This window comes from Peromyscus eremicus, chromosome 13 (assembly GCF_949786415.1).
Source record: "Peromyscus eremicus chromosome 13, PerEre_H2_v1, whole genome shotgun sequence".
In the NCBI taxonomy this organism is placed as follows: Eukaryota; Metazoa; Chordata; class Mammalia; order Rodentia; family Cricetidae; genus Peromyscus; species Peromyscus eremicus.
The window spans coordinates 45,530,444-45,652,339 of NC_081429.1; the positions used below are offsets into that span (position 1 = coordinate 45,530,444).

Here is a 121,896-nt window from a genome sequence, read left to right on the forward strand (position 1 = left end):
AAGCATTCTTCCATCTTCCAATATTATGGAAAACATAAAAATAACTACAGATATTAGTTGTTTTTTATATTAGTTGTAAATATCCATGCTTCTGCTTTCTTCATGAGTTCTGCAATACAGACTTTTTTCAATAAAACCTTTTCTTTGAGACATTCTGGCTTTGAGGTCAGTTAGAAAACCCCTTTATGCTCAGGTAATAAAAGGATTTTCTCATAATTTTTCTACTACTTTTACACTTTAATTTTTTAATACATATGTAGTTTATTTTTCATTTATTCTGTGACACATGAGAAAAAACATAGGCTTTAATTATTTTCTAAATTCATAGTTTTTAAATTTGTTCATTTTCTTCATGGGAATAAGACTCAAGTTTTCTCAACGTGTCTTAATAATGTTATGAGACCTATGCAGATAGTCCTTATTATTAATATAGTCATCTCCTACCATTTTTCCAGCCTCTCATTTTCACTAAATACTGACAGGAAAATGGATAAATCATTCACATCCATTGCCTTAACTATATTGCAATTCTACCATGATAAACTATTATCTGGTACACTACCAATTGTTTGAAATGCTTATTCATGAACACTCAATAAAACTGTCATTTGAGCAAAGAAAGAAACATTGTATAATGTCTCAAGTCACACTCATGCAAAAATAAGCACATGTAAAAATGAACTGTTAACTGTGTAAAACAATGTTATTTATAACACGATTTATAATTTTGTAGCAATTTACAAGAAATCATAAAACAAAAATTGAATGTAAATGCATTAAAACAGAACCCTGGGATTCTGTCAGCCATCATTGATCTCTCCTTAGCAAGCAGAACTTGGGCTCCTACCTCTCTTTGAGTGTGATGTGCTGCACACGTACCTGAAGTTGGCCAAAGACACAAGTGTTGGTGGATTAGATGCTGCTTGTTTTGCACTGGGGAGAAGGTATTGGCTACTTTATATCATTGTGATAAATACAATCTTACAAAATAACCTAAAATGGAGAGGTATTTATTTTTAGCTCAAGGCTACAGAGGGCTCAGTTCATCATGTGGAGAGGGAATGAGAAAGCAGGGTACCCCGTGTCATCGCAGAGCAGCAAGAAAACAGAGGGGAATTCTGACACTTGACTGGATTTTTCCTTTTTCTCCTCTTACTCTTTCTAGGTCCGTGAGATAGTGACACTCACAAGCAAGATGGTTCTTCACCTCTCAATTAATCTTATCTAGAAATGGCTTCATGAACTCACCCACGGGTGTGCTTCACTAATCTTCTAGCTGATTCTAAATCCAGTCAAGGTGGCAGTAAAGATTAATCTTTCAGGTGGCTTCACCATTCCTCACCCAGTGATACGCCTTTTGGCTCTTGTGTCTGGCTGCCAACTCTGCTGGCTCTTCTCAATACTGCTTCTGGGTTTGTAGGCTTCACACTAAGCTCAGGGTTAGAAAGCCACATTACTGAAATTCCAGAGATATAATTCGCTGTTCCTCCACTAACTCTACAAAAGTGTTTAGTGTAGGGTTAAACATTTTTATCCTGGGTGACAATGGACCTAGTTGCTAAATTTTTGTCAGATCAAAAAGAGAGAAGATCTAGTGTTACCTTCTAACCAGCTAGGACCCCATGCTGGTCGAACCTTTTCTACAAAACTCATCTTTTCTAAAAGTGACCTCCCTCTCCCTCCTTGTCTTCCTCTACTCCTCCCTCCCTCCCTTACTTTTATTCTTACTTCCTATCTTCCTTTTTTAAATAAATTCAGTCCATGAACAGAAAAGTGAGAAGACATAAAGAAATAGCCTAATATATGTCTGCACTACAGGAAACTATCTGCGGTAATATGTCACAACATCTTGGTGAGAAATCCTTCATAAAAGAGTAGCCACAAAAATAAAGCCCTATTTCTAAGAACACAGTATACTTTTGGAAGTCTGTTCTTTGGCAATTCAGAAGTAATTAACAGAGCTATCTTAGTTGGGTTTTGTCACTATTATGAGACACCATGACCATAGAATCTCTAATAAAGGAAAACATTTAGTTGGGGCTGGCTTAGAGGTTCAGAGTTTTAGTCCATTGTCATCAGTGGCAGGAAGCATGGTGGCATACAGGCAGACATGGTGCTGAATAAGGAGCTGAGAGTTCTGTATCCTGGTCCATAGGTAGCAGACAGAGAAAAACCCCACTGGGCCTGGCTTGAGTTTCTGAAACCTCAAAGCTTATGACACTCTTCCTCCAACAAGGCCACACCTACTTCAACAAGATCACACCTCCAAATAATGTCACTCCCTATGAGTCTTTGGGGGCCAATTTCATTCAAACCATCAGAATAGCTAAAGGGTTTGCTCTGGAGAAATGAACTGTGTAAGTTGTTTCATTAGTAACAGAAGTTCCACATTTCTAAGTCTTCAAAGAGAGCATTGAACCTATTTAAGAGCAGTGTGTGAGGAGTGAGAACTACATTCATCAGGGGTATAAGAATAAATATTTAGACTGTCGTTAGGGATTATGCTGGTTTGGTGAAGTGGAGGTTATAGCCTGCAGCGTCCAAAGACAAGTATAGAAAGCCACAACCAATCAAATGACCAATTATGTGGTTCCCAATCTCATCTGATACATCTACAACACAACTCCTGCACCTAAAACTCAGAAAACATTTTGAAAGAATGGACAAAAAGGCTGTAAGAGCTAGAGAAATAGGAAATTGGTTGTATTTCCTACAAATATCAGAAAAGCTACACCCATGGAGTCCCATCAACATGGCTGCCTAACCAAGACCTGAATGATGACAATGCCAATAGACATACTAAAATGGAAAGGGACAACTCATGAGGTTCCAGTCCCAGAAAGAGAACTACAGGAAACTAAAGAACGCTGAGGGCAGGGGAAATCGCTCTTCCTCAGGGAAGGGCACACCAACTGGTTATCCAATACCAAATGGTCAGTCCTGAAAAACATACCTACAAGTAAAATTACACAGAGCAGGTTGTACTTATGTATTTAAGGGGTGTGTGTGTGTGTGTGTGTGTGTGTGTGTGTGTGTGTGTGTAAGAATAATTAAAGGCATGGATTTAAGAGAGAGCAACAGTAGAGTACATAGGAAGGCTTGGAGGGAGAAAGGGAAAGGGGAAATGATGTAATTGTATCCAAGTAAAATAATATATAGTATTAAAAGCAATAAGGTACTAGGAGTTCCTTCCTGGCTGAGAACAGCACCACGTTAACCACTTGTATTTTCTTCAACACAGAATGTTGATGAGTTTGACAAGAAATTACTTTTGTGGAGAATGAAATTTGCTTGTTGCTTAGGAGACAGCTGCTGAATCTCAGATAGCAGAGAGCATTTAGAAACATACCCAACACTTCACAACTACAGCCTTTACAGTTTCGAGGGTTGCATCTAACAGAGCAGGGTTTTGTGAAGGCTGCTATAGACCAGCAAGCATCGACATGCTTCAACCCCAGGACTGAGGAAAAAGAAGAAGAAAGTAGTCGCGGCACCTGCATTAGTCAGGGGTCTCTAGAGTAACAGAACTTACAGAATGAATCTCTTTCCATACGTAGATAGGATTTATTGAAGTGACTTACAGGCTGTAGCCCAAGTAAGAAAGGAAAGCCCAAGAATCCAGTAGTTGCTCAATCCACAGGCTGAATGTCTGAGCTGCTCTTCAGTAGACACTGAAATCCTAAATAAGTAGGCTCTAATGCCAGTGAAAACAATGGACTTGCTAGGAAGGTGGCAAGAGCAGCATGCAAAGAGCAAAATCTTCCTTCTTCCATGTCATTATATAGGCTTCTAGCAAAAGATATGGCCTAGATTAAAGGTGTGTCTTCCTACCTCAAAGATCCAGATTAAAAGTGGATCCACCTACTTCAAATAAAGCAAACTTCCTCACCAGTGTGCCCTCCATTTTTGGATTTTAGTTAAATCCAGATGTAGTCAAGTTGACAATCAAGAATAGCCACCACAGCACCTATTCCCAAAATGGAGTTGCCAGAGGAACTTTATCTCGGGCCTCGGGAAGCTACAGGACCTCACAGAGAAGCTGTCTAGAGGTCTATTCCATCAAATATCTGATTTGTCGAAGTGTAGAACGATTGCCAACATCCATAGCTAAACGTCTCTAGAACGAGAGTGTGACACAGCTCATCCCATATCTCAGCTCCTCGGATCTAAGAACCTGATCCTCCTACTGTACCCTGAGCTGAGCTCTGTGCTTTCATGCTTCCTTCTTGAAATGTTTGATTGCTTCTCCCAGAGAGTACCATGAGAAAGCTGATTTTCCTTCCTTGTGTTCTCTTCAGATGTATATACCTTTGCTCAGCTCCCATCTAGAGAGGAGTAAAATCAGGTAATTAACTCCACTTATCATGAGAGAAAAAAATTGTGCAGAGGGCAGTTTGCATACTGAGAGTCTCAATTTTTTGATGTAATTGAAGATTTTGAGGTGGCAGATGTCATCATGTCTATCTAAGTATATATGAAAAAGCTTCATGAGATCCCCAGTAGTTTGCAAACTAATAAAGCATAATTCTAAAAAAAGAAAGGAGTGTGAACAGAGATATCCCACAAGACATAGGTTATTAAATTAAAATCTCAGTGCCAGGCACAGGTTACTTCCCTATGAGCTATTAGTCAGGGGAGCCCTGAGGCCCTAAAAACAAGAAATACTACTTTCAATTGCTCTTGACTGTCCGTTACAGCCAGATAATAAGACCCTACCACTGAGATGCCACATACTTCAGTTGTAGGACAGGGAGAAATCAGTTTGTTACTGACCAGAAACTCACTTCCTGCTGACTAGAGTTCACAGTACTGGAAAGTGCTCTGCAGGCTATGGGAGGAGAAATATATCAAAGGTCTTATCTAGTGCTGGACACTGATTGCCATAATAATGACCTGCCAGGTAAGACATATCCTCTGGTGCAGTAGTGTCAAGACTGTTTCTGGGATAATCAATGGCTCTTTTGGGTGCACTTAGCTGTATTCACTGCCTAGCTGTAACCATGGTAAAACCCATAGCTACAAAAGCCATAAGCTGTAGGGGAAAAACCTGTTGAAGTTGCTGTTTTTAAGTGTTTATATTGTCAGGCTCCCTTCTAAATATATGTGTTTGTCTCCATGGATTTGTGCTGCTCTCAACACTGGTCAGAGAAACTTCCTGTTCCAGGTTTATTCAGAGACTCGGAACTGATCAATATGCTGAGAATAAGCAACCATGAGTCCTTAGCTGTAGATCAAACTTCTATATCACCCCCCAACACACCACAAGCACACACACATTATACAAACACACACACACACACACACACACACACACACACACACACACACACACACACACACTGGCTCAGGGAACATTTCAGACGAGAGGACGGAAAGAATGTAAGGGCCAGAGGACAGAAAGGAGAGCTGTGAAAGGCTGACCTGTGGACATGACACAGCTGTTACATACGTGACCTCACAGCAGCTGTGTGTACCACATAAAACATGTACAAAACTAAGAAAAGTACAAATCCCAGCATGGAGCAGGGAGGAGTTCCAGATGCCCTCTCCCAGAGTGAGGGAAGGTGAAGGGACTCTAGCCAGCCCAACCATGACAAACATGGCTCTGGCAGGCCTTGCCCTTCCCCAGTTCCCTCTTCCTTACTAAAAACCATTAGATTAAATTCCGAAAGCTAGCCACCAAGGTCTACTCCCTTATTCGGCCACTTCCTCCCCTGATTACCACCAAGGTCCAACTACCAAAGTATTGAAATACAAAGATCAAAAGCCCCCTTTCGGCCTTCCTAATCAACATGCCCAACCAAAACAAATCAATTCATCCTAACATGGGGGTTCCCTTCTTACCCTTATAAACTGCCATTTGCTCCTCCACTGCAGGTGGGAATGCAAACTTGTACAACCACTTTGGAAATCAGTACGGTGGTTTCTCAGAAATTTGGGAATCAATCTTCCTCAAGACCCAGCTACACCATTCTTGGGCATATACCCAAGGAATGCTCAATCATACCATAAGGACACATGCTCAACTATGTTCATAGCAGCATTATTTGTAATAACCTGGAAACAACCTAGATGCTCCTCAACCGAAGATTGGATAAAGAAAATGTGGTACATATACACAATGGAGTACTACTCAACAGTGAAAAACAATGACATCACGAGGTTTGCAGGCAAATGGATGGAACTAGAAAATATCATCCTGAGTGAGGTAACCCAGACTCAGAAGGACAAACATGGTATGTACTCACTCATAAGTGGATACTAGATGCAAAGCAAAGGATAACCAGACTGCAACCCACAGCTCCAGGGAGACTAGCTAGTAAGGAGGACCCTAGGAAAGACGCAAGGATCGCCCAGCAATGGAGAAGTAGATGAGATCTACATGAGCATACAGGGGGGTGGGAGGGGGTAATGGAGGGCAAGGGATGGGGGAATGAGAGCTTAGGGGAGCAAGAGGTTTGAGCTGGAACAGAAACAGAGTGGGAGAACAAGGAAAGAAATACCATGGTAAATGAAGACACCATGGGAACAGGGAGAAGCAGAGTGCTAGGGAGGTTCCCAGAAATCCTCAAAGATGACTCCATCATAGAGTACTGGCAATGGTCGAGAGAGTACCTGAGATGACCTACTCTGGCAGTCAGATGGCTGAATACTCTAACTGACATCATAGAACCATCATCCAGTGACTGATGGAAGCAGATGCAGAGATCCACGGCTGGGTCCCAGGCAGAGCTCCAGGAGTCCAGTTGATGAGAGAGAGGAGGGATTCTATGAGCAAGAGATATAGAGACCATGATGGGGAAAAGTACAGAGACAACTAGCCAAACTAGTGGAGACACATAAACTGTGGACGAACAGCTGAGGAGCCCCCATGGTACTGGACTAGGCCCTCTATATAAGCGAGACAGTTGTTTAGCTTGAACTGTATAGGGGGCCCATAGGCAGTGGGGTCAGGACCTGTCCCTAGTGCATGAGCCAGTTTTTTGGAGCCTAGTGCCTATGGTGGGACCCTTTGCGCAGCCCTGGTGCAGGGAGGAGAGGCCTGGACCTGCCTCAACTGAATGTACCAGGCTCTGCTGACTCCCCATGGCAGACCTTGCCTTGGAGGAGGTGAAAATGGGGGGTGGGTTGGGAAGGAGGGCTGTGGGTGGGAGGAGGGAGGAGAGGGGAATCTGTAGTTAGTATGTAAAATGAATAGAAAATCTCTTAATAAAAATAAATAAATAAATAAACTGCCATTCGCCTACAGGCCACATCTGTCTCCTTTCTGTCCAGAGGCAGTCCTTTGTCCCTCCAGGACAAACATCCCTTCCCCTTCTACCTTGTCCTCTATCTCCTGTTTTTGTCTCTTACTCCCTGTTCTTTGTCCTTCTGGGGCAAATATATCTCCTTTGTGTTGAGAACTTGGTCTTGGGATGTCTTGTGCCAAGCACTGGTCCTTTCAGAAAGAGTCACTTTTCTTTGGGGAAGCCCTGACAGGTTGCCCATCCCCAGTGGCTGACTCCATATACACACAGCACTAATAAAACTTCATGGGGAGAAAAAGAACCCCAAGAATGGGAAAGGGAGATGGAAGCTATGTCAGATCTGTTGGGGGTGGTATAGAGGGAACTTATTGTCATTGGTAATGGCTATGACTAAGACACATTGTATAAGTAAAATAATGTTTATGTTAAACAAAACAAAGAAAAAGGCCTTGATAACTCCTATATTTAATGAAGTCAACAAACCTGTTTTGTAACACACACCCTTACTTAAAATTCATGTAATAAGTATTTCACAAAGACAGTTTTATTCTTCCTAATTTTTTTAGAAAGATGAAATAGAGTAAGTAATATACATAAATATATAACTTGAAGTTGCAACCCTTGGTTGAAAACAATAAAAAGCCAATTTTGAAATGAGACATTTCCACTAATAAAGAACCGTAGGAATGCCTGGGTTGTGTAAGGTTTAGCATTACTTACACAACATTCCACAAAAGAAAACAATCAGCTAATTCAATTCAGAGTCATTTTGCTAGATGAGCTTTATTTTACCTACTAGCTCCTTTACTAAGTACTGCCTCATATCTGCCATACATTGCTCTAGCTATTTCAGGAATAATAAATTTGAACAAAACTCTCTACAAGAGTATTTACAGTTTGGGACAGGAAACAATCCAAACTAGTGTGTGAGAACTCAAAGTAGGCCAACTTACTAATAGAGAGAGTAATTGATACTGAGTGAAGTACCAGACCCAGAAAGACAAATGCTATTTCTGTCTCAGATGTGAATTACAACAGCAGATCTTTAGATTTGTTTGTTTAACTTGGAGTGCCTGGAGAAGCCAGGGAGCTAGAAATGTGATGCTGGTAAGTGGAGTGGGAGAAAGATCTTAAGGGAGGGTGATAGTAGAACACAAGTGTTTTGCAGAAAGTTTAAGTGGGAAGAGAAATGGGAGGGAAAGAGGAGAGTGGGGGACAGATAACTAACAGTAAGTGTGCCCAAAACAACTATAGGGAAACTTTCTCTTTTTGTTTGTTGGTTTTGTTTTTTTATTTATTATTTTTTATTCTTCTCAAATAAAATAAATCCTGACTACAGTTTCCCCTCCCTCCACTCTTCCCATTTTCCCCTCTTACTTCCCCTCTCCCCCAGATCCATTCCTCTTCTGTTTCCACTCAGATAAGAGCAGGCCTTCTAGGGATATCAACCGAACACAGAAATACAAAGTTACATTAAGACTAGGCGGTGGTGGCGTACGCCTTTAATCCCAGCACTCAGGAGTTCGAGGCTAACCAGGTCTACAGAGGGAGTTCCAGGACAGACTCTAAAAGCTACACTAGAAAGCCTGTCTCGAAAAACAAAAACAAAAACAAACAAACAAACAAACAAAAAACAAGACCAGGCACATACTCCCATATCAAGGCTGGTCAAGGCAACCTAATAGGAGGACTAGCCCAATTGTCATCAGAGAGATCCCCTCCGGCAGCTGAAGGGAGCAGATGAAGAGACCCACAGCCAAACATTAGGTGGAAAGAGTACCCAAATTGGAGATCTCCATCAGACCCCTCCCCTCAGAAAGGGGAAACCTGAAGGAAGAGAGAGAGGAAGAGTTTTAGGAGCCAGTGGGGTCAAAGACACCAGTAGAACATGGCCTGGCCCACAAAATTAACTAAGCAAGGCTCATAGGGGCTCTCGAGATTAAGTGGCAATCACAGAACTTGCATGAGTCTGCACTAGGTCCTCTGCAAATGCTATGATTATTAGCTTAGTGTTTTTGTGGGACTCCTAACAGTGGGAGTAGGGGTATCTCTGGCTCTTTTGCCTACTCTTGGAACTCTCTATCTTATATCTATAAAAACGCATAATTACAAAAGAGTTTGAATGGAAGTACCCTACACAGGAAAATAATGCTCCTCCCAGAAGCCATAGGCTACTCAACAAAAATCCCAGTGGCAACAGTAAGCTACATTTTCTCAAGTTATTGGCCAGTAGCGTACCAGAGACACCCACCTCAACAATACAGGCTATTGTGATTACTCCTGGATACCCACAAGGACTTGATGTTCAGAGCCTGTTGCTAAAGACACCATGCATTTTTGTCACAAACATGGAAAAATAAACCCGGCACTGGCCTGGAACCTTCCTCACTGCCGGCTTGCTTTCATGGTGCCCAAAGGTTCAACACAGGCTGATGGAGGAAAATCAACAGTCTTACCCAGCTCTGAGTCCTGGGAGCTATAATAATGACCAGTCTGTCAAATATGGTATGATTGGATTTTAAGCCTGTTCTACAGGAGAGAAACATGCTTGGTACTGTAAACCTATCCAAGAGCCTATGGCTGAAAAGCTTCCAGGCCCTAAGGGAGAATTCACCATAATTATTTTGCTAGCTAGGCATAGTGTAAAATTGCCTTCTTAATACTTCTCTGTATACCCATAGAGTATTGTTGTTCTTTTCTTTTTTATTTAAAAAAAATATTCATTTTACATACCAACCACAGATCCCCCTCTCATCCCTGCTCTGCTCCCCCCCCAGTCTCCCCCACCCCACCCCAACCCCCATCCCCTCCTCCAAAAGGGAATACTGTTCTTAGTTCTTAGGTCTTACCAAAGAAGCATCATTTTGTAGCGAGCAATGGTTCCTACAGAGATGGGAAGCTGGTCAGAATGCAAAGATTTAGGGACTGGAATGCTCATCCCTAAATGAGACATCTCTATCACCCTCTGCCCGCCCAAAGGGAATATCATGAAAAGAGGGAGCCGAAAGATTGTAATTGTGAAACATGAAAGCACATATGGCATTCAAGTTTTCCTTCGATGGTCATTTAACTAAAAAAACAAAACAAAACAAAACAAAACAAAACAAAACAAAAACACTTTTTTTTTAACTGATACCTACTGAAAGAGTGAGCAAATAAAGGGCTAGAGTCACCGCTGCCAAACAGAGTCTTCTGGACATCACACAGCAAACGTGCTGATGGTGCAGCTATGGTTACGTGGGTACAACTTTCACAAGATTGGGACCATCAGCATTTTACTATGGATGGGGAAAGTGCTCATGAGGCCCCATCCCTCCCTGGGGTACCAGCAGCAGTTACTGGGAGATGGAGGAAAGGGTGTTGCTTTCTTTAGCGGTGTACTCTCTGGTGAGTTTCATGCTTCATTAACCAACCCCCTACTCGTGCCTATGCAGCAACCTCATTTATTCTCAGTGGGCCTCACACACAAGACACGAAAGCAAGCAAGCTAATTGAGAACATCAAACAATTTTTTTTTAATTTTTTGCCAATTATATGCCCATCGATATTTACATTAGAAATTAATACTGTAGTACTTATAAATAATGAAGTATTTATAAATCACTGAAAATAGCAATAGTATGCTAGCTATGAATTATTAATCAGATAGCCTGTTAGACTTTGTGTGAAAAAAGTGATTGTATTTTTTTAAAGCATGAAAGTATATTGAGATATCATTGTTTTGAGAAACCTGTATAATGTTTTCACAGGAGACAGCTGGGTTTTTCAAACTGCTTGTATAGTCATTTTATTATAATGTGCTGTTTTTAATCAAAGTATCTGAAGGAACCCTAACCTCACCCAGAATGATAATCTTGGGATACCTTATCGTCCTGGGAACTCCATGGGAATGTCTGGTCTTCAGTAGATCAACTATGATAGAGGATTTGCACCTTAGAGCATGATGTTTCCTGCTCCTCTACTTCTAAGTAACCACTTAAAGTCCTTGCTAGCCAGACAGACTATTTTGCTGCTGGCAAAACTGGCCCCTGTATCTGCTCACTCTGTATTGTCGGTTGGTATCAACTATTTATTTCCTTTTTAGTAGAGTGTACACTGAAGGGGAACTTGAATGCCGTGTGCGCTTTCACATTTAACCAATTTTCAAGGGGATAGAAAGCAATGTTGCTATGTATAATAAAGATAAATTGAATAAATGTGCACAGAAACAAAAATATCCATGGAAGAAGAAAATATAACCTATAAGTTGAGTTATTGGACAATTTTCCTTGTTAGGGGATGTGTACTTAAGAGCATGATAAAGGACTGTAGTGGGTTTATGCTAAAATATAGCCAGGCTTCTCAATAAAGTGACTTAGGCTGACAATGATGTGATGAACGGGACCAGACCTAAGAAGTTCTCGACTAACTCAGAGTAAGAAAAATCAAAATATTGACACGCACTTAGACAGATGAGTGCTAAAAGCTTCTGTCCTCACACCTTATTTTCAAGGCACTTTCCATTTGCCCGCTTGCTTTGAAATCACTTTCCCTTATCCAAGAAAAAAGGATCTGCTTCATTTAGAAAATGAAGAGTACATGTGGACTTCCTTTGCTTTTCATAATAAAATATGACTTAGGAAAGCAACATCACAATACAGACTTATTCATAACACATATCATCCTATGGCATATAACAATTCCTTGGTCATCAACCGGCAATATTCCAATAGGGGTCCCCATGACTATCATTGAGCTAAAGAATTATTATTGTCTAGTGACTTTGTAGCCATCATGTTGCCAAAGCATAATGAATTACTCATGATTCTGTGACATTATCCATCACGGAAAACTATGCACGATTGTATATGAAACATAATCGATAATAACTATTAGTGGCTTATAGATGTATATACTCTACCTTTTACTATATATAGTGTATTCCTTCTCTTTATGAAAATAAAACCTTTATTGTTTTGGTGGTTTGAATAAAATTGTCCCCGACAGGCTCATAGATTTGAATGCTCAGACACCAGGGAGTATCACTATTTGAGAAAGATCAGAAGGTGTGGCCTTGTTGGAGTAGGTGTGGTCTTTCTGGAGGAAGTGTTTCACTGGGGGAGGGCTTTAGGGTTTCAAAAGCCCATGTTAGGTCCAGTCTCTTTCTCTGTCTCTCTGCCTACAGATCAGCTGTAGTTCTCAGCTACTGCTCCAGCACCTACCTGCATGCTACTGGCATGGTGATATAGTGACAATGGACTAAGCTCCTGAAACTATAAGCAAGCCCCCAGTTAGTGCTTCCTTTCAAAAAAGGTTCCTTGGTCATAGTATCTCTTCACAGCAATAGAACAGTGAGTAAGACAACTATGAAGGAGTAGACTGTGTTCCATCAACAGTAATCTCCTACATACCATATTTACCATTTATAAAATTCTGAGGTCTTGTTGAGAAGCCAGGTTAAGTGGTGATTGGAATATCACTCAAACTGATCAATAGTCAGAAGAAACAAAACCCATGTTCATCCCTTTACTTCAAAATAGTATCTGATGGTCCTAGATACTATGACCTGGTATCAGAAGAATTAACAGTGAATTTTCAAAGGGAAATCTTTTTTTCTATATATGGGTTATGAAAGAATAGAATCACTACTCTACAGAAATTTTGTTAGCTATTAACAATATATATTAATATATATTCATGATATCACATTTGTACCTCAAAACCATTATTTTTTTTAGTTGAATATCCTAGTTAAATTTGTAGTTTATAACTTCTTAATCTAATGAAGCCAAGTATTTTGACAAAGTGTTTAAATGTTACTCATCGATAAACTAAAATATAGACAAATGGCTTCTTAGATTTTCAACCTTCCAGTGCTATTGTGGGGTGATTAACTGTCTGCCAGGGCCAAAGTGCTCCTGGTTGATATCTAGGAGTATACAGGAAGATCATGCCTAGATGCCCAGTTGCTGGAGGGATTTTATTCTGGTCAGTATCTCCTCACTGTGGTAAATGTTAGTAAAAATAAAGACAGGAGCAAAGATAGTGGCCCATCTGAGAAAGCACGACATCAGAAAAGAACTAGAATATACATTGCCAACTTTTTATTTTCTCAGCTTATTCTACATGGAAAGAAAAAACGGCTTTAGGCCTGAAGGCACCTAGAAAACTGGAATATGGATTTACTCGTTTTACAAAAGAATGCCTTGGAACCTTCTTGAAGCTTGCTTTGAAGCTAGGAGCATAGCAAGATCTCTGGCTCCCACATTTTAATATGGACAGCTGCTTCAATTTTTAGTTTAATTCCTACCAAACAAGTAACAAGCAACTATAGCAACTTATAGTTAGGGTTACTATTGCTGTGATGAAATGCCATGACCAACCAGGACCAAAAACAACTTGGGGAGGAAAGGGTTTCTGTGTCTTAACACTTCCACATCACTGTTCTTCGTAAAAGGAACTCTGAACAGAAACTCAAACAGGGCAGGATACTGGAGGCAGGAGCTGATGGAGAGACTGTGGATGCATGCTGCCTACTGGCTTGCTCCTTATGTCTTGCTCAGCCAGCTTTCTTTTAGAACCCAGGACCATCACCCCAGGGGTAACACCACCTACAATGGGCTGGGCTTCCCCCAGCAATCATTAATTAAGAAAATGCCTTGCAGGCCTGCCTATGGCCTGATATTATAGAGGCATTTTCTTTTTTTTTTTTTTTTTTTTTTTTTTTTGGTTTTTCAAGACAGGGTTTCTCTGTGTGTGTAGCTTTGCATTTTTCCCAGAACTCACTTGGTAGCCCAGGCTGGCCTCGAACTCACAGAGATTCGCCTGGCTCTGCCTCCCAAGTGCTGGGATTAAAGGCATGCGCCACCACCGCCCAGCTTAGAGGCATTTTCTTAATTGAGGTTCCCTTCTTTAGCCTGTGTCAAGTTGATATAAAACTATCCAGCACAATTGACCCCTTGTCAATTTGATGAATAAACACATCACTGTTAAGCCATAACCTTTCCTTTCTTGTTCATCCTTGAGATCACACATTAATGTCAACACCACAATATACAACATTTTACAGACTTAAAAAGTCACACAATCTTTACAAATTCAAATACTTTAAAATTCAATCTCCATAAAAATCTAAAGTTCTTTTAAGACAAAATTTCTTTAAATATTCAGTTTCTGAACTCTGGGCTCTTGCAAAATCAAAAGTAAGTTAAATACTTCCTTATACTTCTGTTGCTCTAGAACCACTTCTGGTACCAAAATCTGTATTAGTCAAGATTCTCTAGAGTAACAGAGCTTATATAATGAATGACCCCCATATAGGCTGTGGTCCAGCTAATCCAACAATGATTACCTGTAAATGGAAGGCCCAAGAATCCAGTAGTTGTTCAGTCCATGAGGCAGAATGTCTCAGCTAGTCTTCAGTATATACTGGAATCCTAAAGAAGTAGGTTCCAGTGTCAGTGAAGGAATGGACTTGCTAGTGAGGATGTGAGCAAGCAGGCAGAAAGAGAGCTTCCTTCACCCATGTCCTTCATATAGGCTACCAGCAAAAGGTATGGTCCAGATGAAGGTGGATCTTCCACCTCAAAAGATCTGGATTCAGGGTTTCTCTTCCCACTGCAAAAATTCAGACTAAACATGGGTCTTCCCACTTCAAATGATTTAATTAAGAAAAAAAACTCCCTCACAGTGGTGCCCAGTCATTTGCATTTTATTTAATTCAAGATGTAGTCAAATTGACAACCAAGAATAGCCATCATAAAAATCAATACAAATTACCAATATAAACATTAGCCATTAATTATAGACAGTGAACTTCAACAGTGTTGTTACATTGCAGGCAGAGATTTTATTGTGGTAAAGTGGGGAGCGCAGTCACATGTCAAGGCGTGAGCAGTAGTCACTCCTATGCAGCTTCCAATAAGCAATGCTATAGTATTGTGTAAAAAACGTATTTATTTAATCCAATGGTGTTTATTAGAAACAGTAATGATGCAATATTTTCTGTACCTGATGCAAATCCTGTAAGTTTGAGTGTTTATATGTAATATAGAACTGAACTGTGAACCCAGAGCATTCAGTAGAATTGGTTAAATTCCACATGATGAAAACAGTGTTTTTCCCTTCAATAGCCACAGGATATCTGATTTGGGGACACATCTGGTACACATTCATTGCTTATATGCTTTTTCTCTATTTTTATTAACTTGTTGAGAGTTTTTATTATGGCATTTCTCAAACATATTTCCTATCTTATTTCCCATCTATCTTTTTTAAGCATAATTTTTTATTGATGCTTTGGGAATTTCACCTCATGCACCCCAATCCCACTCATTTCCTAGTCCCTCCATATCTGCCTTTCACCCCTGTAGTGTCCTCCTCAAAAGAAAATTTAAAAAATAAATAATAAAAAGAAAAGTAAAATTAAAATACAATTAAGAATATTAATTTTAAAACAAACAAAAATGACAACAACAACAAAAAAAAACACTTAGCTCCTCCGTCTTTCCTGCCTCCCTTCATTCATCTCAGTGGCATTGGGAGCTGTAGTATATCCTTTTGTACAAACAGCTTTACTTGCAAATGTTCATCGTGTAATGTGTTGTTGGTCAGGTTCAAGGCCTCTGGCTTCTGGCACACCATCAATACAGGATCCTCACCAAAACTCCTCCCAGATATCCTGCTATTGCCCCAAATCATGGAGATGGTTCTGCAGGACCAGTCTCTTCACTTACTCTAGCAGGTCATAGATGGAGTAGATGTTGAAGTGGGCCAACTCGAAGTCCTGAATGTGTGCCTGGATGGTAGCTGAGTTGGTTGGTCCCTGCTGTTGCTCGGGTGAGGGGTGGGGCCAGCATTCCCAATTTCAGGAAGGGAGGGCGGTTCTCCCATGCCGGGGTCATCTGTGTCCACTATCCCAGGGCTGGTGAGGGATAGAGCCAGCTCTCCCATGAGGGTGGGCCAGCTCTCTCCAGATACAGGCGGGTCCAGCTTAGCACAGCACTTGCACTGCAACACAGAGTTTAACATATGGTTCAACACATGGTGCCACACATAGTTCAAATGGGCCCCTGTGGTTAACACCGGCAATGGACACACATAGTTCAAATGGGCCCTGTGGTTAACACTGGCAATGGACACATATAGTTCAAATGGGCCCCTGTGGTTAACACCAGCAATGGACACACATAGTTCAAATGGGCCTCTATGGTTAACACCGGCAATGGACACACATAATTCAAATGGGCCCTTGTGGTAAACACCAGCAACGGACATCAATCCTGACCCCAGCTGCAGCAGGACCATGGACCCAGACATGGCCAGAAGCAGCAGCTTGGGCCCCGATGTCACCTTGGCCCTGGGTGGCAGCACAGACCACTCAGATTGGCATCATCTTGGCTGCAGGGTAGGCCTCAGACACTAACATGGCTCCAGGAGGCAGCACAGATCCTGGGCATACAGCCCTGGCCAACAACTCAAAGGAGGGCTTCTCATCTCTGGTATTGGAGTTTTTGTTAGGTGGTCCTTGGTTCTTGGAGCTATGCTTTTAGGTAGTTGGTGACCACACAGCAGCCTAGAGGTGTCAAGTATCTACCTATAGAATAAAGTTATGGTCTTTGATATTTCCCATGACCCCTCACTCATGATCCAACCTGATATTGATACTATCTTTCAGATTTTAGCACAGGATATACCTACTTCAAAGCTAACTGCATGGGACATACCTACTTCAAAGTTCACTCTATATTTGTCATGATTTATGTTTCTATTCATACTCACATTCTAAATGCATTGGTATAAATTAAATTCATCACTTTATGGTGGCTTAGAATATCATCTAGCTTGCACATCACTGTTAGTGACAATGTCTTTTCAGAAATAGAAGAAACATGTCTTAACTTGTCTGTTATGCCTACGTGAAGGCTGTGGGAGAGGTTAATGCAGAGCATGTAGTTAGATATTTCCTTGAATTGTGATGACATGCCTTACAAAACTCAACTCCTCTCTTCAACTAGCTTTCATTTGAGTGTTAAAAATATTTTTTTGGTTATGTAGTCATGTTTTGCTACTTTCTTTTCAAGAGAATGAGTTTTTTAAAAATATTTCCAAATCACACATGGGTCATTAGCTTTTTTTTTTAACATGCTAAACACCAAATAATGATAGTAATGAAACTTCCAAATTTTCCAAGATCTTTACATCTTGAGGGTTTTAGGGAAGTGCACATTTCTCTACAAAGTGAGTGTGACTGTGTACTTGTTATTTAACCCTAGCAGAATTTTCTACTTCTTTTTGCAGTGCCGGAATTGAAACCAGTGCCTTGACATGTTAGGTAGCCAGCCACTCTACAGCTGAGCTACATCCTGAGGAGTCTTTACTCGGTGGTGCTTGTGCTGAGTCTTTACTTCTTTGAGAAAGTCTTTCCCAACTATCAGAACCCTAACATGCCTGGTGTGACTCCTTTTGTTCATTATTTCTCAAGAGTGAACATCAACTACAGGGTCTTTGTAGAAAGCATTTGGAATGGGTGAGGCACAAGCAAGTTCCCAAATTTTAGCCGAGATTTGATTTACCAGTGGAACATGATAATCTAAATGTTCAATAAACTCTTTATCCAGTGTACTCACTAAGGTTTGAACATATATATTAATCACTTTACAGTTATTCCTGAAATAAAATAATAAAAACACTTTAATTACAAACATATTGTTAATTTTTTAATTAATTAAATAGCATGAAAGAAATTCTGTACATGCCACAAATGTCACAATATATTATTTTTTTGCTTCCAGTGGTTTCCAACTTTTTGACATTGTAAACCAACATTGTCATCTACAAAGTCCATGCTTGAGAACTGTGACATTGAGTTACAAAAAAAAAAAAAAAAAGTCTCACAATGTTTTGAGTAAGTTTACAATTTGCTCTTTATAACTTATCCAGCCCAAGCTGTAGGTTGGACATGACTGCTGAAGTATTTTAAAGAAGCCCTATATGTACCACTTTAACATTTGAGATAAAAGTGTATATAACATATACATCTGTCTTAATTATATTTCTAAGCTCTGATAAATCACTATGACCAAAAGCAGCTTGTGGAGGAGAGGGTTTATTTCAGCTTACAGTTATCATGAGGGGACGTCAGGATAGGAACTCAAGGCAAGAACCTGGGGGAAAGAACTGAAGCAGAGACTGAAGAAGGGTGCTGCTACCTGGCTTGCTCTCTCTGGCTTGCACAGCTAAGACCACCTACCCATGAGTAGGACTGCCCCAAATGGTCTGAGCCTGCCCACATCAATACACAATCAAGAAAATGTCCCACAGACTTGCCTACAATCTGATGGGGTGGGGGTATTTTCTCAATTAAGGTACCCTCTTCCCAGATGACCCCATCTTGTGTCTAGCTAGGAAGACATCTATGTAACCTTGTACAGTTATCATGAAATATAACAGAAAACCTTTTTCATAATTTCTTTCAATCATCTCCCACAGAGCATAGTTCTATTTAAACAGTTATTTTTCCTGTGGCTTGTATTAATGCATACAATTCCTGAGATACTTTCTCCTATTAATTCCAGAAGTGAAGGCTTCTACCATGTTTCTAAGCACATGGCTCTAGATTTCCCCCAGCTGATAATAAGAAATCTGTTTCTATTGAAAATTTAGCTGTAATTGGGAACTAAACCACTATGAACATGCTGAAGAGTGTAGGTACAAATTGAGTGTCCCTGTGTACTACCCTCAGAAATTCCACTGTACATGCTTCCTTGGATATTTGCAGATAACAAACTACATGGCTTTGAATAAAGGACTCCAAAAAGACTCCAAAAACTCCACTCATATATATGCCCCGTGACGAATAGCACATTACATACAAATGTGATATGGCTCCACATTAAATATAATTTATTCTTTAACAACAGAGTATACATTCTTTTAAGTAAATGTGAAACACTGACAAAACAAGATTTCATAATAACCAGTCTTACTAAATGAAAAAAAAATGAGTGAAATAATTTAGAGTGGGTTTTCTGATCATAAAACTTCCCCAATTTTTTGGAAATTAAACTGTATACATTTAATTAACCCAGTGTCCAAAAGACAATGGGGCAGGAAATGATGCTATGTACCAAACAGAAGATGTTCTGAACAGTTCTTCTCTTAATACTCTAACCTATTGCTTGAGTGTTAACTTGTCTTACATAGCTCTGCTATTTCTGACCAGTGTAATAATCTCTAAAAGACATACAGTGGTTGTGTTAGTCAATATTACTTTATAGTTATGAATACTCCCATAACTCCTAAAGAGTGGTTGCTCTTCTGTCTGGATCTCTCTGAAGATAGGGGAAGCAGGCCCCCACCAAGACTCATTCCAGCTGTGAGAGTCTCAGTTATACAGCTGGATCTCTTCTTAGTACTGAAGTGTGAGATCTAACACTTAGTAAGGTCTCTAAGGAGTCAAGGCACAGCCAAGGGTGCTTTGAAGAAATAGTTGCACAGTGAGCTACGAGGGTCACTCTTGTGGTTAGGAGGATGGCAGAGCCATGCTGAAAGGTCCCCTCCAAACATTATGCTGGTTATCTGGCTTTCATGTCCTATCTCCTGCTGCTTTAATACAAACAGCCTCAATATCCAGCTTTTCACAGTTGATGAAGGCTTTTGGTTTACCAAGAAAAGTTCCCTGCAAAAACTACTTTATATCTGTTTCAGTTTCCCTGTGGTAAAAGAGTGATGTATTTACTTCATAATGCTGTGGTAATAAGAATCAAGGGTGTGCATTTTATGACAGACTGATTGTTTTTTAGGTAGTAGCAGTAACTGATACTCTAGAGGACCAGAATTGTTTCCCATGGAGCTCTTTCAAAAGCAAGAACTATTCCCACAAAAATCATACATGGCAAATAGTGATAGTTCAAAGTGTGTTTTAGTAGAGTCATTATTGCTTCTAAGATGAACAAGTAGATTTCTTTAATCATATCTGTAGTCAGCAATCTCATTGCCTAATAAAACCTACTACCAGAACCTCATTTAGCAAATTTTTCTGATAAGAGATAATTTGAACAAGGCTGTGAGCTCGGTCATTGAAAGGTGTTTTACCGACTTTTTACTAAGGTCTACAGTGCCAGGTGGAAATGGTGAGCAGAGCCCGACACAATCCTATTCCTGGTGCTGCTGCTGTCCTCCACAAAGCGTGGTCTATGGGGTGCAGGATTATTATTGATCAACAGTTAATATGTGCCCTGCATTGACTTCATGTCCTATTAGTAAGATGGTAACTAAGCAAGAAAAAACCTCATGTATACTTACCTGGCAGGGGAGATACCATGATCACGAAGGTGGTTTTCCCAGGGCGAGGCTTATCCATTGCACTCCGGATGTGCTGACCCCTGCGATTTCCCCAAATGCGGGAAACTCGACTGCATAATTTGTGGTAGTGGGGGACTGCGTTCGCGCTCTCCCCTGTAAGAAAAAATAAATAAATAAATAAATAAATAAATAAATAAATAAATAAATAAATAAAAAACCTCATGTATGCTATTGTCAAAACACTGAAAGACAGATTAAAAATTTTAGTCCTATTCTCAGTTTAATTTATAATTATGGGCTCTCGATGATTGTTCCCACGGATGTTAGTAGATCTATAACACAAAGATACAAGAGTAGAGAAATGCATGATTTCATTACTCCCAGAATGAATAATCACAGTTTTAAACCTACCTAGATCACCTGTTTCTTCTTAGGATGGAAGGGTGCCTCTACACATTTAGTTCACCACATTAAGAGTTCTATAGAGAAGAAATATGAAATGAACCTCCAAGAAAAATTATAATGAAGAATGAGGAGAGATGTATAATAATTATAGTCAGATCACTATTTTGCCATTTCTGGTCTCTAGAGTAATATAAGTAAATAAATGGAAAAATGCAAATAAGTGGATCAGTCATAGCTCAACATTAGAAAGGAGCAAGAGATTACTACACACAGCACAGGACTTTCAACCAAGTGTCAAAGCTATATATGAAACTGTGATAGAGGTTAAATGCCCTTAAACATTTGTCAAGCCACAGGGTGTCCAATACCAAGAGTGCTGTGGGATAACCTTTTTGTATGCTGCGGAGATGTGTCTCTGTCAAGGCATCTTCTGATTGGTTTAATAAAAAGTCTAATGGCCAATAGCTAGGCAGGAGAGGATAGGCAGGACTTCTGGACAGAGATAGGAATGCTGGGAAGAATCTGAGAGGTAGAGAATTCACCAGCCAGACAAGGGGGAAGTAGGATACATGCATGACACTGAGCAGGGGTAATTAGCCATGTAGCAGAATGTAGATTAATATAAATGGGTTAATTTAAGTTTTAAGAGCTAGTTGGTAACAAGCCTAAGCTAAGGCCAAGCTTTCATAATTAGCAAGAATTTTTCATGTCATTATTTGGGAGTGGGTAGTCCAAAAAAAGTACAACTGCACAAGGTTAACACTAGTGTAAGCTGTAGTCTTCAGGGGATGATACAGTGTACATGTAGGCTCATCAGTTACGGCAAATGTACCAACAGGTGTGGGCTGCTGATGTAGGGGGAGGATGTATATCTGCAAAGCAAAGAGATGTAGAAATACTTCTTTTTTTCCCTTTTACTGAAAATAGATTCTTTTCTCATACAACATATCCTGATGACATTTTCCTCTCTATATATATTCCTTCCAATTCCTCCTCTTCTCCCCTCCCCTTCTGGATCCACTTCCTTTCTGTCTCTCATTAGAACAGAACAGACTGTTAAGAGATAATGACCAAACATGACAAAATAAAATACGATAAGATAAAGCAAAAACCATCACATTGAGGCTGGACAAAGCAACCCAACAGAAGGGAAAGAGTCCCAAGAGCAGGCACAGGAATCAGAGACCCACTCATTCACACACTCAGGAGTCCCTTAGAAATACTAAGCTAAAAGCTGTAATATGTGTGCAGAGGATCTAACGTAGGCCTTGTGCTCCCTTATTCAGTCTCTATAAGTTCATATGAGCTTTGCTCAGTTGGCTCAGAGAGCCTTGTTCTCACTGTGTCTTCCATCCCCTCTGGCTCTTATACTTTTTACACCTCTTCTGCAGGCTTTTCCTGAGCTCTAAAGGGAGGGATTTCATGGAGACCTCCCATTGAGAGATGTGTGTTGCAAGGACTTTCTCTTCAGGTAATGTCTGGCTGTAGGTCTCTGCATCTATTCCCATTTGCTGCAAGAGGAAGCTTCTTTGATGATAACTGATCAAGGCATGATCTATTAGCATAATAGAACATCACTAGGAGTCATTTTATTGATAGTTTTTTAGACCAGTAGTGTTTGTTTTTTGTAACAGGTCTCTGAGCTATCTAGTTCTTGGTCACACAAGCAGTGGTAGGTATGAGTGAAGTGGACCTTAAGTCAAATCCGACATTGGTTAGTTAATCCCACAAGTTCTGTGCCACCATTGTTATAGCATATCTTATAAAAAGACAGATTGTAGGTCAAAGATTTTGTAGCTGGGTTGATGTCTACATTTCTTCTTTGGTAGCATGCAGAGTATCTTCTCACACCAAAGTTACCAGAACATAGGGGTGAAGGCTCCATGTAGGCACCAGCTCAACTTCTCCAAGTTCAATGAGTTGTGCAGGTATTGTTCTCATCAGTGGGGCCCCACTGTCAGTTTGTAGAGAGCAACCCTGTAGTAGAATATTTTAAGGTGTGTTACTATTCTTCATGTTGCGTTTGTTTAACTCTGTGAAGCTGTGTTACTGTGCCTGTGTCAAACATCTGATGGTCTAATAAAGAACTGGCCAATAGCAAGGCAGGAGAAAGGATAGGCAGGGCTGGCAGGCAGAAAGAATACACAGAGAGAGATGGAGGAGTGAAAGATCAAAGATCTAGCAACCAGAGGAGGAAGACTCCAGGGGCCAGTCACCCAGCTACACAGCATGCTATGGAGCAAGAGTAAGACATACAGAAGTTAGAGAATGGAAAAAGCCCAGAGGCAAAAGATAGGCAGGTTAATTTAAGGAATGCTGGCTAGAAACTAACCAAGCTAATGCCGGCATTCATAATCAAAATGTTGCAGCGTTGTTTTTGCCCCTCCCCCTGCCCCCTCCCACCGCCCCAGCTCCCAAATAAATCACACACGGTGGTTTGTTCTTAATTATGAATGCCCGGCCTTGGCATTCATAATTAAACTATCAGATGTTTTACACAGGCACAGTAACACAGCTTCACAGAGTTAAACAAATGCAACATAAACAAAAGCAACACACCTTAAAATATTCTACAACACAACCCATCTTAGCAACAGCTTGGGTTGTTTGGGGATTTCCATGGTACACCTTTATCTAACAACTCAAATTGAATGCAACCAAGCCCTACTACTGGAAGCTTCATTAGGTGACAAGAGATGACGTGTAGAGGTTCCATCTCCCTCATTATTGAGAGACCTCATTAGATCACCTTTATATATGTTAGGAAGTTTCCACTGCACTAGGTTTCCATATCATCCCTCAAGTGCCCCTCAATTCCAGCTGTCTCTCCCCACATTTCCTCTCTCAACAAACTCTCATCTCCCTCCCCACTGATCCTACAGTTACCATTCCCACCTGCCCAGGTCCACCTGTAAAATTCATTTTATTTCCCTTTCCCAAGGAGATCCATGTGTCCACCCTAGTCCCTACCCCTATATCTGACTTCTCTAGGTCTACAGATTGCAGGTTGCTTATCATTTATTTAATGGCTAATATCCACATGAAAGTGAATACATACCGTATTTAGCTTTCTGGGTCTGGGGTTCCTCACTCAGGATGGGTTTTTTTTTCCCCTAGGTCCATCTATTTGTCTGAAAATTTCATGATGTCTTGTTGCTGTTGTTGTTGTTGTTGTTGTTGTTGTTACTGTTGTTTGAGACAATGTTTCTCTGTGTAGCTTTGGAAACTGTCCTGGAACTCTCTCTGTAGACCAGGCTGGCCTCAAACTCACAGAGATTGACCTGCCTCTGCCTTCTGAGTGCTGGGACTAAAGGCATGTGCCAACACTGCCTGGCTTATGATGTAATTTTTTTAACAGATGAGTAATACTCTATTGTGTAAATGTACCACAGTTTCTTTATCCAGTCTTTTGTTGTGGGACATCTAGGTTATTTTCCATTTCTTACTCTCATGGATAGAGCAGCAATGAACATGGTTTAGCAAGTGTCCTGATGGTAGGTACAGTGTCCTTTGGGTATATGCCCAACAGTGGAATAGCTGGACCTTGATTTAAGTCAATTCCCATCTTTCTAAGAAATATTTATACTGATTTCCATAGTAGCATAAAAGTTTGCACTCTCACCAGCAATGGAGGAGTGTTCCCCTTGCTCCACATCCTCACCAGCATGAGCTGCCACTTGTGTTATTGATCTTAGCCATTCTGACAGGTGTAAGATGGAATCTCAAAGTGGTTTTGATTTGGATTTCCCTGATGGCTAAGGATGTTGAACGTTTTAAATGTGTCTTAGCCATTTGAGTTTTCTCTATTGAGAAGTCTCTGTTTAGATCTGTATCCCATTTTTAACTGTTTTTTTTTTTGTATTTAGTTTCTTAAATTGGTGTATCAGAGTAACTGTGGCCTCAAAAGGTGAATTGAGCAATGTTCCTGTGGAACAATTTGAAAAGTATTGGCAGGAACTCTTCCTTTAAATTCTGCACTAAAACCATCTTGCTTTGGTTTTTGGGGGGGGCGTGAGGAGTTGGTAGAATTTTAATTACTGCTACTGTTTTACTAGAGGTTATAGGTCTGTTTAAGTTGCTTATTTGATCTTTATTTATCTTTGGGATGTGGTACCTATCAAAAAAATTGTCCATTTCAGCCGGGCGGTGATGGCACACGCCTTTAATCCCAGCACTCGGGAGGCAGAGCCAGGCGGAGCTCTGTGAGTTCCAGGCCAGCCTGGGCTACCAAGTGAGTTCCAGGAAAGGCGCAAAGCTACACAGAGAAACCCTGTCTCGAAAAACAAAAACAAAAACAAAAACAAAAAAAACAAAAAAAAATTGTCCATTTCTTCTTGATTTTCCAATTTGGTGGAGTACAGGTTTTTAAAGTATGTCCCAGTGATTCTCTGGACTTCCTCAGTGTCTGTTGTTAGGTACCCTTTTTCATTATTGATTTTGTTAATTTAGATATTCTCTCTCTGCCTTTTAGTTAGTTTGTAAATATCTGTTAGGCTTGTTTGGTCTGTAACATCTGTTAGCCCCAGTAGTTCTCTGTTTAATTTTGTCTGGATGACCTGTCCATTGATGAGAGTGGGGTATTGAAGTCTCCCACTATGTGTGAGGGCCAAAATGTGATTTAAGATGCAGTAGCGTTTTGTTGTTGCTGTTGTTTGTTTGTTTTTTTAACAAACTTGGGTGCCCTTGTGATTGGGTGATATATGTTAAGAATTGAAATGTCATCTTTGTGGATTTTTCTTTGATGGATATGTCATGTCCTTTCCCAACTCTTTTTGATTTGTTTTTATCTGAAGTCTAGTTTGTTAGATATTAAAATGACTACACCAACTTGTTTCTCACGTCCATTTGCTTGGAATATCTTTTTCCAACCCTGTTCCCTGATATAATGTGTATTCTTGATGTTGAGGTGTTTTTCTTGAATGCAGTAGAAGGTTGGGTCCTGTTTTCCCATCCATTCTGTTCGTCTGTGTCTTTTTGTTGCTGAATTGAAACTATTGATATTGAGAAACATCATTGTCCAATGATTATTGATTCATGTTTTTTTGGTGGTGGGTGGTGATAGTGGTGGTGTAGGGTGTGCATGTTGGGGGGTTTGTGAGTGTGTGGGGTGTGTGTTTCTGTGTCTGTGTCTGTGTGTGTGTGTGCTTCCCTAGAGGAAGGCAAAGAAATTATTCATTCCCTATGTTTTCATGAGTGTAGTAACCTTCTCAGGTTGAAGTTTTCCTTCTTTCATCTTCTGTAGAGCTGGATTTGTAGATAATATTGTTTAAATTTAGCTTTACTGTGGAATATCTTATTTTCTCCATCTATGGTGATTGTAAGTTTTGCTATGCTTAATAGTCAGGGCTGGCATCTGTGGTCTCTTGGAGTCTGCAGCACATCTGTCCAGGACCTTCTGGCTTTTGTAGTCTTCATTGAGAAGTCAAGTGTAATTCTAATAAGTCTGCCTTTATATGTTACCTGGTCTTTTTCCCTTGCAGCTTTTAATATTCTTTTTTTGTTCTGTATGTTTAGTGTTTTTTATTATTATGTGCTGGGGGGACTTTCTTTTCTGGTCCAATCTATTTAGGGTTCTGTAAGCTTCTTGTACCCTTATAGGCATCTCCTTCTTTGTTTGGGTCAGCAATGTTTCTAATTTTGTTGAAAATCTTTTCTGGGTCTCTGAGCTGGGATTCTTCTCCTTCCTCTATTCATATTATTCTTAGCTTTGGTCTTTTCATAGTGTCCCAGATTTCCTAGATGTTTTGTGTCAGGAGTTTCTTAGAGTTAGCATTTGCTTTCTCTGATGTATCCATTTCTCCTGTCTTACGTTCAGTGCCTGAGATTCTCTCTTCCATCTATTGTATTCTGTTGGTGAAGCTTGCCTGTGTGGTTCCTATTTGATTTCCTAAATTTTTCATTTCTAGAATCCCTCATTTTATGTTTTTTTTATTGTTTCTCTTTCCATTTTCAGGTCTTGAACAGTTTTATTAATTTCCTTAACTGTTTGTGTTTTCCTGGATTTCTTTAAGGGATTTATTAATTCCCTCTTTAAGGGCCTCTATCATCTTCATACAGTTGTTTTAAGGTCTTTTTTTCTGCCTCAGCTATGTTGGAATATTCAGGGCTTGCTAGGGTAGGGTTCCTGGGCCCTGGATGTTATTGATTGTATTTTTACTCTGGCATCTAGGCATCTGGGTTTGGGGTGGTTATAGGTCCAAGTATTAATTTCTGGATTTGTCTTTGTTGGGTGGGTGTTCTTTGGTTTCTGTGTCCTCTCTGAATTTTTGGAGAGTGTGATGGCAGTATATTCCCTAGTAGGAAATTTTCTTTGGGCCTGATAGTTGTAGCCACTGCAGGTGCCAAGTAAAAATTATTTCTGGGTATTAGAAGCTGACACTTAGGATTGGGGATAGGCTAGAGTCTGAAGGGATTCACAGGATGGAGAGAGAAGAGTGTTCAACCAGGATTTGTTTATTTCATCTCCTTGGAATGGGAGTAGGGAAAACATTGAAGAAACATCACCCTGGAGGGTCTGCTGTAGTCCTGGAGATGAGACTGGGGGTTTTGATCTGGAGGAACTAAAGGAGAGGGGAAGATCTACACCGTATACCTGGTTTCCTGGCAGGGATGGCCTGTGGGTTAGCAGGGGGTGCCTACTGGAGTTAGGAGCTGGGAAAGGGCAGAAGTGGAGTTAGGAAAGTTAGAGTTCTCCAAGCGTCCTCCATCCCCCCACACGCCCATGGCTTCCCCCCTGCAGTTTCAATTGCCCAGAGCATGTTTCCTTCCTCAGCCATCTCATTCCTTCTTCGTAAAGATTTGTCTTCTGGCCAGTGAGAGAGACGGCTCAGTGGGTAGAGGTACTTGTATGCAGACCTGATGACCTAAATTCTTCCTCAGATTACACAAACTGAAAGGAAAGAATGCACTCCCAAGAGCTGTCCTCTGATCTCCACATGCCATGCCTGCCTACACACACACACACACACACACACACACACACACACACACACACGATTTATCAGTTAACTGGTTAATAATAAATAAATATTTTCTGAAATATTCAATTTTATCTCCCCCTAAGAAGCCTTCTTTGTCATCCACGGTTAAAGCAAGTGCCTCCCCTCTCCCCCATAACCATCTTCTACCTTACCTCCTTCTTAATTCAACTGTCAGCTTCTCAGAAGCAGGAACAGTCATCTGTCTCTGTACGCTAAACGTACAGTGTTCAATCTGGGTTAAGTGGGTATTAGTTAAACTAAAAGCAAGTGGGCTTTATTTTTCTTTTTTCTCCTTAAGTAAGTTGATGTATCACCATTGCCCAGTTGACAGTTCAATAACTGAAACATTTAGTCTTTTTTTCCTTTTTTTTCTTTCTTGTGCCAATTTTCTTTTATATTTTTTTTATTATTAAGAAATGTTCTGTTCATTTTACTTACCAACCGCAGATCCCTTCCCCTCCCTCCTCCCACCACCACCACCCCAGCCTTCCTTTGCCCCATGCCACTCCCTATTCCCACCTCCTCCAAGGCAAAGCCTCCCCCTGCATCAAGGCTGTGTAAGGTGTCCTACCATAGTCAGTGGGCTCCAAAAAGCCCACTCATGCCCTAAGGATGGATCTTGATGCCACTGCCAGGGAACCCCTTAAGCAGATCAAACTGTATAACTGTCTCCCCTATGCAGGGGGCCTAGTCCAGTCCCATGGAGGCTCCACAGCTGTTGGTCCACAGTTCATGAGTTCCCACTAGTTTGGTTTGATTGCCTCTGTAAGCTTCTCCATCATGATCTTGATGCCCCTGGCTCATAGAGTCCTTCTTCTCTCTCTTTGATTGGACTCCTGGAGCTCAGCCTGGTGCTTGGCTGTGGATCTCTGCATCTGCTTCCATCAGTTACTGGATGAAGGCTCTATGATGACAGTTAGGGTATTCACTAATCTGATTACATGGGTAGGCCAGCTCAGGCACCCTCTCTGCTATTGCTAGTAGTCTAAGAGTAGTCTAAGCTGGGGTCATCCTTGTGGATTCCTGGGAACTTCCCTAGCACCCAGTTTCTCCCTCTATCATGGTATCTCTTTCATTGCTCTTCCATTCCATCCCTGTTCCTGCTTGACCATCCCATTCCCTTATGTTCTCATCCCCCATCCCCTAGCCTCCATTGCCCTCCATCACCCCTAATCTACTCATGGAGATCTCATCCATTTTCCCTTTTCAGGGTGATCTATGCATCCCTCTTGGGGTTCTCCTTATTAGCTAGCCTCTCTGGAGCATCTAGTCTTAAAGGTGATAAAGAAGAAAAAATCAGTACATTCCTATAATTTGTGTGTGTGTGTGTGTGTGTGTGTGTGTGTGTGTGTGTGTGTGTGTAAATTATAACAAGAGAATCACGGAATTGCTGTGACTACTTAATTCACAAAGGTAATCATGTAGATTACATCATAAAGATTACATCACAGAAACTGATATTTTACAAAAGGATAATTATCAAGAGGAAATATGGAGAAGTTGTGTTAGGATTTTAATAACTAGCCAACACAGTAAAACTTCTAGACTTGGCTGTCAAGTCCCACGCCTTACCAACTATTCTTCAGTGCATCGGAAATCCCACCAAAATGAGAATGAAAACGGCATTTAAAAGAACGTGGGGACACCTAAGGCTCTCCCCAAAATGTCAATAAAGAAATCTAGTAATTATTAATTATCCTCAAAAGTAGAGTCACTGTGATAGACAGTTATAAATGGGAAGGTTCTAGTGTGTGAGTTTTTCTCTGTGTCTGCCCAGTCCCATCTCTTGGGTCTCTGACCTGTGATAGTCTGAGATGCCTTTTTTTTTAAGCACCAGTCTTATGGAGTAACAGCCACAAGAATCCTGCAAAATACCCCTCAGTCTAGGTTTGTCTTGTTCTTTCTCATGATTAAGCTAGAGGAAATTAAGACTTCCCTAAACAGGCAAATAGCATTATGTAAATAAGTCCTATTTTAGATAGCTATTTTCTGTGTAAGAGAAAACAAGCATGAAAAATCTTCTTTATTCTTCCCATGTTCAAAGCAAGTTTTACTCAAAACATGATGCAGCAGAGTTCAGTTGTACATTGTGATTTTCATGCATATAGGGACTTTACAGAGCCCTTGTGATTTGGGGAAGCATTCTTTCCCAAGTCATACCAGCTTTGAAATTATCAGATGCCCTGGTAGCCAACACAAATAATATTGGAATGGGATCCCCACCCCCTCAATGACCTTCATGGTAAGCTGAACTGGGGATGCCTTTCACCTGCTTGGACTGGCATTTAAAGACATAGCAGTGACCTCTGGGAGGTCAATATGAGTGACCCCTGGAAACATCTTTGGTCAATAATAATCTGTTGAGTACCCTGACATAACCAGAATACTGAAGCTCATGCTGCCTGTCACCACAAACACAAATGAGTAGAAACAAGAATTGGATCTTTAATTTTGCTTTATTTAGGGAGGTGGCAATGTGGGGGAAAAAAAGCCAATTCAAACCCTAAGCAGAGACAAAGAGATGCCTTAGATCTCACCTCTAGCCAGTAGGTTATATAGGAAGGGAAGGCCACTGCAACCCATCTTTCTCATGCCTAGTCCTGACCCTCTGGTCAGGCAGTCAGCCACATTTCTGGATTCATGATATCTGTGACATTTTTGTTATCATCTTCTGCACTCTTCCCTTATTCTCAGGATGTCTGAGCTCAGGCATTTCTTGAAAGCTCTAATCCACTTAGAGGCTGCCAAAATCAAACCTTATACTCCTCCAGGGCCACCTGAGCTGGAGAATTAACTCAGAACCAGCAAGCCATTAACAGTGTGTCCATGCTAAGCTGTTAATAACATGTCCGCGCAGACTCCATTGTACAATATGAAACATAAAGTGCTCCCATCACGTATCTATAAAGGTGCCTCTGTCTATCCTCCTTTCCTCTATCACTAAAGATGTGAGCAAATGTAACACACACATAACTCACAGCCTCCCATACTCAATCTGTTTTCCTCTTTTGCTATTTAAATCGTTAATAAAATGATCCACATAAGCTATCAAAATCTAGTGTGGTTTCAAAGGAGATTCAGTCTAAGAAGAGCTGGATTTCAATATTAATTGCGTTAAATTAAGAGTTGGTGAAGGGTGGAAATGCTTACCCACTGCACTTACCTTCTGCCATTTATAGATACTTCCATTGAGTAGCTTTTGTAATAGTGAATGAGTAGAAACCAACATAAACATTATCTTTAAATGTCACAGGGATGAGTCACCAAAAGATAAAATCATTCAGTTATTGTGCAGCAATACAATGAGCAAACTTTTCAGGCTCTCCTGAGATAGAATAAGACCAGGATTTATGTGTTTATATCTAATTGTATATTTTGGGTGGAATTCAAGAGAATTTAAATTCAAAAGTTATTTTTATCCTCACAGTCATGAGATACTGGGACATAAAATGCTTTTGTATCAAACTATAGTCCCATTATTATCGATTTTCCAGTCTCTAAATGGTTGGTATTTCTACCATCAAAATGGTTTAATTCTCACTTATTCTTACTCACTTTTGATTTGGTTTACTATCAAACTCTGTTAAAGTAAGTTTTAAAAGACCACAAGAATTAAAGAATTATTTATTATTATTAAAGAATTATTAATTATTAAAGAATAATCAAAGACATCAAAGAAAAACACAACTGATTCTGTTACTTTGATCCATAGCAAAGTATAAAGTGGCTATAACTACTTCTGAGTCCTTGGTATGGGGATAATGACACCATGGTATATAACAATGAGCACAAATGGTCCCCAAGTTGATCCCTGAACACAGGATTTTTTTTTCCGGCCTGGTGATGGTGGTATAGTATTTCTGTAGAGCCATTCTAGGGGGTTTTGTTGTTGTTGTTGTGTTTTGTTTTCATTTGCAGTATAAGGAAACTGGCACTTTAAGGAAAATTCTTACCATCTTGTAACATCTTCAACTCATTCTTCAGTCTTTTCAGATTTTCACTGTGGAGCTCTGTGATCTCCTTGGTTAGATTTTTTTCCTATGTTTTTGTTTTGTTTTGCTGTTTTGGGTTGGTTTGTTGGCTGGTTTCAGCATAATTTGAATAAGTTGTTTGGGGGGGTTATTTTTGTTTTTATTTTTCTGATTTTCTCAGCAATTTTGATTTTAGTGTATAGAAAACTACTGATTTTTATGTGTTGATTTTGTATTCTGCCACTTTGATGAAAGTCTATCAAAACTGTGAGTTTGTGATGGAGTCTTATGGTGTTTTAAGTGCAAGAATGTGTCACCTAGAAACAGTATAAATGTCTTGTCCAACAACATCAACATTTCCACGATAAAGCAATTCCTGAAACATGTTTCAATAAGATGGCAAATAAGACAGTTTTCTTCCTAATAAATATAGCACATAAAATACAGTAAAAACTGGCACAATAATTGATTTCCAAGAAACAGTAATGAATGGTTTCAATTCTTTTCTTATTAGCAATCCATACAAATCTCTGTAATAGTTTTCTATGGTCACCATTCTAAGTTATCACAAAGCCAACATCATAAGACATACTTTATTCTACACTTCTGTAGGGGAAGTCAGCAAAGGTCAGGCTGGTGCCAGTGAAGCTGCCTTCCTTCTTGGAAACTCCACAGGAAGCGCTGCTACTTTGCCCTTTCCAGCTTCCATAAGCTCCCAGAGTTTCCTGGCTCAGAGCCCCTCTCTCTGTCTCCAAAGCCTGAAATTGGACAGCAGGTTCTTACATCATCCTGCAAAGCCTCCATCCTCTGTCTCTCTTCCTTTCACTTTTAAGGGCCATTGTGATTAAACAGGTTCTGTCTAGATGATCTAAGACAATGCCCCTGTTTTAAAGTCAGCTGACCAGCAAATCTCAATTTGGTTTGTAACCTTTGTTTGCCTTTACTATGGAACCTAATGCAATCATCAGTTCTGAGGATTATAGTGTGAATATCTTCAATGTCATTTATGTGCACACACTATCCAAGAGTCGTTCTGAAGTATTTAATATTAATCTATGAGCATAAACAATATACAGAAACTCATGCATATTAGTCATCTGCTTCCTAATATTTAAAACCAAGGTTCTTGGGTATTTTGAGATGTTTTACATTATATGCTATAAGACATATGTGTTTTCATTTTATTTAACAGGCACAATAAAGAGTTATATGGTCTAAATAATTCATGTTTACCTTGGGCAGTAAATATTATCTCTGATGTCAAACTCTTATTTAACTGCAAGGAAAATACAGTATTAATGTGCATTTCAGTAAGTCATACAAGAGTATCCTCCCACACCTCTGTGACCTATCCTACCATTTAAACCTCTTGCATCTAGAACTTCTTGTATTTGAAAATTGACAAACATCTGGTCCATGAGCACGCAGCACTTTACAGGGATCATTTAGAAAGTGGGGCTTTGCTTCATGTGATGGGGATCTGAAGTATAAGGATGGGCTTTCCTCTACTGATGCCTGTTACATAAAGAAGCTGTGGTCTAGCCTTAGGATTTGGAGCAGGCTAGAAAGTCATTATTTTCCATGTTTTCTAAATATATCTATTCTAAAAATTCTTCATTGTTACAGTGACATTTTAAGGCAATTTATAAGAAGCCAAAATAAAAATGTAACTTAAATGTAAAAAAAAAAATGATAAGAATGACATAAACCAAGCATTTCTATGGAGTATTTATGTCACAACGTATTTTTAATATTTTTTTCTTATCTACCATAACATCTCTTTGAAGTAGACTGACAGTTTCTACATTTTTAAATGGACCAACTGGATTATCAAAGTTTTTTTTCATTTTTAAAATGAAGCTATGTTATAGAAGTCTGCATACAATTAGCCATAGAACTGAACGTAGTCTGTGACTCTGCTCATGATGACTTTCCTGGCAGCAGGCCACTCAGGTAGGCAACCACGCAGAGCTGAACTGGGTGAGTTAGATGAGCACAGTGGCATCTTCCTAAGCTGAACGCAAAGGAAACGACTCCAAGCTAACACTCCGAGAGGGAAATAAAGGAGCCGTGTGAGTAGCGGGCACCTAAGTCATAGTTAACACCACTGTGTGTTGTTGAAGTCATTCAATAGACTGAGAAACAGCAGCTTCAACTGTGTTGTTTTAGTTCCAAGTACACTATTCTGATGCCTTTTACAGAGATCTGTCTTTGACATGAGTGGAAACTTTATGAGTCACACACTGAGATATATTGCAGTACAAGGTCTTGAAGCATGCTCTACCCAAAAGGAATTCATTAAATTATTTCATTGGTTAGTGTTGTGTGTGTGTGTGTGTGTGTGTATGTGCACACATGCATGTGTATGTGATAGTGATTGTAAGTGCATGAGACTTGGAGTCAGTAGATTACATCTGAAAACATACTCAACGACTTCGGGTAAATTGATTCACCTTGTGAGTCATTGTAAAACACAGTGACAGTGGTAAAAACCTGCTCCAGAGTTTGCAGTGAGTCAATACTTGGAAAAACCCCAGCAGAATACCTGCTCTGTAGTATGCATGCAGTAAATGTTTTCAGAACTGAAATGTCAAATTTGGCAAAACATGGGAGCTATGGGTTGGGAGCTGCAGACTTGCTTCTCAAGAATTACATGCAATGATGAAAGGAAATTTTCTTTATGACCAAACATATATCTTTAAAACAAACTTTTAATTTATCCCACATACCATCTGTAACATAGCAAACAACAGAACAGAAAAAAGATGTGGTGTGGGTTAGCCTCAGTATAAACGAGCCCACACAGAATCAGCTTTCAAACACAAGGTCACGGACTGAGAAAACTTTTGACTTGTCATGGTTCACAAAAAAAAAAAAGAAGAAGAGCAAGAGAAGATTTTGGCTCATCACACAGGGGACGTTCAAAGGAAGAACAGAGTGGTTTTCTTTGCTCCTAGAATCAATCATAACTGTCAGAAATGCATCACTTTATTATGTCCAGTCCATTGATTTTTCCAGTGTGTCCAAGAATTTGTCTTCCAGTGTACATTCTACAATTGCTCCAGTACATAGACAAGATGAACACATAACGGAAGTTCATTAAAATGAGAAAGATAAAAATCAGTGATTGCTTTAAAGGAAAACAATGCAAACTAAATGGTCTTTATCATTTTCAGGGTGATATTTATGAGAGAAAGATAGAGCCAAGCGTTCGAAACCTTCTCTATGCAAAAGTAGCAAAATAATAATAATAACCACAGAGAAATTATTAATTTCGGAAGGAGTAATGCCAACATAAGATAATAAACTACCCCAATAAATACCCTTTTATGCGTGAATATTTATAGTAGCCAGCTGGTGGAAACTGAAAACATTTAAGCAACGCCTTCTTCCAGAATTCCAGTCTTCCGACTTAGGTTATCTCTACTACCAGATCTGCCAATCCGCTGGAGTCACAAATGGTGACTCAGATACGCTCGATGATGTGTCCTTTGCATCCTTCTGTACCTAAGGTGAATGCCACTGGCCTGGAAGACTCCCCCGCTGGAATATCGTCTCCCTGCCTCCCATGACCTTCTCTAGTCTCCTCGGGGGTGGAGTGTGGCTGGCAGTCCTGCTCAGAATTACTCCAGACGTAGCCAGGCAGAGTCACGTGGCTGTCGATCTGTCTGTGGCTGTCGATCTGTCTGGGTTTGCCAGAGATGAGCACCAGGCGCGTGCTTGGGCCCATCTGTGACTGGCTGCTGGTGCTGTGGGTGACGGTGGTGAGCACCGAGCCGTACCTGTGGCCGCCACAAGGTGGCGTTCTTTTCCAGTCGACGGACAGATTCCACCGAGTCCACATCTTCTTCATCTCAGCCTGGACCTACAGGGCATGAAACACGCGGTGTGTCAGAAACCATGAAGGAGCCCCATGGTCCCCTCGCCCGTCTTATGACCAGCTTGGCTTAGATTTCAGTGATGATAATAATAAGCACTGGATGAGGTCCCTCTGTGTGCCAGGGACTCTACAGATCTGTGCCTTCTGTACACCTCAAAAAGACCTTCCCCATCAATGTTACTTTGAGTATTTAAAGGAGACTGAAGCCGCCGATACAAACAACTGCCTTATCCAAAGGAAGAAAGGGAATTCCGGGTTTGAGAGGAAATAAAAGATGAACAGTGGTAGCGGGGAGCACAGGATTCTTGATATGACAAGTCCATCTAAATCCTGCACGGAAGAGGCACAAAGTCTCACACACCCTAGAGATAACCTCAGCACTCTTGAAAGTGTTTGAGAAAACTTAAAGCTGCAGGGAAACTCTCCTGTTCACTCTAGCCTGCGTACCTGATAAAACTGCCCCTAGCTCCTTTCTTCAAGCACGTTGCCGCAAAAGACCCACAATTGTACTGACAGGCAGAACTCTCTAGGGCCCAACAGTCCATTAAGAGGCGGAGGCTTCTGCTGCCCCGTTACTGTGGGAGGATGGAGCCTGAACTTAGCGGGCACAGCCTGCTAACTGCGACCCCTGCACCCCGCCTAGCTCTGTGCTCTTTCGCTTCTGACTCTAGGCTCCCAAACACCAACCTCCCAAATTCTCCATTTAAAACGCTCTCTGCCTAAATGAGAACAGAGCTCAGCTCTTCCCTCCACGGCTCAGGAGCTACTGAATACACTCTGTTCTCAGCCCTGTAAAGGCTGATGTCTGACACCACCCGAGGCAGAGGAAAGCCAAGGAAGGTACTCCCGCTTGCAACACAACTGCCGTACTGTCAACCTGCACCACGAGCAAACAGGAGGGAGGAAAATGAAGGATGGAGATAGAGAAGCAGGCTCCGCAGCTGCAGTCTGGGGAGATGGGGGTTGGACTCCACACTTGCTACCAAAGTGTCCTTCCTACTGACTCTTTCCCGAAAGCATCACGGGAAGCAAAACCCCAGGGGAAGCAAAAAGCTTGTAAGTTGGTGTCGCCTGAAGCAACACACTCATCTCTTCATCTGGGGGGCTGGGGAGCACGGGGGAGGGACACTGACGTACTTAGTCCTGCTGTAAATTAAGGTAAAAATAACACAGTGGTAAATCGGGATGGTGCATTGATAAGTTGCCACTCAAGCTCCTTATGCAGAGACTGACATCCCACAGAACCCAACGTGCTCAGAAGGCTCTGGTGAGCTACTGCAGGAACAAGGGTCCTTGTCTTTCTGCGGCTTGGAGCAAGTTGGAAATTTGAAAGAAAAAGGAAGGCACCAACCCACGCAACAGCAGGGCATACCGAGAGCTCCAGAGTCACGTGCATCATCCACGTGATCATGTAACATGTGGTTACTTCTTTCTGGTGACTTCCCAATGGATTGAGACGGTACCATCGTCAGCTTGTCATGAAAATCTTACCTGCTTTAATTGAATTTAATTTCTTTTCATTTAAATTCATCTAAGGAACGTAGTTGACCTTTTAAAGAACTTGATGTGACCAAAAGTTTCAATATTAACCAGAATTGATTTAGAACTAAGTAAAACAGGAATTGCCCTCTTTAGGAAAGAACTCAGGGTTGTGAGATCGGTCTCTTAGGGGTGAGCTCCCCTTGCTTCTGCATTCCGTCATGGGATGATGTAACAAGAAGGCCCTGGTCAGGTGTGGCCGCCTTGACACAGACCACCCCACTTTTAGACCTGTAAGAAACAGACCTCTACTCTTTATAAATTACTAAGTTTCTTGTGTTCTGTCATAAAGACATCATGTGGATTAAAACATAAATTAATTTGGCGTTTATCTTCAGAGGCCCCTGGTGTCCTCAGACCCACCTCTCCGTTGCAGTAACAGTAGACAATAGACACGAAGAAACCCTGCGGAGAAAAAGAGGCTATGAGCCCTCTGGCAAGTCATGAAGTCCACAGCAGGAAAAATATCTTGTATCAAAATTCACCCACTGAAAAGCTGACTTTTGACGATTTCCTCAGAAAACTACACCAATTATTTTCTCCTAATATTTCCAAATGTTTGCGTTTGTGTTGCATTTGCTTGTGACCTTCCCTGGGTTTCAGCCACACCGAACAACTGAGTGAAATACTCGGAGGTCCACAAGGAAACCTATTATGTGCTTTCATTTAAGTTACCGCTCAAGGATCACATAAAACTCATCCCCTGCTTGGTAAAATATGTTTATACTTCTTAAATGCTAGCAGCCACCAACAGAGTATTATATGGTAAGAGCACAAAGGACCTTTTCTTCACGCTGAAATATCTATTGAGCTTGAACACTGGGCTAAGAGTGACTCAGCATGACAGAGTGATATGCAAACAGAACAGTTCTGGAAGAGCGAGACCTGGATAAAATAGAAGCCAACAGCCACAAGAGAAAAACAAGTCAATGAGGGTCTTATGGGTAAAATCAGTTATAGGCAACAATAGAGCAGGTGTATTGGATCAGAGACTCAGCCAAGATCCTCTCTGGGGTGACATGTAAGCTGGACAGAGTAAGAAGAGCAAGATGTCAACTGGATGAATGGGGGGGAGCACATTCAGGGAAAAGAGCTGAGTGTGATGCTCCCACACCCAGTCCCGCCTCGACCCCCGCCCCAGGTACCGTGAGTTCTGTGGGAGATTCGGGGAGGGTCGGAAGGCTTCAGGCCACACAGGACTGTATGTGGCAGAAAATGACACTTGAGCTTGATACTGAGTACAACAGGAAACCTTTGAATATTCTTGGCAAGTAAGTGATACCATCAAAGGTAAAAATTTCAGTTGTTCAGGCTGCTAAGAATGGAAGGTCCCTGGCCATGTTACAGAGTCTATAGCCTTATTAGAACGTTGTGGCTGTGGGGAGTTGGCATGTTGCTGATGAAGAGCTCAGATCATCTTGGGCTATCCTCAGTTCCCTTGAGTGCCATTCATTGCCCACCTTGTAGTAGACCTACGTCATTTTAACCATCAGGTGAAAAAAAGCCTCTAGAATGTATTGATTGAGCAAACCACTAACTCCCACAAACCAAGGGCTGAGAACACTTCCAGGTTCCATCTGAAATCCAGAGTGGAGAGTCTTTGTCTTTGTCGTGGCTCACCTACACGATGTCCCAACCAACATATTGGATAAACACACTCACTTACGATTCCCTTTCATTCTGTGACTAGGAAACTTGTACCGAATCACTTCCGTGAAGGCAGCTTCCATCTGTGCTCTCAGGCCATGCTCACTCCTGTCTGCCTCGAGCTCTCTATTACTCCCTCTGGAATAAATACCTCACTCCAGTCAAGGTGAAGGGAAGAGGCGCGGTGAAGACTGGTCCACTGAGAGGTTACAGTCATCCTCTTTACCTTGGGATGAAGCAGATGCTTCCTGTGTTTTCACTCTCCCCTCCCCATCACCCTTTTCCTGCTTCTGTCTTCTTTTAATTTACTTTGCACACACACCAAAAAAAGATGGACTCTGCCCTGCAGCAGTGCCGTGTTCTCCAGCACTGTGCCCCGTTAACTCGCTACCCAGGCTTGTCCCTGCACCAAACAGCTCCAGACCGGTTCTCTCTGGGGTCCGAGCATTAACCTGACCCCTAGAAGGGAACCCAATGAGAGCCGGAAAATAGTGTCCTCTTTCTGGCCCTCAGAAGACAGGTGCGTCGTCGAACCAGAGCGCAGGGCAGAGAACGGGGTCGAGGGAACCAATGAACGCTGATCGCGAGCGAGCGAGCACCCAGCACCCAGCACCGAGCCCAGCGCAGCGCTGCTGGTCACCTGCAGAGAGTTGAAGAAGAGCTCACAGTACATGCGGACCTCCCACCAGAGCCCGGAGAAGGAGTGCGGCTGGCAGACGAACACGATGTAGTGCACGCCGAACACCAGCACCAGGACCAGCGTGGACTTAGCCAGTTTCCTGGAAGAAAACACAGGGTTTTCTGTTAACCGACCTCAGGTGGCTTCGGGAGAAGCAGCTTGCTGCAAAATGAGTCAGGGACTCCTCAGCTGCCACTGTGCCTTACTCTCCCCTCCTCTACTTGTGCTGTTTGTGGGTGTTGTCTTTGGATCGGTTGGGGGGAGGTGTGCGTGTGTGTGTGTGTGTGTGTGTGTGTGTGTGTGTGTGTGCTCTGTGTGTATGTGCTCTGTGCTTGTGGTGTGTGTGTATTTGTGGTATATGTGTTTGTGGTGGGTGTGTTTGTGGTATGTGTGTGTACTTGTGGTCTGGGGGGGCTGTGTTTGTGGTGTGTGTGCATTTGTGTGTTTGTGGTGTGTGTGTATTTGTGGTGTATGTGTGTTTGTGGTATGTGTGCTTGTGGTGTGTGTGTGTGTAGTCTGTGTATGTGTGTTTGTGGTATATTTGTTTGTGGTGTGTGTGTTTGTGGTGTGTATGTGTTTGTGTGTGTGGTCTGTGTTTGTGGTGTGTGTATATTTGTGGTATATGTGTGTTTGTAGGATATTCATGTGTAGTTGTGGTGTGTGTGAGTGTGTGTGAGTGTGTGTGTGTGTGTGTGTGTGTGTGTGTGTGAGAGAGAGAGAGAGAGAGAGAGAGAGAGAGAGAGAGAGGTCTATGAAATGTATGCACATGTACAAGCGCTTAGACCCTGGCACTGGCATGCAGAAACTCGAGCAGGATGTTTGGTGTCTTTTTTTTTTTAAGACAGAGTCTCTCGCTGGACCTGAAGGTCACCATTAAAGCATGGCCAACTAGCCAGTGAGCTCTCAGGACCTGCCCGTGTCTGCCCCCTAATGCTGTGGTTACAGGTTTGTGCAACCATACCCAGCTTTTACACGAATGTTGGGCATTCAAACTCGGGTCCTAATGTTTGCAGAGCAAGTGTCCTCCCCACTGAGCCCTCTCCCCAGGGCTGCCTCTTGTCACCTTATAGTAAGTCAGGTGGTTGGTTCTCACTTCCCGTAATTGGTATCCCCTCATCTCATGTCAATTCTCCTTGATGATAGAATGCTGTTTTTACAAAGTCGTTAAAGGGCCTTTGCTACCATCCTAAGTCACCTTTAACTTCTGTGTTAGAGGCTTAATGAAGCATTTCCTCCATCTTACACCTGAGGTTCAGGGAACATCAGGGAAGCAAGGACAGAAAATTGTCAGAACTGGAAGACCAGGAAATCTGCTGCAAGACTTTGCCTTCCATGTATGACAGGGAGGCTGCGTGCATGAAATCTCAACAACATGGCTGCCTAAAGGAGACCAGAACAGTCCCAACACCAGTTGACATCCCAGCATGGATGGGGGAAATCCAGTGAGGCCCCACCCCTGGATGAGGAACTATAGGCAATTAATGGCTGCTGAGAGAGAGAAAAATCAGTCTTCCCCAGGGGTGAGTCATCTGACTGGTTACCCAATACCAAGTGGTCAGCCCTAAAACCTTATGCACATGAGCAACAGTAAACTGGTTCAGCAGGTTATATTTATATATTTGTTTACTTGCAATAATAACTAAGAAATATTAATGATAATTAATAACAATAATAATTAAGGAAAAGGCTATGAATTTGAGATGGAGTGGAAGGCGCATAGAAAGGAGAGGAAGGGGGAATGACATAAATATAGTACATTTATATAAAATTTTGAATTTTAATTATTTTTTAAATCAACTACTCTTAGCCGGGCAGTGGTGGCGCACGCCTTTAATCCCAGCACTCGGGAGGCAGAGCCAGGCGGATCTCTGTGAGTTCGAGGCCAGCCTGGGCTACCAAGTGAGTCCCAGGAAAGGCACAAAGCTACACAGAGAAACCCTGTCTCGAAAAAACCAAAAAAAAAAAAAAATCAACTACTCTTGGGGACACTTCACAATTCCTTATGAGCTACATGTGGTCAGTCCATCCTCTTATTCTGAATGTTCCATCAAATACTCTGTTTCTCACTACCTGTTGTTCTATTTAATTCTCTCTCTCTCTCTCTCTCTCTCTCTCTCTCTCTCTCTCTCTCTCTCTCGTTCCCTCCCCCCCCATCTTGTTTTTTGTTTGGTAGGTAGGTTGGTTGATTGATTAGTTGGTTGCTTGCTTGTTTTCTTGGGATTTTTTTTTTTTTTTTTTTTTTGAGAAAGGGTCTCACTGCATAACCTTGGCTGGCCTAGAACTCACTATGTAGAACAGCCTGGCCTCAAACTCACAGGGATCTGTTCTCTCCCTCCGGCTCTGGCTCTGGCTCTGCTTCTGCCCTCTGCCTCTAGAATGCTGCAATTAAAGGCATGAGCCATCTCTACCCTGCCCTGGCCTCATCCCAACGATCTCATATATTTGAAGCAACCCTGAGTTTTCCAATGTGATGATGTGATATTTAGCTTTTGTGTCAGTTTGCCTAAGGATGGCATAGACAACTGGTAAAGCATTATTTTGATGTGTCTGAGAAGGTGTTTCCAAAGGAGATTTGTACACAGTGGCCTACCCTCAGTACGAGCAGGCACCACCAAGCACCTGGGGCTCACTAGTTAGTATTCAGAAAGAGGACAAGCACAGGCAGGCTCTGAGAGTTTGGAGCACCAGTCAGGTCCAACAGATCTGCTGTTTATCAGCAATGCTATCTTGAATGAAATGGACGAATTCGGAATTCTAAAACTGAAGGAACTGTAGGCCAGGCAAGGGAGGACTCAGACCAGCGGATGAAAAGCCCACAGGCTAAGGGGAGACTGTGAGTGAGGGGCAGGTAGCTGCACCAGGGGAACAGATGGTTCTGACAGAACCATAAGGCAGGGGAAAGGTCTACATGCTTCTTCTCTTCTGCAGCTGGAACACAGCTCTCCTGCCTTCAGTCTTCCAGGCTCTGCAGGCTTTGCATCTGGAATTTACACCTGTAGGCTGCTGTTGGGTGTCCCCCTTGAGCTCAGGGTTACACCATTTGTTTCCTTGGTTGTAAGACTTTGGACTTTGTTCAACAGAGTCTCGCAACTGTGGCTTACTGAAGGCTTGCCACAGGCCTTCTCAGCCTCCAGACTCACATGAACCAGTCGACCAAGTACTGTCTCCATATACCCACTTTTCTGTAACTGCCTATCCACCATAAATCTGTACACCTACGCACATTCTGTCTGTCCTGTTGACTCTGTCCTGAGAAAACCCTGTCAGTATAGACAGACTTAGTCTAAAATGGTCCCCACTGATTCCACCTCTTACTACTTACGTCCTTGTCTGTCTTTTCCCTGAGCATGGTCAGGTTGGGGGATTCCTTCTAGTAGATTAAGGCAATAATAGAATGCCATTTCTGTGACTGTATTGCCTAGCATTCTAACTACCATCTTCCTAGCCCCCTGTGGTGGGACAAGCTGCCATGTGGGAGCTATTCTACTGAAAGGCTCATGTGGCAGAAACAGTAGCACTTGGACATCTGCTGACAAGCACCCAAATCTCCCAGTAGTCACACACACTCAGATGGAGTCTCCCCCGTCCAACTTTCCCATGATGTCACCACCCTGACTGGCATTTCAGTAGCAGCCTGGTGACAGCCAAGCAGGGGAGGGAGAGGCACACAGATTCTTGACCTACAGAGAAGGAAATGGAAAGTGTGCTGCCTTACGCCACTGAGTCTGTAGCAATTCATCCGTCACCAGGACACCAAGTGCGCCATTGTCCGGTTTGGGGTTACTTTTGTTTTGTTTGCACTCTTGATCCAAGAAATTGCCAAATGTGACCTATTTTTTACTCGTTTCTCGAATTTCCCCCTTTGTGAATCATTGACACCCAAGAATCTTGGACAACTTAGCTTTCCATCCTTACCAACCTCTCCTCTAGGTGCATTATTTATTTATTATTTTCCCTTCTTGGAAACAAGCTGTGTGTGGGTGAGCCAAGATCTCACTAGTCTAAGACTAAAGAGAGCTAGATTCGGAATCAAGGCTTGATGTTTTCTACCTATGGGATGCTGACTCATTTATCTAGTCTCAGAAACAGGGGAGCAGGGTCCACAAGCCTGTCACGGCTCTAATATTTCAAAGCTGTCTTGCAGTCATCACTCTTGCTAACACACGATCCATCATAGCCTGCTTTCTGGAGGGCCCACAGGTTCGCATGGAGGTGCCTAACTCAGATGTCTGGAGCTGGCTGCCTCCTTCACTGTCCACAGTGTCTCAGCAGTGTCAGAAACATCTGCTCCCTTGGCACTGTTCAGCAGCCTACCCCTCACTCAGTTTCCCCTGTAGACTGCGGGCGTTTCATCCGCTGCTCTGAGTTCTCACTTGCCTTGCCTGCAGGTCCTTCAATCTTAGAATTCCACATTAGTCCATTCCATTCAGGAGAGCACTGCTGATAAGCAGTGGGTCTCTTGGACCTGACTAACACTCTCAGCTCTCAGAGCCTGCCTGGACTTGTCCTCCTTCTGAATGCTGAGTAGTGAGCCGAGTCCCTGTGGCTATATGACTAGAAAGGACGCTGTGAACACCGAGGCATTTAGTGCGGTCTAGTTAGACTCAGGAATTGCATTAACTACACTTGCACAGCCTTGAAACTCTTGTCTTAACATCTCTCTGAAAAAAATTACATCCTGTTTTTAAGATGCAGTGTAAATCCCCCTGGAGAGTGCTCTCAAAATCAAGCTAACTTTGACTGCTCCTACTTTTGTAGCTAGGAACCAAAAACTAGATTCAAACAAAAAATTAAATCAGGGCAATGGATTACAAAATGGTCGCAAATGCAAAAGTTTTGTCACCCTTCAGTTTAATGCAGACTAGGGCAAAATTGCATTAGGTAATGAAATCCATTTGAAATCCTGCTAGCTCTGTCCTTTGAGTCCCTCTCTTCTTGACTATGACTAAGCTGTTTTACAGTTCTGTAGGGATAAGGGATCATCTATAGAAACAGTAATTGAATTCATCTCTAGTTTGTTGTATAACAAAGTACCACAAAGTCCATGCCTTAAATGATACTCATTCCGTTACAATGCAGTGCTGGAAGGTACAGACCAGCACAGGTAGGTCTTATACTCGAGTCTCTCAAAACTACTCCAGGGTTCAGCTAGGGCTGGGTTCACATCTGGACCTAGGGTTCTCTTGTCAGCTCATTCAGATTTCAAACGACCTCCACTGTATTTGCAGGGTTGCCTTCTGGCTCTCAGCCAAGAGTCACTTGGATCTTACAGGCTGCCTCTCGGTCCAAACCACAGGCTTCCAGGATGGAGTCTGTGTAATATATCCTAAGACTGACTAGCCCACTTTCTTTGTCATATAATGGAACCTGATCAAGGAGAGAGCAACAAAGTCCTCGTAGATCTTGCCCACATTCAAGGTCCGGGTGACAGGGCAAGTATCACACATGGCACATATAGGATAGCAAAGGCTAGATATCCTAGGGGGTATCCTAGATATCTTTCTACCACAGTAATGCAAGTCATTCCCAGCCACTGAATACAAATTGTATCTAGAAGATTATAGATGCCTCTAACTGTAGCTCTGTAGGTATTATCGAGTTTTGCAGTTTGCATCCATTTATCAATTCATTCCAGCATGCATTTCCTAACTATATGTTCTCTTTTGAACCAGGTGAAATGTTTCATCACCTCCTTCATTAACTGTGGAATTAAATAAAATGTTTGAACTGTGCTCATGTTTATATATTAGCCATGATTACATCCTCATTTAGAATTTATCCTGCAGAGCATATGACTAGCAAATGTACACATAGGTCATTATCTGTCTATTCATAGCAGACTGAGCACAAGCAGCTCTGGGCATTGATGTTTATTAGTGTCCATATGGTCAGTCACACACACTGTATGGCTTTATAGCTTAGCCTTCTACAAAGATACAGATGTCTAATGAGATGATCTGGGCATGCAGATATTGATATGGGTCTTCTGGCTTGCTGGGAGTATGGTGATGATTCCAGGTATAAGAAAAATGCAAAGGAGTCAAGTGTTTGGGGGATATGGTGTCCTATTTAGAAAACAGATGCCCAGTTCTCACAGTATTGAGCCCACATCATTCTCCAGGTAAATTCACACAAAAAAATCCCTAATATCCTTTGGCAAATCATGTTTAGATCAAAAAAAAAAGAGGACAGGCTCAGGGATCCTGTTTATCCTAAGCCTTTCTTGATCCCTCCTGGCCTTAAATGAAGCTTTCTCTCATGTCTATGCAAGCAGAGTTTTTCTTTTATTTTTATTTTAAATTTATTTACTTGTAAATGGAGTTTTATATATGCATTTCTGCGTGTACTTTCCTCATTTCAAGAAAAATATTCTAGAAGATCTCAGGCACTTTCTCTCTTTTCCTCACTTCCTCTCTCCCTCCTTCTAAGAGGGAAATGTAGCAGCAAATGAAACTGTTTTCTGTTTTGTACCATGCTACTATAGCATCCTGCAGTCCCCTCATTTCTTGTAAGAGAAGAATGTTATCCATTCCCAGCTGAGGATAGAAGCCCAAAGAAGGAAAATATCCATCCAAAATTACACCATAAGTGACTATTCACCTTTAAATCTGTGTGTTTTGCTGTTGTACTGTGTTGGTTTTATCCTAAACATGAAATACGATGTTTGTTAAGCAAAACCTCTTACGTAACGACATATTTGACATCAGATTGAATGACAAGTTCAGTCAGAGGAAACATTCAAGTGTTCTCTTTCTTGAACTCTTTCACACGCTGTATTTTCCAAGTTCTGACAACTCATCTTACTTGTTAAAGTAAATTAGAATAAAGTATAAAAGACCAATTACTGGATATTGATTTGTTTAGTGATTTACTTAAAGTACCTGTGTCTACTGCCTATTTTCCAAGCATGACTTCACTTGCTACCTCGAACAGAATGACATGAAGGAACCAGATGAAACAGTGGGTCGTTTCCCTTAACAACCTGCTGACTGCCACATACACTACTATAAAATCTCGCTTGCTTTCCCACCCCACCTTGTGGTTTTTTAAGATATGAAATAAGAATACCAGTTGGACCTGGGATCAAAGCCTTTCAGGAGCTGTCCTGGCTTTGGTCCTCAAATGACATCTCTCTTCCATTCTCACTGGCATCAGAGTACTTATACCAGAAAGATTCTGGCAACACTTCTGGAGGCCCCAGTGAGATCTCCTTCACCAAGACCGCAGTTAGTCCAGAGAGGCTGCTTCTCTGGGGTCTCTCAGTACACTGAAGGTCTCTGGACCTAGGAAGCATGTGCCCACAATGGAATTCTGGAGTTCTTGAAAGATTTGCCTGACACTGCACAAAAAATTGCTTAAAGTTGAGGGTGTCAAGTTGTGGACAACCCCACACCCACTCCAAGGCTGCTGCGAACCCTGAGAGCTGACCAAGACAAGCCTCTGAAATTGGGTGTTTTGAAACAACCTCAGGATGAATACAACAGCTAGGCTCTTACTCTGCTTCTTGATGTCCTTCCTAATCCTATGGATGTGCATCCATAGAGTCCTGACTCAGCCTCTCTGATCCTGTCACATAAATTAGTCTGGAGGACAGCCTTGTTCCATGGCACATCCAATCAATATAACTCATCAATGTAACTAATACCATCTCCACCCCTGGAAGGGTTCTGCCATTGTTTGACGCTGTAAATGTGAAGCCTGGATTACCTTGGACAACTCAAGATGTTAGAGATGCCAGAGTTGTGGGAAAACTGATAACAGGGAGTGGAACCAGCCCAAAAGAAAGAAGTATGTTGCACTCAAAAAAGCTAAAGGAAGTTGGAGATCTGAAGGGCATTTTGACATCAAATGTGGAGATGCAGAGTTTGGAGTTTGCCCAGCTGGTTTTTGGTCTTGCTTTGGTCCAGTATTTCCTCACTATGCTCCCTTTCCTCCCTTTTGGAATGGTAATGTACATCCTGTGCCATTGTATGTTGTAAGTATGTGCTCTGCTTTTTGACTTTGATTTTACAGGGGTTTACAGTTAAGAGAGTACCATGAGTCTCCAAAGAGACTTTGGATTTTTTAAACAGGGTTGAGACTGTTAAAGACTATGGGGACTTTTGAAGTTAGACTAAATGCATTTTGCATTATGATATGACTACAAGCCTGTGGGGGCCAAGGAGTGGAATGTGGTGATTTAAATAAGAATGGCCCCCATAGACTCTTAGAGAGTGGCATTACTGGAGTATATGTGTCCTTGTTGGAGTAGGTGTGGCCTTGTTAGAAGAAGTATTGGGGAGTGGGCTTTGAGGTTTCAGAAGCTGAGGGACAGGAGGCTGAGGGCCAGTGCTGTCTCTGAAGATCTGAAGATACTGTTCAGGTTGCTCAGGGCAAGTTTCCAGAACAAAGGACAGGCTATCTGAAGCCAACTCCAAGTCTCATGTTCACACAGGATGAATGTTATGGGCTTCATCAGGGCTCAAGCCAGGCCCAGTGGCTCACTATCTCTTCCTGCTGCCTGTGGATCCAGATGTTGAACTCTCAGCTACCTCTCTACCATATCTGCCTACATGCCACCATGCTTCCCATGACAAAAATTGACTAAATCTCTGAAGGGTAAGTCAGCCCCAATTGAATGTTTTCCTTTAGAAGAGTTGCCATGGTCACAGTGTCTCTTCACAACACCAGAACACTGGCAAAGACATACATTTAAGTAGTATTCTCCCAAGTTAGGACTGACACTGAGACAAGAACACAAATCTCATCTTCCCAAGTCTGCTTCAGAAGTAAGGCTTGATAATCTGGGGTTTCTAAAACAGAGTATTGAACTGAAAATACAAATAAGCAACCTGCATTCAGAACTAAAAATCTACACCATTTACAAATAACATCACACCTTTTTCACTTAATGAAGAAGAAAGGAAGGTCATTTAAATCCGCCCCCACTACACCACCATTCTGGGCCTATGTCTTCACTGATAGACAGTTACATGAGACAAGCTATATTAGTACACCATAGATAGGCCTTTGTCTATAGATTCTTGGGCACAATATTACCACCATAACTCATGGAACATAGTTGGAGCTGGAAGCTGCAGGTTTGTTCACACTGTGCATCCTAAGAGAATTCCAGCTATCTCTGCAATCTTTGCTGCTGGACAGAAAAGGCTGACTAGACGTTAGAGGAGAAGGAATCAGCAAAGAACTTGGAGAATGTTTGTGAAATAAAATCAAAATGCTGCGCATGATTTGTTCCTTCCTGTGTCTGAAACAGTACTTCATAGCCAACTGGGGCAGAAGTTGTTACCCCTCTAAGGGATAGAAAACCTAGTCCACATCTACCTGATGTAGATATATTAGTTCAATCGGATAGAGGCCATTATTATTCAGAATTACCAAAATGACCACTGGAAGGAATGGGTACTCCCTTGAAATGAATCAATAGTGATTAGGAACAGTCAGTTTGTCCTTTTCTTCATGAAAGACAAAGAAAAGGAATTCCTCCAACCAGTGCACTTGAAACATTCTTAAAATTTGTATTTGGTAGGCATCAATTCACCAAAGGATTGGATGTAATGCAACAAATGCACCTGCTTGGTTCTTTTCACAAGGACATATTTTTAAATGCAGACAGTTGTCTGAGATAATCGCCAAGAGATTTTTGTGTGAATTCATATAATTTATAGAAAATTAACAACCTGCTAAGTACAGACAGAAACACACAGAGAATCTAGACACAGTAAGAAAGTTTGGGAAATTCGTATCTTGACTATAGACACTTTCTTCCAACAAATCATATAAGTTGAATGAATCAAAACACACATCCATAGAGTAAAATCCCGTACATTTCAGACTAACTGGTGTGTGTTCTTTAAACAGCAAACAGAACGTTTCCTCTGATGGAGGCACCTCTCGATTACCTGTACTGCTTTCTCATGTCATGCCCAACTGCATTGGTCTCCCAAATTTTGGTAGCGAGAACTCTAACGGTATTCAGGAACAGAATAAAGTTCAGCTGAAAGACAAAAGAAGGTGACATCACAAAAAAAAATTAAGCTACTCTTCAAGACATTTATAGAAATTTAAAAATTTGGACTTCTTTGTATTGAGACTAAGAATTAGCCACTCCATACATTGGAATACAGAATCTGAGATAAGACAGCAAACGCTACTGATTCTCAATTTTCCCTCATTCAAAAAAGAAAATAAAAATGAAATTTTTAATGGCATCAGAAACTAGAGATATCAAAGAATAATCGACCAGGATCCAGTTTCCAAAGATCAGATGAAGCCCATGGTAGGGCAGCAGGACAAAATTAAGCTATTGTATATGTGGGACTACCTTCCTAAAAAATGAATTAATAACTGGCTTCTGCCTCTGTGTTGAGGAGAAGGAATAATAGAATTGTTCAGAGAATAATATTCTTTCCTATGATGTGTAAAATGTACTGGGAGATGGGCGTTAAGCATATATTATAGGCAAGATGCTGTATAAGAAAAGACTCCTGGTATAGAAAGTTGTGTTGAATTTGAAAAGTAATAATTGTGGGGAACCACTGGAGAGGACTGAGTTCTGTCTTTGAACAAGGGATATAGTAGAGAGTTGGTGTGATAAGCCCTTTGTGTAAGAGGGAGGTGCTTCTGGACTAATGGTTTGTGGCTGCCATTTCTTGAACACTGTCTAAGCCCCACATGAATTTGATATATTTTTATTGTGTACAATTATTAAGGACCTAAAATTTTCCACCTCAAAGAGATTTGACCTGGGGTGCCCAGCTATTATCTGGAATCTGAAGCCGTATGCATAGTTCCGTGACAAAATAAAAGACTGAATTGATTCAAAATGGATTGAAGACCTCAATTTTAAGTCTGAAATTCTACTTCTAGATAAAAAACATTGGAATTGGTCTTCAAAACAATGGGGTCAGCAAGAACTTTCTAAACAGAACCTTATGAGCACAAGAATCAGCCTGGAGATTCAACCGGTGTGGCTCCAGGAAACTCAAAAGTGTGTGCATAGCCAAGGAAACATCGGCATAGCACACAGGCTACAGATGGGAGAAAATATTTACAAAGTACACCTCAGACACAAAGAACTGCAAAAATGAAATGCTAAGGAAATAAAACTTCCGATGATCAACAAACAGGCTAACAGTAAATGCTGGAGAGGATGTGGAGGAAGAGGAACGTTCATTCACTGCTGGTGGGGGGGGGGGGGGCGGTGAAAATTAATACAGCCAGTAGAGAAATAGGTTTGGAGTTTTCTCAAAAAATTAAAAATAGAACTACCATATGCTCCAGCTGTTCCACTCCTGTGCATGCACCAAGAGAATTCCAGACCCCACCACAGATATGTCTGAATCCCCATGCTTATTGCTGCTGTATTCATTATAGCAAAGAAGTGGAAGCAACCTAAACGCCCATCAACAAATGAATGGATGTTGACAATCCAGTACATATAGAAAATGGAATATTATTCAGCTCTGAAGAAAAATGAAATCACAAAACTTGCAGGAAAAATCGGTAGTCTTAGAATGTATAGTGTTAAGTGAGGTAGCATAATCTCAGAATGAAAAAAAAAAAGCATGTTCTCCCAAATCATATCCCAGCCTATAATGTATTCATGTATATATGTAAGCAAATGCATATGTAGGAATACTATAACATTTTAAAAGAAGAACAAGAAAGGGCAATAAAACAAAGCCAAAATGCATACTAATGAGTTCTCATAATATAATATACTTTGTATAAGTCCTTTGAACACACTCTCATGTGTAACACATTCTCAGCACAGACTAGGTCCTTAATGGGCAGTGTCCAGATGTGAGTGGTTCCATGAGGGGCTGTTATCTTCCTGGGAGACCTGAATTTTAAGTTACATTTTTCACTGTTTAAATATTCCTGTAGGGAGTAGCTCTTTGTAAGCACTGCTTAACTTCTAAACCCCCTTTGTAGCAGGGGTGAACACCAAGAATCTCAGCCTCAAAATGGTAGAGTGCAAAGACTGTTGAGGTATACCTGCTCCCACCATTACAAGTCTCACAAAGACAGCAAGCCGACAACCTTAACATACATGCAGAGGACCTGGTGCAGACCCATGCAGGTCCTGTGCTTGCTGCTTCAGTCTCTGTGAGCCATTTTTACCCTGCTTAGTTGATACAGTGGGCCATGTTCTCCTAATGTCCTCCATCCCCTCTGACCCCTACAATCTTTCGTGCCCCACTTTCTCAGAGTTATAGTAGATAGAGCTAAGCAATATTGTAGAATGGCAATAAAAAAATAGATCATCAAAACTCAAGTCTTTGAGCAGCCCACAGCTGGCATTTAAAAAAGAACCAAAGAACTAAAATAAGAAATCAGAGCCGACCACTCACTGACACATTTGAATTTGTATGCTTGTTTTTCTGCAAGCTGTAGTTCATTTTCCAAGAACTCTTCAAAAATAAGCCACAGGATCAAAGAATGTGCAAGGTGGGAACCATTTAGAAGATGTTTTCCTGATGGTAATTTGACAATGCTAGTGTGGAGATCTTCACATTTAAATCACCTTGTCTAAATCGATGCAGCTAAGAGAGCTTGAAGAGTTTACAGTTTACATTATACACGGTGTTAAGAATTAGAAAAATGTGGATCAGGAGCTAGTACCTCTTCAGAGTCATTTTTATTGGTCTGTCTTCACAATTTTCTAGACATTTACAGCATCATTGTGCTATGGACCAATCTCTGTGTATTTGACATGGATGACTAATGGTGTACTTTAAGAGAAGTATGTTTAATACAGAGTTCAGATTTTCAGGGGTTTTTTTTTTTTCTTCTCATGAATGTTTTGTTCTACATAACTGTAAAAAGATACTTCAAAGAATTCTGACATAGGAACAAGATGATAGCTCTCATAAAATTCTTAAGAAAGTCTTAAAAGATGAATTTTTAAAATATCATATCCATTGCTCTTTAAAATATGAAGAGGATTTAAACAGGTATAATCTACTCTCTGTTGTTAGGTTAATGATTCATCTCTCCCCAACTATTACCGCAGGAAGGTCAACCTCCAAAATCAAGAAATGGGAACGAGAAGGAAATTGGTAAAGGAGGGATTTTTTTAATGAATGTCTATTTATTAAAAACAAAAACAAGCAAATAAACAAAAAAACAAAAACAAGTAACAAAAGCAAAACAAAATAACAACAACAAGAACCCCACAATATTTACAAACCTACAAGCAACCTATTACATTTTTGCTTCAGACTAGGGAAAGTAGTTGCATTCTTTTGCCTAATGGAGCCCTGTCACTTGAAATAACTCATCGTCTTTAGAAAGTAAAGAAAATCTCCAAATTAGAACACTCACAGTTCATCACCCAGGTAACACACTCACAAAACCCAACGAACACTTTCTAACAATGAAATATGGAAGTTTATATACAAAATAATATATAATTGGATATTCACATTTTTTTCTTCAAATTAACAGTTTGTTTCTTAATTCCAACAGGCTTTTTTTATTCATTTTACATACCAACCACAGATCCCCCTCTCGTCTCTCCTCCTGCTCCCTGCCACCTTCCCCCCATCCCCAAAGGAAGGATTTATATAGATTAAATTTAGTATGTAACTTTGACAGAATTGCAAATACCAAATTGATTTTTTTCCTAGAGAAAAATCTGCCTTCCAGAAGTCTTCCTTAAATTTCTCAAAAATAACACTACAAATAAAATTCAGGCTCTAATATATACTATAGAAGCTGTCTGAGAGTTACAGACTAACAAGAAATGAACTATGTATTTTCTATTTATATTTATTATAAAATCAAATTGCAGTATTAGAATGAGGAGTTTATTACTTACTGTTTAAAAGCTCAGTAATTTATACCAATATATCTATACATTAAGTAAAAATATTCCTCATGTTCAACATATTAAGAAATAAGCCAATCTGTGGTGTGAATGGATGGGCTGCATTTAGAGGATCTCTGAGGGGAATAAATGCATACAGCATTTGACTTTGATGCAGACAAGTATTGCAGAAAAAGGTGAAGGTTAAGGTCAGGGGTAACCAAACAGAACCCTTCTTGCCGCTGACAGCTGGGCCGGAGATGTATCTTGGGTTTATTTGCTAAGTGGACTTGTTGAATGAACCCTGTAAATAGTGGAGATTGCCCCACTGAGGGACAGGAGGCTGAGGGCCAGTGCTGTCTCTGAAGATCTGAAGATACTGTTCAGGTTGCTCAGGGCAAGTTCCCAGAACAAAGGACAGGCTATCTGAAGCCAACTCCAAGTCTTACGTTCACCCAGGATGAATGTTATGGGCTTCATCAGGGATGAGAAGGATGAAGGAGGAGAAGAAAAAAGTTCACATCAGTTGAGCCCCTCCTGTGGAAGGAAAACTCAGAACTGAGGGGAGAGAGGAAGGCAGCCTCTCCAGAGTGTGTCCAAAGGCACAAACTGGGGTAGCCGAATGAGGCTTTATCTGGAAAGAGAGGGGAGAAGGAAGAGAAGGGAGAAAAGGATGGATTCTGGAAGACGTTTCTATTCACCCGGTGACATCCATCAATAAATTAGTTACATGTTTACAATTATATGCATTGGTTACATTTACTTTACTTGCTACCTTTAAAAAAAAAGGTTCACTCATTAAAGGTAGGAATATACCTTTAATCCCAGGCAGAGGCAGACAGATATCTGTGAGTCTGAGGCCAGCTTGGTCTACATAGTGAGTTGCAGGACAGCCAGTATTACAAGGAGAGATACTATCTCTCTCCATGAAAGAGGCAGCACATTGTACAGAGACATACATGCAGGCTTCACATGATCACCAAAGAAATCATTTAGTGAATGGAATGTGTGAGATTGAGTCCCAGAAAGCGACAAAAAGCACAGGCTGCCAGTCACAAGTTGCCACAACTTTGACCTTCCTTAGCTACAACAGCAGCATGGGTTATGGTTTCTCCCTTAGGTCCTCAGTTCTCTGGAACCAGCAACAAGAGCAGAGTATCTCATTTAAAAAGTGAAGGACTTTCAGAATACCATAACTGATGCCAGAGTTGAACAGGACTGAGTTGGAGGTCCACCACCCTCTCTAGGACAGGCATCAGCTCTTCCATATAAATTCACCTATTCTGGCCACATGATGTCTCCAGCATTTTCTATTGTCTTTTCAAAACTCATATCTCAGTCCATTGTCTTTTCAATAAATAAAACTCACATCTCAGACTAAGGATGTAGCTCAGTTGGTAGAGTGCTCAAAAAACATCCACAAAGCCCTGGGTTTGGCTCCCAGCATCACAAAAGGTATGGGGGGGGGGGGAGAGAATCAAGATGGCTCAGTGACAAAGGTATTTGCTGCCAAGCCTGATTATTTGAGTTCAGTTTCCAGAATCCACATGGTAGACAGAACCAGCCCCACTTGTCTTCTGACCTCGATACAATCACAACATGTGTGCCCTGCCTGCCTTCCACACAAATAAATAAATAAAATGCAGGGTTTTTTTTTAAAGGTGAATATGGGTGTGGTGATGCATATCTGTAATCTCAACACTCAAGAGGTAGAAGTGGGGCTATCGTGAGGTCAGGACTATGCTCAGCTACAGTGAGTTCAAGGCCAGCATGGGGCGGGGGTGGGGAACCCACACAACTCCAATCTCTAACTTCCCTTAAATCTCTCCACGTGTCACCACACTTTCATGGAAAACTGCAACATGTGTTAGCTCAGTCATGACTCCACCCACCTGCCAACTGACCTCTTACGTGGTCTGCAGCTCTCCCTTCATTCCTGGCACAGAAAACATACCCCACTCACTTATACCTCCAATGGAGAGACACTTAACTCAAAGCAAATATCATCTAGTTCTCGTTTACTTTCCCCTCACCTGTGAATCCAGTGTCTCAGATTTCTAGAGATACCCAAGCCACTCTCTACCCCACCAGGAGCATCCTCAAAGCCATCTCCAAGGGCCCCATAGCAGTCTGCTCAACCTCTCAATCAATCAGTACTTGTCTAGCTGTGGTTTTAATTCTTTTCCACTGGGACAGTCCTTAAACTCAGGTCTTAGTGTCTCAGGGGAGCCCCAGCTTATTGAGCACCTACTGAATCTGCCCATTGGGTCATCATTGCTTCTTCCAGGTCTGACTGGCCCTGCCTACTGCTTTCCTTGCTCTTCCAACTGGGCATCCCTGTACTTTCTGATGAGGCTCTGGAAGCCGCAGCATCTAAACATATGTCCTCCTTTGGTTTGCTTGTCATTTTCACTTTTTGAGACAGAATCTTGGGTATCCCAAACTGGTCTAGAATTCTCTTTGTAGCCCGGTGAGAATGACCTTGAACTTTGCACCTCCTGCTTCAACCTGGGGAGTGCTAGGATTACCAGTAAGCACCATTTCTATGCTTGGTTTATCTATTGTTAATTAAAACATATTCCTCTTGTATTCCAGTGCCCTATAGGAGAATTTGAAAGTCATACTCATCAGCATAAAGACAGTGGGCTTAATAACCAACTGTCACATTTGGAGGTGCTTGTTTTCATAAAAAGCATTATTTTCTAATGACTGGCTGACTCTCTTGAAGATTTCAATGTGGGAAAACAATAATAGGACAATGCTCAGTTATCAGTCCCACTCTTCCAAAATCAATTTAATACTTCGGCATTTGTGCTGAAGTCAGCTTTCATCTGGAAACCTGGGTTCTCTTACATATGTCTGACTGCCCAGAACTCCTTTATTGCCTTAAACATAGTTTGCTCTGTGTGTCACTGAGAAATTCTGATCCCATTCTACCTGATTCTACTCTCAAAAATATAAGCATTCTGAAGAGAAGCCACACATTCTAAACAGAAGTTAAAACAGCCAAAGCCAGAATTAGGCTAGGGACCCAATTTGGATTGAAAACTCTGTGCTACATTTATTTGTGATTGTACACAGGGAGCATGTCTGTTTGCGTAATGCTGTGGCACACTTGGATGAAAGGCCATAAAGAAAAGAAACCTGATATTGTAAAGGAAATATATATTTTTAAGGTATAAATATACCTATTGAAATGGAAAATTGTTTTTATAAAAATTGCTCAAGATAGAATTTGGCATGTTTTTTGAGTGAAATAAACAGGGTCAAAACACAGGTTGTGCTCTTTTATTGTCACACTGCTGTACAACCTTTACCTTTATCTGCACAGCTGTAGTTTACCTCCCTAGATAGAAAAAGATCTGGTGAAAAAGACTTGGAATTTCTACAGTTGTGTGTGCTTTTCCTTATTTTGCCTTTCTTCTGTCCCAGTCCTCAAGGACATCTACTTTGTACGGGTGGTTGGTTCTTTCAACTACTATTGATCCATTGGCCACTGTGTTCCAGGAAACTCTCAAAATGCATTAGGAATATAGAGATTTAGGAGACAATATTGTACTTATTTACATATATCATGCAGCTTAGTGGGCAAGGAGACAGTCAACAGACAGTCAGAAGCCTTCGGTTTCTTTGAGGTTTGGGGTCATCCAAAAGGTCAAATTGAAGATATGACACTTCAAGGAAGCAAGAGAAACACATCCTAGCCTGTCAAGGACTCAGAAAGGCATGTGGAACAGACCTGGACAAGTTCAAACTTAGGTTAACAGCTGTGTGAAGGGTGTGAGCATGAGCAGGAGAGTCCAATCTACACACTGAGGGATTTATGGCCTATTAAAGATGCCTGGAGCTCACCAGGTAACAATGTATATCCTCAGGTTAGAGTCTCAGCTCTCCTCACTTAGCAGCTGAGCAGCTTGGACCATTTCCTTATTTAGAGTTACTGCACCTATACCCAGCCCACGGCGAGCACTCTGTCATCTTGTTGCCATTACCTTCATCCTTTCTGCTTTCACAACACCGAATCGCCCAGAAAGAGAAGGACCATTCTCTGGACACTACGATGGAACTCTCTGCTCACTTTTCCTTTCGGAGGTTAGAGGATATGGGATGCCTGGCATGGAAATCCCCAAAGGTCTGGAATCCCAGGAGGTAAATACATAGTCAAGTCTTCCTAGAAGTCACTGCAAGCAGTTTTACATTCAGACTAACCTGAAAACTTCTGCTACAGAGTTAGGATATGCACAAATACATATTAAAACTCAAAGGCTTTATTGTCTCTGGGGAAAATGGGGGAGATTTTCCTTCCCTCCTTTTCCTCATACCATTTACCTAAGAAAACTTTTAAGCACTTTCTCATCTCTTCAAAATATATATAAATCTTTTTGTTCATCAGACAGGTCTTTTATCATATTGAAGACCCAAAGGTGTCTTTCTCAAAACTTTGGAACCAGTTCTTTTAAATACAAGCGTCAAAGGAGATAGCTCCTGTCTCCTGGTTTTCTTGGGGAGAGAAGAAGCCTAACTTCTGCAGGTGGACATCTTCAAGGTTCAAAGCCACCTCTGCCACAAAGCATTGAGAAATTTATTTTCCCTCTGCATAAAGGTAGTTAACACACACAGGTAGTCACACCAAGTTTAGGATGATTCATATGCACCAAATGGCATTGATGAGCCCTCTTGTGTGAGAATCAGCTGTTGTCCATCTTGAAAACACCTATGCAAAGCTTGATTTTGTTTAGCCACAAAAAAAGAGTGAGATTTCTTTGCCATTGCAGTCTCTGATGTTAGCAAATGACCTACCATGCACATGGCACTCTAGTTTAATAACTTAACATTAAAAGTGCTTTCTTCTTGAAATAATTTTGTAGGCAGCATTTCAGTAACAGGAGAAGGGTCTGGTTTTCATTGTGCCTCCTTAACCAGGTATGGTAATACACGCCTGTAATCCCAGCACTTGGAAGGTAGAGGCAGGAGGATTGATTACCTAGCCAAATCAAGGCCAGCTATCAGACAGACACACAGAGAGACAGACAGACACACACACACACACAGAGAGAGAGAGAGAGAGAGAGAGAGAGAGAGAGAGAGAGAGAGTTCCTCCATAGCAAAGCCTCATTCCTATCATCATAACAAAAGAAAAGTGCTGGGTAATCAAAAAAAAAGAAAGAAAAGAAAAAGTTTAAAACAACAAAATGATTGGAGAGCAAAGCTACAGCATGACCAAATAACATGAAATCCATGAAAAGACAGTGACTCTGTAGAGAGAGATGTAGCCTGAGAACTTACTTTCCAGAGTAAGGCCCAAAGCTGTTAAAATATTGATAAACTGCACAAATATTAAACTACAAAAAAAAGACAACAATCTGGATCATAATAACAACAAAAAGAAAATAAGATAGTGCAGAGTCAACCAAAGAAAAGACGTGTAAACTGAAAGTTATGAATACTGTTGAAAGGAATTAAAGAAGACACAGATAAATGAGAAAATATCCCATGTTAATAGGCTGGATGAATTAATTTGTGGAAATGTCCATACTACCCAAAGAGATCCCGGTATTCAATGCAATCCTTATCAAAATTCCAACTACGTTCTTCACAGAAGTAGTAAAAAAAAAATCCTAAAATTCACTTGAGAGTACCTAAAATCCTAAATGGTTGAAACAATATTGAGCAGGACCAAAGCTGAAAGCAAACTACTTGATTTCCAACCATTTTACAAAATCACAGTAATCAAAACAGTGTGGAAGTATCATAGAAAAATGCAGGTGGCCCACTGGAACTAGAGGTCTCACAAGTAAACCCATGCATCTATGGTCAAATAATTTTCAAGAAAAAAAGTGAGGAATACACAGCATGGAAAAGAGAATTTCTTCAATAAATGGTGCTGAAGAAACTAGCTATCCATATGCAGAAGAATGAAATTGGACCCTTGTCTCACACCACAGACTAAATAGTCTCCAAGTATACTAAAGGCTTAAATGTAAGACCTTTAATTATAAAACCAAGAGGGAAACAGGGTAGAGATGCTTCATTACATTGGCCTGGGGGATATATAAATATATATCCCTCAAACCACAGACAACAGAGTAAAAACTGAATGAAGAAAACCCTAATAAAGGCAGTCTAGCCAAAGAGTCTAGTCTCTATGACCCAAGACAGGCCAGACCTCCCTAGGGATTCATACCATGTCCAGGTGCAGAAAAAAAAGGGCTGTATAGGCCAGGTCTGATGGTATGTACCTGTAAACTCAGCACAGAGGCAGAAGAATCAGAAGTTCTAGACCAGCCTGGGCTACATAGCAATATCCTGTCTCAAAACAACTTATAGCTATACAAACGGAACAAATATAGCTATACAGTCAAGCCATGCACTATGGTGCCAATGTCCTCCCTCTCTTCACACCTCTGCACAGACTCAGTGAGAAGAGACCCAGTCAGCTTCCATCATGGGTGTTGGGTGACTGCCTGCCTGGCTGGATTGCCATGGAAAGTAACTCAGAAGCCCGTTTCTCTTTAACCAAATATTTATGAACTTCAGAAATGGGACCTCACATGGGAAGCAAGAAAATGAAAGTAAAAATAAGAATATTACTTTATATTTTTTCCTCAGTGAGCAGAAGGTGAGTCATGAAATACTTTATTAGATGAGTTACAAGAGTAAAGGCTGACTCACTTTTTCAGAATCTAAATACCTCTGCTTTGAGGACATAAAGATTTCTACTATCAAAAATAGTTCACACCAAAAAAAAAATGTTTGTTTGTTTGCTCTCTTGTTTACTTTTTGAGATTATAATTTATATAACTGTAAGATAATTTATTCATTTGGGATATGCACTGTCACACCTTTTTCACAATATCAAAGCGATAGCATGCCAGCATATGGGAAGAAAGAATATTCTATCATCAGAAAGCTCTGCGTAGCCAGAGGACCACTCAAAGTGTCTTTGGGGGCCATGGGGTCAGGAACCAAAAAGAGTCTCTGAGAGGCCTTCCATGTCTAAAGTCACTTACAGGTATACATGCACAAGCATTAACACTACTGTGGTCTAGAAACTGAAGTCTATCCTTTATCACTCTATGGGGACACCAGTCTTTGCTTGCCCAGTTGTTTATTCTGGGACACAACAACTTGGAACTTCTGGCAGGTTCTCACCACCCTCCAGTATCATCATGACCACTGAGACCTACTGGCCCTCAGTATCATTACTAGGTAACAGTCCCACTGCTAATCTCCTCCAAGCCCCAAGGACTTTCTGAATGAGAGCTTTGATTCCATGGGTTCAGTGTGAAAACCTTGGGTTCTCATCACTTGCAGAGTTCTGTCTCAATTTCTTATGAGACATACAAACCTCTACAAGGTCCATCCTCAGCACTCCTCGTCCTCAGTTCCTGATGCTAGCACACAGAACATGGAGTCAGAACCAACACATTTCTCCCCAGTCCATTACCAATCTTCACAAATGAATAAATGAATGAATGGATGGATGGATGGATGGATGGATGGATGAATGAAGCCACCCCATTAATCACCAATTTTCTTGCTTGTGGTTTTCTGTTATTAATCTCTACCTTCTTTTGAAATAGATATAAAATCACCTTTCATTTTCTAACGGCCAATTTTTCTTATAAAGTACTGGTCTTCAGAATTGAAGTAAAATAATCACTTCTTATAGAATCTAGGTTCTAACACACATTGAACTGGGTCTGTTGTGTGTCTTTTAACTCTTGACTCTGTGGGATTGTGGGTACTTTCCGGATTCCTCTCAGCCATTTCCACTAGTAATCTTATATCTGAGGTGATATATCCAGTGTGGTCATTCAAACAGGCCCTTCCTATCTCTAGCTCTCTGTCATGGCTTATCTCTTGACTCTTAGGATAATTCCTCATTTTATTATAAACTTTACCTTAGGGTTTCTCTTTGTAGCTCTGGCTTTTCTTTTCCTTAGGCTTCTCCTTGCCTTTTTAAATTGTCTCTCTTATAACTCAACTTTCTCCAGGTTATTGATAGAAATAAGGAAGATATTGATTCCCAGTGTAATTTCTGGCATCTAATGAGAACTTTCTGATACATTCACAGACTAAGTCAATCATGAAGATTGGAGGAATTTCTTTTATCCTTGAGTTGTAATAATGAACCCCAAAGGCAATTCTCGCTGAATAGAAAGTTACTCTCTAATCTCTTCTATGATTTATAAGACTGACGAAAAGAACTTCATCATATTGGAAATAGTAGCCAAGGATTCTTGGGCTGGGAGATGTCTTGTTCAGTAAAGCCCTTGCCCTACAAGCATAAGAACCTGAGTTCAATCCCCTGTAATTTATGGAGAAAAAGCCAGGTGTTTGCAGGCCTAGTGAGCAGCAGCAGGTGAAACCCTGGAGCGGAGCGTGCTGGCCGATCAAGCCAGCTGAATCAGCAAGCTGGCTCCAGGTTCAATGAGAGAGCCTGTCTCAAAACAAATATGGTGGAGAACTATTGAAGAGACACCAGACATCAACCTCTGGCTTCCATATCTTCCATATATGTACGTGAGGACCTCACACCTACACAGGTGGGTGTACACACACACACACACAGAGAGAGAGAGAGAGAGAGAGAGAGAGAGAGAGAGAGAGAGAGAGAGAGAGAGAAAGAGAGAGAGAGAGAGAGAGAGAGAGAGAGAGAGAGAGAGAGAGAGAGAGAGGAGTTTGCTTTGTGATTTTTTTGTTTTGTTTTGTTTTTTCGAGACAGGGTTTCTCTGTGCAGCTTTGCGCCTTTTTCCTGGAACTCACTTGGTAGCCCAGGCTGGCCTCGAACTCACAGAGATCCACCTGGCTCTGCCTCCCGAGTGCTGGGATTACAGGCGTGCGCCACCACCGCCCGGCTATGCTTTGTGATTTTTAGTTGAAGAAGAAAATGTCCTCTACCGTCCTTTATCAGTGTGACAATTTTATAATTCTTTAACTCTAAATTGGCTGTTTCTCATTTTAGTTTAGAAAGCTCTGCAAACAAATTCTTCATTCATGTTGATGATAGCAACTTCAGCCAATAAACAGACAACACTTTGGGTTAAAAAATTATTTGTTTCCATGGAATATGCCCAATAGTTTACTGCTTTTTGCTTTAATTCTGACAATTCTATAAAGAGCTCTTGGACTTATGGGTCCTTCCTTTTATCAAATGAAAAAAAAAGATCGAACAGCTGCTGCACAGAACAGATGTATTTTGGAACATTCACTGAAAACACAAAAGTAGTAAGATATACATTGTCGCCTCTTAAAAAGGACACCAGTGAGACACGACGGAGCAAACACTCAGAGCAGGGAGTTGAAATTTGCAAAAGACAAAGGGTGGCCGTGCGGATGTGCAGAAAGCTCAGTGAGAAATGGGAAACCAGCAGAGAATAGCAAACTCCATTGTGAAGCCTGCTGTTCCCTTCAGGGTCACGGATGCTGTCTCAGAGACACACTGCAGTCCTGGGTTGTCACTGGAGTGACACGGTAGCATTCTGTTTACTTTTAAAAGGCAAGAATTTATTAAAGTCACTTGTTCCTTTACCCCAGACACAGTTTTTGAACTGTGTCTGAGACACGGTCTAATTTGACAATCCAATGGCAAGGTTCAAACCGCCCTCCTGAACTATCCCTGCACCGTTTCGTTTCCCTCTCTAAGCATCAACATCCACAGGTCTCGGGGAAAGGTTCTTTTTGACCTGCATGACTATTCTTTAACCAGTTTTCCTATAAGCAACAGAAACTCCTACTGATTGTCTGGAAGTGCCTAGACATATAAACAGCTGCCCATCTGGATACAGTATGGTCCCAGGTCCCAGGGAAAGTGAATGACACTTGTAAGGGAAGCAGGGAGGGGGCAGGAAGAAGGGAAATGGGGGGAGGGAGGGACAGAGAGAGAAGAAACATGATCAAAGAAAGGCAAAGTAGTCATTGGGCCTTTAAATTACTTTCTAATGTGTTAACATCTATCTAGCATATGTGTTTTTAGGATGTGCATCATCTTGTATTACATACAAGAACAAGTGAATATAAGCTAGCATAATTTCTTCATCAAACCACAGAGAAGCTGATACCATGGAGTCATCCGGGAAAGTGAAAAGTAAGCATTTTGCTGAGTCTTGTTGGCCCAGATGTGTAATTTTGTTTTCCTTGGCAACCCAGATGCAATACACAGTAGAAACATTCGGGCACCTGGGTCTCACGCAGTACACGCCAGCTCTAGCCTTTTTCTCTATTACGTTATAGACAGGGTCTTGTAGGGCATCTCTTTTGGAGGACCTCACCCATGTCCATGGAGCAAGCAAGACAAACAGAAGAGTCAGACAAGGCTCTAGAGAGGATCTCACCATCACTCTTCTTTCCCCAAATTCCTCTGCTCTGCTGTTCTTCTGCCTTTCGCTTCTCACCACCTCCATTTACCAATAGGTACTGAGAACACTAACTCCAGATGCAATTGATGAAAAGGAGGCTGTAATTTCGAGCCTTAGAAATCCCTGCATGTGTAAATATTCACGTGTGTCAGAAGCCTCAGAATGGCTCCCAGGTGCCACCTGGTTACCCTGATTCAAAGAACAGCAACCAGTGTCTGCACCAGACCCAGTGACAGCCACAAATAGAGGCTGACCCTCAGCCCTGACTCTCCCAGCTACTGTGATAGGTGTAAAAGTTCCGAAATACCCACTGTACAGTAAAGCAACAGGCAAACTTGCCCAGTTTTAGTGGCAATTTTATTTGTTTGTTTATTATTTATTGAAGCTACATAAACTTTTAAACTTACCCCAATAGCAGCTAAGATTGGAGCCTGGTAAATCCACCGGTCTCCAGCACTAAGTTCCCAACACCTGAGGTGCAAAAGAAAGGAAGGGAGGAAGAGAGGGAAGAAGGAAGGAAGGAAGGAAGGAAGGAAGGAAGGAAGGAAGGAAGGAAGGAAGGAAGGAAGGGAAAAAGAGAAAGAAAGCTTAATGAATAAATTTGGCCAAACAAATAAATGAGAATCAACTCCAGCCCCAGCTTCTTCTTTTGGAGAAACAAAAACATTTTTAAGATTCTGATCCTGAAGTATCCAAACCACTGAAAACACATTATAAGTCCTGATTTCCTTACCATAAAGGAGCCTGTACATGAGTGTTATAGTACAAGGAAGTTACTTCTACAGTGATCAGGTCAAGACCTTGTTTCTACAGCCACAAAAAAAAAAAAAAAGTTGCCTAAGTGTGGCACAATGGCACTTTGCTTTTATTAGCATCAAAATAAGACATAATAATTTAAAAAATTTTGGCAAAAAAAAATCTATCTTTTTCAGAAGTTAGAGCAATTTTATTTCATAGCTTATTATCTATAGAAATACAACAGAAAACTGAACACAAATGATTCTTATAGAAATAAGAACTCAGCTTTGTTGATGGACTGTAACTCATTAGTGTTCTCTTGACTAGCTTTTATATTTACTTGTAAACCTTCAGTATTAATTTTCATGAATATAAGTGGCTCATTCATGTCTCATTTGAACCAATTTAACATCTTCCTAGTTACTCTTCATTGAACAGGGAGTTAAACATTTTGGCAGGTGTTCATTTCATATCTGTGTGTGATCCATGATTTGCATCTTTAACATCGACACATTATGTTAATAGCATTGACAAAAATACCCCACAATTTAACTATTCATTACAATTAGTTCCTAATCCCTAAGGAAGATTTAAGTAACACACTGTCAGAGATCAGTGTGGGGAGATGACAGGGTATTGTGAGGTATCCCAGATGCCCAGACTATATAGAATACAGATGGCCATTAAATAGTTGTTTTATTGAAATGACATAAATTGAATCCAAAATAAGTTTAACTCAACCTCGCCTAATCTGGCTTGTACTGGTAAAAGCCATACACTAGATTAAATATTACAGAGGGATTTTTTAAATTACTTCTACTTGAAAGTTTAAGGTAACACTTGAAGCAACTGTTTTAAACTTAAAGACATGTAAATGAAAGTCTTCCATTTCTTTCTACCCAGACAAAATTCAGTATTGATTATATCAATAGTAAATGATATAAAGAATTGGGGGAAATGTAATGTTAATTTTTCAAATTCTGCATGATAAACTTATCAAGAAATTGTACTTTATGAATACCTTATAGATGATAAAATGATATTTCAACAATTCTTAAAAGGTAAAATATTTTCAGTCCGTATCTACAGCTATATGTTTTTAGAGTATAGTTTTCACGTACAAGTAATACATTCTCACCTCAAAAATCATAAAATAGAAGATGTCGGCTATACTGAGACACTCTGATCTTCCCCGCATTCTCTCGTTATTTTATTAAATATGCTGACAGTGCCTGTGCATTTCTAAATGAATACCAGCATCATATTCTTACTTTTTCTCATTGCTGTATTTTGCATCTTAAATTACTCTCCATGTGTTAAAGGCCTTGTCCCAGTGTCTGGCATTACTGGGAGGTGGCAGGATCTCTACAAGGTGGGGTCTAGTGGAAGGAAGTTGAACTGCTGGAGAATGCCTTTGAGGGAGAAGTTAGGAGTCTCAACCCCCTTTCCTTTTGATTCCAGACACCATAAAGTGAACAGCCCCTTCTCATTGTGATGAACTATACAGGCCCAACAAGGCCAAACAATCATGGGTCAAAACCTCTGAGAGTCCAATCTGAACTTTCTCCTATTTTTAAGTTGATTGTCTTGAGTATTTTGTCACAGTAACAGAAAGCTGTGATGACTGATACTGATTATCAGGATGATATGATCTAAAATCACCTAAAAGACAAACCTCTAGTCATGTCTGTGCATTTCTCAATGGGTGATTAATTTCTGGAGCCCCATCCTAAATATGAGTGGGACCATTCAGTATGTGAGGGTCCTGAACTGAATAAAAAGAAGATAGCAAGCAGAGCATCCAAATTCATCCTTCTCTGCACCCTGACCACAAAACCATGACCCGCCACCTCATGCCCTGCCTCCATGACTTCTCAGCCGTGATGGACCATACCTCAAACTGTGACCCAAAATAAATCCTGCTTAGTTTGCTTTGGTCTGGTATTTTCATCACAGGAGCAATAAATGGAACCAAAACACTAACACACTTCTCTCTCCAAAAAAAAAAAATGTAATTTATATGCTGCTGTGCAATTTTATGTTCCTTTAGAATGTACATATAAAATTGCATATATAGATTTCCTTGTTGATACCAAAATGTATCAGTCCCACATGTATGTTGCAAGACTGTAACAGAGAGATCAACAAAACCCCTAGTCAAACTAATTCTGTCCCTCCCAGCTGAAGTCTGCACAGCCAGTGAACTTGGAATCTTAACAGAATGGAAATCAAGACACAGAATTGTTAGACTTGCACACTGAACACTGAGTTAAACATTTTCAGCATTATGCACCGGCATCCCTCTTTCACATTCTTCAGTAGACAAGAAAGATCAAAGAGTGTTACTAAGTTGCACACATCAAGGCTCACACTACCCTCAAAAGCCTTCAGCAATAACAAAAGTCTTTATGTACCGGCTACATGGCTTTTGGATTCCATACATTTTCATTTCAGTTTTTAGCATTGGATAACATCTTCACAATCTTTTCTCTCTGCCTCACTGACGTTTTAGCATCATGTCTCCTAACACACGGGATTCAATCATGCGGTTCCAACTCTACAGAAATCATTATTTTGGGAAGTAGGTCAACATCAGCTCTCTCTAAATGAATCAAAAGCATTGACTCTGGTGGGTTAGAGTGTCAAAATTTCAAATTTTCTTTTTGACATAATAAGAGAGGCAAGTGAGATTTCAGACACTTTCAATAAAATACTATGACTTCTTATTTTAAATTAATTTTTCAACAGTCCACATCATACCCAGCTGAGGAACTCAACTCTGTTCGGAGATTTTTAAATAGATTTTTAACACTCTAGGGAATGTATTTCTGAATATTGTAGTTTCAGGCTCGAGTATTTGACTGGAAAGTAGGACTTTATACACCAGCATTGGAAACCTGTACCATCCTATCATAGTGGGTAAGCCAGCCCCCCCCCCGCCCACTTCTCCCTCCCTCTCCACCATATTCAGTGAAAATAGAGGAGACAAGAGGGGCTGGCCCTGGAGAGTATGCAAATCCTAGATGTTTGAGTGCATCTTTTTGCTGTCTTTTCTACTGCACAACCCATGTTTCCTTCCGAATGATGAAGCTAACGTAGAACAAAGGAGTTACAGGTCCCGTCCCCCTCTTCCCCCCCCCCACTGGCATCCCTTATCTCCTCTAAATGAAGCAGGAACAAAGCAGGTCTGCTTCTGTTGCTGCGATAAGATGCCCCTATAAGAAGCAGCTAGGGAGGAAGGGGTTTATTTGGCTTCCATTTCTAGGTTACAGTCCCTTAATGAGGGCAACCCAAGGCAGGAACTCAATCAGCTAGTGTCACATCACAGCCCCAGTCCGAAAGAAACAGAAGCAACCATGCTGCCTGTTTGTTTGCTAGCCACTGGGCTTGCTTTCCTCTGTCTTACACAGTTCAGGACCCCTGCCTAAGGAATTGTGCTGCCCACAGTCGTCAGGTCTTCCCATATCCATTAAGATCATCCTCCACCGACATGCTCCCAGACCAACCTAATCTAGACAGTTCTTCAATACGAGCTCTCTTCTCCAGGGATTTTAAGTGGCAGCTAGTTGGCTGGTATTTAAAACTCACCGTCGCCAAGGTCTTATAAAGTGTTACCTGTTTTGTAAGTACATAAAAACCAGGAAACAGAAAGTACTGATTCTGCAATTTTATCAATTAGTTTAGCTTCTCCTAGTCTAATAACACTTGATAGAATTTTAAGACGGGGCCAGGCAGTGGTGGTGCATGCCTTTAATCCCAGCACTCAGGAGGCAGAGGCAGGTGGATCTCTGAGTTCAAGGCCAGCCCAGTCTATAGAGTGAGCTCCATAACAGCCAAGGTTAACCCAGAAAATCCCTGTCTTGAAAAGTCCCCCACCCCCACCCCCAAAAAAAGAGAAGGAAAAAGAATTTTAAGACTGGAAGAGACTTCTTTTGTATTTCCAATAGCTTAGGACTGAGGGTGTATTTTAGTGCTAGACTGCATGCCTAGAAAGTACAAGACCCTCAGCTCAAGCCTTAGCATCACACACACACACACAAACATGCAAAAGCAAACTCAGAAGTTGAATGTGGAATGCTAAGAATGATGGACATAGACATGTTTTGATCGTTATAGTTCTTTAGATTACATCAAACACAAAGTTCAACATCTGAATCTATTCTGTGAGCCTCTCTGTTCTCTAACCTAGGAGGTAAACAGCTTCAGGGCAATGTGTTAATCTACCACTGCATACAGGCAACTTCATGTGACTTCCCCAAAGGACAACAGTGTTAGAAACAACCACGTGACAGCATCCATCCATAGAAACCCCCACCCCCATCCACGTTTTGATTTCCACTAACCTGGTGTCAGCCAGAGTGGCTCGTACCACGGCCCAAGCCATAACAAACACCACTGGAAATCCTGTAACAAGACAGAGATTTGGAACCCATATTTACTTTCAGATCAAGGATTTTTTTTTTCTCACATGCCTATAATATTAGCAGTTAAGAGAGAAAAATAGACACACAGAAAGTTGTTGTTGTGATTAAGACAAGTGCACCTAACGCCATCTCATCAGTTTGAGAAGTGACAACATAAAGGGCAAATGGCCCCTGGAGATCTGAAAATGATGTTTGGTCAAGTTTTCATGGCAGGGATGGAAGGGGAAACTTCATTTGGAGGGGACTGGGATTCCCAAAGCCATAATCATGCAGAGGGTGGTACACTCTGCCTCTCGATGCACAGACACCTGCTTCCAAGGAGTGGAGCAGTGAGGGCAGAGAAAAGCTCGGAGAAGCCGTGGGCTTTAGAACGTTACACTGTTTGCATTCTAAAGTGGACGGCAAGGAGAAGCTACCAGCAGGTGTTAAGGTCAGGAAGACCGTGGCTTTGTCCTTTCTTTTGGCTCCTAGCAGAAGCATTTGTCCACGCTCGTGGGACTGAACTGACTGCTCAGAAAAGAGGTATTATAAGGAGAGCCTGGTATCCTTGGCTCTCTTCTGTTTCCTCTCTCAGCATCTTTCTCTCTTACATAACACACAATCGGTCACACCATGAAGCCTGCACCAGAAGCTGATGTTCTCCGACCTCCAGAATCGTTTGCCGGCTTCCGTTTATTCCTTACTAGTTACCTAGCTTCAGCTTCTTTGTTTGTTTGTTTGTTTGTTTTTGTTTTTTAATTTTATAATTAATTTGATTTCACATATCATCCATGGATTCCCCTGTCCTCCCTCCTCCCCCCCCTCCGTCCTCCCCCCAATCCACCCCCCCATCCCCATCTCCTCCAAGGCAAGGTCTCCCCTGGGGATTCAGCTCAGCCTGGTAGATTCAGTCCAGGCAGGTCCAGTCCCCTCCTCTCTTCACCCAGACTGAGCAAAGTGTCCCAGCATAGGCCCCAGGTCCCAAAAAGCCAGCTCATGCACTAAGGACAGGTCCCGGTCCCACTGCCTGGGGGCCTCCTAAACAGTTCAAGCTAATCGACTATCTCACTTATCCAGAGGGCCTGATCCAGATCCATGGGGGCTCCTCAGCTATTGGTTCATAGTTCATGTGTTTCCACTAGTCTGGCTATTTGTCCCTGTGCTTTTTCCAATCATGGTCTCAACATCTCTTGCTCATACAATCCCTTCTCTCTCTCTCTCTCTCTCTCTCTCTCTCTCTCTCTCTCTCTCTCTCTCTCTCTCTCCAGTTGGACTCCCAGAGGTCCACCTGGGGCCTGGCTGTGGATCTCTACATCTGCTTCCCTCAGTCATTGGATGAGAGTTCTATCACAACGGTTAGGTCAGTTTGGGCTTTCTCTCGACCATTGCCAGTAGTCTATTGTGGAGGTATCTTTGTGGATTTCTAGAAACCTCTCTAGCACTTTGCTTCTTCCTATTCCCATGAGGTCTTCATTTATCATGGTATCTCTTTCCTTGTTCTCCCTCTCTGTTCTTGATCCAGCTGGGCTCTCCGGCTCCCCTAAGCTCTCTTTCCCCTGACCCTTGCCCTTCATTACCTCCCTCACGTCCAGTTTGCTCATGTAGATCTCACTCATGCTCTATCATTGGGCAATCCCTGTGTCTTTCTTAGGGTCCTCTTTACTAGACAGCCTCCCTGGAGTTGTGAGTTTCAGCTTCTTTGTTATAGCAACATAAAATGAACTAAGACAGGGATGTTAACAAATACTTCTGTATTTACTTTACCACCTAATGAACAATTGAAAACTATTTTCTAGACTGAGGTCACATTATATACATGTAACACACTACATACAAGTGATGAAATGTTTATACCTGCCGATGATTTTCAAAAAACACAGAATGTGAAATATTTTCTACATTGAAGGGATGGCAACCCAGGATAAGAGCTTTTATAATAATAAGCAGGCATTGGCACCTCTTTTGACATTTGAAGATTTAGTATATAAAAGTTAAATACCATATTCATAATAGTAAAAACTAAAAGCGAAACCTTTTAAATACAAAATTAAAGTACAGAAGGATATGTAGATGAGAGAATAAATGGAAGGAAGAATAAAACATCATTTGTGGGAGAAGAGAGATGAGGACAGGGACAAGTAAGGATGTGTTAGGTTGAATGAGAAAGGCTCATTGCTTTCTTTTATTCCCCTCTACATCATTCTTAAAAGTTCATTTTTAATTGTGTGGCTATGTGTGTGTGAAAGTGTGTGCCATGTGTATGTGGTACCTACAGAGGCCGGAGGCATTGGACTCCTGGGAGCGGGAGTCACAGGCTGTTGTGAGCCACCTGATGTGGGTACTAGGAATTGAACTAAGGTACTTTGGAAGAATAACCTGTGCTCTTAACTGTTAATCAATCTTTCCACCCCCGTCTCTACATCTTTATGGTTAAATCTTATAAAAAGTGGTCAGGTTAATACTTGTCTTTAATCCAGAAATGATCAGATAGGCATTGGTTCCTCTTCAGATTGTAACTTTTTTTTTCAATGCACTGTTTAAAATTATTGTTTTAAAAACCAGTGTAAATAGTGTATCACTAGATTTCTAAGTACTTGCCTAGCTGAAGAGAGTTTAAATGAGTGATAGAAGGAAACAACTAAGTTCCCTTCTACAATAAAGCTGACAAATCATGTCATTGAGAGAAAATATGCACTTGGATTCTCTGAATTTTTTCCACTTTGCAAAGCAGATGTCATGCTTGTAAGCATTTGAAGAATGGGATTTGTGAAAATAAAATCAGTCTCTCGGTTTCTGAGATATGAGAACAGCATAATCTATCAATCAACCGGATGTAGATAGGTACTTTTTAAAAGAGTTTTGCTTTCAGAGCCAGGAATCTTCTCATTAAATATGCCCTAGAACAGCATTTCTCAACCTGTGGGTTGTGACCCCTCTGGTGGGTCAAGAAGCCCTTTCACAAGGACATATCAGATAACCTGAATATCAAATGTTTACATTATGACTCATAACAGTAGCAAAATTACAGTTGTGAAGTAGCAACAAAATAATGTTATGGTTGGGGGTCAGCACAGCATGAGGAACTGCATCAAAGGGTCACAGCATTAGGAAGGTTGAGAACCACTGCCCCAGAATATCTTTTAAAGACTCGAGTCACAAAGAGAGAGTCAGAAGATAGACTAGCTGCAGAATTTATTGTTGTGTGGGATTGTGCTAATGAAATCAAGCTAATGTTGGGTAAAAGATGCTCCATATCCATGTCTGTGAAGATCCTATGTACTTTAATGTGCATTCTTAAATCTCCCTCAGGAAATAGAGATCGCAAAGGACTGTGCTTATTTACTGCCTTGTCATCCCAATGACAAGATCATTGTGAGCAAATTAACAAAAGGTGTAAAGGAAAGTTAGAATCCTCTGCTTGCATGAAAGTCTGCTAGAAACAAGCCTCTTTTACCCTTTCTTCTTTCCCCCATTGGAAGATCTGAAATCAAGTCTCCCAGGTTTCATTGTGAACTCCCAACTTTAACTGAGCAAAACAGATTGCACTGAGTGGCAAGAGCCCAAAAAAAGAGCTGGTGAGAGGGTCTGAATCTGTTCATTATCAAACCATAAGAAATTAGAGAAAAATGAATTTGTAGTGCACACGATCGATGTAGAAATTCATAAAAGGAAAGAAGGGAACTGGGTTCACAGGCAAAACTTTACCCATAAACATCATTTCAAAATTATGACAGCATTACAGTCAGCTGATAACTTGTCAATCCTAAAAGCCTTCAGTGAGTGAACCAGTTCTCTTTTCCTTAGTTCACATTTCCAGATGCTGTAACAGTTTTAAGGCAAAATGAGCAAAGGGAAATGTTCCTGCTTCATTAGGAGGGGAAAAATACAAGTCTTCCAATTTAAACCTGAGACATTAATACCTTTCTCCTATGCTGAGCACTCATAATTCAAATACTAAAGTAGCAACTTAGGTCTGTCTACAACTGTTCAATCTCCAGGTGCTTTTCTTTTAACCACCTCGGGCTTTCCTTTCCCTGAAATTTTAACAAGTCCACAGTATTCTTTTTTCTGTCTCTTGTTGAGATTCTGCCTGATCCAGTAATTGCCCGGTACTGGTAAGTAATTTGTGGAATGTGAGCTGAATATCATGCTTTTTAAATTTACTCTACTGAAAAGTAATTTGAATAATCACCTTCCAAGAATGGTAAGGCTCCAGAATTAGTTTGTAACTTTCTGTGTTAAATGCAGTCAAAACAGTACTATAGACGCTTTTCTAACATTCTCATTATTTGGCCTAGAAACACAAATCAGAGGTACACTGTTGTAGCTTATAAATTCAAACTTCAAAACTGTTAGGAAGAAAACATCGACAGAGCAGACAAGGCCCAAGGCATGGGCCTGGAAGGTTGGAACACGTACAGCTAATAATGTGTCCTTTCCAGCTTCCTCCACAGAATTCTAGTGAGAACTTGGTCTAGGAACACTAACCACAATTTAATTTTGAGAAGTTCATTAAATGTGTTTCATTAACAGAACAATGAAACAAAAGAAACATAATAAGGTAAGATGGGCGGGATTATTTTAGGGAAACGGCTGAAGGAATGCTGGTGATGGACAAGGCACAACACACTCAATTCCATAGCCAGTCAGAGGAAAGGTGACGTCAGTGCTTACCCCAGCCTATCAAGATGAAGCCCCACAGGTATTTGGTGTCCGAAAAGAAAGACACAAAGATTAAGTTATGCAGGTAGAGACCTTCCACCAGGATCCAATAATAGTTTGTAGCCAAGAAATAAATAAACATCACAACAGCGATCTTGCACCCGACCTGTGGCAAAGGAACCAGAATTGCATTGAATTAGGACATTTTATTCAAGAATAAAAAACAGTTCTTCTATTTACCTTCTGACAATCAGAAATGTCTTCATTCAGGAGAATGCTAAGAATGTTGAAGAGAGCAGAATCAAGTTGTCTTAACATAGGACTCTACAAACTACCAACTTGATCTGTTTTTAAAGTAAGATATTTCTTTACTTTAGTAGTTACCAAATTTCATAATTCTTTATTTTTATAAAAATGATATATGATCATCAGAAAAAAATAGGATAAAAAAATGAGGAAAAAATATTACTATCAGTCATGTTTCTATGATGAATTTGTTTCATTCCGGGCTTTTCATGTGACTACTACAGCAAAATAAATTGCACCAAACGTTAATGACTGAAAAGAGCAAACATTTCACATCTGAGGGATGATAGAAGGGCTCATAGTTCTGCTGATCTGAAATGAGCTCAGTTCACCCTCGCCAGACTCCCTCACAGAGCCTGCTTCACCCCGTTCACTGTCACTTCATTCCACAATATTGGAGAAACCAAATCACAAGCCAGGACACGATCACACAGCAGGACCACAAAGTCAAAGGGAAATGGAGATCCAGGCGGCCATTCACTGGGCCTGTGGAGAAAATCAATCCACTACTATAACTAAGTGCCAGGTGCCAATCTAAGTTGATTATCTCCCATGATCAAATTGACTGAACTGCTGTGTGACTCTAACCTCTAAGACTGAGGCATTTAGAGAAGAGTCTCATGCCTTGGAGTTTTCTGTTGGCACAAGACTTCAAGGATACAGCAAGGGAACTGAATGTGGTAGCCTTTTACACCCCACACGTCTGTTTTTTGCTGATGAGATTTTACTTTTGAAGGTACCCACAAGAGCCACTGTGATCCATACATCAAATTCCATTGCAATTGTGCATTTTGCAGGATGTTCTTGAAGAATGAGTCCAAATGAGTGATTACACATGAGGAGACAGACAGGCGGACAGATAGATAGATAGATAGATAGATAGATAGATAGATAGATAGATAGATCCCAATACAAGTTAATGTTTAGTGGAATATGAAATGGAACTCATTTTAAAAAATTCTGTAGTCAGAGAAAATGAGAACACGTACATACTGAGATTTGTCCACAGACGGTCCTCCAATGAAGTTCTGAAGGTCACCCTGCATCACCAGAGACTGCAGCGCCTCTATTCCTAGGTGAGCCTGGGCCACTCTGTCCTTGACAAAGATGCTCACAGCTCTCAGCATGAAGGACACAAACAGATGCAGGTGGATATAGTTCCTAGTGCAGTGCAAACGTCTGTGCATAGAAAAGGTTTATTATTTAGATTGGATAAAATTAGGACAGAGAAAGAAAATAATGCCCGACAAGCCCAAACACCTCCCTGCTAAAGGAAAACATGGTAAACTCAAATGTGAAAAGTCATGATTAGGTTTCTTGCAGAAATGACTTGAGTCTCAAATTGAAATGTAACTTTATGAGTATTCATTTCAAATATATTCTGACCTACCATCATTGCAATCCAATTCTTGCTATGCTATACTACAGTATCAATACAGTGCTCTCTCGCTCTCTCTCACTCTCTCTCTCCCTTCTTCTCTTCTCTTTTCTTTTCCTCTCAACTTGAATTCCAACAGTAAGAGTCTGTTCACTAAATGAATTGGTATGTCAGAAAAGAAATCCTGAGTTCTCAGATATACAAGGTTCCTTGACTCACACATGGGTTTGATGACTCCTACCATGTCTGTTCTTTGCTTACATCCTATACTTAGGTATCACTTGAGGTCTCAGTAGGAGACATTCCTTCTCCCTTCCTACCCTCCAAAATCATTACACCCTAGTTGGCATTGTGCAAATCACTGTGTCCTCCCTTTGGGGCACTTATAGCCCCTACTCCTTCTTTTATTAGTTCCTGGGCTCACAACTGTGGGTATGGTAGTATGACTATCCTACACATGCTGTTCTCTGGTGTGGTTCAATTATGTTGGTCATAATTTTGTGTCAACTTAAATTATATGGAATTTTATGGGTCACAAATGTAATACTATTTTATGTGCTGATATCAAACATACTTTTGTCCAACAATACCAAAATAATTTGGGAAAAACTGAGTTTCTCCACCAAGAATGAAAATGTTTGTTAAACTGTATGCAGTACCAACTACTTTGCAAACAAATATACTGAATTAGAGATTGATTAGCCCAAAGGCTTCACACACTTGATGCTTTCAGGTTTTAGAAAACATGAAAATGAATTTTCAAAGACAATTAACAATATGTTTCATTAAGAATCTGTGGGAGGCAGAGCCAGATGGATCTCTTCAAAGCCAGCCTGGTCTACAGATACAGGACAGACAGACAGACAGACACACACACACACACACACACACACACACACAAAAGAATCTTGTAGCTGATGTTTTCCTGTGTCCACCTGGCTCCTGCAGCCACTCAGACCCAAGTAAAAACACAGAGACTTATATTACTTATAAACTGTATGGCCATGACAGGTTTCTTGCTATCTAGTTTTTATATCTTAAATTAACCCATTTTTATTAATCTATAAGTTGCCACAAGCTACTTATTCCACCTATACTATACTTCCTGCCTGGCTACTAGCCAATCAGCATGTTATTTATCAATCAGTCAGAGCAACACATTCATAGCATACAGAAAGACATCCCCAACAGAATCTTGTATTAGCTAAAAAGGGAAATTGGAATGGGGGTGGTAGAGTGCTTGCCTAACATTCATGAAGCCCTAGGTTCGATCCCTAGGACCATATAAATCAGGTATGGTATTTAGACTGCATTTCCAGCACTATGTAAGTAGAGGAAGGAGGATCAGGATCAGATAGAGCATCATTAATGTGGTGGTTAGAAAGAAAATGGCCCCCAAAGGGAGTAGTACTATTCGGAGGTGTGGTCTTGTTGGAGGAAGTGTGTCACTGTGGTGGCAGGCTTTGAGGTCTCTTTTGCTCAAGCTTCCATCAGTGTGACTTTCAGTTGACTTCCTGTTACCTGTAAGATGTAGTTCTCTCAGCTCCAGTGCCACACCTGCCTGCACATCACCATGCTCCCTTCATGATGATAACAGACTGAACCTCTGAAACCATAAGTGATCCACCTCAATTAAATGTTTTCTTTATAAGAGTTGTCATGGTCATGGTGTCTCTTCACACCCATAAAAACCCTAACTAAGACAATTAGCCACACAGTGAATCTGAGGCCAACCTGGGCTACATGAGACCCTATCTCAATAGGAAAAGGTTAGAGAACACAGATTGTATGCATTGGATGTCTTCTACAGATAGGCATTAGAACAGTCCCTTTGGGAGAAAAGTAATTTGGAGCTACTCACCTGAAGTAGCCAATGATGAGAATGGCCACAGCCAAGGAGCCAAAAGAGATAGAGTAGCCAACAGTGTACAGGATGTAGAGGCTTTCAAAGAACTCTTGCTGTAGGGGAAGAGACAGTCATCATATGTAGAAGAAAATGGTTCAAAACAATTACATCATTTTTGGAATATTGTCTCTGGTTCTTGCTAGCCTTTATGGACTGTAATTTACATGCTATGAAGTGGACAAGTCTAAGGCACTGTGCTTGACAGGTTTTGACACACCAAGTTCATTTGTGCCCCTTACTAGTCAAAAAGCCACCCATTGTCCACCCACACACAACTGCTATTCCAATTTTTTGTCACCACAAATTAGCTTTCTCTGTTCACACACTTCATATTCTTCCAGACTGTTCTTAAGACTTAAAAGCTATAAAATGTGTGCTTTTTTGAGAACAAACAGCTTTTGATAATCTTCGATACTGTTACATGTATTTATACTTCATTTTCTGTTAAATTTTTTATTTAAAATGATAGAATCACAGAATATGGAAAATATAATAAGTGGTGTTTCATGTGCCCTCCATCCATTGTCCTTTAACGGTTACATCTAACATAATTATACTAGGATATATAAACCAAAAATTCAACATTGTTGCAATATACTGACTGATATAGCTGTGTAATTGTATCACACATGAAAATTGTTATGACTACCACCAAAATCAAGACACAGAAGTCATCCACCAGTGTAAAGATCTACTATACTGCTCATATGCAGCCATGTCTACCTCCTTCTTCCCCAGCATCCAGCACCTGGCAACTTTGAATCTGTTTTCCATGACACAATTTTCATTTCATGTAAACCAACTGAGACATTAAAAGATTTACTGAAGAGTCCTTGAGAGCCATCCAAGTTGTCACATCCATCACTATTTTTTTTAATTGCTGAGTAGTATCCATGGTATGTTCATATCATATATGTTATCATGATTGAGTGAGTTCTTTATCAATACTATACAGTTTGATCAGATTTTAACAGATTCAACCAGTTGATTTGCATATTTAGAATGTATTTTATACAGTATCATTTTTTTCTGTTGTGTTTTTTTTGTTTTAAAAAAAACTTCTAACTTGTGTGTTGTTTGACATCTTTAGAATTCTATTTTATTATTTTGTATATTATTGTCAATGTTTGTTTTAGGTATCACATTACCCGGCTGAATGTAGAAGCTGTACTCCTGCACAGAATAACTTCAAATTTTCAATGATCTTACTTTCTAATTAATCCTTCAACATTATAACTTTCTTTCTAGGTTCACATTTGGTATTTCACATAATTTATGGTACTTCAGACTTTTATTTATTGGGTTTGAACTTTCCCTGAGTCATGTAATTTTCAATTGTTTGTAAATTGTTTATGTACTTATTTTAATTTTTAATTAATCATTTTATAGTCAGAGACCATATTTGGAATTTCAGTCAAGGCACTTATGGAGAGTTATTTTTAGACTAGTGTAAATTCTATCTTGATAAAACTTTGATGTGTGCTCTAAAAGATGTGACTTTTGAATTACTGAATATTCTATAACTGTCAATTTAATTCAATGTTTGAAAGATAGCCTATAGAATATGTATTATCTATTGCTTGTTGTCTTTTGAATGTCCATTTACATCCTTAGCCTGCAAAATAATTGCTTTATTTCTTATATTGAGTTGTCCTTATTCCTTACATATTCTGATATATCCTTTGGGTGGGGAGGGGAGTCTTCACTACATAGGCCAGGCTGGCTTTGAACTCACAATCCTTACCTGCACATGATGGAATTAGAAGTTTGCTGCACCATGGATGGATGCTGGATGAATACATTCTTACAGTTCTTGTGTATGCTCTCCTGCTCAGTATGTTGCCTCTTTGTTCTGCCCACCTCCACAGTGACACACTTCCTCCAACAAAGCCACACCTCCCAATGGTGCCACTCCCTTTAGGGGCCATTTTCTTTCTTTCAAACCACCACACTTCCTTCTACATTTCTCCCTCCAAACAGAGCTACTATGCGATTGCCTGTTCTATGGTCCTCCGAACAGCTCTTGTACATCAGCTTAACTACACTCATTCCCAGCTTCATGGTCATGTGTCATCACACACTTTTGCTCAACAGGTCTATGTGATTGGAATTCAACTGTGAGTTTTAAACCACTGGATAACTTTTTCACATTTACATATGGTGGGAACACCAAACCACTCCAATAGGAAACTGGGATGCCAGAGTTTAGCCTTCGATCCTGCCATCAGCAAACTGTTTCATGAGCTCACACTGTTTCCCTGGTTCACAGTTGACTCATATCCATGAAATGAAGATATTGTACTGGAAGACCTATATGGTGAACCTTGGTCAGTATTATGCTGCAACTCTGATTCGTCACTTAAGATGAAATCATCAATTGCAATCTTCTGAGATGGAACACACTAAATGTGTCATTCACTAAAATGAAAAGATCCTTCAGAAACACAGTGAGATGAGATTTGGCATTCATAGGTAATTAAGAATGAATCATGTTTCTCACTACCTATTTGTATATATATATTATAATATAGAATAATATAACATAACAATGTAATATAATAGTGTGCATGTGTGTGTGTGTATGTATCTCAGCCCGATAACTCTAACGTAAAGAAAATAGGAGAAAGGTTCAGCTGCATTTGAAAGGATTCAACCAATATTTTTATCTTTCATGATCTTTGTATCATTGAATAAAAAGGATTTTGTATATAATGATTGACAAGCAAAAACTGTAAAAACATTGTTCTGCTTTTCCTTGGAGAGTCGCAAACATAGAAATGTCATTACCTTTCCTATGCTGATATCTGGCTGCAGAAAGCAGTCTGAATAATTAGCCCATGTTTTATTTGAGCTATGAATAAAATCCCACGTTCCATTGGGGGTACAGTGCCGGAAAGCAACTCCTGGAAAGACATGAAAGACGCTGAGATTACACAGTCCCCTGAATGTCTCTTATTAAACATCAAAGAAAAGAGTAAATGTCTGTTGGCAATCAATCAACTCAGAAAAGTTCAATACCTTTATGATTGAAGTCATAAATATAAGGAGGGCATGGCACAGCTGCCATTTTCCCCACTGTTCCTCTCGGCCAACAAATGAGTCCATCCCATTCTGGGAAGCAATTGCCTTCTGATAAGAAACAGAAATCAAGAAAACAATGTTAGCCGGGCGGTGGTGGCACACGCCTTTAATCCCAGCACTCGGGAGGCAGAGCCAGGTGGATCTCTGTGAGTTCGAGGCCAGCCTGGGCTACCAAGTGAGTTCCAGGAAAGGCGCAAAGCTACACAGAGAAACCCTGTCTCGAAAAACCAAAAAAAAGAAAAAAGAAAAAGAAAAAAGAAAATAATGAACAATGTTAAACAAATGCTTCCAACACAGGAAACTTCAGCTCAGTCCCTGGGGTAAAATGTAAAACAAACAGGTAAATTTGGAAACTAAGGCAGAAGAGATGAGATGCAAATGTCTGCAAATGTGTCAATCTGGGCACATTAGCAGGAGTCTTTGATTAAAGTATCTAAATCATTAAAGTATCTAATCAATAAATTAAAGTATCTAAATCCTTCCAGTATAGCCTCTGTAAAAGCGACAATTAATGTATAAGAAACATTGGGATCACTGTGAACCGCTGTGGCATATTTCGTCCAACTGTCCTGGTAGTAGCTACAAAATTTACCTTAGATTTTTAAAAACTGCTGTTGAAGAACATGATTCACAAAAATGACTCAAGAGTCAGGTTCTTTTACCAGTAAGTATGAATCTCAAGCTCACTTCAGACACAGCTGTCATAGCTCTACACTTCTCTTTTATTTTTTTTAATGATTTATTTATTTTTATTTTATGTGTGTTGGTGTTTTGCCTGTGTGTTTATCTCTGTGAAGGTGTCAGATCTCCTGGAACCAGAGTTACAGACAGTTGTGAGCTGCCAGGTGGGTGCTTGGAATTGAACCCAGGTCCTTTGGAAGAGCAGTCAGTGCTCTTAACCACTGAGCCATCTCTCCGGCCCCCTCTACACTTCTCAAGATGAATGCAGTCTCATCATTGTTACAGCCTCCAAGTCCATCACACCTCTAGCTAGTGTTACTGGATGAGTTTCCAGCAGGTCATTCTTACTGCACATTCCCTCCGGTTTTCTTCTTCCTCCTCCTTCTCTTTCTCCTCTTCTCCTTCCTCCTCCTCTTTCTCTCCCCACCCCTAAGCCTCTCCCCAGGACAGTTTTCTACAGCTCTCCCCACCAGTGTGCTTGTGCCTCTCATGATCAACTGTGGATAGTAACGCAACATGTTAGGATAGAGAGGAAGTCTAGCTAGACAAGGGCAGGCTGTGTTCAAGTCTTTCTCAGACACATGAAGTTCCTGCAACACAGTGTGTGCTCCCTGCTTTGTATGTCCCAGGGTAGGAAGCTTTCCAGGGTCATTCCATGTCTAGGAAATGGTAGATCTGCAGTAGAGAGTCCATACACCCCAGAAAGTTCCCAAGTCTAAGCCACAAGCCACAGGCCCATGATGAATCCTTGGCTTCTCTTGTCCTTACTTCCTGTTTAGCAAATAAAGCTACTTCCTGTTACCTGCTGTGTGCCTGGGTGTTCTCTTACCCAATTCAAACACCAAGGACACATTCACTCTTACCACATTAGCTCCCAAATCCTCCCAAAGTCCCCTGCCCCCACCTCCCTCTGAGTCACAGCCTACTTCCTGGTCAGGTCTGAAGACCCTAAGGATGTGTCACTGACTTGATCAGGTAGAGCTCAGCCGGCTCTTCATGGATTTCAGTGTTGTTCCTCCTGAACACCTCAGTACTGGTTCCCTTCCCTCCTCCAGACTTTTTCTCAAATGTCAACTTCAGAGTAAACACTCCCGATCTGAAGTTGCATCCCAATTCACCCCTCCCTCTCCTCCCGATGTCATTCTCCCCAGTTCCCATCATCTCCCAGTATTATGTGGAGGGTTTTTTTTTTTTTCCTATTGTTTTCTTGAGTCTCAGGATTGAAGAAACCCAGGGTCTGTTTTTGTTTCGTGCATTAGCCATGCTCCGAGCACAGCCCCTGACACTTAGTGGAGTTTAGCAACTGCTCACCCTCAATGCCGCGCTCTCCAGGGCTCCTTTCCTTTGGTCATATACTGAACTGCCAAGAAGAAAGCTCGTCCGCCACGTCACACCCCCATGCCCCCAACAAAGACACTTGCCCAGAGTGCCGCATTCGTTTTCTATGACAAATTTCACAGTTTTAAACAGGGCCAGAACTCTGCCTCTGTAGGGCCTTTGCTTATGAACTCACACGGCCAAAACCAAGGGCTGACAGGGCTGTGTTCCCTTCTGAAGACTCTGAAGGTGCGCATATATCTCCCTGCTCATTTCAGTAGTGGGCAGGGTTTGGTGCCTCCACTGGGAAACGGATTTCTTTCTGGCCATTAGCAGTGCACCTGCCCAACTTCTGAAAACAGTTCACGTGATTGGCTCCTGACATCCTTCATCCATCTTCAGAGTAGGCAGCACAGAGTGGATCTTTCTGGGATTTCCAGTCCCTCTCTGCTCTCCTTTGCTTACAACTCAACTCATTCTTCCTCTTCCTCTTCCAGTTTTCAAGACCTAGATGGTTATACTGTGTAAACCCAGGTAACCCAGAACAGCTTCCACATTTCAATGTACGTAAGCCTAAGTCCATCTACAAAGTCTCTTTTGACTATGAGCATAGCACACATGGGCATAACACTGTGTAGAGCCATAGCTGTCTTTAGGGACTCCTTCCTTATTCTGCCACCACAGGTACTAGCTAACACTCATCATGTCAAACCATTTGGTTTGAAAGTCAGCCCAATAGAACCTCATACAGACACTGATATCCCCAAAAATAATTCAGCATCAACCTGGAATTAATTCTCAGTGTCCCTTGTCACCTAGAAACAAACATTTGATCTGTTTTGTGTCTTGCTGAAGGGAATAAGAAAAAAAAATGTCTTCATTCACCCACACTGTTCTCACAGAAGAGAACATTTTCCTGGAAACGGCCTCACTTCCCTCACACAATCACAGCCCGACTTCAGACACCACAGGCAACCCTGGAGTTCATCCCACTGCCTCTTGCTTCTGATGGACCATCAGCATCTTCTTTTGCTTTTGCTGCTGCTGTTGCTGGATGTGGTGGTGGGCCTTTGCTTTTCTTGTTGCTCACCATGACTAACGGCTCAATCTCACCCATCAATTTCTTTTACAATGTGCTAGAATTCCATACCCATTTACTTCCTGCCCATTTACTTTGTTGTTCATAAGTCATGCGTCTTTTTATATCTGGACTATTGCTAAAGTCTAGGTCTTAAAGGCCCCACAAAGTCCATGGGTTAAAAGCTTAGTCACAGCTTGTGCTGTTGGAAGGTGGTAGGAACTTTAATGTGTGAGGCCCAGTGATGCATCTTCTGGTGATGGGGCGTGTTCCCTGGAAGAGACAGTAGGGTCCCTTCCCTCCTCTTTCCAGGAGCTGAATAGCTTTGCTCTGTAATATGTTTCTGCCATGTTATCCTGCCATGGGCCCAAAGCAACAGAGGCAACCAGTCATAAAATAAAAACCAAAACTGTGAACCAAAATAAACATTATATTTTGTAGAAGCTTATTTATCCAAGTTATTTGTTATTGTTTCAGAAGGTTAACACTACTATCCAATCAATACATACTTCACAAACAACACAAACTAAACCTGAAAGAATGGTCTTGTTTTCCTGTCTGGAAAATGCATGCTGCAATGTCATGTTCTATGTTTGGGAGTGAGTCACACAATGAATTAAAATCTTCGTATAAATGTAAAAACCTAAGGGTCAGTATATCCTACAATTACTCGTTACTAAGATGACCATGAAAAGGAACTTGTTTCTTAGGTTCTGGGACAGTTTTCTGGTTTCTACAAGATGCCACCCCACACGTGAACAAACACAGCCATAGACCTCACTCCCAAATTCAGAACACCAACAGCCTTCAAAACAATGTTTTTATAGGACATGTTAATGTGTCTGGTAGCTCTTTAACAATAAGAATGATAAATATTCACAAAAGGTTGTAAAGACTGGGAAGCCTGGACCTCAAACATACAACGTGGGGCTCTTAATTAACATCTTCTCTTTGGTCGTCAAGTGAGAAATACTTCCATTATTTGGCACAAAACTGACTACTAATGGCTCATTACAGTCCTTTTTATAAATTAACACCACTAATTATAACTCTGACTCCTGTCTGTATTCCAAGCAAAACTAATTATTACTGAAGCTTGTTCAGCCATATTTACACAGAATGGTCTAAAATTTAGAAAATCTAGCTTTTATCCTGTTAGCTCTTGAGTTACTCATAACAAAATCATACCATACTTGGAAGAAGAATTGGAAGGAATAAAACTGTAGAACATTATTCTAAGATGTGTTACATCTGTTCATGCTATGGAACATGTGTTTAATGATGCAAAGATGTGTTGCATTCTTTTATGTTGCATTTGTTTAACTCTGTGAAGCTGTGTTACTTTGCCTGTCTAAACACCTGATGGTCTAATAGAGAGCTGAAGGGCCAATAGCTAGGCAGGAGAAAGAATAGGTGGGGCTGGCAGGCAGAGAGAATAAACAGAAGGAGAAATATGGGAGAAAAAGAAGAGAGAAGAAGGAACGAGAAAGGAAGGAAGAGGACACTAGGGGCCAGCCACACAGCCACACAGCCACACAGCCACACAGCCAACCATGGAGTAAGAGTGAAAGTAAGCTGTACAAAAGTAAGAAAAGGAAAAAGCCCAGAGGCAAAATATAGATGGGATAATTTGAAGTTAAGAAAAAACTGGCGCCGGGCGGTGGTGGCGCACGCCTTTAATCCCAGCACTCGGGAGGCAGAGCCAGGCGGATCTCTGTGAGTTCAAGGCCAGCCTGGTCTCCAAAGTGAATTCCAGGAAAGGCGCAAAGCTACACAGAGAAACCCTGTCTTGAAAAACCAAAAAAAAAAAAAAAAAAAAAAAGAAAAAACTGGCAAGAAACAAGCCAAGCTAAAGCCAGGCATTTATATGAAGAATAAGTGCCTTTAATCCCAGCACTTGGGAGGCAGAGGCAAGTGGATCTCTATAAGTTTGAGGCCAGCCTGGTCTACAGAGTGAGCTCCAGGACAGGCTCCAAAGCTACAATGAGAAACCTTGTCTCAAAAAAAAAAAAAGAAAAGAAAAAAAGAATAAGCCTTTGTGTGTGATTTATTTGGGAGCTAGATACTGATGAGCCCCAAAAGATCAAAGAGTAAAGAGTAAAAAACAACCATCTACATGAAACTTTCATTTTTTTTGTTTTTAAATCTTCAATAATTTTATGACTAAGTATCTGTATTTACAACTTTCATAAACATTGGGAAATTTTCATGTTCTTATTATAATTTTTTAAAGGTTTAGTTATTTAATTGTATGTGTCTGTCTGTCTGTCTGACTGACTGACTGCATGAATTTGACTACAGGAGTGCAGAGCCTGAGGAGGTAAGAAGAGACATCAGACCCTTGGAACTAGGGTTACAGATAGTTGTGAGCCATCATGTGGTTGCTGGGAATTGAACCCAGGTTCTCTGCAAGAGCAGCCAATGCAGCCGGGCGGTGGTGGCGCACGCCTTTAATCCCAGCACTCGGGAGGCAGAGCCAGGCGGATCTCTGTGAGTTCGAGGCCAGCCTGGGCTACCAAGTGAGTTCCAGGAAAGGCGCAACGCTACACAGAGAAACCCTGTCTCAAAAAACCTAAAAAAAAAAAAAAAAAAAAAAAGAGCAGCCAATGCTTTTAACCTCTGAGCCATCTCTCTAGTCTCAATTTTTTTTCAGAAATAAAAAGAATACTATATAGTTATAACATGGACTTGAGATTAATTGGCATCATATAATTACTTCAGTTAACTTATTTTTTGCTATCATTTTGCAATGGTTGTATGCAGCATCGCAGCCCCTTTCTAAATATTTTTATATCTGCCTCAACTTGAAGATCATTTGCCATGAAAATTTCTTAAGTTAGCTAGCAAATTCAAAATGTCAATCTAGTCTTTAACAACAAGTACAGAATGTCCCACTTAATTTACATATAATTAAACATTTTCCTTGAAAAGTAGGCCAATGTTTGACCACATTTAATTCTATATTATTTCTGTATGAAGAAGGACTTGAAAGCATGAGTCCTCTTCTTTACTGTTATTCATGCACATATGCACATATTCCCAAATGTCAGGTGCTGCACAAGTCAGTATATCCAGATAATTTATTCTTCCGTTTGATGTTCCTACAGTCTGTTACTGATTTATACTTACTCGCCTTTGCTGCCCTAGCCCTCTTCCTGAATGCTTGTGTGTTTGATTGATTGATTGATTTCTTGCTCTATCCACCTAACTCCTCCCCCTTTAATTTTAAAACGTGATGATTAGGCACCCAGGAAACTTTCCCTGACCCCTCACTGATTGAGATGTTTGCAGTGTTTCCATGGTTGTGAATATCTCTGCTGTCAAAATTATGCACCATCCTGAAGGATGTCTACCACTCCCATAAAACCATCAAGTGCACAGGGCAAAGAATAGCATCTTATCCATAGTTTTCAGTGGTTACCACTGAAGACATACAATAATATATAACTTCTGGAGAGATGCAGAGGACAGTGGTAGACAGGGTGATCTCTAAGATATTACAACTCAACATTCACTGTAACATCATTGAAAACAGTTCCTTTGCCCTTCATGGATATCAATAATCATTTGTCCAAGTTCTTTCACATGCTATTTCTTGCTCATAGATTTGTATATCTGAATGTGCTTTAAAGGTAAATTTAGAGTGTCCTTTGAGATTCTCTTAGAGTGGCATTTCAGAAAACTTACTTCTCTTGGAAGACACATATTAAAACCAAGTTAATATAAAAATTACTTTCTCCTGTAACATGGACCATAAAGTAAAAGGAATAAATAAGAGGCCAGAAATTATTCTATAGGGACATCAATCACTGTATTTAGGGTCTTATCTCAGAAACTCCCACTAACCTCTTGGGTTTTGATTACACTTTAGTAATGAAAGATAAGCCCAGGACATAATAAGGTTATAAAATTATATTGGCAATCCTACTCTAAAATCAGTGTCCTCAAAAGAAGTCCCCAAACCAGTGAGTGAATGTAAAACAAAACCATCATTCTCAGAAGAGATAGGTTCAAACTCACCTAGATTTAGAGCTGAAATAAGAAACGGTGAGTGGAAAAATTCCTATCTAAAATTTTGTAACTTCAAGCCCACACTCAATACATTGTCTAAGTTGAATTTAAGCTAAAGTCAAGTCAATAGTTCCTGTAGGAGTCTTGTACGGAAAAAAAAAATCAAGACCTTGAATCCTTCATCATATCTCATATGGCACATAAGGAAATAAAGCACCACTGTAGTAGCCCTGGTTCACCAGCAAAGTCTGTAGGTATACAAATTAACAAACACAGAATATGAAATGCACGTCTAAGAAAACAAGAAGAAATGCAAAGAATATCAAAAGAGCAAATGACTTAAAAGTAGGTTTATTAAGGATTCAGAACTTTTTAAAAGCTCAAAGTAATTAATAAATGCATGAAATAACTATCACACAATACTAGACAGTGAATTGGGGAACTAGAAAATACATTAAAGAAATTACCAAGACAGCACAGGGAAACTAAAAAAAAAAAAAAAAAAGACTATAAACAAGACATAAAGCCAGAGAGGTAGTATGAGAAGCTGTCATGTTTATCTACAAGAAGTTCCAAGTGATACTACACAGAATGGAGGAGGGAAATTTTTCAAAGACCGGTAACATTCCCCTCACCAAATACATCTATGATAGTTTTTTCATTGCTTTGACAAAATGCCTAAGAGTGCCGGGATGGATAAAGACAGATTTATTTGGGCCCATGGCTTCAGGGGTTCTAGTCTGAAATCCTTTGCTCTGTTGATTCTAGGTTCATGGTGAAGCACAACCTCATGGCTGAGTGAACAAGTAAAGAATATTTACCTCATAGAGGGGGTGGAGAGAGGAAGGAGGTAGAAAAAGGAAAGGGAGAGGGGTAGAGAGAAGGAGGAGTGTGGAAAGAGAGAGGGGGGAATCAGAAGGAACACCCCTAATGACCTGCTGCCTCTGCTAAGCTCACCTCAAGTTTCCAAAACCTATCAAAATAGTGCTACCAGATCAGGACCAAACCTTGTGGGGAGACACTGCAAAACCCTGAAGAATCCTTCGTAAATGCAGATCCTCAGGTGCAGAAAATCCAGTGGCTTTCTGCCTGGATACAGAGTGAAACTGAAAACATAAAAGTCAGAGGGGAGCTCTTAAAAAGAGCCAGAGAGAAACAGATTACCAACAAAGACTGAAAACTGACTCAGCAACAGTAGTAACAGCATCTAGGATAAAATATGAAATGATATGTTCAGACACTAACAGATACATCTCAACCAAGAATCATAGGTCCAAAAGTGTATTAAGACTGCAATTAGAAAAGTCACCTCCAAGCCAACAAAAACTCATAGCACAATGAGCACATTCCAATGTAAATAAATATAAAAAGGAATGAAAGACATATTTGAAGAAGAGGGGGGAAATTAACATAAAATTAAGGTGAAACTAAAATCCTATGTGACAATAACTTATAATCTAGAAACAATTAAAGTACCCAAGTCTGCTTTTGTTATATGGAAAGAAGAAATAGTGATAAACTTTAAACTAATTTTTTTGTTTTGTTTTGTTTTTTGTTTTTTCAAGCCAGGATTTCTCTGTGTAGCCCTGGCTGTCTTGGAACTCACTCTGTAGATCAGACTAGCTTCAAACTCACAGAGATCCTCCTGCCTCTGACTCCTAAGTACTGGGATTAAAGGTGTGTGCCAGTACCACCTGGCTTAACTTTCTAAATTAAATATATACTTTCTAATTCTATGGTAACCACTAAAGGAATTTAGTATCCTGCCAATTAGCTATTGAGGTTGGAACAGAGTAGAAGAAAATACACAGAAGGGGAGCCAGAGAGATGGCTCAGTGGTCAGTTCCCAGCACCCATGTGGTGGCTCACAATCATCTCTAACTTCTATTCCAGGTGACCTGATGCCCTCTTCCGAACTCCCCAGGCACCAGGCACATATGTGATGACATACACATCCATGCAGGTAAAATACTCATACACATGAAATAAATATATCTAATTAAAAAAAAAATAAGCAAAAGTGTTTCAATTAATTAAAAAGATTAGAGAGGGGGAAACGGAAGGGACCCAGAAAGAGTCCAAATAAGACAGTAGACTTAAATTCAAATGTTGCACATTTGCACTCAAAATTAAGATAACCAAACTAAACTATTTATTTAATACACAAAGATTATCAGAATAACTAAGCAAAAATTGGTGTGTGAAGTGTTTACATGAAATGTTCCTAATTGGATATGGTGGTACACGCCTCTAATCCCAGCACTTGGGAGGCAGAGAAAAGCAGATCTCTGTAAATTCGAGGACTGCCTGGTCTACAGAGTGAGTTCCTGGCTATGTATCCTGTCTCAAAATAAAACAAAACAAAAAAAGATATTCCTAAGATTTAAGGGGATTGAAAGTTTAATAAAATAACAGGAAAATATAAGTGCTTGTTTAAAATATATTAATTATTATAAATTTTCAAGATGAAAATTTTCTGGAGATTGGGTAAATAATAATGTGGATATACTTAATACTTGAACAGTAAATGTAGATGTAGACAAAATAGTAAGTTTAAAATTGTGTATATTATATCACATTTAAAACATTTTTAAAAGATTGGAAAAATTACACTTAACTAACAAAGCAAGAAATAGATTGGTGTTGGTTAATTAACTTTTTAATGTGATCATTTAGTATATATAATTTTAATATTTCAATCAAAAGTATCTCTAGAGTTATAGAAGCCTTCTTTATATTGATAAGATGCTTAATCACTGGAAAATAAATTTCTGAACTTGCATATATTTAATCATATAGTTTCAAAGTCTAGGAGGTGAAAAACATCCAATGAACTGTTCAATGAAAAATTCGCCAGCATGCTATTATAAAAATTTGTATCTTAATAAATAATAGGTCAAAAAGGTGCATGCCTTTAATCCCAGCACTCAGAAGGCAGAGTCAGGCAGATCTCTGTGAGTTCGAGGCCAGGCTGGGCTACAGAGTGAGTTCCAGGAAAGGTTCCAAAGCCTGTCTCAAAAAAATAAAAGAAAGAAAGAAAGAAAGAAAGAGAGAGAGAGAGAGAGAGAGAGAGAGAGAGAGAGAGAAAGAAAAAAAGAAAGAAAGAAAGAAAGAAAGAAAGAAAGAAAGAAAGAAAAGAGAAAAGAAAAGAAAAGAAAAGAAAAAGAAAGAAAAGAAAAGAAAAAGAAATAATAGGTCAAGTGATCATTCTGAGTACAGAATATATGAACATCATAACTGGTGAGCTTAACCTGGTAGATTCTATAAAACAGTGGAGCACATACATTCGTTTGAAAACCACATAGACTGTTCATGAAGACTGGCTACAGTAAAAGCCATTAAGTCTCAGCACACTTCGACAAGTCACCATCATGCAAACAACAGCCTCTGATCATAACAAATGGAAAAATCAGTCACAATTTTTGAACATTTCAAACCAGTATAAGCAGATTCTCATCCGCAAACTGAAGTATGGCTTTCAGGACATTGTTCCATCCAGCTAGCTGGGACGCAGGGGGCTCAAGGAAATCAAGCCCTACTGCTGACCTGAATTTAGAAACCACTGAGCGATGACTCAAAAACTCAGGAAATGATCATTTCCTGGAAATAATTATCATTTTATTTTAAAAGTTTTCTGTAGGACATGGCTTATGGACTGGTCTGAAGTGAGATCACAACCCGAGACTGTAAACAATATCCACAGGGGCAGAGTTGACCCCCTCCGAGCTTATTGCACAGTCAAGGGCAAGCCAACGCGCAGGCTCCCCACAAGCAGGCAAATCCAAAGAGGGGCCAGGTACGCTCATGCCCAGTTGGTACTCCCAAACTCATAAACCGGACAAGTCATTTCCATCCTAGGAAAGGGAAGTATGCGTTGGTAAAAAGGTGGAAGAATGTCATTCCCTTTTCATACCTTCCACATGGTAACACAGAGTGACTGACGAGGATCTCCCTAGCATTGGGGGCACGGGGGGAGATGGACACGGGGGACTATTTGAAGTTTTGTGAAGAGGGAAGAACACAAAGAAAAGACATGTTTCTTGGCATTATTACCTCCTTCTTGGAGTTGAGTTGTGATGTTGAGCTCGCATTGCACTTTAGCTTTCATAACAAGAACAATCTGCTCTTCTATGGTGATGATGCCATCAGAATCCAGCTGTGGAAGCAAATGAAATGCCATCATTTCCCCAGCATCTTAAAAACAGAATAAAGATCTCACTCTTTCACTTCCAATCAAGCTAGCTGTAACAGTCCCTTATCAGAATACAATATTGTGGTTTGAACATTCACTGTCCCCCTTGGGCTCATGAACTGATTATTTGGTCCCAGATAATCGTGCTACTTGGGGACACTTTAAAAACCTAGAAGACTGGGTAGAGCTGAAAGAATTACGTCACCCAGAGGTGGGTTCTTAGAAGTATATTATCCATGGGCACTTCCTATCTCATTCCCAACTTCTTATCCCCTCTCAGCTTCCTTGTTGACCACGACGTGAACAGCCCTACTCCACCACATGGTTGTGCTGTTATGCTTTTTTATCAGATTTCCCAGGGGTCAAGAAATCATACAGGCTGAATCATTTGAGACTGTGAGCCAAAATAAGTCTATTGTTCTTTAAGTTTGTTCTGTCGGGGTTTTCACAGCAATAAAGGGAAACTAATATGTAATTCAATATTATCTTTCTGGGTAATTTTAATTGCAGTACCAGAAAATGTAAAAAAAGCTCTAAATTGTGATTAGGTAATTATAAATAATGTAACTAGAAGAAATAATAAACACTGAAAATGCCTAGCATATTATGAAGACACAATACATTACTAATTCTTTCACAGTTATGCTACATAGAAATAGAAATAGAAAGATTAAATTTAGCTCTACCGATCAGCAAAACCTGGACATAACACACATCTGACTTTAGGTTTATTTATCTATGAAAGAAATAGGTTATTCTAAATGATCTCTATTCATCTTCTTGCCTTAAAAGTGGGAACTTTATAATGGTGAGATGTGCACCCACTGCCTGGACTGGTCCACTCTGGTGACCGGTCTAATGAATACCCTAACTGTCATCATAGAGCCTTTGTCTAGTGACTGATGGAGGCAGATCCAGAGATCCACAGCCAGGCGCCAGGTTGAGCTCTGGGAATCCAATCAATGAGAGAGAGGAGGGATTCTGCAGCTGGGGGGGACATCGAGATCATGATGAGAGGACGTGCAGAGATGACCGGCCACACTAGTGGAAGCCCATGAACTGTGGACCGGTGGCTGTGGAGCCCCCATGAGACTGGACTAGGCCCTCTGGATACGGAAGATGGTTGTTTGGCTCGAACTGTTTCGGGGGCACCCAGGCAGGGGGATTGGGATCCATCCCTGGTTCATGGGCAGGCTTTTGGAATCCGGTGCCTGTGGTGTGATGCCTTGCACAGCCTTGGTGCAGTGGGGAGGGGCTTGGACCTGCCTCGGCTCAGTGTGCAGGGCTCTGCTGACTCCCCATGGGAGACCTTGATTTGGGGGATGTGGGGATGTAGGGTGGCTTGGGAGGGAGGGCTGGAGGGTGGGAGGAGAGAGGTGATGGGATCTGTGGGTAGTATGTTGAGTGAGTAGAAAATTTCTTAATAAAGAAAAATGAAAAATAAAGATATGCACCCACATATCTATTATCCATTTGGTCAGTATTTATTAGTTTCATATGAAAATAATGTGCTTTGTGAAGGAAGAAAGAACTTAATATCAAGGGCATTGTAAAAGCATTATTCCTGAATTATTCCTGACCTTAGAGTGACATGAAAATGATAGCATAGTTAAAATAGGAGCAATCTTCCTCCCCAATGTCTTTTACTCCAAAAGCAACAATTGCATCCACAACCAAGTGTCACATTTAGAAAAACAGACGGGCAAGTGATCATTCGTAACTTAAAACAAAATATTGAATTCCAATGTCAGAGACTTAAGATCTAAGAGAAGCCCTGATTTGATAGGATGTGTTATAACAGAAAGTTCATAAAGTTGTCACTGTAGATATAAATTCTTAATGTCATGATATTGAAGGGCTCATGATTACAATGTCCTGTGTATTCCATTTTCAAATAGATATGATGATATAAACTAGACCAGTGCTTCAAGAGGAAGCACTTTGGAATTTTAGGACCAATAGGGTAGGCATACATTCCCATATTCATCCCAGAAACCACAACTAAAAACCCTGGAATAGAGATAGATAGACAGACATAGAGATCAATAGATACATACATACATAGATAGATAGATAGATAGATAGATAGATAGATAGATAGATAGATAGATAGATAGATAGATAGATGATAGATAGGTATATAGATAGATAGACAGGCAGGCAGACACTCAGACTGACTGACAGACAGACAGACAGACAGACAGAATTAAGAAGCTTCTGAGAGGTGAATCAAAGAAAGCACACCAGACTGGGATCTCAGATCCTGGAGAATGACACAGTAGAAAGCTACTTGCATTTTCTTTCTGACTTACACACCATAAATGTGCAGTTAAAGTGGCTGGAAACTCTGAAACACTAACAAAGGTAAATTGGCCTCAAGAAAAGCCTCTGAACCCAAGGTAGGAAAAGGGCATCTGACAAGACAGAAAACCTACAGACATTGGTCTGACCCCAGGCAATTGACAGCCAACTGTGGGGCATCTAAACGTGTAGCCTAGCAAGGCTGTCACAGGCAACCCTATGATCCTCCACAGTGGTTTGAGAGACAGGAAAAAACAGAATACTATCCTTAATAGATTTCCTTTTTCACCCTCGCTATCTGCATGTAAATAAAGACCGTGTTGGCAACCTAGGAGCAGGAAGCATTAAATGGAGTGAGAGATGGGAGGGTAGAGTACAGAAAGAAATGTAAGGTGGGATGTCAAACACTAAAGATATTTCAAAGTCACATGAAAACCTACTCCTGCAGAAGCTTCCTTATACACAGTTTAGACAAAGTTACACAGTAAAGCTACTAGACACCAGAGGCAAAAGCCCAGTGCCAGGAATGGGTTACTTCTTTTGGAGCTGTTGGCCAATATGGTCCCACAGATTCACAAATTTTACAGGTTATTGCCAAAGCTCTTGGTTATCCTCCAAGCTTGACAGTAAGACCCTGTTGCTGAAGACAGCGTGTGGTTCCACATGGAGAAGTCAAACTGGTACTGACCTGGAAGTTTCATCCCTTCTGTCTTGTTTCATAGTGCTAGAAGGTTCTATACACACTAACAGAGGAGAAAAGCAATCACCCATCCTATTCAGTTGTGAATCCTGTGAGCTACAATAATATCAAGCCTGTCAAGGCATGTCCACTAATACAATCAATAGTGGCATCATGGGAGTGGCCAACCACTTTACAACTGGGTTTAAAGCACATTTCACAAGATGAAACTGACATCTGACACAATCAATAAGACCAAAAACCTGTGGCTTGACAGGCCCTAGGCCCTAGGGGAACACCTACTACTAAATGTTAAATGTACTTAGTATTAAACTGACCTTTAATGACTTATCATTGTAACTATAGATTAGTTCATCACTCAACCCTCATTACAGATGTTTCTGTTTGTAGTAGAAGGTGATTAACACAGAGACCACAACTAGTCAAAGTGCAAAGAATGAAAGATTGTGAAATGCTCGGCCCTAAATGCAACATCTCTATGACACCCCCTACTCTCAAGGCTCAGGGATCATGCAGAAGAGGAAATGGAAAGAGTGTAAGACCCAGAGGCAGTAGGTGACCTCAAGGAAACAGTGTTTTCCAGACACAGTCAATCAGTTGTACATATAAACTCAGGTTAGCAGTTTGTGACAGCATGCACAAGGCCTATATGAGTTCAAGCCAGATGAAATCCCAGCATGATAAACAGAGGTGGGATCAAAGTCCCACTCCCATCTGAGGAGCTCCTAGCAATTGATAAATGCTGAGTAAGAGTCAGTTTTCTTTAGTGGTATGGCCCCTGTTAGGTTGGTACGATGGTTTGAAAGAAAATGGCCCCCAAAGGGAGTGGCACTATTAAGAGGTGTGGCCTTGTTGGAATAGGTGTGGTCTCATCAGAGGAAGTGTGTCACAGTGGAGCCGGGCTTTGAGGTCTTATATATGCTCAAGCCATGCCCAGTAAGATAGTCTATTTCCTGTTGCCTGCAAGATGTAGGACTCTCAGCTGCTTTTCCAGCACCACGTCAGCCTGCACACCACCAGGTCTCACCATGATGATTATGGCTTGAACCTCTGAACTGTAAGCAAGCCACCCCAATTAAATGTTTTCCTTTATAAGAGTTGCCACAGTCAGGCTATCTCTTCACAGCAATAGAAAGTGTAACTAAGATGGTTGACTGTGTTCCACATACATCCAAAACTATATGAGTGGCAGAGATAGGACTTTGTGGGAATTAAAAAACTAAATAGGATACAAAGTTGGATGGCTAGGGAAGAGGGTGGATCTGGGAGAAACTGGAGGAGGGAAGAACAAAATCAAAATACATTTTATAGGACTATCAAAGAATTAATTTAAAAATTAGGAATAAAAGAAAGCAGCAGAGGGCTCTTCCTTTTGTGAGGGCCAGCTTATGTGTCTTGAATGCATCTTGGTTGTGATATCTCATTATAATTTTGTTGTTACCATTGATGTAAACTGGATAAAGGATATATTGATTTTCTTTAGTATTTTTTACAAATGCATATAAGTTTTTAATGATCACAAAAGGTTATTTAAAAAATAACATTCCTTCCTAACAAAATAGCTAGAAGTGTTTTAAACGTTCTCACCCAAATATCGGAGGTGATGCTGTGCTGATTACTATGATTTGACTAAATATATATTGCATACATGTATGAAAACATCACACTGGGCTTGGAAATGTAGTTCAATTGATAGAGTGCTTTCCTAGCACGCACAGAGCCCTACGAGCAATCCCAGTACCCCATCAGCCAGAGTGGTGGTGCACACTTATAATCCCAGAACTTAAGAGGTTGAGGCAGGAGGATCAGAATCTCAAATTCATCATTGGCTGTCTGGGCTACAATGAGACCCTGTCTCAAAAAAATATATATATAGTACTATAACCTATAAACAGTACAGTCATTACATGTTACTACTATATTTTTAAAATATTACCTCATCCTAGTAAATTTTCCACAAGATTAATATCAAAAAAATTGCCAAAAGATTATTACTTAAGAAGCCAGTATTATTAAAATGTTTGAAATATGAGTATTCTATAATTTTGCAAAACCATCTGCCTCATAAAGTTCACTTTCTTGTATGGATATAACAATCTAAGAGAGTTATAGTAATATTCACACACCAAATTTAGCCAGCATTGGAAATGATTAAAAATGTGAATTCTCTTTCTGAATAGTTTGATAATTAATTGTATATGTCAAGTTAAATGGGCCATGGAGAGTCCAAATTAAACACTGTTTCTGGTTTCCCTGTGAAGATATTTCCAGGTGTATTCAAACTGGTAGACTCAGTAGACTGTCCTCCCTAGGTAGATGGACCTCAAACAACCTGCTGAAGCCCTAAAGAATAAGATACAAGGAAAAGGGAATTCATATCCACCTCTGTCTCTCTCTCTCTCTCTCTCTCTCTCTCTCTCTCTCTCTCTCTCTCTCTCTCTCTCTCTCTCTCTCACACACACACACACACACACACACACACACACACACACACACACACACACCCTTGCTGTTCAGCTAGGACAACTCATCTCGTCTTCAGTATCTCCAGAGATTGACTTCATCAGCCATCAGCTCTCCTGGTTTGGGGGCCTGTAGGCTTTGGCTGAATTAGACCTCCAGCTCTGCCAGGTCTCTCAGTTTCAGGTAACAGATCCTAGTGCTCATTCCATGGTGTTCAGTATCTTCCTCATAATAATCTTTTACATAGATTCAGGTGGTTGGTTGTATCTTGCAGAAGAACTCTAACTCTGCCAGACATAACTGTTTTACGTAGAAAAAGGTGTTATGGTTTGGATTCAGAACATCTCCCAAATGCTGTGTTGAAAGCTTGGGTCCCCAGTTAGGGGTACTATTGGGATGTGGAAACTTTAGGAGGTATACGTGTAAGTGTGTGTAGTGTATCATGGGGGTGGGCAGAGGTTGACATTCACTCTCTTCCTTAATCACTCTTCATTTATTTTTTTGACACAAGGACTCTCATCGTGCCCAGTTAGCTGGACTGGCTTGTCAGTGAGCCCCACCTCTTTCTACTACCCCAGCACTAGGGTTATAAATGTGAGCCACCACAGATGGCTTTTATGTGGCTGCTCTGAACCTGAACTCAGGACCTCATGTTTATGCAATAGGCATTTGGCTTCCTGAGCCATATCCCCAGTCCCTGTTCTTCTCCTGATTTTTAAAATTTCTTGAGTTTTAGATTACCAGGTGAAAAAAATGTTAATTACAGAAGAAGACATGGGGTTCTCATCTATCCCCAGGGTGTTTCCTTTCTGTCATGTTAATAGAGTATATTTGTTCTAAATGATAAATTAATATTGACATATTATTACTAGTTAATGTTCACACTTGTGCATACATACTCTTTATACAATTTTCTCTTATATTTTAACTTAATGTTGTCTTATGTTCCAACATTTCATCAAAATGCCACAGTACAATTCACGATATTTTCTTCGGATTTTTCACACTTCCTAATTTTTAATTATCTTCATAGTTTTGAGGAGCATGGATTAGGCATTTTACATTAAGTCCTTAGTTAAGATTTATTCAGCGTTTTGCTTGAGACTGGACATACATCTCAGATATCATATAATTGGAAGTATGTATTAGCTTAACATAAACATATATAAATAGTAAGTGGGGATGTAAACCATTTTGGTCTTGAACTCAGATTCAGACAAAAAAAAAATCTTTTTAGAGCTGACCCTGTATTGATAACCCAACGAAACCTGAGTCCTTTATATGTCAGAACTCAAAACCTCCTTCTGTTGATGTGGAAACAAATGAAACGCAGTGGACAACGTCGCTGTGTTTGCTCTGTTACTCGGGGTGATTCCTGATACGCTCTACAACTCCAGGGTTCACTCAGTCAGACAACACTCAAATACGTTATTCACGTAACGTCTTTGGAAGTGGAAGACGGCAGAGGCGAGGTGCCATTTGTAAAGCACCATATCCACAGCGCCTACAATCAATATGCTCCCCTGTGGATGTTAACCTCGGTCTTTCTTTTGATCTTTATTCAAGCATCAAAAACATAAAACTCATTCCTGTCCCTCACCTGTGCAGAAAAATAGGTGATAGGTCATATTTGGGTGTCAGACTACGGTTTGTCAATTTTTGACTAAGTGGATACAATGTTATAAATAAAGCTTGAGAATTGAAGTTATAGCAACTCAAATTTACCTATTATAATGAGAATGATTGTAAGAAAATATGCACTGCTTTTATCGGCTGACAGAAGATGTAAAATATATAAGAAAATAAATATAATACAATGGCTATTGCCTATGGAATAGTTAGGAGAAATACTACAGGACATACAACTATATGAGGTGTACTATAGAATTACAGTTAACTGTAGCTGGCACCACTTGTATCAAGATTGTAATCTGTAGAGTGAATTCTCCTTCGGTTTTAGTTGTGAAATTACTCCAGGTGACTAATTAGATAAAATGGCTAAGTAAAAGGTTTTCAGTATTAGAACACTTCAGAAATGTGAAAGTGATACAGAATTAAACTCATCAATATTTTGTATTCCCCATGTGAACCATTTTCAAAAAACAATACACAATAATGCTGATATCTAAGTGTGGCTCTTACACTGCTCAGTTCTATGTTGACTCAATCTACTTCACCATTTCCAAGTGCTGGTTTCTTAGACACGCTCTCTCTAAAAACCCAGTTTTTCTTTCTACTCATCAGTGATATTTGACTGTTTCCAAATGCTGCCGGCCAGTGGTTTAGTCCTTAGAGTCTCTGTATCTGTCACTTCTCTGCAACGGCATCTGGAACAGCTGCGACAGCATCTCAGGTGAACATGCCCAACTCAGCCCAAGATCCGAAACAATGGCCCTCAGCTCGTTTGGAATATAATCTAACAATCTGAAATGATCAGCCTCCGTGTTGTACAAACATCCTCCCCCCACCCAGCCCCCCTGTGTGCGTTGTGGACAGTAATTAGTTTTAATACACAAGACCAAAATGTTTCATGTTTTGTAGTTTTATCAAGTAGGCTCTAGAGAAAGGAAGACACACATGATTGGAACCAGTAGAAGAGCCGTGAAAAGAAAAGAGAATGAGTATATAAAGCAGGAAAGTGGTTGTGGGAAGTGAAAAATGTGTGCTGTAATGTCAAATGAAGTGTAACGTATAAAATCTCAGATATCATATAATTGGAAGTACGTATTAGCTTAATATAAAAATAGATAAATAGTAGGTGGGGATGAAAACCATTTTTGTCTTGGACTCAGATTTAGACAAAAAAAAAATCTTTTTAGAACTAACACTGTGTTGATAACCCAAGAAATCTGAGTCCTTTATATGTCAGAACTCGAAACCTCCTTCTGTTGATATGGGAACAAATGAAATACAGTGGTCAGCCACATGCTTGTTGCAGCCGAGTTACTTCTGGAAGTTGTGGACTCCCAGGACAACTTGGCAGTGTTCGCTCTGTTACTTGGGGTGATTCCTGAGATGCTCTATGACTATTCCGTTCATTCCATTTGGAAACGACAGTCAGACAACGGTTATTACTATCCAAACAGGGTTGGCCTGATTTGAGATGGGATCAACTGTCAGGAAGGTCATTTCCTTCAGGCAGTTAGCAGCCAGAATTTGAGATTACAGAAAGTCAGAGTGTGGGCCAAATGATAGATAGGTACATAACAGCATGAAGGGCCAATGGCCAGTGCCACCCCTGAAGCAACACATCTGCCATGAGAGCACAGCTGTGACATCCTGGGGGAAGGGAGAGACTGGGAAAACTAGCATGTCTGATATCAGTCAGCAATGAGAAGGCCGTTTTGAACAGAAGCACCGACATAAAATCACAATTAATAATATGATCACTAAACTATAAACTTGTAAACAAAAATGGAAACTCTGTATACCTACTACAGTAGTAACAACTAAGCATATCGATTAAGAACATAAAGAAAACATCAAAGTATATTCTACCGCCAGTACTGCAGCCAAAACATACAAAAAAAAAAAAGAAATCTCATGTCAGAGTAATGCAGGAGAATGGTAATGGCTGGACTCTGTACTACACCAAGGGCTGTGGAGAACCACACCACTCATTCTTCTGTATTTATTTATTTATTGCTCGACCTAAACCCCAGTCTTCTCCCCCTCCACTCTGTGCCTGTAGGATGTACTGTATGTAGTCATGCACTTTGTATTAATATATTAGAAATCTACAGATCTGTTTCATACTGTTTATACTGTTGGATACTTATAATCAAAACTTTTACTCCAAGGTATTGGATAAATTCAGTCTTATTAGAAAATAAACAAAAAAGGACATAAAGAAAACTTAACATGAGAACCTGTAAATTAAATAGTTTTCTATAGCCTTTCATAGAGATGAACCCAATAAGGCTACAGGTATCACTCAAAGTGCCCGCTGGGCAATTGTGAGGATGGGAGTTTGGATACCAGCACCCAGACAACAAGGAAGATGTCCTAGTCACACTTGTGACCATACTCTGAGCAGAGAAGGAGGATCTCGGGGGCTTGCTGGCTTTGGACCCAGAAGAGACAATGGAAGGCCCAGGTCCTAGGAGACACCCTGCTTCAAATGAGAATGTGTAGAGTTATAGAGAAGAACACCTTACATCCTCTCTGGCATCTACAGGTGTAGCCAGGGGCATGCATACACATACATAGGTATACACTCAACACAGACACACGGACACCCGCACTCACACAGATACACACTCCCACACACAGAAGCACACACACAGAAGCACACACACACACACACACACACACACACACACACACGCACACAAAGTAGATGAGTGCATAAATCTTTTTTTTAACAGCGAACCTAGGAGCTAAGCCTTAGTCTCCCCAATTTCCAATATAAAGATGTAACGACTGCCCTTTGTGAGTGAAAGGGAAGAAGGCAAAGAGAAATTGTTCTTAGAATAGTTTAGATATCTGAGAAATTTAGTCAGCAGTTCTGGGAACCAGCAAAGGCTTCCGAAAGAGGAAATCTATGTGTTGTCAGCAAAGCCAGGTCCAAATGAGGGCAGAATGTTACACTCGACAATATTGTGAGGTGTAAGTGTCATTTGGGACCCAGACTTTTATACAGACAGAGGGACAAGACACAGGAGGTAATAACTTGAGGACAGGACACAGGTTAGGTTCACGTCCCTCCTGCTGAACTGCCATCACTCCAAGTTTGTTTTAGGCACTGACTCCAATTGAGAATGATTTCTAAAAATGTTGAACATGATCTTTGGGGGAACACAGTCCAGTATCGTTCCCAGAGATTCTCACAGTCTGGAGCATGAGAAGCCCTCCCGGTACCTGCTGGGTTGAACTGTCATGAGCTGTCACAGTATTTTGGTTAGGGAAGGTCCTCTCATTTTTCTAGGTTCTATACAAAGAGCAAATATTATATTTTTGAGGTAAAATTGTGCCAATTTTACAGTTAACCAGGTAACGTGAGGAAAATCCTCAGCAAGTCTATGGAATTTGTAATGAACCTAATGATGCTGGGATTCGGTTTTGTAATTTTCGGTGCATCCTTGCTGTTCTTGCTGCTGAACAAGATGGCTATAACGGCTTCCGGGTTCTCTGATCTGTCTTCAGGATCAAAGAGGGAAGTCGATTGTTATGGTTGGTTTCAAAAGGAACTTACTTGTCATAAATGAGAATCACTTAGGTGGGGAACCTTCAGTGAAGAATTATCCTGACTGCCTTAACTGATGTGAGAAGACTCCACCCAATTGAGGGTAGCACCTTCCGGTAGCACATACAAAGGAAGGTTACTCATTGGCCCTTTGCACCTTACTTCGCCTTCCCTCTGGCAGCTCAGTTGGTTTACCCTGATGATGATGATGGTAATTCCTTTGCTGATAGCAGAAACACTGTTTCCAAGCTTCCATTGTAAAGCAAGAACCAAGGGACTCCCCATGATCCTTCCAGATTTTCAACACCATCTTGGGACTACTGAGGCACCTAGATTCAGTGATCAAGCAAGGACCAGATTTGCAGCCTCTTGGGGTGTGATTCAGCTGTTGTTGCTATTTTAGCATAAGCTGGGGTTAAAAAATCTTTAATAAATATATGTATCCATACCATTTGTTCTGTTCCTCTAGAAAACCCCGACTAATGCACTTATTAATCAAATACTCTTAATAATATACATTTTATAAGAGCCATGAGTAAAATGGCTAAAGGATCTGATTGCTATCGGAAAGAAATCAGGTCCTAGGGACGTCATAAAGAATAAAAGGAGAGCATTGCAGATGGAAGGAACGGCCTCACAGTTTCTCTCTCATGCCAATTCAAAAGCCTGCCGCAGCTCCCGATCTCAGCCAACCGCTTTTTATTGAAAAGAGCTTGGCTAATCCAGTCGGGAGAAAAGAAAGAGCTGGTATTTTTATTTTCGTCTTGTTTGTCCATTTTAAAAATCAAGACTTTCGCATTCCGTGCATAAATGATATTATCACTGCCATTTCACAGTGGGGGAAGAGAAACTTAAAGGAGAAGAAATGAAGTGATTTAAAGAAAAAATAGAGCAAGAAAGACTAACCCAGAGAGGTGAAAGAAAGAAAGGAAAGATGGGGGGAAAAGATACCTGTGTTCCAGTAGCTGACCAACACAGCTGGAGCCAGAGTCCGGGACACAAACAAAATGTAGGGGTGCTGACTGGGAATGTTATAGATCTAGTCCCAAAGAACTGAGAAAAGTGCTCAGACATTAAAAATGACTGGATACATTGCCAAGAAAAAAGCAAAGTCTAACTCCCTTCCATTCCTCTGCCTCTAGGCTACTAGGGCTGAAGAGATGACCTGCACAGAAATCCATCCCACCAGGGACAGGAGGCTTCCTTGTCCTTTGAACGAGAAGACAGTTGACAAGAATCCTGGCTGTTGGCTGTGGGCGGGAGGGCAAAAAACAAACCAACTATTCTCTGCTTGGCTGCGACAGGGCTTGCAGCAACCTGCACAACAGGGACATAATCAGCAGTCACATTTCAACTTACTAAAAAAAAAAACAAAATAAGTGTCCTAGCTGCCTATGTCCCAGGTTCTATCTACCAATGATGGCTCCATGGCAGGTCTGTCTCTTCCAACTCTCCCCAGAGGTTGAGGCACACAGTGTATGGTGACTACGTGTATTGATTTCTTCACTTCCTCCCTTACCTCCCACTCACAATGCTCTATCCCCCACATACGTCTCTGTGGGGCACGAACTTTTATCTGAACACGCCCACACAGCGTGCATTAGCCTTTGCATCATATATGTTTTAACATATGTACATGGTATTTTCTCATTATCTCATCTCTGTCCCATCTCATCCCGCTTTGTGATCTCCTCCTGCTGGCGAGAGCATATTTAACGCGTTGCTTTTTGCTGTGCACAGTACCCCATTACGAACACTCGCATTGTGCCCAGTTCTATAGCAGCACTGACCTGCTTTGGTGCTCAAAGTAGACTAAGGTGAGAAATCCTATGGGTTACAGCTCTGGAGTAAGCATTACTGGGACCACCGGGTGAGGAGGGGGTGTGCATAATTTAGCAAAGCAATGCCACCTGACCTCCACAAAGAGGGCACTAGCAGGAGATGGGAGCTCTGAAAGCCAAGGTGTAAATCATAGTGCTTTAATGGCAGCTCGCTGCATTCGTGCATCCTCTGACATCTCTTCACCCACCCTCTTCATCTATAAAAACGTAAGTAATGACGGTGCCTATGTCATGGAGTTACTGTGGGAATTAAATGGGACACCAAAGTGTTTAGCACAGTGTTGAGCGTTTAGTGACTAAGTAAGTGGAGGCATGGGTTATCTGGATCAGCCCACTAGGATGTCTGACCTTCCAGGAGACTAAATCTTCAGGATAGGTGAAGAGAGCTCACAGACCCCTGCCTCACTGCACAGAAAGGGACAATAAAAGCATGGAGATCTGTACACAAAGGTCTGTACGCAAGTATTTGCCGAGGACTAACTAGCGCAGTAGAGAAAACACAAAGCATATGGTGGTACTTGCTATCATATGATCATCATGGCTTTAAGACCTGCACTGCCAGGCTCTGTAATGACATCCAGGTTGTGAATGCATGGGTCCTGAATTGGACCTTGAGGCAAAGCTACGTCTTTACAAAAACAACCACAATCTTTATAAGAATCGATAAGCACTGGCCCGTGTTATCTATTCTGTGATGTGATCCAATGTCAATTGACAATTAAACATTTGTTCTATACCAGCCCATTATACTTAGATAAATTTTGTTTGGTGTTTTCTCAACATTTAGTAATTTTTGAATTATATGTATAGCTATGAATATATTCATCACTTACTTGGCACTCAAAGGTAACTCAAGACAGGTGCATTTTTTTTCATAAATACCTTGTTTCTTATACTTTAGCTAATAGAATTAGCAGGTAACACTTGGATAAGTAATACCCACAATGTGTTTTAGCTCTATTCTTCTTCCAATTAACTAATGAAATGTCAGACTATATAATAGCCATAAACTAATGTAATAAGCCAAGAATTGTAGAATTTAAAAAAAATAATCCAATATAATTCTTTTTGAGATGAAAAACTGCAGGTCAAAGAATGTATAAATATGTAAAGGTAACGTGTTAGAACCTACAGGTTTTCTTTAAAGATTAAAAATGTAGTACATACTATGTTATCATCCTGTGGGTGCCTAGTCTTACTACAACTTGTTATCTCATGGCTGGCTGATAAATATATGGAAGGCCTGTACTTTTCTGAAGGGAAGGGAGAGAGAATGGGTGGGGGCAGGGTGGGGGAAGGGACTGGGAAGAGAGGAAGGAGGGAGGAGAAACTGTGATTGAACTGGGAAAAATTAATAATTGATTAATTAATGAGAATGACCAAAGAAAAAATTAGTCCTATATGATTCTTTTTGAGATGAAAAACTGAAGGTCAGAGGATGTATAAATATGTAAAGGTAACTTGTTCAAACCTACAGTTTTTTCTTTAAAGATTAAAAATGTAGTATATAGTATGTCATCATACTGTAGATTTATGAATTCAGAGAGAGAGAGAGAGAATGAGAGGGAAAGAGAGAGAAAAAAAATCAGTGTTAAAAGATAATTCCCAACCAGGAGGAATTTCAGCACCTAAAGACATCTGGCAATATCTGCAAATACTTGCTACTGTCACAGTGAAGGTCAAGGGGCTGCCACTGGCTTCTAGTGGACAGAGTAAAGAGCCCTGGCAGAGATCCCTGCACTATAGGAGACATCCCCAAAAGAAACGGGTATGTGGCCCAAAAAGACAGTAGTGCTCAGGCTGAGGGTCCTACTTGTTTTATTGAGAGCAAAAGGCAAATGAAATACTCTACTCGTGATTTCACAGAGACTCGTTGAACTAAATAATGTCTCTCTCATTTCTTGAGAGAAGAAACCTAGAACTCTGAGTAAAAGAAAGGGTCAGAGCAGATCTGCCCCTTATACAAGAAGATAGTGGTTTTACATTTTATCCAAATACCTTATTTGACAAAATGTAAGAGGCACCTTGGAGATCACCAGAGTCCTATAATTCTAATGGGAATTTACCATCCAGTCTAGAAGGGTTTCCTACAGACACGCTATGGAAGCTTCTTTCAAACTTAAAAGAACATATTTTTAAGTGACCATTGAGTGACATACTACCCATTTGGTTTTCGTTAACAGAATTAAGTCTCCATGAAACGTCCTCATCATGCAAGGTAAAGACTAGTATTTCTCAGGGCACGTATTTCCTAGGAAATCTTCTGATTTTATGTGGTTATGACTACGGCAGATTAGTTATTTTTAACTGTATCTTCTGAATAATTAAAATTTAAGTTGGTCATTTAAAAGTCAAAGACATCGTTTTAAGTACCACAGGAACGTATTTATGGGTGCATTTAACTGTCGAAGGAAAGACTTTAAAAAAAAAAAAAATTGAATTTTTATTTGACGGTCAACGTGCGCCCTCTACCGTATCAGAGCGATATAACCGCAGGTCTGTTTTAATTCACAGGACCCAACCGTCAGAACCCCACTGCAAGCGTCTTCCTTTCTAGTTCATCCGAAAAAAATAAAACTGTGAACTTTACATATTCTTTGACTTGAAAAATAAATGAGGATGAAATTTCCCTGCACATTTAAGAGGCCCATTATGAGAGATACCCAGAAAACCCCTAAGAGACAGTGGCAAAGGAAAAGTACAACGACCACCGCTACTCAGCCTAAGAACCTAGCAGTATTTGTATTCGGTCTAGCTCCTTTGCTTCTGTATCAGAGAGGGACAGTCACACTTTTACACTGTACCATCGATCCCAGAAGTTTTAAGCTCTCAAACACGATGGTGAATTACAACAGACAAAAGCCACTGGGGTGGTTAAGGCAAGTACCCCAGAGATTACGTGGAAGAACAAAGTTCTTCCCATTCCAGCTGTGCATTCCCGATCCCGAACACCAGGATGCTGGTCCGACGCCCGGAGCCCAGGACCTCCTGCCTAAAGAGAATGCGGGCGTGTGCGAGCGCAGTGCGATGCCCGAGAGAAGCTTGCATCTAAGGCTGGAGAAACAGGCGCCAGTGCCCCAGCTCTTCTTACCTGAGCTCCGACCAGGAGACAGCTGCGGAGAATCAGCCATCCGCAGACGTAGGGCAACGCCTCCAGCCAGGCCATGTCCAGAACCGCCCAAGGCACAAGCAGCGTCTGCGTCCTACTTGGCCAGTACCGGGCAAACTTGTGATGGGGAGCGAGGCACAGCTGGGCAGCTGGAGCGCGGGAGCCACCGGCCGGGATGCTCGGGTCTCGCCGCCTGCACCCCTGAGTCTGGGCACTCGGGTCCTGAGAGCCTCAGCTCCGGGTGGTCCCGCCTTCCACCGTGCACAGCCACGGGGAGGCGGCGGAGGATGCAGGCGCGCGTCCTTCGCCAGTCACTCAGTCCGCAACCCAGGAGCCCCGAGGCCACGCGATTCCCGAGGCGGGGCTGCAGCCATGCTCGACTCTCACAGTGTCTGCTTGCCTGCACTGGGTTCTGAGTCCCCACGCCATCTCTGGGCACGCCCTGAGTCCTAGGAGGAGTGGCCCAAAACTTTCCTCCTTCCCAAAGGCATGCTGACCATCCTGTAGGGTCGGTCTCTCTGCAGTTGTCCACTGCACAATCTACAACCCTCTGAAGTTCTCTGATGTATTCTCTCCTCACTACAGTGATATCCCCTAGGTAGGAAGGGACAGAAGCAGACAAGCATGTGAGGGGTGTGAGTGTGTGTGTGTGTGTGTGTGTGTGTGTGTGTGTTCCACGCAAATTACTAATGAAAAATTAGAATTTGGATGATAAACGGTTTCAGTCCTGGGAAAGCTCACAGTCCCCAAAGAAACGTTCCAGTTACTTCTGGCAGCGTTTTGCTGTGTGGCTCTTTGAGTTCTTGGGTTTTGTCTTTTAGTAAATCCAAGAAGACACCTTCTGGCCAGCATCAGGACAGACTGGTGCAGTAACATGCATATTTCTTCCCTCCAGACTGTCTGAAGCACTGTCGTGATTGCCCTCAGACACACAGGGTTGTGTAGATGGTCGAGGATCGTCTTTGGTCGTTTAAACGCAGCCCTTAGCAAGGTGTGCTCAAAACGGAGGCTTATTGAAAATACTCGAAAATCAATAGCTTCTTGCTGAACCCTGTCCCTTTTTCTCTCACTTGGTTTGATAGTAATTTTTATACAAGAAAAAATTAATTCTCACAGTTCCTGGGAGTCGGTGGTCAAGGCACTGGCAGAGTGGATTATGACTACCAGTTCTTTTCACTATAACCTCACATGGCAAGAGCTGGGAGGGCATCTCTCTGGGATCCCTCATCAGGGCACTCCTATTTATGAGACCTTCTCAGTGCCAGTACCAAAGCACCTCAGAAAGCCCCACTTCCTGGTGTTAGGCTGCAAGCTATGAATTCTGGGAGAACATAAACATTCTGTCCATTTGTATTTTCATTGGGAAAGCTGAGTTTAAAACACAACCTCCTCTGAGGGAGATGCTCAGTAAATGTTGTAGTCGGACTTTCTTTGGACTGCCAGCTCCCAAATAATAACAAATGACACTTCTTACTAATTATGAAAGCTTGGCCTTAGCTTAGGCTTGGTCCCAACTAGCTCTTAAAACTTTAACCCATTTATATTAACCTTCGTTCCGCCATGTGGCTCTTTACCTCTCCTCAGTATAGTATGTCCCACTTTCTCTGTGTCTGGCTGGCAAATGCCCTACCTCTTAGATTCTTCCTCTGAGTTCCTCCCTCTCCCCGGAAGTCCCACCTATCCTCTCCTGCCTAGCTATTGGCCATTCAGCTCTTTATTAAACAAATCAGAAGGTGCCTTAGCAGAGACACATCTCCACGGTGTACAAAAAGATTATCCCACAACATAGTGTCTTTATTATGGTTAGTATTGATGATGATGATGATGATGCTGGTGATGATGATGCTGGTGATGATGATTGTGGTTGTGGCACCTCAGCAAACAAAGGGCTATGGTGAACAGAATATTGTCTATATTCAGAATGCCCTGCCTTTATATGACTTGTACAACCTTATTCTCACCTTAACTTTTAATATTTTGATCGGTGCCAAAAGTTTCTCCTTTTTTATCTCAATCTATCCAAGTTCTGTTTTGCAATGCTATGGATCAGATCAGGGCCTCCCCGTGCACGGTAAGACTCTACCACTGAGCCAACTCCTCATTTCATAGTTTCTCCTTTTGATTTTAGGCCGAGATATTTCATACTTGGTTTTTTGCATAAACTGAAAAACTGACACCCTTTTCATCAAACATCATTTCTCGTTCTTTTGTAGTGTCCATAATTTTTTAATTAGCATGTTTAAAGTATCGATTTCATGGCAATTTGATAGTTTCTCTAAGTACCTAGTGTCCATGTAAGACCCCTACAGCCCTACATTGGACACCAAAAAATTGTCAACATAAAAGGTAACACTTCTGAAGTAACAAAATAGTTTCTCATTAACCAAAATACAAGTGACACCCAACTCTGCCATTAAACTCAAGGAACTAAAACTATGGTTCCCCAAAGGATATGTTCCTCTGTGAGAAACTTCATAGGTCATAAAATAAGTATGTCTCTAAATAGTCAGACTACAAAAGGGCAGGAAGTCCTCCAGAAGATTCAGATAGTGTCTTCAGTAAAGTAGGAAGATTCCCTGTAAGATTCAGGTGCCAACTTCTTTCAAGCTCTAAGAGCAATGGGAGCCAGAGGTCCATCAAGCCTACTATATATTTAAGATTTTTATCTTGTAGACACAACAACTGCTAGTGTAGATACATAGGCCAACACACACAACTTTGGCTTCTTGATCTACAGCATTTCCTCTCTTCATAAGTCAGGATGTCCCAAACAGCAAATTTCAAAAATCTGGAGGATCTTAGGTATAAAAAGCGCCAAATTAGCCCATCAATATAGCATTATTTATTAAAGAATCTATCTTTTGCATATGTGTGTGCATGCACATTCATGTATTTGGGGATGACTCTGTGGTGTGTGTGTGTGTGTGTGTGTGTGTGGGTGGGTGGGTGTGATTTTTCCTGTTCTATTTGTTTGAAACAAAGTCTCTTATTGACCTGGAACTCATAAAGTAGGCCAAGATGACTGGCCAACCAGCCCTAAGGTCTCCCAAGCACTGGGATTATAAGTATGTATTATCTCTCCCAGACTTTCTTTTTTCAGCCCCATCACAGTTTCCTCTCCCTCCTCTCCTCCCAGTCCCTTCTCCCAACCCAGTTCTATCCCCGATCTACTCTTCCCCTTTCTCCTCAGAAAAGGGCAGGACTCTCATGGATATCAGACAGCCATGGTATATCAAATTGCAGTGAGACTAAGTACTTCCTCTCCTATCAAGGCTGGATGACTCAACCCAGTAGGAGGGAAGGGTCCAAAGAGAAGGCAACAGAGTCAGAGACAGCCCCTGCTCCCACTGTTAAGAATCCTACAAGAAAACCAAGCTACAAAATTGTAACATGTAATATTTGCAGAGGGCCTAGGTCAGTCCCATGCAAGCTGCCTAGTTGGCGGTTCAGTCTCTGGCCGTTCAGGTTAGTTTATTCTGTAGGTTTTCTTGTGGTGTCCTTAACCTCTCTGACTCTCACAATCCTTGCTCCCTCTTCACCAGGATCCCTCAATCTCTGCCTAATGTTTGGCTGTGGATCTCTCCTTCATTTGCTGAGTGAAGCTTCTCTGATGACAACTGGGCCAGGCAACAGTCTATGAGTATAGCAGAATATCACCTCATTGACTTTTTTTTTCTCTTTTTGCCAGTCATGTTTGATTCTATCCTAGCTCTCTGGATTCTCCAGTCTCAGAAGGGCTAAGATCAAGACACAAGTGACAGTTCATGATGGCAGGGATGTGGAGCAAGGAGAATGCTCCTCCATTGCTGATGGGAGTGCAAACTTGTACAGCCACTTTGGAAATCAATATGGTGGTTTCTCAGAAAACTGGAATTGACCTACCTCAAGACCCAGCTATACCAGTCTTGGGCATATACCACACTTGCTCAACTATGTTCACAGCAGCTTTATTCATAATAAGCATAAACTATAAACAACCAAGATATCCATCAACCAAAGAATGGATAAAGAAAATGTGGTACATTTACACAATGGAGTATTACTCAGCTGTTAAAAAAAAAAAATGACATCAGCCAGGTGGTGGTGGTGGTGCACTCCTTTAATCCCAGCATTTGGGAGGCAGAGGCAGGTGGATCTCTGTGAGTTCAAGGGCAGCCTGGTCTATAAAACTAGTTACAGGATAGCCAGAGCTGTTTCAGAGAAAAACCCTGTCTCAAAAAAAAAAAAAAAAAAAAAAAAAGACATCATGAAATTTGCCAGCAAAGGGATGGAACTAGAAAATAGCATTCTGAGTGAGGTAACCCAGACCCAGGAAGACAAACATGGTATGTACTCACTTATAAGTGGATATTAGCTGGAAAGTAAAGGATAACCATGCTACAATCCACAGACCCAAAGAAGGTAAGTAGCAAGGAGAGCTCAAAGAGGGGACACATGGATCTCATTGTGAAAGGGAAATAAAATAAATATCACAGGTGGATGGGGGTGGGAGGAGGTGAGGTTCAGGATGCGGGATGGGCATGGAGACAGGAGGGATCAGGTGCCAGAAGTACGGAGGAAGAGAGTACTGAGAGAGACAGCTGGAATCAGGGGCCGTCACTGGGATGAGCTAGAAACCTAGTGCAATGGAAACTCTCAGGAATTTATGAAGGGATCCTAGCTAAGACTCCTAGTGTCTTAGTTTGGGTTTTTATTGCCGTGAAGAGACACCATGACCACAGCAACTCTTATAAGGAAAACATTTAATTGGCGTGGCTCTCTTATAATTCAGAGGTTCAGTCCATTATCATCATGGTAGGGAGCATGGTGGCATGCAGACTGATGTGGTGCTGGGGCTGAGAGTGCTACATCTTGACTCAGAGGCAACAGGAAGTTGACTGACTGTCACACTGAGGGAAGCTTGAGCAAAAGAGACCTCGAAGCCCGCCCCCACAGTGACACACTTCCTCCAATAAGGCCACACCTCCTAATAGTGACACTCCCTTTGGAGGCCATTTTCTTTCAAACCACCACACCTAGCAATGGGGGATATGGAGCCTGAACCAGCCATCTCCTCTAACCAGGCCAGTCTTCCACTGGAGGGATGAGGACACCAACCTAGACACATAACCTTTGACCTACAAATTGCCCTGCCTATGAGATGTGCTGGGGTAAAGGTGGTGCAGAAATCATGGGAGTGGCCAACCAATGAATGGTCCAGCTTGAGACCCATACCATGAGAGGTAGTCCGTCCCTGACTCTCCCAGACCTTTTGACTTGGGCTCTGGAAACCAAACTCCAGTCAACATGTTTACAAGACAAACACTTTGCCAGCTGAACTGTCTTCTCAACCCAAGAATCTATCTTTTTTAATGGGGAAGACAGTTAAAAGGGAGATGAAAAGAAAACCGTGAGAATGCCTCTAAAATCACAACTGCGGCTCCCTCTAAGGGTTAAGAAACAAAGTGGGATTTACAGCTAAGTGAACAGAGCCTCTTGCCATTTACCCTGGGAGGGATCTCTTTCATCAACCCCAGATGTCAAGGACCTCTAGCAAATAACTGGCCAGTTCCCTCTGCTGTAATATCTGAGATTCAGTCCTGGAAGCTTTTCTGCCTGAAGCTCTGGAAGAAGACAGTGACAAAGAACAAGGAAAATCGTGGGCATTTAAAGCGGGGAATTGGCCAGGTTATATCCGTAAGAAAAGGGGTCTCTGCAAGGGGAGGACCTCTGTCCAGAATCCACGCTGATGTGCATAGCTCACAGGTAAGTGGCTTACTCTCTATCCAGTCTGGAAAGGTTGCTGTCAAAAATGACTGCTTACCTCACAGTGCTTATGTGAGAACTGGGATATGCCGAGAAAACTTCTCTCAACTCTGGAGAATTACATAAATGACAGCATGTTGGTGTCTGTGAGTACCTTCACATCGGCTATCAAATTCAATTTATAATTAGCGGTTTGCAAAGCCTATTATAAAATATTCAGTAATTAATTTGTAGCTTTAGAAAACATAATGAAAAGGAAGCCACAGCGAATCTTAATTTTTTTTTTCCTCTACCGGGGATTAAAGGGAATAACTAATAAACGCAGGGCCCACCTCAGTCAAGATAAAACCTGAAGAAAATTAAAAGGTTAGACAATTGCACAATTTGGCACCCTTCCCTTCAATCCATATTTGCCCTAACTTGTTATATAACAGAAGGTTTGTATTTTTTTTCTTGAATAATTAAGTGAGAAGTTTCTTGTTGGTGGCTAACAAACCACCCAGGCACTCAAACTTGCTCTCCTCAGACAGTCTTCCTCCACCTGCTGTTTCCCTCCCCTCCATTCTCCACATGTAGTTTTCAAATATGCCCTCCAAACCTTTTGACAGGCACTTTGCATTGAGAGCTGGGGTCTTAGTCTCCTCTCTATCTGAAGTTGTTTTTTTTTCTTTCTTTCTTTCTTTCTTTTTTTTTTTTTTTTTTTTTCTTTTTCGAGACAGGGTTTCTCTGTGTAGCTTTGCGCCTGTCCTGGAACTCACTCTGTAGACCAGGCTGGCCTCGAACTCACAGAGATCCACCTACCTCTGCCTCCTGAGTGCTGGGATTAAAGGTGTGTGCCACCACCGCCCGGCTCTCTATAAGTCTTTGATTGTTCACACTATAAAATGCAGTAGAACTTATCCCAGCCTTACAAAACCATCAGCTTCTAACTTTAACCTCCAGGACCCACTTTCATGATGGAAATTTCACAACCATGCCTCAGGGTGATGGAAAATGTCCACAGAGAAACTGAATAGAGACAACTGACACTCTCACGCCTCCATCCTGATATTCCACACATCACAGCATCAATTCATTAGCCACGGAAAAGCCCAGTTAGGGAAGGCTCTTCTACAGGCTAGAGAGATGGATCAGTGGCTAAGAGCACTGGCTGCTCTTCTCTAAGACTGAGGCCCAGCACCTAGCACCAATTTGGAGGTTCACATCAATCCATAACTCCATTCCAGGAGAGGTAGAACCCTTTTCTGGCCTCTGAGGGCATCAGGCACAAATGTGGTGCACAGACATACACGAAGGCAAAGTACCCAATCATATGAAATGTCTCAAAATGACAAGAAATTGATCGTCTAGTTCAAACTGAGCAGCCTTGGCTAATGCCAGGTGAAGCATCGGCCCTGCCCTAATCACAGACTTCTGAACCCAATGGCTGTGCTTTCTACCATGCAGTTTGGAAGCTGTGTGTTACACTGCAGTGATGACTAGATGCCACCCAAGTGCCAAACTCTTGTCTTCGTGGTGTGAAGAGCACGTGTATCTACTAACACAGACTATGAGAACAATGTGTTTTTACTAATCATTTCCCCACCTGCAGTCATGAATGAGTCCTGTCTGGTATTGACTGGACAGAAAACTCTTTTCCAAACCATATGACTTTCTCAAAGGTGGTTCATTCTTTGTCAAGAATTCCTGAGTGCCACAGATCCATCCCCACACATACACCATGGATCTTGAAATATCAGTGCTTGAAAAAGAATCTGTCAACTTCCAAGATTTCAATCATTCCTGCCTATCTCTGACCATATTTTTGCCATAAAAATGGTTTTAATGGTAAGAATCAACCCCCCCCCCAAAAAAAAAATGAAGTTTGCATGGAAAATATGTTTGGATAAGCCATCATCAGAGATTAAATGGCCAATCAAGATAATATCTCACACTTTCTAGTTTTCTTACTTTACAAATTCTTTGTATAAGCATAAATTTTGAAAAACATATCAACAAAATAACTTGATTCCCAAACAACGCTAAAAATACAGGTTAAATAAACTAAGGTTCCCACTTTAGTGGTGGTACCCATTTAAAGAGAAAAACTTCAGCACAGAAAGCTGAGTGACTTGTAGACAGAACACAACAGGAACCAGAGACCTCGGTCCTGACTACTGTTTTGATTTCCTAACCTCTGGTTTTTTCAGGAATTTCACAGAGAGAGTAAGAGCCTCATCATTCAATTTTTCATTTCCCCCATAGAGAAAACTTCCCAGTCAAATCACCCCTTAGAAAGAGACTCTTGTTCTAATAAAGGTAGCCACATTTCAGGCAGTATGCTACATCTTGGGTAATTTATTTTGAGACTTTTGGACCAAATAACACTGAGCCGAGACATTAACCTAGTTTACAAAAGTAACAGTCCTTTAATGTAAAGACAGATTAAGAAAGAACACTGAACAATCTACTTGTTTATTACACTTAAAAGAATGTTCAGGAAACCTTGAAAAAATAATTTGATTACTGTTTTTTAAGACTTAAGGAGCCAAACAATTTATACTAGGTACTTTGTAGACACACACACACACACACACACACACACACACACACACACACACACACACAAATCACTGTAAGAAGTAAATAGGGATAAACAAAGAAAAACATTGGCTTTAATATCAAGAAAGAATTATCAACATGAACAAAATAAAAACACAGCTGTGAGGCAGAAAGTGAGGCAGATTAGTTTGGAGTTCCTGTGGTGTGTTGAATAAGAATGTCCCCATAGGCTCATAGATTTGATTGCTTTGTCACCAGGGTGTGGCACTGTTTGAAAGGATTAGGAAGTGTGGCCTTGTTTGAGGAAGTCTGTCACTGAGGGTGGGCTTTGAGGTTTTAAGAGCCCATGCCAAGCCAGGTGTGTTTCTTTCTGTGTCTGTGGACAGGATAGCTCTCAGTTACCAATCCAATGGTAATCCTAATGGACTAAGCCTCTGAAACTGTAAGCGAGCCCCCAATTAAATGTTTTCTTTTATAAGAGTTGCCTTGGCTGGGCAGTGGTGGCACACGCCTTTAATCCCAGCACTCGGGAGGCAGGCAAATCTCTGTGAGTTCGAGGCCATCCTGGGCTACAGAGTGAGTTCAAGGAAAGGTGTAAAGCTACACAAAACAAAACAAAACAAAACAAACAAACAAACAAACAAACAAAAAGAGTTGCCTTGGTCATGGTGTCTCTTCACAGTAGAACAGTGACTGAGACAACTTCCAAGAGGAAATGGGGAAAATTTTAAAAGCTTCTCAGGTGGTGTGCTAAGGGAGAGCATTTCCCGAAGAGCATAAATTCAGCATTGAGCCTAGTGTGCTGTACATAGTGCAAAAACAGGAAGACAGGTTCCACGTTGGCAAGAACAGGAAGATGAGAAGTGGAAGGAACTGGAAGTCCCTCATTGCCTAGCTAAAGGAATTCCCCTTTGCTCTTGGAGAACAGATCCCTGTGGAGAGGAAGCAGGGATCTGAAAGAAGGAATTGTTTTTTTTGTTTTTTTTTTTTTAATTTTTATTTTGCAATACAATTCAGTTCTACATATCAGCCACAGATTCCCTTGTTCTCCCCCCTCCCGCCCCCCTCACCTTCCCCCCAGCCCGCCCCCCATTCCAATCTCCTCCAGGGCAAAGCCTTCCCCACAGACTGAGATCAACCTGGTGGACTCAGTCCAGGTAGGTCCAGTCCCCTCCTCCCATGCTGAGCCAAGGGACCCTGCATAGGCCCCAGGTTTCAAACAGCCAACTCATGCAATGAACACAGGACCCGGTCCCACTGCCTGGATGCCTCCCAAACAGATCAGGCCAATCAACTGTCTCACCCACTCAGAGGGCCTGATCCAGTTGGTGACCCCTCAGCCATTGGTTCATATTTCATGTGTTTCCGTTTGTTTGGCTATTTGTCTCTGTGCTTTATCCGACCTTGGTCTCAACAATTCTCTCTCATATAAACCCTCCTCATTCTCGCTAATTGGACTCCCAGAGATCCACCTGGGGCCTAGTCATGGATCTCTGCCTCCAGATCCATCAGTAGTTGGATGAGGTTTCTAGCACGACAATTAGGGTGTTTGGCCATCCCATCACCAGAGTAGGTCAGTTCGGATTGTCTCTCGACCATTGCCAGCAGTCTGTTGTGGAGGTATCTTTGTGGATTTCTGTGGGCCTCTCTAGCACTTTGTTTCTTCCTATTCTCATGTGGTCTTCATTTACCATGGTCTCCTATTCCTTGTTCTCCCTCTCTGTAATCATAAGCACAACACACCAGGCTCTATGCTGGACACCAAAGAAGAGAATGTGTCTACCCTGCCCCCAGTGTGCTTTCAAGAGGGGCCCTTGGAAACAGTGTATAGCCTCTTATTCCTGTGTAGGTGAGAGAGGATTTCCAGAGGAAATGATAGAACTGAATGTAGAAAGTGGCTGTGTGTAGAGAAATGGATGCTGAAGAGGACTTTGAGGTGAAGAGAAGAACATTTGCAAATGGAGGGGAACTTAAGGGCATGTGATGGGTCATAAGATACCAGTTCGTACAGAAGAGAAAATGTGAAAATGGTAGGAGAGAGACCTTGGTGGGTTGGAGCCGAGGAACCCCACAGCAGGCGAAAAAGAGACACACTACACAGACAAGATGAGTGGCGATCATGGCAAGTGGGGGCTCTCACATGAAAAGTTTTATTGTTAAAGGGGGAAAGGAGAAGGGAAGGGAGGGAAAGAGAAGGGGATAGAGAGAAAGAGAAGGAGAGAGAGAAAGTGGAGGTGCACACCTCATGGGAATAGAGAGGGGAGGAAGGGTTTTCTCTTAAAGGGGACTTTACATAGGATGACATTGTCAAGATGCTGGGTGGGCCAGGGAGGGTCTGAATGCTAACATTTCTCCCTTTCTTATTATTGTAAAAGGCGAGTTATGGATAACAAGTGGGGGGGGGATGAGGGTGCCGATATCTCAAGACTGCTTCCTGCTGATTCAGGACAAAGTGAGGAGTGGGAGTTGGGAGTCAGGGTCATGCACAGTGGGAGGTGTGAGTGAAGAAGCATTCAGTTAGCTGTCATCATGGAGACCTCAGGCATCTGTTCCTTGAGGGAACTGAGAAGGGAGGTTGCTAGGAGAAAAAAAATAGATTATTAACACTGGTCCTATGAACAGGGCTAGCCATGGGAAGAGTGATGTGGCTGAGAGAAAGAATGGAATGGAGAAGTGCCGTAGTTGTACAGAAGAGGCAAGAGTGAATGAGCCAGATGAAAGAGCAGATATGCCCTTGAGTCTAGAGTGGTGGTATCAGCACTGATGGATGATGTGTTCTCCAGGAGTATCTGAGCCATCACATCTGCTGTTTCTCTGGAGATGGGAAATACCTCGATCCATCCTGTAAGAGTGTCAACAAGTTAGGAGATAGCAGAGATTTTATGAGTGGGCATGTGAGTGAAGTTAACCTGCTAGTATTCACCCAGTTGGTGTCCTCAGTTGGTGCAGTGGCTGATGGTGCATCTGGAGGGCCCCTGAGGGTTTGGCCTTGGCATAAGTCTGGCAGGAGGGATGGATCTGTGCAGTAACCTACAAGTGTTTGTAAAACAACTGGAATAGATTTACATCTTGGTGTCATAGCAAAAGCTTTGGATTAAAAGGTATGAACATTTTCTGGGGCCTGTTTCAGCCTAATGAAACACATCTTTAGACCTATAATCAGAGGAAACTTACTGAATGGAAGTGGTTGAGTGAGTGAAGGAGGGGGGAGGCGTCCATACCCTCTCTAATGCTAACCTGTCTCTAAAAGCTAGGACCAGTAAAGTCCACAGAAATTTAAAGACTCCCAAGACTGTCTGTAGTCAGTACTCTTATCAGTTTTTCAAAACTGCATTTATCAATGTTAAAATTTTGAACCTCCAAAGTTACATCTGAAACCAGTTTTATCCTGTGCCATGGAGTCTGTGAATGACGCACACCTGTCTATGCTTTTAACAGGAAACTTACTAATGAGCTGCCAAGGTGCTTTGTAGCCTTGGGCTGGGGGAGAGCTGTAAAATTGGCAATCCTGGTCATCAAACACCATCAGATCTGAGAAGGATGAGTAAGTGAACAGAACTGAGACAGCTTTCCAGCTATATAGGCAGTCCCGGGTTTCTCTTAAATGGGAAGGAGGGGGTCCCATCCACCTCTGTGACAGGAATGGGGGGGTCTGGTCCCATCCACCTCTGTGACAGAAATTAGTGGGGGAACTGTGGGACCTGAGGAAGATGTTAAAACAGTGTGGGTAGCTCCCAAGTCCAGTACAAGGTCAATGGACTTACCTGCTACCTGCAGCACCACCCCAGGCTCAGAGAGGGAATGGGTGTCACCAAGTGTAGGCAGCATCAGTCCTCTGACAGCCTTAGAAGTTCAAAGGCTGGGAGAGTCAGATGCCAGTGTTGGTGAGGCTGGACCATGTCCTCCGTGGCATGGCACAGAGGACGAGCCTGCATGGGGCACTCTGATCACCAGTGTTCAGGCTGTCAGCAGACAGGGCATGTCATGACCTTGTGGGCAGCTGAGGGTCAGGGCAATACTGTGACCAGTGGCCTCCCAAGTTGCAGGCCAGGGGCAGGTCTGAATGCAAAAAAAAAAAAAAAAAGAGCAGATGTAAGCTCTGAGAGTGAAAATGATAAGTGGGAAAAGACAAGAAAGGACAGAATTGAAAGACTGTGGAAGAAAATCCTAAAAGAATTAGTCTGGCTGGCTTTGGGAGGTAAAGGGGATGACAGAAGCCTTGGTGCAGTGGGGAGGGGCTTGGACCTGCCTAGGCTCTGTGTGCTGGGCTCTGCTGACTCCCTGTGGGAGACCTTGATTTGGGGGATGTGGGGTAGTTAGGGAGGGAGGGCTGGAGGGTGGGAGGAGGGAGGAGGGGGGATCTGTGGGTGGTATGCAGAGTGAGGAGAAAATTTCTTAATAAAGAAGAATGAAAATAAATAATTAAATAAATAAATAAATAAATAACAAGACAACAGTACTTTAAAAACTCTTTGTTTTTAAATAGTCTTGGATACTATCTTAAGTAGCTTTCTGTTGCTTTTGATAAAACACCATGACCAAAAGGAGCTCTTGGGGAGGAGAGGGTTGATTTCCATTACACTTCCATACCCCACTCTAAAAGAACTCAGAGCAGGAAGTGAAGCACTCACAACAAGTTGGGCCATCCCACACCGATTGTCAATCAAACCCTGCAGGTTTGCCCAATGGCCAATCTGGTGAGATGGGCATTTTCTCAATTAAGGTACCCTCTTCCCAAATGACTCTAGCTTGTTTCATATTGACATAAAACTAGCCAGCACAGATACCAAAAGAATAGTAGTAATCTCAGCAATATTGAAATAGGCATGACTGCAGGGAAAGGTGTGTTTTTTATGGGGCTCTTCTCAACTCCCCTCAAACAAACATACTTGTAGCAAGTTGGAGAGGATTTGGAGGCAAAAGAGATTGCAAAATTTGAACACTAGAGCTAAAACAGATGTTAAATACAGATTCTGGAATTGATCATGAGACCTTGAAGAAACTCAGTGAACGTAAGAATATGGGTGACTTCCCCACAGAAGATATACACATACATATAATATATCATACTGCAGCATGTGCTAGGGTACACCCCCTAAGTGTTTGTTTGGAGTTCAGTGAAGTAATGAGTACAATGTTTGTGAACCAGGTCTCCTGACAGTATTGAATCTAGTTGGTTTCTACCCTCAAACTATGAGGTTAACAATTAATTGTCAAGTATCTGTTGAGATCTGCTAAAAAATTGCTTTTATTTTCTTCACAAATAAAACTTTTCTTTGTAAAGTTTAAAAAAGTACAAATTCAGCTGAATAAATAGTTGCCTATACACCAAATCTTCTGACAAAGATTTGTGATCTTGATCAATTGACAATAACATACATAAATCATATCTCCAGTAAAATATAAATATGCTTTAGAAATAAAAGAAATGGTGCCTAGAAACGATACATTGAATTCTTACTGAACTAACCGCAAAATATTTAGATTAAAACAGTGACTTTTCAGCCATGAATTGGAGCAGTCCTGGGAGGCTTCAGCCTGGGAGGCTGAAGAAGGGATGAAGTGAGTTCTACATTAACCTGAATTATATAGGGACTTCCAGGCCAGTGTAAGCTATATAGCAAGACCCTGTTTCCAAAAAAAAATCTAAATAAATAAATAAATTTTTGATTGTTTTTTTCCATTTCTAAAGTAAGTTCCTTTAAAATTAAGCAATAGAAGCTGCTTTAAGATTCATAGGCAATATAAAAAATACCAAAATAATCACAAATATAATTTATTTTAACCCATCCCTAGTGATGTGAGTAATACATTTTTTGCTAGACATCTAAATAAGTGTCCTAAAGAGCAATGCAAATAGTCCTTGCTATGCTCAAAAACCTAAGCTCACAGCATTGAAGGGTAGGCAGACACATACTTGCATTGTGCAAAGTCCCAAAGAGGTGCAGATGACTAATTTAATAACTGTGCAAGATTTCTGTATTTCTCAGGACATTATGGCAACATATTGCAAAAGAGGAATGTCTATTACAATCAACCTACAGGTGACATTTGAGGAATGGAGACATCGATGTTTAGAATTCATATTTCATTCTGTTTTCAAAGACACAAGTGTGTTGCTAGTCTCTGGATGCATTAACCATGATATAGTGTTTCTTTTATTATCTATATTTCAACATAATCTGCAAAAACACAGGTCTATCAACAGGTTGGGTTTTAGGAAGAGTTTAATTTTTTTCAGGTGGTAAAATTAAAAACCTATTGAAAATTTTTATTTTCTTGAGGACAAAAGGTAGGTTTAAAGCCCTAAAGTAAGAGCCTAAAACAAATAGGAAGAGCTGGAGGATATTAGCATAAACATTTGTAGTTCCATTCTCTACATGGGGGAAGGCTTTGGTGTCAGGGAATGGGGAGGGAGGTGACCTCAAGCAAATCGCTTCATAAACATTAAG

General features: G+C 41.1%; 1 protein-coding gene and 1 non-coding gene across 2 annotated transcripts; one reads left to right on the forward strand and one right to left on the reverse strand.

Annotated features, from left to right (window-relative positions):
• The first annotated feature begins 20,523 nt into the window (after window positions 1–20,523).
• On the forward strand, window positions 20,524–20,687 carry LOC131923736 (U1 spliceosomal RNA). The gene has a single exon (XR_009382671.1). It is a non-coding gene; the product is annotated as a U1 spliceosomal RNA (small nuclear RNA).
• Window positions 20,688–34,728: 14,041 nt separating this feature from the next.
• Window positions 34,729–107,215, reverse strand: Pth2r (parathyroid hormone 2 receptor). The gene is made up of 13 exons (XM_059278505.1): window positions 107,141–107,215; window positions 91,421–91,523; window positions 80,218–80,328; window positions 79,987–80,102; window positions 77,155–77,252; window positions 74,905–75,094; window positions 73,622–73,775; window positions 68,888–68,948; window positions 64,214–64,277; window positions 49,535–49,629; window positions 39,594–39,732; window positions 37,670–37,711; window positions 34,729–35,752 (listed from the first exon to the last, which is right to left on the reverse strand). The coding sequence occupies exons 1-13, from the start codon at window positions 107,213–107,215 to the stop codon at window positions 35,354–35,356; spliced, it is 1,647 nt and encodes a 548-aa protein (XP_059134488.1). The 3' UTR covers window positions 34,729–35,353.
• Between the last annotated feature and the right edge of the window lie 14,681 nt (window positions 107,216–121,896).

What these genes read in the sequence shown, in the direction of transcription:
- Pth2r (XM_059278505.1), bottom strand. Translation starts at nt 107,215, where the DNA reads ATGGCCTGGCTGGAGGCGTTGCCCTACGTCTGCGGATGGCTGATTCTC. An exon ending in TTATGACTTCAATCATAAAG is followed by an intron (nt 80,103 to 80,217) that starts GTATTGAACTTT and finishes ATGTCTTTCCAG; the next exon opens with GAGTTGCTTTCCGGCACTGT. An exon ending in ACTGTTACTGCAACGGAGAG is followed by an intron (nt 35,753 to 37,669) that starts GTGGGTCTGAGG and finishes CATGCCCTGTAG; the next exon opens with GTCCAGGCTGAGATGAAGAA.